General features: G+C 39.7%; 1 protein-coding gene across 4 annotated transcripts; it reads right to left on the reverse strand.

Moving 5' to 3' along the window:
* Positions 1-6072: 6072 nt before the first annotated feature.
* trps1 (trichorhinophalangeal syndrome I) lies at positions 6073-101896 on the reverse strand. Of its 4 annotated transcripts, none has more exons than XM_027175712.2 (7): positions 101584-101896; positions 96495-96807; positions 76047-76879; positions 71644-72707; positions 61562-62162; positions 15033-15155; positions 6073-9844 (listed from the first exon to the last, which is right to left on the reverse strand). In XM_027175712.2, exons 2-7 carry the CDS (start codon positions 96505-96507, stop codon positions 8792-8794), a joined length of 3687 nt encoding a protein of 1228 aa, XP_027031513.2. In that variant the 5' UTR covers positions 96508-96807; positions 101584-101896; the 3' UTR covers positions 6073-8791. The 4 variants fall into 4 exon arrangements, with proteins under 4 accessions (XP_027031513.2, XP_027031512.2, XP_027031514.2 ...); XM_027175711.2 differs by lacking the exon at positions 101584-101896 and adding an exon at positions 101266-101573; XM_027175713.2 differs by lacking the exon at positions 101584-101896 and adding an exon at positions 101266-101573 and having other exon boundaries at positions 96495-96811.
* Between the last annotated feature and the right edge of the window lie 42283 nt (positions 101897-144179).

Here is a 144179-nt window from a genome sequence, read left to right on the forward strand (position 1 = left end):
ATTGTAATAGCCGTGTTTTCTAAAGCTGTGTACATTTCTTCCCTCCTTCAATAAATAAATAAACAAACAAAAACAAATAAATAAACAAATAAATAAACAAATCCCCATTTGTTTATTTGTTTGTTTGTTTGTTTGTTTGTTTATTTATTTATTTATTTATTTATTTATTTATTTATTTATTTATTTATTTGGGGGAAAGTCATGGCCTAATGGTTAGAGAGTCTGATTCGTAATCTTAAGGTTGTGGGTTCGAGTCTCGGGCCGGCCACCACTGAGGTGCCCTTGAGCAAGGCACCGAACCCCCCAACTGCTCCCCGGGCGCCGCAGCATAAATGGCTGCCCACTGCTCCGGGTGTGTGTTCACGGTGTGTGTGTGTGTGTTCACTGCTGTGTGTGTGCACTTTGGATGGGTTAAATGCAGAGAACAATTTCCCAAAAAGCACGTGAATGTAGGTTGAGTCAATATGAAGTGATTTTAATGACACTGGACTGGAAGGTGAAAACACAAAGAGCAGTGATACAGTTTTATGCACTTTATGTATCAGGGAGCGATGCGTCTTTCCACATTGTGGTGACCAATCAGGAAACAACGGCGTGCTCAGATAATAACAGAAAAATATAACATTTCTTAGAGCGGCTATGATAAAGACCACTTTCTGAAAATGTTCATTATGTCTCATTAATTATTACAAAAGAGAGAGATAAGAATATTTTAATATGCTGACAAAAAAGTGATCAAGTAAGGACTTTAAAAGTCATTCCTGCTTATCAGTGACAAGAAGCGTGTCCTTGTCATGCTGCTAATTGACAGGTAACATGATAAAACACACAAAAATAAATATTATATAATTATATATGTAGCATTTTCTTTTTTTTTTTTTTTGAGAAACATAAATAAGCTTATTTTTATGGAAGTATTCTAAGCAGATACTTAAATAAAGAGATCATAACCAGTATTAGGAGTTCCCTCTGAGAAAGTAATTGTATATTAAAGCACAAGCCATAATTCCTCCAAGCATAAGATCTGGATATTTGATATTCACAAAGATTCCTCTGGCTTTGAAAATATTATTTATATGCAAAGCAGCACCCATATGGATGATAAATAATCAAACTGTTTTGCAACAACTCAACTAAGAACAGCAGCCAAAATCCACCTCAGCTGTGGAACCCAGGCTTTCAATGTTACTACATAGTTTTGTCCCCTGAGCACAGACTCTAGAGAGACACAACCAAAAACAATGAGATGTGTGGAAGGAGGTGAGGAACAGCCGAGGATGAAGGGGTCCTGTGGTTCTCTTAGAAAACTCTGAAATTGTAAAGAGAATATTGTTTTGATTAATTAGCTGGTTGGATAGGAAGGCAGAAGGGGAATTATGTTGTTCACTGGAGTGCTGACAGAGATGCTCATCTTGCACATTTGCAGGAACATAGCACTGATTGCATCCCGCATGATGGATCAGGTAGTTATGAAGGATAAAGCTGGAAATCTGTAAACAAATTGTTACAGCTCTTTCTGATTGGTCTCGTTTGGTAGTTAGAGGCCAGGCAAGTGTAAAAAGCATGTTTTATATTAGGCCAAATTATAATAAAAGTAATTATAATAAAAGTCCTTAGCAGGCATCAAAGCACAGGGAGTCACAGGGTGAAAGTAGAGGAACCCAAAATATGAAGCAAGAAATGCAGGCAAGGGCAAGGACTCCAAAACGGGAGTAATAGGATCTCTTAACTTTGTTCTAGTGAGAATTCCAGCAGAAAGCAGAATGCCCAGGTGCTGGTGACAAAATTCCCGAGGTCAGTGCTTTTTCATGCAGAAATTCTCCATGTCACCTGGTGGAATCTCACCCCAAACGTTGCCATTGTGAATACTTCTAAAAATCAATCTCCCATTTCTAACAATTCATATGGAACGTTTTAGCAATAAGAATGAAGTACACAATGACATCAATTTGTGTTTGTCCTAATAGATGATACGATACCTGGAATGTTGTGGAACTCTTCAGAGTAATCGTCCTCTTTGTCATTACAAAAGAGGTTCAGACTGACCAGGACACTGCTTCACAGTCGCTCACACATTGCCAAGTGCATGAATTGCTAGAGATTAAGCTGATTTGTACAAAGATTTACCATCGCCAAACAGATGGACTGTTTTAATCAAATGCTTATAAAAATGCTTTGTAAATTCATGCGTGATTTAAACCGGAATAAACAGCTTTGATCCCCTGTGAAACCCCAGTCCAAGAGGTCCTGAGAGCCTCCACAGGGAATTACTGCACAGGAATAAGCACTGTGGTGTCTTAGATGTTGTGTAGGAAAATTGGAACTTCACGAAGCAGAAATGAAATTCAATATATACTTGACCTGAAAGCACAACTCCACGCTTAGGGCCAACACAGGAGAGTTTGCTCCAGGCTCAGGAACATCAATCCTGGCTGTATAACAGCGGCACTCAGCCGTGTATGATTGCCTCTTGTCAAGCTCTAAATTACTGAGACACAATGTACAGTATAACTTCATAATGTGACTGAAACACAGCCAGGTATAAAGTGGCAAACTAATCAAGGGCTAAACAAAGAACATTGGGAAATACAACGATAGGACAAGTGAGGAGACACGTGTGCATGTACTAAATGTATTAAGGCACATTCATTAAATTCGAATCAAAACATTTAAGCAGCAACTTTTAATCTTTTTAACTCACTGTAATTGTCACGCTCAGAACTGTGCAGGCTGAGAGGGACAATCTATATTACAAATTATATATATATATATATATATATATATATATATATTAGATTAGTATTAGGCACAGTGGGTTGGTTGGCATGTTTGCCTCATTTCTCCAGGGTCGGGGTTTAACTCTGGCCTCCACCATGTGTGTGTGGAGCTTGAATGTTCTCCCCATGCCTCAGGGGTTTTCCCAGTTACTCCAGTTTCCTCTCTCAGTTCAAAGGCAAAAATTGTAGGCTGACTGGCATCTCTAAAATGTCAGTAGTCTGTGAACGTGTGTGTGTGTGTGTGTGTGTGTGTGTGTGCCCTGTGATAGACTGGCATTCTGTATAAAGTGTACTCTGTTTTTTGTCTCATGGGATAGGCTCCAGGTTCCCCATGACACATTAGGAAAAGGAGTGTAGAGAATAGTTTGACAGATGGATGTAGACCATATGCATTTCTTAAATATACTTTTATATATAGTAGTTGACGCCATATTCACAAATAATTTTACTAGTTAAAGATATACAAGATATATATTTCACTATAGGCATCGCATATACACTGTAAAGTACAAGAATACAGTCTGTGTGGTAAGGACTCCCCTGTAGCTATGTGACCACAGCAGACTTCATTTCTGTTTCCTGATGCCTGACTTGCCAAAGTATCTTATCAGTCAGTATGAGCTGTGAAGCTCTGCTGCTTTTCACTGACCAGCTCCTAGCACGAAAAAAACTCCATGAAAAACATTCAAAGACTTTCTGGAGAGAGCTCCTTGATCCCTATCGATATCTCTTCCGCTTGATGAAGTGAGGAAAGCTTATTCTTGTCCAGACTAGTAGACGGCACACTTCTCAGAGAAAGTGGAAAAAAATATAAAAGGAGGACATCCATTAAGTCCTCAAATTTTTGCCACCGGAATAACGGAGTCCTTTTAGAAAGGTTATGCAAGGTCTGGAAAGTATCCGTCTTGGATTTTATCTGAGAAGCTTTTGCAATTGAATCTATTGGTACCGAAATGTCCAATCAACACAGGGGTCAATACTTATCCCAGTCTGGCCTTTTTGCCTGTGGTCATGTGTGTTAGGGGAAACAAACTTCTCAGATAAGCTATGAAGGCAAAAGATAAAGATATGAAGGCCCTCTCTTATCATTTTGGACTTGTAGACCTTGCAGAAATATGTGTATGTGTGTGAGAGTGAGAGAGTGTGTGAGAGAGAGAGAGAGAGAGAGAGAGAGAGAGAGAGAGAGAGAGAGAGAGAGAGAGAGAGAGAGAGAGAGAGAGAGAGAGAGAGAGAGAGAGACTGTGTGTGTATGCTCAGTTTCTGAGGTTTGGCTGTTCTTTGCTGGAAGTATAATGGAAAGGACGGTGAGGCCATGTGCAAAGTTTGTTGTTCCATGGGCCATAATGGTCAAACTGTGTTTAAAGTTAAAGCAGAGTAATTGGAGGTGAGAGGGGAGGAGGGGGGTGGTGGAAAACTACAAACCTGGGGAAACTATAGTCTAATTTTATGAGAATTATTTTTTATTAAAATCTCACAAATAGGCTACAAATGTATAGGCATGGCTTGAAATATACGAAATATACTAAATATACTAAATAGTAAATATACTACTATTACTACTACAAATAATATATTGAGAAGAATTACTATGTACACTGCTTTAAAAAAAATGAAGATAAAAAATGGTGTCATACAAATCAAATCGCTAAAGATTTCATGTTTATATTTGCACTGAAATCGTATTACATATTAAATCTAATTAAAATCAATAAATCACATACAGTATTTTTGGTGTGTCTCAGCAAAACTTTCTGGAATTTATATGAATTAATTAAATATCCTCTCTTCTCAAATAATCAAAGAGACAAAGATAAATAAACAGATATCCACATATATGTAGATGGAAAGAATAAAATATGTATTATGAGTAAGATTTGTAATAAATAATTCTTGCTCCAAGCAATGCAGCATGTTAAATATGTTAATAATATCTGTGGTTGCTAAGCAACACAATGAGCTATGAGTAGGGCATTAGATGCCCAGAATAATGTGTAAAGGTTTTAATAGTTTAATAACTGGTGCAGTAATACAGAATTAGTGTGTGCATACTGTATATCTAGGATTTAACTTTGACATCAGCTCAGTCATTCAGATTACATGGTCATTCAGATTAAATGATCCGATTCATACACTGACTGTCCACTTTAATAGGAACACCCGTGCACTCATTTATATAGTTATCCTATTTATCAATCATGTGGCAGAACAACAACAATGCATTAACTCATACAGACACAGCTGGAGGACTTCAAGTAATGTTTCAGTGTCAGAGAAACTGGGATTATCACACACAGCAGTCTCTAGTACATCATGTGAGCTGAAATAATGCAGGCTGAAAGACATTGTTTATGAGAAAGTTCAGAGTAAAATGAGACAGGTTTGAGCTGACAGGAAGTCTATAGTAACTCAAACATTCTTTCCAACCGTGGTGAGCAGAAAATCATATCAGAACTCACATTAAAAACATATACATACACATAAAACCTACAGAAGAACACTTCAGGTTCCACTGCTGTCAACCCAGAACAAGAATCTATGGCTATCATGAGTACACACTCACCCAAACTGGACAGCTGAAGACTGGATAAACACCAGGTGATTTATTTCTAATCTTCAAACCATCCAGCTACTATATCCTTCCTGGACGCTTTATCCAGGACATTTTCCTCTGAACTTCTGAATGACACAGAATTTAGACTCAGATAACTTGTAATCAAAGCTAACAATAACCACCACGGTGTAAAATCAATCTGTGGCTTCTAGCAAAACATTATTCAATTAATGTACTATAATAACAAGTACTAAAGAAAAAAAGAAATATGTATGTATATACAGTAAGTATAAAATCTAGTTCATTTAGTTTGATTCCTTTACACCAGTATTTACACATCTTATAGTAATTATGCCCAATTCTCAGTCTGTAAAAGTATGTTCATGTGGATATAAAATTATATTTAAAATTAAATTGATGTCAAATACATGCAGTGTACTGAAAACTACTGAAAACACACACACATCTGCACACACACAACTGCGCGCACACACACACACACACACACACACACACACACACACACACACACACACACACGTCTGTCCAAACACAACTGCGCAGAGAATGGACCTACTGGCATGTTTAGGGGCAGTGGGAGTAAACTAGTTCTCTGAAAGAAAGCCATGTGCACACGTGTGACTCCTGGAGCTCACTGAACCTGAGGCGGCAGCACTATCTGCTGTATGAAGCAGGCATATTTGAAGTAACACAACAAGCAAAACAATGCACAATTTGCCAAAATATTTCGTTATTACTTTATTAATTATTATTATTATTATTATCATTATTATTATTATTATTATTATCAGCATCATTATTCAAGTTTAGATGTAACAGACATCTTTGCCATCTTTTTTTTGAAAACGTTTTGCATGTAAAACCTACAACACAAAAATGTTAAGGTGGCAGTTGAAGAATATCAAAATAAAGAAATTCTAAACCGTCATCTATGCACTTTAATGCAGCAAAGGTGAAAAAACAATAATGTTCTAAAAATAATAGTTAAAACATTTACATAGTCTTGCCTTCTGCCTTGACGAGGGTCAAACTGGCAATCAGGCATAAACAAATACTCCTTTGTGTTTCAATGTTGCGAAAGCCTTAAAGAAGGCTTTCAAAAAAAAAAAATAATAATAATAAAATAAAAAAAATTAAGAAAAAAAAAGTAAGAAAGAAAGAAAGAAAGAAAAAAGGCACAATCTTGTTCGCTTATTACAATGCAGTACCTCTTCATAGTAATAGCATGCTAATAAAACACATTTCTTTCTTGGCAAAAAAAAACAACAACAACAAAACACATGAATAACTGAAGTGCAAGCATTAACATAATTACAAATTGAAAGGTTTGCAGAAAACAAAGGTCTTTGTAATACCCAACTGTATAAATGCTCCAACAAAAAAGCAACACTTTATAATTATCTCCAAAAGGCTTTTGCAGTTAAGCAGCATTGTAAGGCTATACGTGAGGATCTGTGAAATGTAGAGACGTCCTCGAGACCTCCAGAGCGTCTCTCTCTCTCTCTCGTTTTCACAGCCCCATTTCATATAAATATTATCTGTGTGTAGTCAGACTTAGACCCAGCTTACTGTGTCCATGGCTGATTTAAAAAAAAAAAAAAAAACAAAGAAAAGGGGGGGGGGGGGGTGTTGAGAGAGAGACTGTGTGTAGGAGAAATGTTGAGTGAAACAAAGCACACGAAACCGTTAGCTGATGTGGACTGTGATAAGCTAGGCACAGAGTGTTAACTCAAAAACAAGTGGAAAAAGTGAAAAGCATGCGTAATTAATAACTTAAATTGTTGAGCTTAAAACATGATTGCGTTTTTGGTTCTCTGTATCATTTCCAAATGCATAATCAAACCATTTTAGGGCAACTTTGTTTTATAAGTAAGACACAGTTCTCAGTTATTTGTTCATTATGATCGAAGGAGCACTGTGGAGCTGTGAAGACAGTGTAATGCATGAAAAAGTCTCGCTTACAACAGCAGATCAAATGTTATACCTCTCTAAGAAAAGTTTCATCAGAAGGCACAAAAAACACCTGCGGTTGCTAAATATTAACATGAGATTTTCACGTCTGTTTCCTACTTTCCAAAAGAAAACTCAAAGAAACAGACTCAGATTCATGCTGGGTGAAAGACCAGAGAGAGCGTGTGGTGGTGGGTGAGGTGCTTTTCCCCCCAAAACTCTACGACACCAAAATAAGCACGTAAAGTCTTGAGTTTGATCAGCTTCCGTTGTTCAATGCCGACAGACAAATACAAGGAAATGCGAGTCCATTACAACAAGCTATTTAACTATAAAGCATAAAGAACACAAATAAAGATGGATGAACAAAGTCATAAAGGACTACGCTTGGAATGGATAGTGCCTTTGGTGGTTAAACATAAACTTTTGCTTAATGTCCACCTTTAAAAAGTTAAAATATGAAAACAAAATGGTATGGATGATCGTATCTTTCCATTTTATGTCAAAAATAATTAAAAAAAAAAACATTAGCAGGTGTTTGCTTCATTACCTTGTTTGCTACATTTGCAAATGTAAACTTTTTCAGAGCCAAGCACAAGGCCCTTATTTCAGATGCAAGTTCAATGTTGCATATCAACATATCAGGTAGAAAATACTTTATCAGGCACTGGTAATATGATTATTCATATCATCGACTTAGAAAATATACCTTTTTTTTTTTTTTTTAATTCCTTCCCAAATTTCTAGAGTGACAGGTTGCCATCTCAGCAACCGAGGCAGCAGCTAACGTGTCTCGATGGAATTATGTAACAACAGTAATCCAACACTACTTCTCGAAGGGGAAAATATACATTATGAAAAGCAACATTAAACTGTAAGATATTTAGTATAATGTTAACCAGAGACAGAAAAGGCCTAAACTAATGTGTCATCTATTTCAGCCATATACATTCCCTGAGGATGTTTGTTTCGAGGATGAATCTCCCTTATGGTGTTGCCATAGTGACAAAGAACTGGCATGTTTGCACACTGTTTGCCACGCAGAGTCCCACATCCCCGCTTTGTTCAAAACCAGGTGAGAGAACTTTCCAGTAGGCTGGGAACAGCCCTGATACAATAAACACAATTCAGTTTTGAGTACATGTACCCAGCTTACTGATCTGCTTTGTCAAATGAAAAGTCTGGGTTAAAAGAAATACAAAAAGAAAAATATCTAAATCATTTTACTTCTAAATTAAATCTACTTGTACCATTTTCCTTAAAGGCATATCTTAAAAAAAAAAAAAAAAAAAAAACAGCCAAGAGTCTGTCGCCATGAGTCTGAATAGAAATGCTGTCTATCAATGGCCCTTAAATTGGTTGCTGAAGTGCCAGGAGACATCTTGGCACATTTTGATCAAAGGACAAAAAAAATCTTACGCGTTCATGCGTACAATGTTTTTCTCCTGCTGAGTCCCTTATTAGCTTCCTTCCATAATGCTTAAACTGTGCTTCATTCATCCGTGACCTTAGCGTTTGGGTCAGGGGCAGGGCGGTGGAGCCCTCGTTGGATGTGGGTGGTGAAGTCATACTTATCAGTGCAGGCATGTAGGCAGATGCTGCACTGGAAGGGTCCGCCATCACCGTGGCAGCTCATATGCAGGGCGTACATAACTTCATCTAGAAACACAATGCCACAGTGGGCACACTTACTGCACAGCTCATCCTGGGTGCCCTGATCAATTCTTTCAGGTTTGATGGGCTGTAGGACAGCACCATCTTCCTCTTTGGCCTCAATGTCTCTGTTTGCCATTGGAGATGCCCGTTTATCCAGCGGGACCTTCTCCTTGGGCATGGTGGCACCATTGGGCAGGGAACTGGGTTTGGAATGATGCTTGATGGCCAGGTCAAGAGGGGTGTCACTATCAGGTCCAGAAGGTGGAGGTGGTGGGAAGTGAGGGGGCAGGCTGAAGTTGGGGTAAGGCACAAAGCTTTGGCATGGGTTAGGTAGGCCGAGGAAATGGCCCGGGTTTCCAGGCATGGCCATCTTGTATTTGGTCCAAAAACGAAGCCAGTCTGCCTCGTTCTGGAGCTCACTGTGGACAATTGGTAGGCTGAGGACAGGGTACTGGTACTTTTCAATGGGGCTGCCTGGAGGTGAGTAGCTTGCCTGCTTGGATGGGCGTAGGTATTTCTCTATGGGACTGCCCCTTTCAGAAGCAACCTGTGTGCCCATACCTGGCCCGTTGCCCTCTGGCCCTGTGCTGTCGCCGGGGCTCTTGTGAGCGATGCGCTTGTTTATCTCTAGCGTCTGGCTAAGCAGGAAGGCGTGGGTGGAGCGTGGGCTTGGCTGGCCCTTGCCTGACTGGCCGTGGGGCTCAGCTCCAGGCTCGTCAGACCTGCGCTCCAATGGGCTGCCGTTGAGCCGATCCTCAGTGCTGACACGCTGCTGCTTGGAGCTTGCTTGGTCTGATGCCATGCTGTCAGGGTTCAGCCGTTTCCGTGTGCGCCGACGGATGATCTGCTCGCCGTTGTTCTGCTTGATAATGTTCAGTGGCCTGGGAGTCTAAAAGATAGAGAAAGACAGAAGGGCGTATTATTGAGGATTATGAAGTAAAGATGATTGTTATTAGAAGCTTTGCAAAAAAAACAGCTTGATTTTGCAACGCTCATCATTTAAAACATATGGCTGACCTCAGTGTACAGCACTGGTGCACGAAAGGCGGAGAAAAGTCGTTGCCAAACTTGGCATCAGTACGTTTCTACTCTAGTCCCTTTTTGAATGATATTAGGCAAATGTCAAAATTAGATAGAAAATTGCCATAAAATTAAAGTCTTCCTGCCTGTTCATAATGCTGTCTTTGTTGAGCATCGTAATTTTACTTTCAGTTCTTACTGTGCTTTTACTGTGAGGATCCATTTAATCAGTGTTCTGTGCATGCTCAGACGACACGTAAGAACCCTGTGTGTAGAGCGCAGACGTCTGGCTGTAGAGTGCAGACGTCTGGTCACAGGTGTCTTCTCTACGTTGTAAATGAATTTACATCGACATGATTCATCTCTTCTAGGAGTCTGAATTGGTCACACTCCTATAATTAGCTTGGTTAGTGTAATAATTGGTCATCAACTGACTATTAATTATTTCTTTATTATTCTGTTAGCAGTTCACATGCAGCTCATATAGATGCTGATCCTTTATTATCCACGTACAAATAAACACACGCTCTGTACATCACTTACTGACGTTGGCCCATTAGAAACATATTAATGAACAGTTTCAAAAAGCATAATGGATGGGATGGCATAAAGGGGACACTGTTGCAATGAGCTAGTACGGCAGATCTACCAGTGAAAGAAAAACAACTGGATAAGCGATCATTAATCACCATGTCCACGGTGTCATAACTTGTGCTGCAACCTATTCATCTGCCCTAAAATTGCCTCATGCCGTTTGGCTCTAGCATGTAGGTAGCAAACTTCAGTCAGGTGTCACATCTCATTTCGGGTTCCACTCCGCTGCTAGACACCACTTTCCCACGTCGTCTCTTCCTCTATACAAATCCTTCACAAGCCACTGGGAGCCACATCTAATTGGGAGGGTAGAGGCAAAGGATGAAGGTGAAGCCGTTTCATTTCATTTTCCCCCTCCAGGCCAGAGAAGAGAGAATATGGCACAGGAACGCAAATAAAAGTGTTTTGATTTCTCCTCTCCAGGTTGTACTCTTGCTGTGAGGAGTGAATACTACAGGGAACATTAAAAGTAACATGGAGCTGAGCTGCCTTTATTGCACCATGGTTCATCGATATTTTCTCAGAGAATGCACAACAAGAAGAAGGATGGCATCAGGAACGATGAATGGGAGTGGGCGAGGATGATGCAAAGGGAGCGTATCCTCTCTTCCTCACTCAAACGGCAGTTTAATCAGAAACACAATTCCACTTAAAGTATTCAAACACGTCTCAATGTGTTCAATGGAGCAATAATTAGACGCATGTGATCGGAGCTGTGGTTTGGGTTTAGCAAATTGTACAGACCTGCTTAAGTTCTCTCGCTTACTTGTTACATGTGCTGGACAGCGTGAAAGTGAACATTCTCGAGCTGTATGTCTAAAGAAATGATCTTCATTCAAAGTCAGACAAGAAGAAAGAGTGCCCTCTACTGCCAGACCAGTTCTGGCCCTCGGTGCACATGTACACACACACACACACATACACCACGCACTCTCTGTGCCTCACTTCGGCTCTCACCGTCTCTCGCTCTCTGTCCCTAGCCAGACTAAATTGCATCTGGGTTTTTGGTTATTCCCATTGTAAGAATTTTCAATAACAAAATTAAAGTTTAGCTTATAGCATTATGAAAAATTCCAGCTGCAGTTTCATTAAAATGTATTGATATTGAGTGCTTCTCTCTTGCTACTCAGATAGGATCCACCACAAACCCCGACCCAGATAAAATGGTTATGAATTAAAGAATGGTTAAAAAATGGATGAATGAGTTAATGAAGGAGCACTTCTTTGTGCTCCAGTACAGTTCCATAATGCAGGAGATGAAGAACCTGAATGAATTTGAAATATTATATTTGATGAGTGACATTTTCCACTAACAAGTCCACGCCAAACTGTATATTTTAAATTTTCAGTCAAGCCAAAGTAAAAAGGTTAAAAAATTTGAAGACGATAGAAAACCATGGACAGAAGAACGTAAATTCAGCTCAGAATTGAAAAGCAATGCAAAAAGAAATCTGATTAACGGCGTGTTTGAGGACGACATGTCTAGTGTTCAGTGTTGACAGATTTCTTGTGGACTGATTGTGTATTGTCTCATATTCTCGTGACACTGCAGAAGTTAGTCGAAATCTAAGATTCTCTAACCGCTTTGTGTTTGCCTTGAGGCGATGGATGACAGCACTTAACTCTGCTGACAGAAGGTAAAACCAAGCCTCTGCAACCTTGAGCACCCTCCAAGCTCCTCTCTTCGCAGTTCTTTTCGGTTGTCCTCCTGCATGGGGTTGCTTTCTGCATTTCAGAACTTATCGTTGTTCCTCGGGCTCCTCCATGTTTAAAGCTCTCTCACAAAGCTTTCTGTGGGAAGTGTGGAGGATAAACCTGAAAGAGTATCTCTGAGGTCAAGCTTAGATTTAAATTGGCAGGAAAAAAAAGTTTTCTTCTCACCCTGCTTTCTAGCTTGCAGAAAGCACCCCCCACCCCCACCCCCCCCTTTTTTTCCAGACAGTCACAGAGTTAAGCTAGGTGAAACTCTCATGCAATAATTTGCTCGTCAGGTCTGTCCCATGTCATAAAAGTGCCATGTCATGGAGTCTTGCATGAAAAATGAAACAGAGGCTTCTCACAGCGTTTTATATTGGACGGTTACACAGGCCATACCCAGTGCACATGCTGAATCCTATTATTAGAAGATAAAATCTGAAAGACATTTATTGTAGCAATGTGTTCTGGCACAAGGACCTCCATTTAGAGCCCGTGACAGCGCGGGTTTATGAGGTGATATTATGAAATGACTTATGTAGAAAAAGAATAAAAATACTGCTAGGATCCCACAGCTGTATCAGAGGACAGGAATTTGCTGCTGTTCAGTGTTCAGCAAACAGCCACGTTGATTAATGAGACATCCAAGAACCTTGTGATCAGACATGTCAAAAAACTTCATCTTCCTGTCTGAGCTCATCTTCCTGTCTGAGCTCAAACTTGAACATGACTCTGATAACTGATAACGCTTTGTCCAGTCTGCTTATTGTACAGTGCTGTGGGATGTGTAAAAGTCTGATGGTCCAACATGTCCGAAAAGAAAAACAACTTGAGGGCTAAAAATCGACTGTTTCGATCAATTATTTACAAACAAATACAAATACAGTACGACACTGGATTACATCTAGTAGCTTAGATATCTTACGTGAATAGGTCAATATAGATAAAGGTAGCAACTGTTGATTTCTATGTGAAACCTTTGTGTCAGTTACCATACTGGAGTGGTAGAGGGGACAAATGTTTTGATTGTGAGCTGGAAACCACTGCTGAAATCTTTTCTGACAATTCCAATTTTTTTTAACATTTAACATGACAGATGATTATGTCAAATAACATGTTCCATGCAGTAATTGTGCAATAAATGATGTTCGGAAAAGCTAAACAAAGTCGTCATTACGATTCCATATTTAACCCAGACATCAAATGAACGCATCCCTTGGTCTGTTTAATCACGCTATAAAGGCCAACAGAAGCTATGGTTAGAAACAGGATTAATCCAGATTCTGCATTTTTTTTTTTTTTTACTGTTTCTGTTTGAGAGCCAGATAGCTACACTGTGAGCTCGGGGATTTGGAGGTGACAGTCGATGAAGTACTGGAGGTTTACTGCAAGAGGAGAATAAGAACTGTATCTGGGTTTTCTAAGATAAAATGTCAGTTTCTTCCATTACTTGCGTGTTATTTTCAGTGGAACTGTCATAACGGTGCTTCATGGTAATAGTATTAATGAAGCTAGATTATTTAACGGTAGATTGCCTTAAAATCCACCCAAATCCACTTGCACTTCTCAAATTCACTGTACTGATAATGCACTGATATTAAACAGCCCATTTTTATCCTCTGGAATTCAATTCCTGGTTATTCCACAGACAGATGTGCAGGTGCATATCATTACATGTGGCAAACTAAATCATTCAGCAAATTTGGTATACCATATTTCACAGATTTGGTCAAAAGTCTACCACGTAGTTGTAAGATGTGAGGCTTTATGGTTGGCTGCGAGCCGACTCCCACCACCTGGTGGCACGGCCTCTGAAAGAGCGCCTTATGGCTCGAGCATCCTCCTTGTCCTACTTGACCACAGTGATTCAGACAGCACTCTGTTGCGAGGCCTCTGCCACCCAGGCTCTTGGCCTGATAGCCTCCCATATCAAATGCCTCTCATACTAACAGGGGGGAAAATCTTTTGGCTCTGTACAGCTGCATCGGAGTTTCAGAGCTTAAATGTATAAGCAGAGTAAATTCCATTAATGCATTCTGGGCACAAGCATAACGCTTGCTCTGTTTCGCCTGTGTAATTCCTCACATGTTGACAAATTTATTTACCCGTTATGTTTATCCAGACACTGTATCAAAGTACACTTCAAGGTTCCAGGGCAGGGCTCGAGTGTGGAAAGAGATGGCCGAATGCACGTTCACGTACTGTACTGTACGTACACACTCAGATTTGTTCATTCGGATCCAAGTGAAGTCGGAGAGCAGAGCAGAGAACCGTAGGGCTGTGAACTAAATGCAATTGTAAAGTGCCTTTACGATTCAGAACAGAAATGCTGTGTTTACGACGACGAGTTTGTTCTCTCCACAAATAATCATATAACCGATGACTAAACTGAGGTAAAAACTGCTCTACAAAAAAAATATCTGTTCAATACAAAGCCAAAAGCACATTTTCTCTGTCTTACTGACTTGGCTATCATAACTGTGGCATGATAAAGAATGCCATAAATAAGTGAGTGTGGGAAACCACCAGGAAGCAGGGCTTTGGGAGACTACAGGATTACTTCCAGAGGCTATTATCTGATTGAAGAGGTGAGAAAGTTACAAGGGTGCTGACTGGTCTAGTGGAGTCTAAGAGGAATGGCTGTACTGGCACCTTTCAGTTTAGCTGAACTTTCCTTTTTTTCTGTAGTCTGTAGGTGGGCTGGTGAAATGTCCTTCCTCTCTCCCCTCCCCACCCTCTGGCTGGTTGTTTTCTTAGTTCCCCCTTACCGAGTGGAGCTTCTGATAGAGGCCACACGCGTTGCACACATAGCCCCCATTGGCATTTTTCCTCCACAGTGAGGTCTTGGTGGTCAGGCAGTTGGCACAGAAGACCCCTGATCCCCGCCGTCTCTGAAATCATAGAAGAGAGAGTGAGAGAGAGTGAGCGAGCGAGACTACAAAGAAAGACGAATAAAAGGATAAGAAGAAAAAAAGGGAAAAGAGGCTAAAGAGGGACACTGTGATGGATAATCAGAGAGAGAGAGAGAGAGAGAGAGAGAGAGAGAGAGAGAGAGAGAGAGAGAGAGAGAGAGAGAGAGAGAGAGTAATCATGCGGCTTTCAGCAGCAAAGTGTGATGGCCTGATACGAAGAGACATGCTGTCCAATCAGGGACATCAGTATATAGTGTGATGGATAAAAGTGATCCTTAATCTCAAAATGATTTCTGGACTTTTTTTTTTTTTTTTTAAATCAGTGTGTGAGTGGTGACAACACTGACTTCCCCCCAGCCACCTCCTGACACAATCAGCTTTAGACTGGTGTACATCTGAACCCAAAACACTCAGTTCATCAGTGCCAGCTCAGCTTGAAAAACCGATTCTGAATAACATTTACGATTAATAAATAACGAATAAAATTTCAAACTCTGGACCCATTTTAAAAGTAGATCTACCACCCGTGTGGACCAATCTGTTTTGGTTGAAAAGAATTTTATCATAAAAAGATTTCTTCAGCACTCATTTGATTACTCCTGTTTTTATCTATACCACACTTTCTACGTGAATCGAGTGAACGGCTTGTGAGTCAGCCAGGACATCAAGAGAGAATTATCCAGCTTATGGCCCTGTAAAACTCATTTGCTCTTATAGAATGTGGGTGATTTATTCACCTTCAGAAGGCTTGTGCAGGGATGATATTCCCTTTGCCAGAAAAATACAATGCTCCTAATTGTTCTCAAATACATTTCGAATGGAAAGCTTTCTGCAGACATAATTTTGGCACAGAGGCTGGAGAGCTTTCTTGGCAGGCAAAGGGCACTTGATTCATCGGGTGTTTCAAAATGTATCAGTAAAAAAGTTTTGGGGAGCAGCCAGTTCCCTACAGGGCAATTTTTCCATCCAGATGCAAGCGTTATCAGAGGGCCCCGCGTCAGCTAAACTAATTATGATCTTGCATTCGCTGATACCTGCTCACTCTAAGGGTTGACATCCGCCATTAATCACAGATACATGCAAAGTGAAAAGAAATGAGAGTGAATGAAGGATGGTAGCCTGTGTGGCCATAAAGCCGCCAAATGACAGCGATAATTTAATAGATTTTTTTTTTTTTGCTCGTGAGCTATCAACAAATGCAAAGCCACTGCGACAATATTGCTTTTCATCCAAGACTGGCTGTTCATGTTTCACGCCAGAGGCTATTTTAAAACCCGTATCTGGTCCATAGGGCCTTATTTCAGTAGATAAAACAAACACACGTTCTCAGGATTACCAAGTTGTCAGCAGTTTTTTTTCGAAGTCGCTACACACTTCATGCTGAATATAAAGTGCGAGAAACAAATCTAAACCTTTTTCTTGCACTTCTCATAATGTAAAAATAATTTTACTCAAAACTATTTTTACAGCAATTACTTGATTATGTATTTTTACAGCACGCACCTGCGCATGAAACGTCCACTGCATACTGTCAAATCCGCAAAAAAACCTGGCTAGCGGGTTTGTTAAAAATCAAATTACGGGTAATTTACGCCCAATCCAATGTTCTCTTGTAACCTTAAAGCGAGAACATATATATTTTCCCATCTCAGTGGGGTTTTTAGAGGGCCACATGCTAGGTCTGACAGGCGTGCCATGATTGATTGATTTATTCTTTCCTATCCTGTTCTAGCGTTACAAGCCAAACAGAGTGTCCGTCATCAGCTCAGTGGAGTTCTGTCTCTGGCCCTCTGGGTTGCTGAGCCAAATCACTCACACGTGTTGCCTCTGCCCAGTCTCTCCTCACAGTATTAGCACAGCTGCTGAGAACGTGCCTAATGTGTTCAGGCTCAGAACACCGCACCTCTCCTATTTGTCTCACTATTTTTGCTGTTCATTTGTCAAAGATCCCAAAAACAGGTAACGTTTAGCTGCTGATCAATCTGGCAAACCAAATCGAACACAAACCCACATGCCCAGCGCAAACCCATGCGCAAACCCAGACTCAGCGTTAGATGCACGTATACCGGGGCAAAAAAATGCACAACATGATTCATCGCTCGCTAGATTAAAAGTGAGGCTTGTGAAGTGCTGAAAGAATTTGGGACAAGGAACTGCAAGTTCCGTAACACAGATAATGTGTTAACTGAATATCTTCTTAAATAAAGACTCTTGTGACTGAACAAACAGTGTTGAGGGCATTAATGCAGCTAACGTGCTGTGTTTGATTATTAAGTGGTCTTAATGAAGCGATAATGATGTACAGAACATGCTGTACAAAAATAGTGTAGAATTAAATGAACAGACATGAGGGATATCTGATACATGTTTCCAGTTCTGGGGGAAAACTGTGCACCTGGCAACAATGTCTTCCCAGCTCCAATCATCAACATGCATGCTGCTAATTTACACATGGTTTTAACATTTATTTTTATTTTTTTAACATTTATTTTTATTTTTATAACATTTTTCAGATAATATTGAGCTTGGTGGGAATTATGAGAAAGAAAGAGCAAATAAAAGCAGGCACTGATATAACTCTTGCTAAATGTCAATATATAGAATTTTTTAAATGTACATTTGGCTGACAGTCAACTATCTACCCACTTTATACACTGTGTGTGTGTGTGTGTGTGTGTGTGTGTGTGTGTAAGAGAAATAAGAATTGCAAGGTATTGTATGTACACGGATCAAACCACCAATTTCAAGTCTCGCTTACAGCTGAAAAAAAAAGAAATAGCCGTCTTCTGTCAAATGACTTATAATTCCAAACTTCCAATTCAATTATCATCTAGAGTGCTCTGTCAACTGTAAAAACTAACATGTACCAGGCTTTGCAAGGTTTCAATCCCTACCCATTTGATCTCATAGAATATGACAAGTTAAAATAAAATAATAATAAAAAAAAGTAGAATCTCCTGCATGGCTGCAGCTGCTCTGAAGGCAAGGAGAAAGGAGAAAAAGTCTTGATCGTCTCGTTTTCCCCTAAGTGCCTGGCCATTTTTCTCGCCTGCCACGTCACTCGCTCTGCGGGGTAATGTATTGTCTTTTTTTATGCACAGAGAGAGTGTGGGTCTGCCAAGCTCTAAGGCCCTGTTCCCTCCCTGCTCTACTTGTGTCCAGTGCTGCATCTGCTCCTCACGTTGCTCTTGCTGGGTGGGATCCATCATGGGCTTCCCCCGGTGCCGTGCATTATCCTACACGCTACCCCCTCCTGCCGCTGCTGTGACTCCCGCCATCCATAAACACATGGCTTACTGTAACAACAAGAAACCTTGGCTTGTGCTTCACTACTCATTGTCCCTTTCATAAAGCATCCTGGTGCTGCCAAGCTTGAAAACATTCATAATGTGTTTGGGATAAATACGGGCAACATAGCAGATTTTCAGGGGTAACGTTCTTACATGCAGCGAGCAGCACTCGGATTGAGATGGTGCTCTAGAGTGGGTGATCGAGGAAGCATTAATCCAGGCAAATAGCAAAATGGCTCCCTGCGTCTGCAGTGCAGGCTGTGATGAATAGCCTTGCTGCTCATGGGTGTTTTCTGTGGGTGTAGCCCGGTGCTTTCTGTTTGGACATGATTGATTATTAATGCCTTGCTTCGAGTGCTCTGGGGAGCCAGGCTGATTTTTATCCCTCATAAAAAGGACCAGACGTAATTAGAGCCTGGACGTAATTAGATGTATTTATTTAATGAACATGTTCTCATGTTCGACTAAATTCCTCTACTGCTCCCAGGTGAAAGAGGTGGGCAGCTGCCATCAAATCAATCAAATCAATTCAACACTCAACAATTCAACAAGATTGAGTGCTATTAGAGTAGCACTGATACACACACACACACACACACACACACACACACACACACACACACACACACATATATATGTAGATATATATATATATATATATATATATATATATATATATATATATATATATATATATATATATATATATATATATATATATACACACACACATATACATACACACACACACACATATACACACACACACACTGTAGGTGTACAGTTTCTAAATTGACACTGCAGATGTGAGTGATGTATTTTTCCACAACTGATTTCATACTGACGCTGATACAGTAGGCTTTTCACATGGTCACCTGTATGATTACATGTCTGAATTCATGCCCAAGCAAAAAGCTAACAATGTGAGAGGATCCATCACTGCAAGAAAACCTCTGGGCTGATGCTAATCAAGAAAGACCAATTGAGAATCTATCGTTACAATCATTTCAACATCCAGTCGGAGGATAAAGAGCTTAAAAGGAATGTTTTCTACACAAAGCCACTGGAATTGAATGAAATTTTTAATTTTCTTAGGCAATCCACAGACCCTCTTACATTAAATAAACAATTATTTAATCAGCTACAGGGAAATTAGTCAAACCCCTACCGACAATCTCAATTTTGGGAATTCTGCATCAACAGTTTGTGGAGCGAGCAACTTCGTCTCGAGGCTGACGGCTAACATCTGGTTACAATTTTAGACATATCGAACCATCAAGTCCTGCTTCGCAAGAAGCTTATCCTCGTTTACACAAATCTGATGTCTACTGCTAAAACCGCGCTCTCGACTCTGGAGTTTAATATATTATTTTGATTTATATGGCAAAGATTTAGTGTATCTTAATACAAAAACGTGGGAAGTCACATCTCCGGGTAAAAAGCGGTGAATATATGAATTAACTTCTGACACATTTCAGGGTGTGATGAGCTCACATTATTACAAAGAACAGAAAACAGGGACAATCTTCAGGAGCTTTGTCAGAGTACTTGTATAAACACTTACAGCGGCGCACATCCTAAGGTGAACGCTGTTAATGAGCTTCACTAACCGACATGCTCAAGGGAACAAAAGTCAAGAAAAGAAACGGACAGATGTTTTACTTTGACCTTCCACAGCTGGCCTGCTCTCTCAGCCACAGTTCAATCACCTTAACTGGCAAAGCCCAGAGAAGAGAATGCTCTTTTCCAAGGCCATCCTTCACCTTTCTCACACTTTCTCCAAAGCATATCAGTGAAATCAGAGATTTAGATAAGTTTCTGTTCACTCGAGACAAAGATCCATCTGATAGCTTTGATGCTCAGGGGGCTTTATAGTACACAAACATAAAAAGGTAAAATAACCACAAAAAAAAGTAAATTTAAAAGAAAAAGATAAGAAAAGTCTTTTTTATAATAATAATAATAATAATAACAGATCGTATCAATTGTGTTAGCCGAGCCCTTTAGGAGCTGTAAAATAGTTTCTATTCCTATCTATTCCTGTTTATTAAAAAGCTAAGGTGTCTGCCAATATTACAGAAAGGCTTTGTGTATTCTGGAAAAATCCATTACAGTGCGCTGACAATGCTCCAGTCTCTCCTTATCCATCCCAAGGCATTATGACTTCTGACAGTATCAATGACTTCAGTGTCCCCTATCTAGGTGTCCTGTGATATATAGTATCATCTTACATTTAGTGGCCTCAAGGACACATCCTGTCGGGTTACACAACAACCGCTTGGCAAACGAGTGATCAGATGCCTCGCTAACCATCACTCTGGGAATGTCTGAATGTCTGTGGCAGTAGGCGACTTGAGACAATGGCTGCAGAAACTGTCTATAAAGATCAGTCCATGTGTCATACGGCACACAGTGAAGGCCTGAGATGCCCGGTGACCGAGAGCGCAACATTACACATTGATTGTGTTGATTTTCAACTCCCTCAACTTACTCCTACTATCAATCTAAATCCCTATTATAAAATTGTAATGGATTTCGAAATTGATTGACTGATATACGTAAATATTGGTCAGCATGGTTATTCAGCGGGTATATTATAGTAGCCAAAGGTTTGTGGACAACTAATTTCGTGCTTCTTTCCCAAATTGTTAGCAGAAAGATAGAAGCACACGATTATATACAATGTCTTTTAATGCTGTAGGATTACAATATCCCTACACTGGAAATAAGAAACTGAATCCTGTTCCAGCACGACAATGCCCCTGTGCTCAAAACAAGCTTCATGAAGACTCACAGCTCCCTGGTTCCTTGGTTTGATCATGAGCTTTAGTTACAGTAGGTTTCCTCCAGGGATCTCTGATTTACCTCCCAAAAAGCACTGGTGTACTGGCTAATCAAAAATGTCTATAGATGAGAAAGTGTGTGTTTATGTGTGTGTGTGTGTGTGTATGTGTGTTCATTCCCACATGAATGAATAAATGAATGAATGAATGAAATAATATGTTTGTTACGTGTATTGGTTGTGTGTTGCTTAAACACTACAGGACTGTGATATGGTTCTCAGGATGAGTGAAAATGTGCATAATGACATCCAATATTAACGCCTTTATGTTGAGATTTATGGCTTCTTAAAAAAGATATCATTTTGCTAGAAACTTCTAAATAATATATGTATCTACAGCCTGTGAACTGCCATGAGGTGAATTCTGGCCCACTTTGCTTTAATAGCCAATGTTGTAATACAGTGTGGAAAAGAGGACAATGCCCTGAAGGGAAAAACACAAAGGACACTGCACACAAATATCAATGAAACTGTGTGTGTGTGTGTGTGTGTGTGTGCGTGTGTGTGTACCAGAGTAACATTAGTGTACAGTACCCAGCATTACAGTAACATAACTGCAGATCCTACAAGCATTAACATTGTATTCAACACAAAACTTTACTATAAGCCACACAATGCTGAAGTAGGCACAGGACTCTGTGGATATCGTAACCACTGCAAATACTGTATGGGAACAAATATCTCAGCAAATAAACGATGAATAAAAACGTCTATTTTTAAAAATAACAATGATTATTCTGATTTTCACATTTACTTTATTTTATTTTGGTAAACAGTTTTAATACAAAATGGATTTAATATGGAATGACCTCAGATTAACTTCTCAGGTGGTCTTTCATGGAAAAAAGAAAGAAAAAAAAAGCCTTACAAAGAAAAACATTGTGCTCTCTGCTGTAAGCAGAAAAGGTTCAACTCTGCACGGGATATTTCAGAGTAATGACCCGAGGAACACAGCTTCCTCTTGCAGTGATGCCACAAAAGTCCACACCATGGCCTGTGAGTAGGCAACAGGCACAAAAATAATACAAACACACAACTTTTTTTTTAAGTGTAGAGATCAGAGCCCACAAGCACATGGCTAGGGAACTAAACATTGAACAATCAAACAGGTCTCAAAAGTAGAGGTGATGAAATCTACAATGCTATCGTTTACTGATGAAAACTCTTACAGTGGTGGTAAATGGTTCCGAAGTATTTCTGTTTTTACTACATAGTTATACTTTGGGCAATATATTCAGAGAAAGGTTCCCAAAAAACCCAAAATCTATTCATATATTTTCACACAAATGTTTTTATCTACAAAGTAAATGGTGATATCAAACCCATTTCTGCTCACTGAGATGCTCCAGAGAGCTTGTTCATAAACATCTCAAATCTGAAGGTATTCTGTGTAAAGTTATCCCAACAGAGCTCAAAGCTCTCTTACACTGCAAGCCAACAGGGTCACGACTCATTTTATATCAGACTTTCGGCCATAAAATAATTCTTACTGATTTATACTGATCGAAAATGTCCTATAAGTCGATTTCCGTTCTGCTAGAGGAATGGAACAGCAGTGTAAAAAGGGTTATGACAGACAACTCCCTTTAAATGCCCACACAGACACAGATTATATGCAGCTTTGTGTAACAAATAATATCATATCAGCATGTAGGTTCTACAGTTTAAATGAGCTATAAAGTAGAGTTTAGTTACTTGAGAGCACTGGAACTCTGCTGAACCATCATTGTGTGATGATGTGCTACAGGTTTTGCTCCAGTTCCCCTGCACCACAAAGTCTGACTCCACTAATGAGCTCAACAACAACTTAACAAAGAGGCAAACCTAATTAGTGAGATCAGATGTTGCGCTACAAGTGCTGGAACAAATGCATCCAAACACACTGTGCATTCTGATTGATCAAGCTGAGAAGGCACATTTGAGTTTCCTACTCACATAATACACACATAAAATGCGTACACTAACCGACCACAATATAAGGAACACCTGAATTCCTCAATCAGGGAATCATGTGGCAGCGATGCAATGCATACAATCATAAAGATACAAGTGAAGAGGTTCCGTTATGGTTCATTCACATCTTTTGGCAGGAATAAAAAAATAATCTCTGTGACTGTTACCGGTGTTACCGGTGACAGTTACTGGTATCAAATGGACTGAGTATTTGAGAAAATTTCATGATCACTTGTAATTTCTACAGCCTACCCAACAGTTCAGGCCCTGAATTTCTTTTCAGAAGGTCGGGGGTTCAAGTCCCAGAACTGCCAAGCTGCCACTGTTGGGTCCTTGTGCAATGCTGAATCATGCCTGACCCTGTGCTCTGATCCCAACCTTCTATGCTGGTATATGCAAAGAATTTCATGTGACAAAATAAAGGCTGCTGCTTCTTCTCTAGAGTTTATACAGAATCCAAAAAAAATCCAAAAAAGTTTGGTTTAAGGAACGGTTCGAGCTTATTGGAAGTCTACGATAACTCTAGTGACCACTCCTTACATCTGTGGAGAGCAGAACAGCATCAGAGTCAACATTGTGTTCCTCTCCTGTCAGCCAGGAACAGGAACCCGAGGGTACAGCGGGACCACTTTTTTATTCCCCATCCAGCTATCCAGTGGCCGTTCCAATCTCCTGATTAAACTAATTAACCATCAAAAAATCTGACTGTAGGTAATGAAATCTTATTCTTAAACAAATAAGTCCCTGTGCAATTTATCTCAATTTGTAGGACGAAATATTTATAACCCACACTTTGTTCCTCTTATATTCAGTAATTCAGTTCTTTTATTAAAATCCACTGATAATTCTACTTAAACAGAGAAAAAAAAAGAAACAAAAAAACGATAAAGTAGAAAATGTTAAAACATCGCACACTTTCCACCTATTTTTTTTAACTCTACTCTGCTTCTTTGTGGTTTGACTGTCAACAGAGAAGAAAAAAAAAAGAGACATTCTGCCTCGTCACATTCCTCTTTTTAAGCTCCAACTCCTACTGGTGATTCCAGCAGCCTAGAGAGATGGCCTCTACATGTCTAAAGAGATGACCACAATCACTTAATCCTTGTTGGTGCAAAGAAAGAGATGGAAAATGAACGGCTGCCACTAATAATGCCTCCATGGAGCTCAGAGCCCAAGGCTCAGATAACCAAGCAGCAGCGCTCAGATGCCATTAAACCTTCTGAGCAAGCGGTTCAGAAGTGTAGTGCTGGATGTGCGGATCCCTGTGCTATAAAGGTGCTGCAGGGGTTAATTTGCCCTGACAAGCCACCATCAAAATGCTCATTGTAGCCAAGCATGGACTACATGCTCGCTACATACAGCATTAAACTTTAACACCTAAAAAACTGAACAGAGCTGTTCTGTACATAATGATGCACAACTCCATGAAACACTCCACAAGTCATCATCTGTAATACTCTAATAAGTGCACATATATATATAATTTGTTTTTTGTGTCTAACGCCTTCTAGATCTGTCTATGGACTCAAAGCTGACAGAAAGAGGTTGATAATGAGCAGCCTGTAAGTTTAACTTGCAGGATGATGACAATTTACATCATGTTTTGTCTTGTTATATCATATGTTACGAAGAGGCTATTCCCTTTAATTGTGTGAGTGTGTGTGTGTATTAGACACCATCCACCCAATGCAGGTTGACAAAATGCACAGTATGAGTGATGCAACATATTAGAAACTCAGGAAATCTAAGATGTTATAATGGTCTATGCATAGCTCTACTGTATATATAACTGCCCAGCAATCAGACCCGGTGCTTACTTCCTAACTGTCCAACAACCTTGGACAAATAAACCCTCCACGTTAATGACTAAGGAAGTCAAGGGCTTGATCAACATGAGCTTTGCTTCATTCCGATAATTATGGGAGGTTTCAGCAAGAGGAGTAATGAAGGCACTTTACTGTATTAACTCCTGGCTTGAATCACTGGAATATGGAAAAGTGGAAGGTACATCTCTGTCAAAGAGGGCAAACACCTCAATCAGTCTGTAGAGTGATGAACCTAATAAGTTTTAATAAAGTGCACTGACTTCATTTAGAAGGTGAAAGTCTGAATAGTTCTGGCTTGGAAGAAGTTTGTGTCCTGGCTGCCAACTTCATTAGAGAATCTCAGCACACAGGAAAGTAAAGGCTTCATGGAAAACCATCATGTTGTAATAAAGACTGCTGGATGACGCAAAGCACATAGAAGTAAGAGGAGAATGGAGGTCCATGCCACCTTTAAACACCCACCAGTCAGCAAATATAATCCTGATGCAACACTGGACAGGTAAACACTGGACTCAACTTAGTCATCGTTTTGCCACATTCCAAATGCATCGGATGGACAAATAAAATAAAGCAGCCAATGCACTATCCGGTTCATTTAACCGCTTCGCTTTGCTTACACATCCATAAGAAACGTAGTATGTATGCTAGTTGGCAGCAGCAAACATACTGTGCATTAATGTGTCCAAACAGTGCTAAAGCTCATTGCTATTTCCATCTGAACTGCAGGTCCACCTTCTGCCCTCCAGCAAATTGAATGACTAGCCTGTTTCCAATTTTCACTAACTCCAGGTTCTAACGATTCACACATCCATTCTCCATCATGCTTAGCACAGTTTCAGTCTTGACCCCTTTAAAGGCAGAGCAACATTTTCACTGTTTTTTTTTACCTCCCATACCATTCTACCCCAAATCACTTTGTCTTTTCTGACCCCTGACACTGGCTAGCACAGGAACAGGGTGATGGTAATTACACCTATAGCCCTGTAGATATGGTAGCATAGGTCGTTTTGTTAAGCCTGCTCCTGTAAACCTCAGCTGAAGGGGCAGCTAGTAAAGAGGAAAGTGAGGTTTAAGGTACAGTCTGGTGACTTGCATTTCCCTTTCCAATAATTGGTGTTGGTGAAAAAAAATGATGGATATCGGGCCACTAAAGTAAGAAACTAGATATAAAGTGGTCCATGTTTTTTTTAACCAATTATTATACTAAATAGTAAAAGAAAGAAAGAAAAGGAAAGAAAGAAAGATATAAAAGAGGAAAGAAAGAAAGAAAGAAAGAAAGAAAGGATGAAAGAAAGAAAGAAAGAAAGAAAGAAAGAAAGAAAGAAAGAAAGAGAAATGAGGAAAGAAAGAAGAAGAAAGAAAGAAAGAAATGAGGAAAGAAAGAAAGAAAGAAAGAAAGAAAGGAGGAGGAAAGAAAAATAGGGAAAGAAGGAAAAAGAAAAAAAGAAATGAGAAAAGAAAGAAAGAAAGAAACGAGGAAAGAAAGAAAGAAAGAAAGAAAGAAAGAGAAATGAGGAAAGAAAGAAAGTAAGAAAGAAAGGAGGAAAGAAAAATAAATGAGGAAAGAAGGAAAAAGAAAGAAAGAAATGAGGAAAGAAAGAAAGAAAAGAGAAAAGAAAGAAAGAAAGAAAGAAAGAAATGAGGAAAGAAAGAAAAAAGAAAGAAAGAAACAAAAACTGAAAGAAAGGAGGAAAGAAAAATAAATGAGGAAAGAAGGAAAAAGAAAGAAAAAATGAGGAAAGAAAGAAAGAAATGAGAAAAGAAAGAAAGAAATGAGGAAAGAAAGAAAGAAAGAAAGAAAGAAAGAAAGAAAGAAAGAAAGAAAGAAAGAAAGAAAGAAAGAAAGGAGGAAATAAAAATAAATGAGAAAAGAAGGAAAAAGAAAGAAAGAAAAGAAATGAGGAAAGAAAGAAAGAAATGAAAAAAGAAAGAAAGAAAGAACAAATGCCAAACAAATGCCAAAATAACCATCTAACAATCCACATATGCTTCACTAGACAAGAGCTTAAAAGAGCCAGTGAATCTTGGATGCAGACAGAGAAGTGCTTTGGTGTGTCACCATATGTGCTGTGTGAGAAACTGTAGCCGCAGTCTGCTCACAAACCGGGAAAAAAATAATGCAAGAAGCTGCAACAAAATAGAATAAACAATTTTTTTTCTATTTTCTCTCACAGTTCAGGTCTATAGAGAGTGTGTGCTCATCACATAGAGAAGGAGAGATGGGTTTTTTGGGCCGAAGACAGAAGCATGTATGAAAGCTTCAGGTACACAGGAAGAGGAAGACACTCAATCAAAATGTGCTTAGAATTCAGGAAAAAAAAATGAGGAAAAGGTCTCTGTAGTGTTATAATTATACAAAGCCTAAAGCAGGAAAATCTGGAATTGGCATCGTGTGTTGCGGCCGAATTCACAGGTTCTGTGGTCTGTACATCAAACCTTGTGAATAGCATTGTGAATTTTCCAGCATACAGTATATAGAGATTTGAACCTAACACCTGGTTCACACTTGGCCATGAACAGAGTTTAAAGACAAAATGATGACCATCTTCCAGATCAACACAGAAGTCTCAGTCTTCAGATTCGAATCGAACAGTAGATTATATAAAGGCGCTTAAAATGGAAGAGTGGACAAAACCTGTCTACAATCTGTCTATTCATTTAACGTCATTATATTTCGCTAGTTTTCCTAAAAGTTGCCAATAGTGTAATACTTTAATAAATAAATAAATCATACAATTGGGAATAAACGCAGAAGTAAATGAAATCCACTGCATTGAGTTCAGTTCAGAAAAACTACATTGATTCATGTATGATTGTCAGGACAGCAGACACTAGATATGAAAAACAAAAAATAAAAAAAAACACCACATTCAGCTTGTAACTAATAAAAATAAATGATCATCATAAAAGTTTAAGTTCAAGATAAAGGTGAATTGCTGATGTTACCAAGTTTTAATGTTGAGGTCTTGACAAGGTGGTCTCAGTAGTGCAGAGAATAAGAGCGCCAGTGAATCTTACAACGGAGATAAATTCTGCCTCGGGCTCTTATTTCTTATTTATGCAGACAGAGTACCGCTATGGCTTGCCACGAGCCCATGTCACGAGCCCCTGTGTGCTCATATGAGCTGTGCGAGCAACTGTAACTGCAGTCTGCTCTCAGAGCTAGGAAGCAAAAAGCAGCTGCAAAAAATGACGACAAAAATGCACGGCTATTTTCCCTCATGGTCCAGGTCCATGGAGCTCGTCGCACAGAAATTGAGAAAAATTGAGAAACGGTCTTATTTAGCCCGAAGACAAAAGCAGGTTTGAATGCTCTAGGCAGACAGGAAGAAGAAAACATTGATGTGCGTTCGGCACAAGATTCGATCGAAAGACGTGAGAAGAATTCATGATGGATCAGAAAAGATTTGTTCAGTGTCCTAATTATACGAATCCTAAAGCAGGTCAAATCTGAAACTGCCACGTACTGGTTATTCAGATGGCTGTATATCTGGTCCTTACAGTTTATAGCTTTGAATCTGTACAATACTCCTTGGTCCAAAGATCCACTGACAGAAGAAAATAAGTCCAAGTTGAATTTACTTATAGGACTATTTGCTTTTGCCAAACCTAGAATTCAATAATAAATATAATAAGTGTAACGGACGACTCAGGGAGACACGGCGCGGATCCATATGCAAGAGGAAACAATGCTCGAAGCCAAAGCAGTTCAGTTTGTTAGCAGAACAACAGTAAAGTGAACAATCGAAATCCAAAACAAACACATGGGCATGATGCAAGTCATGGTTGAAAATAGCAAAGGTCAGATCAAACTAAGAGGGCAAGACGAGGTGAGGTGAGACAAAACGAGGCAAGTTCATACAAGGAAATACAGCACATATCTTACAAACTGTAAGACTTCTCACAGGGCAACATTTGGAGGGGAACGACATATGATAGATGTTAGAATAACTTGTATTAATGAGAACAATTATAATGAGTTGTGATTGCCAGTGTGTGTGTGTGTGTGTGTGTGTGTGTGTGTGTGTGTGTATCTCCTTTTAAACACTACCTTCAGAAAATACACAATTTCTGACCTTTCTTCATGTATCTTGTTGCAGTTTGAGAACTTCAAATAAAAAGAGATACTTTTCATAGCTACTTTGAGTCAAAAGCTTTTTTATTTATGTTTTTCTTTTTTCTTTGTTCCTTTCTAAAGGATACACTCCAAATTGCTTTAAACACAGAGGTCCCTGACTATAGATTGCTTCTTCTGAAAGACAGCAGAGGAATTTCAAGAAAGATGAATAAAACTCTCATCGGTTCTCTTCCCTCATCGTTTGTGAGTCCAAGGCTCTGAGCAAAAGCTCATTTGTGTGGAGGAAACCTTCTGCTGAAATGTGTGTGTGTATGTATATATATATATATATATATATATATATATATATATATATATATATATATATATATATATATAAATGGAGCAGACATTGCAAATGCACGGGAGTGCTCTCTCTGAAATCAATACACATACTACTACTAATAATATTGCTTCTTTTATCTGGCACTGCTCCAGCATCCTGTAAAGCTGTTTGTTCTGCATGCTCGGTGTAAATGATTCGATTCAGCAACCCGACGTGTGCACGGGTCTAGTACGGGTCAATTTTCGGACGTTGATGCCAACGGTGTCACTTAGGCACTCAATGACATCACAGGGCCCGAGGGGTCTGAAGCACCTTTGGCAGTGAAAGCCTGACAAAATGTCAAACAGGATCAATAAGCAGGAAAAAGGTCACTATTGCTCCTGTGAGTAAGATTCAATACTTCATTAAGAGGCCTGAGAGCAGAAGGAATCTGAATGCGTATTTAAAGTTGAAAGAGCCACAGCCGTGCTTCATCAGTAGCACTGAGATACATAAAGGCATGAAAGATCTACGAACCGATAATCTAGAACGACGAGGATCGACTGTGAACGAATCGATTTATAATGCTGAATTTCGTTACTAGAATTCATTAATCCTTACCAATATCATTACTAGATACTAGAGATATTATTTTTTGTATAATGAGTAATACTATAATATATGAATACCAAAACATTTGATGTAGAAAATATGACTTTTTAAAATTCCCAACAACTGATTAGATGGACTTATATCACTTTATATTGTACAAAAGCGGTGCATTGCCTCATTTGCTGATTATGTGGAATTTTGCATGATCACACCTTCCTAGGTGAACAGGTTGACTCTAAAATGCCACTAGGTGTGAATGTGTGTGCGCTTGTGTATGTGATGCCTAGTGATGGACTGGGGACCCATCCAGACTCTCAGATCTCTGCCAATATTCCTGAAATAGACTCCAGACCACCACAATCCTGACCATGCTAAAGAGCTTGGATGAATAAACACACAAACAAACAAACGAATGAATGAATGAACAAAAACCAAACAGTTTTAGTTCAACAGAGCTTTATGTTTTAACTCATTTAGTTACCTGTCTGAGTTTTGTAAATTGTTGTAATGTAATAAAACACTGATGTGCTTTTTGAGAACTATTCTGAACTGTCACTAATGAACTAAGTCACTGATGAGCACTGGGTTTTACGGGTCTGAACGATGTATGAAATCATTTCTCTCGGAGTTGTTAAACTGAGTTGAAGTGGTGCTAATGCAAACTTCCACTTCAGAGTGAACTGTTCTTGCGTGTAATTGCTGTGTGATACATTTGCTGGAACAGACACGGAATATGTGCACTAATACTACTAATCTGATTACCGGCCAAGTGTAAACAGCCTCGAATCGGCGAATGCCACTAATGGCATATGATTGCATCCTTTTTCGGCACTAGAAGTGTCTTGACAGGAAGGGAAGGCAGTAGATTATTATCAGAGTGATATTTCGCAATGTTTATTTAGTGGCTCAGTTTATGAATGTAAATATATAGACGCATCACAAGAAACAGCATCTCGGAAATAGCAGATATGCAAAGAGAGCTCGCACTAGAGGGACCGACTTCGCTTGAACTTACTAGCCAGATCCACCAAACCTTCCGTACTGTATTTCTCCGATGGAGGAACCCAAATAGTGTCGCACTTTTCCCTTTCCCAGGTAACTTTCCCTTTCTCCAGGATCATTTACTGTATATGACCAGCATCTCCTTGATGATGGCTAATCCATAGCTGTACACTGAAATGCTAGTTATAACACTCCTCATTAAGGTTATTACTCTGGGAGCCAAATTAAAAATGTTAAGCCGCTCTAATAGCCTCCTTTTCTCTTTACACTTTAATCAGGCAGCTGTAACCACCCACTGAGACGACGTGGAATTTGCTAATACGATGCCTGAACGTTCGTTTAAAAAAAAACGCACCTCTGAATCTATTTATGTGAAATGCTTGGCCAAACCAGGAAGCAGAAATGTGTGATTAGATGATTAAAAAATAAAAATAAAAACAACCCAACCCGAAAGCTGTGTTAGCTAAGGGCTGTTGTATTTAATCTTATTTCTGGTACACAGTCACGATGCTGCGAAGACGTTCATCATGAAAGATCTCACCACGGTCTGTTTAGTTTACTTTGTGACTGGCAAGGAGGTTATTAGCACGGAAGCGTCAATGATGCGCCTATTTTATACAGCGAAAGGAGAAAAAAAAAAGAAGCCTGTAACAGTGGCATGTTCTTCGAGAGCCAGGAGAGTAATACGCAGCACAACAAGGGACTCTAAGGCACAAAAGTAACCTGATACTTCAAATTATAGCGAGATAGAGTTAGAGGAGGCTTAAGAGAAGATCTGGGAGTGGTTTGGATGAGGAGTATTGTTGGCTAAGTGCCAATTTCATTATTTTATCCCCTGCAAATACATTCATCATGTGAGAAAGAGATCGTATATGAGGATCGAGAGACAAAAGAGGGAAAGATTAAAGTGGGAAGTTATCTAGAAGACTATTTAGAAGGTATTGCGTCACTGCCAGAAGGGAGCTTAGCATTGTCAGACACAATAAGCTCCACCGATATTAATGTTCATTTTACAAGTGTCCTGCAGTGGGGGTGGGGGATAACAAAACATTCACTCTGTCTTTCTCTCTCAGACACACACACACACACACACACACACACACACACACTCAGCGGACACAGTCTACACACCTGCCCATGTTGCACATCTCTACATGTTACTTTAGCAACAGAACACAAGAGGGAGCGTGTTAGCAAAATGTCACCGTCATCCCTTGTGTTGTCACATGACCTGGAGTTTTCTGTTACTCTTATACAACAATGAGGAAAAAAAGAAAAAGAAATTTCAAACTGCTTCAATGTTTAATATCAATTATTTATTTTACCGTAGTACTGAAGTATTTCTGCCACAAGTGACTTGCTATGCTGCAAAGTAATATTTTTAGTGGCTAATCAGGAAGCTTCATCATGCACAAGGCTAAATGTAGTTATGGTGCTTATTAAATAAACAAACAAACAAATAAATAAATTAAGCTGACAGATTATATACTGAGATCTAAACGGTGCATTGCTTTACTTACAAATTAAACAATTTATTGTCCCGACCTCTGTGGAAACAGTATTTCTTGCTAATTTACCAGCAAATGAGGTGGTTTTGCCTCCACCCAGCGGCTAGGATAACGATATGTATGAAATATTGCAGTTATATAAACAACGGTTTTATTTTTTGACTGCAAAAGAGGGTTTATTCAGCTCCGAGTTGTGGTGTGCTACATGAGCTGTGATTTAAGATTGCTTACTAACAGTTAGGGTGAAAAGTAAGTGAAAGGGTTTAAGTTACTACTGCTACATGCTAAAACCTCTTCAGCTTTCCCGATCTGGTTAGAGTCTCATCCCTTTGAATGCACTCGCTGCTGTTGAGGATGAACTCACACGAATAGCCTGGAGATACATGAGATTGCTGTGGATGACGGCACTTAAAACCATGGCTGAGATCTACAACTGCTATAAGGACTGCGATTGCCTTCGTCTCCATCCATGAAGCGGTGAGAACCTTTTTGACCAGACATTACACAATCAGCTGGTGAAAAGATTACTAAAATCACTCTTTGGTGTCACCAAGACGAGGATGGATCCCTTTTGAGTCAAACTCAAAGTTTTTATCCTCATATCGTCTCAGGGAGTTTTCCCTTGGTGTCTTCACCTCTGTCTTGCTCGTAAGGGTGTAAAGCTGCTTTGTGATAATATTGATAAAAGGGCTATACAAATACAATTGTGTTGAATCGAATTGAATAAGTTGTATGATATTTTCTATAATAAAGAAACGCTCTTGATTTTTTACATATCTTTTACATATTAAATCGAATACTGTTACGTAGCCACTTGTAGTCGGTGCAATTACACGCATTAGTGAATAAAAGTGTGTTACTATATCTGATAGAAACACAAGCGAATAGATTTGGCGTCTGAACATCTGAGCGCTTTTACTCTCCGCCTCACGCCGATTATAAGAACGCTGCTAAAATGCACCTGGTTGCTTTTTATGGCCGTTAATCACTTCTGAATATGTGTAGCACACAAACAAATCTGCTCAAAAAGTCATCTCAGCCGTCACTAAATCCCTTTTCATCACTGATTGAATCATCTCCTCGGCTGAGGCAGTTGACACACAGAGTCATGTTTTCTTCGAGTCTGGATTTTCATGGAGATTGGTTCCAGGCCATGCCCAAGCTGACATCCTCTTCCTATCTCAAAGTGTTACGAATCATATTTGCTGGCAGGAGGTTTTGACTGACAGCCTTAGAGGCAGAGCTCCACTATGCCTGTGGGAAAAAAAAAAAAATGTCTGAAATGATCAACAGTTTGAACCTGAAACGTTGGGATTACCATGCCTCATCACTCTGAGCATCTGGAACAGATGTTGAGGAATGAGGCTGATCTGGGTACCTGGAAGACTCAAGAGGAGGAGAAAAAAAAAAAAAAAAAACCTCCTGTATGTTGTCCATAAAGCTGCAGGCGGTGGTGGAGGCCGGGGATGTGTAACGAGCAGGGATTGTAGACATGCATGTTAGTGAAAGAGTATCTTTTCTTTATCAGTGGATGAAGTCCAGAAGGGAGTGAAGAGGAAGAGGGAATCTTTTTTTTTTTCTCTGCGGGAAGAGTGAAATATGCATGTAGTGTGCCTGAGTATGTGGACAAGTGTTCAACATGGCGGATGTGTATTAAAGTGAAACAGAGGGTCGGCTGTGTGTGTGTGTGTTCTGATAAAGAGAAAGTGAGAGAGAGAGAGAACGGAGACAGAGCAAAAGAGTTCAGTATGAGTCTAGAGAGAAAGAAAAGCCCTTTTCTCTTCTTGTCTGCAGACAGCATCTTGCACAGGAAATGAACAAAAGCCCTGACTGAATCAGCTGGAGATCACGCCCGCTCTCTGCTTCTCTGTTCCCACACACAGACACATATACAGCGAGAGAGAGAGAGAGAATGGTATTCCTATCTTTCTCTTCACCTGATCATTTTCTACAGACCTGTCCGTTAACTCCTCCTCCATTTCTTAACTCCCATTCTCCCTCTTTTTCTCTCTTCCTCTTTCTCTGCACCACTTCAGCACTGTTTAGCCAACAGGTTGTGTGTTATCAAAAGAAAGAAGTCTGAACACTAGCTCAGCTAAACTCAGAGAGAGAGAGAGAGAGAGAGAGAGGGGAAAAAAAAAAACAGTCTGAAACTTCACTCTCGCTCACTCCTCTCCTCTCCTGTCCTCTCAGAGCGTTCCTGAGCTGGAGGCTGTCCAGAATCAGTAATAACGTGCTAAGGAGAAGACAGGAAATACTGGAGAAGTCGAACAATGTTATGACAATACTTATAACTTTTACAGTCGGGGCCCAACTGCACATCTGCACATCATCAGACACTAGCTGGCCCAGACGAAAGGAAACCATTTTCACTCCTGACTCCAAACAGATGTTATCACTTTGCCAATAGTCCATTTTTTTTCTTGGTGTTTTTGCACCACCCCATCTCCAAAAAAAAAACCCCAAAACTGTGCAATATAAATAAACAGGAGGCAACGTGTTCATTTTTCAAGTAGTAAAAATTGGAGGTGATTTTCTCCCCGAAACGTAAGAGACTAAAGTGGGAGAAATGACACAACAATGAATAATAGTAGCCGTAATTGATTTAGCGTGAAGTAATCTGCACCAGGGTCCTGAGGGGAGGTGGACTTCCTTGCTGGAAGATGAATCTGCTGTGGGGTTGCAGCGCAACAAGCAAAGGCTATGTAGAGCACAGTGACGTGCTACCATGCCTGAGAGACACTCAACCGCCTGTGAAATTAGCAACGGGATGGATATGGAGATATGGTCTGCAGGGCAATATAGCAGCCACTGAAATAGAGCTGGAAATGAATACAGTGTAATAAAAAAAAAAAGTTTGTATGAAGCTGATTCAGTCTTGAAGTTCTGTGAAATGTAAATACTTATCGTGTGTGTAAGCTGGAAAGCTATCTTTTAACTACAGTTACATAAACACAATCAGAAAACTGCAGCCTTATCTGTGTTACTCTGTTCCGGGTTGTTTGTATCAATGACAGGAGAAAGTCGGGAGTTGGTGTGAAAACTTACCAAATTGATCTGACTGCAAAATCTAAAAGGTATCAGATGCTTCATAAAAAAAATAAAATAAAATAATAATAATAATAATAATAATAAATAAATAAATAATGAAAAAATAAATAAATAAATAAATAAATAAACAAACAAACAAACTGTGTTGAGACGATGTGCTGAACATCCCAAAGTCTTTCATTCCTTAGCAATTTTCAACTTAATTATTCAAAAAAAAAAAAATGCTAATAATAGGTTCAAATAATGATTTAATAACTTAGATAACACTTATGTAATTCATTTGTTAGAATTGTTAAATAATCAATATAACAATTAAATTTTTTATAGTAATAGATGATGTGCATTTTAAAATAGTTGCATTTATTGTTGTGGATTGTCTGCGATACAACTTATTTCCTGTTTATCACTTATTTTGTAAGCTAATAAGAAATATATATATTTAAAACAAACAAAAAACCCAGCAACTTTCCATGTTCCAGGAATACAATCTTTAAGCTTAGATCTTCTGTAGGCTTACAGAAAGCTGCATCATTTATAATTAACATTACATTTTGCTTCCATTATGCAAGTCCCTGTGAACCGTTTAGTACATTTCCACCAATCAGCTTTGTTAATCCTGTGAGAGAACTCATCTGAATCCTGTTCAAATTCCCACTAAGTCAGATCTTCAAATGGCAAATGAGTTTAGATGATTGCCAAAGTACCAAATGAGAACAAAACAGAATAAAACAACAACAAAACAATCACAGAACATCTATGCATGACTGTGTAGGATGTTGGCTAACAGATATCAATTATAAAATAAAAGGCTATAACAGCGGGTGAATATTTGAATTTACTGTCGTGGGAACTATTTGGTTGTGCAGCGCTACACACTTCCTGCTGTGCACATCTGTGCTCTTTCATTTGACCGTTTGGTTAAACTCCAAATGGATTCTGGGGTTGCAGTGATACTTCAGGCGCATTATAACCTCCTCTTTAATCCCTGCCTCACTACAATACAATAAAACACGTGTGGGATAGAAGTGAGCTTTTGCAGGTGTTACGTCCTGGCTGACAGATTATTTACATCTCATCTGAACGATGCAGCCCTCCAACTTTCTGCACCTTTTTGGAAACAGAAAGTTAATTATACTAAATGGACTGCGAGGCATGGAGGTATGTTTCCAGCTGGGATTTTTGCAGTGCGTTTCTGGACGAAAGAAAGCAAAACAAACTAAATGAAAAAAAAATAAATATATATATATATAAATAAATAAAAGGCCTCTTGCTCGTTGTAGCGCTGTGATAATGAGCTTTTATTAGCAAAGCATGTCTAATCATGGCTGACATGCTGAGGCTGTTTAAGGAACCCGTTTTCTGAAAGGCGCTATGGAGCGTCCCATGCTGCATTAGGTTTGCTTTGAGTTCCAGTCTAATCGCAACAAACTCACCCCTGCTGTTTTTCTCCTCCTCTGCTTTTATTTTTTAATCGTTAAATAAAGCCAACGCTAGCATATACTGGGGATTAGACTCAAATCTGTTTATGTAGACCTTCAGTCTAATTTCTGCTGGATTTGGAAAATGAAAGAAAGAAAAAAATAATAATAAGATTCATTAGTTTAGAAATAAATAGTGCTATAAATTCCCGGATGAGAACAAAATGAAGGAGGAAATCTAGCCATGTACAATCTCCATGCACTGGTTTCATGCTAGTGAGATATTACTGTGCTACCAGTGTAATATAGATCAGGCCTCCTCCGCTTGAAACGTCAACAAGGGTGGATTAGGCTGACAAGAGGCTAATGACAGGGGTGTGCTCACTCCTCCGTCACTAACATGTAGTTCAGTCGCTGTAGGGACGCGTTTAGGATACAAACGAGAAAGGGATCCCCGGGAAATCCGACCTCGTGCTCCCAGCCATGTGACACGAGTGAGAGTAAAGTGAGTGAGCTGACGAAGGTAACAGCTGCTCGACAGAAGCTCATCCTCTTCCACAAAAGCAAAAAGGCTTCTAGTCGTGTAGCAACAAATGTCAGTTAATAAGTTATTAAGCATAAGTCATGTTCAAAGATGGCTGCCACTGGCAACGCAACGGTTGGATGCAGTTTGTTGCACACAGAGGACAAGTGTTTTATTAAGAGACAACACAATGCAGACAGCCTTCCTGAGTTAGTGAGAGGAGACTCAGCCAAAACCTAAAGTGGGGTCAATGAAGTTCTATACAGGAGTCCAAAACAGCAGAAATGCAGAGAGAGAGAGAGAGAGAGAGAGAGAGAGAGAGAGAGAGAGAGAGAGAGAGAGAGAGTGTGTGCAGATGTGAGTGGTTCTGCCATCCACCGCTGGCTAAAACATAAATAAAATCCGCTTCAAACTGCACTCTGCTTACAGTCAGCTCCATTTTCTGTACAGCAGAAGCAGGACAAATGAAAGTGTCATTTTGATACGGACAAGAGCTGAGAGATGAGTCAGGCTGATTTGCTGTGAATTGCTGGGGAATACACTGCTGAACAGAGGCGGATCAGATCCATAAGACTCTGTAATCATCTGACGCGGCGCTGTCAATCTCATGCGTGGCTTGCTAAAATGATCTGCCATCAGAGCGAGTAACTGGGACGCTAAAGATAACTAAATATAACACCTTTCAGCAGTTCTCGAACGTTTAAAATAAGGTGTAAAAATAAAACTGTGAACTCCATATGATCAAAGCTGAGATTCATCCGATGACTCAAACTGCATCAGTGACTAATTCCTTTACTACTAAGTCATTGTAAAGTGATTGTCTTAAATAAAGGATGTTCAAATGTTGGAATATGTTTTAATAATTAAACCTTAATTGATAATGGACATTTCCTGTCCCAGAATGCCTCTGTTCATGATGCTGGCATTTCCCTTAACCCTTCAACTCCACTGAGCTGAACTCTAGTCAACTAATTCTGATGGCAACTGGTTTGAAATGTACCAGAACTAATGTAGGTGCTACACAGAAATGAGGGTGTATATTTATGCACCCCACTCTACCTTCCATTTTCAATATCATGAGCTACTCTGTGTGTGTGTGTGTGTGTGTGTGTGTGTGTGTGTGTGTGTGTGTGTGTGTGTGTGTGTGTGTGTGTGTGTGTGATTTTGCCTTTCATTAGGAAATAAACAACCTCCTAAAAGAACTTTCATGTGACTAGCATATTAGTAAAACTAACATATTTGAGGAAGTGTTATGCTGAATGACACGACGCATATTTTGGACGAGGAAAACAAACAGTATGTAAGCGCGCCGCTATCACGGTGTTTTGTACAACTTGGCAGCGAGGAGCTTGCGGAGAGCTGGCCTCGTTAGCGTCACGATGTCAGGATCAGATCAGTATCAAGTAGCAACCAACACCCAGTCCTCTGGTATCAGTATTGTATTTGAGGGGAAAAAATGGTGTGGTTTGATATCCTTAATAATAGCAAAAGGACAAAAATGTAATGATACTAGAGCAATAATTACGCCTTAAAAGCATAAATAATGCCCCCCCCCCCCCCCCCCCAAAAAAAAAAAAATCTTTGGCTGTACATCACTGACCCCTATAGGCCCCCAGGTTCGATTCTGAGAAATGATGATGAGAAAATCTATTCTAGAAAACTCGAACCATATACACGCAACACGGGAGGATATTTACCTCACACACATAGTATGTAGTAGATTTACCCCACAATATAAGCTACGGCGCTGTGTGACGTTACAGCTTTGCACAGACGAGGCATGTAATTCTACCTGGCCTTTTTTGATGGATAGACTAAAAGCAGCGAGGATTAGAGAAACAACATCTAAACCTGAATCTAAATGTTCCCGCACCCCACATAGAAAGACCCATGTGACCCTGCGAGATGTTACTCGCCAGCACAAAGCACGCTCGACACAGACTGCACCGTTATGAAAAGCAAAAACGGTCGGAAGGAATAAATTAAATGAATTTTATGTGTCCATGTGAATGGATGAAAAATCAAAAGGGCTGTGAGTCAGTGAGTTACATAAGAGTGACTGAAAAGAGTCTGCTTTCGTCCCTTCACAGAGAGAATGAGCATTGTTTTGAACGCTTCCTTGTAGCTGCTCCGCTGTGAAAAGGGATAGTGTGCCTCCCAACCTCTATTTTGACAAAGGAACAAAAGGGGGGAAAAGAGAAATAAAGAAAAAGGAGTGGACAAAAAAATAATAATGTCATGGATAAACCTATTAGTTTCCTCCCCATCTACAGACCCAGTAACCACACACAGGAGCTTAAAAGCTATGAAGGGAGGCAGAAAAAGGAGGACTGAGTGTATAGTCTTTCCATTCAGCCAGAGCTTGGTGGAGTTCGAGTCGGAGTGCGTACACACGTATCATTTCTGTGCTGATTAAAGAAGAAGGATGGGTTCACAGCGAAGAGCTTAAATGCAGCAAACCTCCAGCTGGAACGTGATAAGAAACAATAAAAAAAATTTTTTCAAAAGTCGAAGCGTGTTTTTTCCCCCTCCGTGTTTTAATCTTCTCCTTCTTGTAATGTAACACTGGTTTTTGGGGGTTTGCCTTGAAGCTTTTATTTAAAACACATGTTCACTCTCACTTAAAAAAAATGCTGCTTTATCGCTCCATCAATCTAGAGACACTAGCTGATTCATTTCCATCATGGCAGAGGCTGTGTGTGTGTGTATGTGAGACTGAGTGAGAGAGAGTGTGAGTGTGTGTGCATGTGTGTGTGTGAGAGAGTGAGAGTGAGTGTGTGTGTGCGCATGTGTGCGTGAGTGTATGTGTGTGTGTGCGTGTGTGAGAGAGAGTGAGTGTGTGTGCACAGAGTTCTTTACTGTGAGCAGATAGATAGATAGATAGATAGATAGATAGATAGATAGATAGATAGATAGATAGATAGATAGATAGATAGATAGATAGATAGAGAGTGACAGAGAGAGAGAGAGAGAGAGAATTCAGCAAGTAACTGCAGGTAAGCATAGTGAAGTAGGTTTCTGTTAAATGCCCTTATCAGCTATGTAATCAAAGGGTTTCTAAAGAACTGAAGCAGATTTTTTTCATGGACATTTTTTTCCTCCTGGAAAATGTCACCTGGTCTTTCTCCACTGTTCACCTCTCCAGACTGGTGAGCTTGTGCCCAATGTAGCCTCAGCTTTTCTTGGCTGACATGAGCAGAACCCGATACGGTCTTGTTCTGTTGCATCCCATCCACCTCATCCTTTGATGTGTTGCCCAATCTGCGATGCTTTTCTGCCCATCATGGACATAAAGAGTGATTATTTGACTGAAATATCAGCTCGAGCCAGTCTGGCAATTCTCGACCAGGATTTGCCAGCAGTAGTCAGGAACTGTCTCTGACTGGATCCTGTGAGATGCTGAAAGCAGCCGGTCTTACCCACCACAAGCAGGCCAAGGTCACTGAGATCACATCCCCCCCAGATTCTTATGTTTAATGTGAAATGTGAACTGAAGCTCGGATCCTAATCTGCATGATCTGTTTGATGAGATTGGATACTGACTGGATATTTGCATTACAGTGCAGGTGCACTGGTATTCCTAATAAATTGGTCAAATTGGTACAGTATGCACAATTCATGTATACACCAAACAGGATCGTGCGCAGCATTTAACCTTGGATTGGTGTATAACTGGGCCAGATTTCACAAACAATGTTTTATTTCAAATAAGATTTTCTTTAGTTTTTGGCAGAAAATGTTTCTGTAACTGAAAAAAAAAAGAAAGAAAAAATTAGCGGCGCAATGAAGAAAGCAATGCAATGTGACCACTAGAAATGATTCAGCTCCTTGCATTTATATGTGTACAGTGTAAGGAAACACCTGAGTAACTATAACATGCACAGATGGTAAACACATGTGCAGCTGTTGTCAGGAGCGCTTTTCATAACAATTATTTAAGTTTTATTTGATAATACCATCTGCACCGCTGTGTGATAAATGTCGCCGAGACGCTCTGTGAGTACTGAAATGCTTAGATATAACAATTATAATATACTAGCTACAAGGCAGATGATAATAAAGTTAGAAACGGCTGTACTGCTTGAAGTTATTCTGCTGTATACGTCCCCGCTTCTTACTCGTCATGGTCGATAAAGCCCTCGATAAAGATTCGGCATACTGTATGTCGCATCGTTGCGTACGGACTGCATTCTAGAGCAGCTGAGCATCTTAAAGCAAGCAGTAGAGAAAAGAGCAGTCATTTCTGCTTTCGTCGATCATTCGTCCGGTCTATCTTTAAACATGCCATACTGTAACTATGCACTTCGGCTGTGATGTGGTCTAATTAACAGAACTGATCATAATTAGTCAGCTAACCGTGACAGACACTGATACTCCAGGCCTGGTTATAATTTAAGGGAAGTTAGAAGCTAGCTCATTGTTGCTGACTGGACCAGATGGAAAATGAGCACATCACTTTGAATAGGCTGTTTGATTACCTTGGGCCTACCCATTTTTGTAAATAGGTGGGCCCTGAATGAAATTAAATCGAACTTACTAAGTTTAGCCAAGGTGACGGTCCAATGTAAACTTTGAAACATTGGAGCCTGAGACCAGAGCAGCAGTGCAGACTCATGGGTCATTTACAGTAATCATGAAGGCTGTGTGTTCCTGAAGCGCAGATCTTAAGAGTTCCACCTCATTTTAAGCATAAATACACTCAAAGCTATCAAAGGGTATAAATCAGGGGGCAGTAAGTAATATTAAGCAATGCCTTGATTCAGGAAAAATATATAATAGCTACTAGATAAGCAGAAAGTTAAAAGCCTCCATTTATTTAAATCTGTTCCTGCATGAAGCACGGTGTAATCTGTCGAGAAAAAAGTTATTGCCATAATGTCTTTTTCTGCATGCAAAGTGTGAGGAAAATAAAATATATTTTTATAATTATATATTTAGCAAATAAAATATATCTTACATCTTACTCTCTTTCTCTCTCTCTCTCTCTCTCTCTATATATATATATATATATATATATACACATACATACACACACACAGCAACACACAATCGACTGAGATCTGAGTAATAAGAAAAATAGCTCTTAGAAATCAAATACAAACTCGTATCAATTTTCTAGACTGCAGATGCCAACATCTCAAGCATCCTTGGAGCCCACCAGGCCACAGTGCTGGGAGAAATCAGCCTCTCATTTGATTTTTAGGAGAATGTAAACACTGCTTTCAACAGCAGGACTTGTCTGGTATGAATCAGCTTTAGTTTCACTACCACGGGGCGGGTTTTTTTTTTCCTGTACTGATAAAATATGGCTGCGAGTTAATGGTATGTGTGACAGTCATGGTTAGAGTTTGAAAAGAGGAAGAAAAAAAAATAAACAGAAAATATAAGAAAGAGAACCAGACAGAGAGAAAGAGAGACGACGAAATGGGGGAAAATTGGAAGGAAGGAAAAAATAGTGGATAAAAGTATAACCTAAACAAAAAGATAATTGGATGCAGGTAGTGTAGGGTATTGAGTATGCTCCATAGCACAGTATAAGAAAAGATTGAGAGAGAGAGAGAGAGAGAGAGAGAGAGAGAGAGAGAGAGAGAGAGAGAGAGAGAGAGAGAGAGAGAGAGAGAGAATTTCTGTGACCAAGATTTTCTTTTCCAAAATGCCAGCCTGGTAAGCTGCCCTGTTGCCATGGCGCTGGCCTTAAGTGTTGTGTGAAGAATTTACTTTCTAGCACACATATACATGCTTATTATAATGAGTTCAAGAGATGGAGAACAGCATGAGGAAAGTCAGTCTGTCTACAGTGACACTAGGTGACGGTTTGAGGACCTGACTGTAAATGAATTTTGTGCTACCCATAAATGTCTCTGGTCAGAGGGACGGAGAAACAGCACGAGCAGGAGCCGGAGCGAATAAGGGATGAATCCGTGTAGGAAAGTGTCAGGCTTTTTAAGAACATCTGTTAGACCAGATTAACCCGTTCACAGGTTTGGACTTGTTGTAGCTTTCAAAAGGATACACACGCACATCCACAATGTGGCGCTTGAAGACAGGGAAGAGGGCCTGACACAGACCAGGCAAGGCCTTTCCCGCAACACCAAAGGTGACTCGTCATATTCAGTCCCGGAAAACAACCATGTTGTTTGGCTTTTCAAACCTGCACCATCACAAAATGACTCAGTGGCTCTGAGATTCCTGGCAAACACCTCATTAGAAATCCAGGAGGCTTTCATCCTTTCAATTGAGCTTAATCCAGACCCCTCTTTTTCTCCACCTCCTTGCCCCTGTGCGCTCTCTCTCTCTCTCCCCTTCTGCTTGACTGAGCCTGAGTTGGCCTGGAGCTACAAACCCTGCTCAGTCTCAGCCAGACAGCTATCTCAGCACACAGCTCAGAAAAGAGGAGACCATTAGTGACTGTTGGAGAACAGGCCAAGGTGGACGAGTCTGCCATTTTTGGAAATGCGAGAAATGAGTAGCCTGCTGTCAGCTGGGAAAGGACACATGGACATCCATATTCATATAGGGCTTCAGTCACCTGAGAGAATAGACCGAGGCACTTGGATAAATTGGAGATGAGAGATTAGAATCAATCAGTGCTCCTACTAGCTGTGTAATCATGTCCTGCCAGTGCTAACAGTGGTCATTTTCACAGTCTGGGAGACTTGAATAAGACTTGAATAAGATTGTCAGGTGAGACATTCTAGTGTACCTACAGTAATGCACGTGAAAAAAATTAAAATATTACGTTTCTAAAACCGACCTGACCTCAACTGCACCAAGAGTTGATGTGACTTGAGTTCAGCTCAACAACAACAAAAGATGAGAATGAAGATGTCCCTGCACAGTAGAGTGTTTTGCCAGAATTAATTATGCTCATTTTCACAGTCATAACCAAGACACAAGCGGGACATCTGTGATGAGTTTGCCTTGAGGAGAAAATCTAAAGCAAGCCAAGTGCCTTCATCGTGTGAGCAGCTTGCTTTGAGAAAATGACTTCAAAACTGAAATGAAGACAAGTCAAGAGGATCAAATTAGTCACGTCCGATCACCTCAAAAGCTTTCGGGGGGTTTCAAAGAGCGGCAAGATCTGCTAAATACATAAGGAAAGGTCACGCTTCGCTGTACTGGTGGAGGTCTCTTTCCCCTGAAAGATTTTTGCATTGAAGTGTGACTCACAGGATGGCAGCCAGGACTCGTCCCTCTCTCCACAACAATGAGGTTAAAAATAAGAGTTACAGTTCAAGAAAGGCGTTGAACAGCTGAAGCTATTTTTTCCTGTTTGAATTTCCAGGGTTCCCATTAATACGAATTCAGAGTCCATCTCGACCTCACAACACACACAGCTGTATCTAGAATTCTTTAGCGCTACAGCAATAGACCACACCCAAACGGGACAGTCATCTGAAGACTACTGTACTACAAGGAGTCTTTCAACGGTTTCAGTTTGAACAAAGTCTCTTTCAGAATATGTATTCTTACACTCTGCGCACAAATACTAGGGAAAAAACCTGCAACGGTGATTTGTTAGACAGGCAGGAAATGATGCCTAGTGAAAATGTGGCTACAGTCTGTGGTAGTCCAAGCCCATGGGCTAAGCTTAGTTAACATAGAGGAAGCTCAACATCTGTAGCCATGAACAACCTGTTTGTAAAAACACACAAGTCCCTAATGAGGCCCCCTATAAAAGTGTAAATGAACACCATGTTTTCAGACCTTTGTTCGTTCTAAAGCGGACATGCTCGAGCAGGAAGGGATGCCAAAATGTTGTAGGCACATTTGTTCTCAAATGAATTTTACAAGTTGCTCAAAAACTTCTGTTGGACGGTCAGAAGTCTGGCTTGCTGAAAGAGTGGAGTCTGGCTCTCCAGACCTGCTAATAGAGCAGCAGAGAGAAAAAACGAAAAGCATGTGTGCTATTTCATCTCTGTTGTAACCATTTTCTAGATCTTGGTTATAATATTCTCTTTCATTTGGAAATTGAAGATTTCAACTTTCTACCCATCAGTCAGGGTTGGGGTCAGAGATCGATCAGAATAACCTACAACCCTAGGATCTCCTTTTTTGTTCAGCTCAGTGGACAAAGGTGAAAAAGAGCTAAACCTTAAATCCTGCTGAAAAGACAAACGTTTAAACCTGCTACCTTTGTGCCTGCCATAACATTCAAAAAACTGCCACTGGCCCAAAAAGCTGGTTTTCATACCAAAAATATCATTCCTGAACATCTGGAGATTTAGTTCTACATAGCTCAGTAGGAAGGTGTTTGTGTAATAAAGAAGCCAGGATATATATATATATATATATATATATATATATATATATATATATATATATATATATATATATATATATATATATAAAATCTCGAAACTAGGAAGCCAATTTCAAGACAAATCCAAAAGTTAAAGCACCAGGTTTCATGCCTTGCATTGGGAGAACTGGGCAGAGACAGGAAGTGGGGGAAGTGGTAACTCAGTGGTTAAGGTGTCAGACTACTGATCGTAAGGTCATGAGTTTGAATCCCAGGGCCAGAAAGGTCACCCTGAGCAAGGCCCTTAAACCTTAATTGCTCAGCTGTATAAAAGAGATCAATGTAAGTCGCTCTAGCTAAGGGTGTCTGCCAAATGCCCTAAATGTAAGAGACAGCACCGTGTGAAAACATGCATTGATCATGTTATGAATGCCACACACAAGTTTACTAGAAAATGCATGAGCATCTTTCTGGGATGTAATTTCATTTAAAACAGAGAGGCTGTTGTATGATTTCAGTAATCCCAAATAGACTGTCATTTACTCTTGAAATTGGCACTGCATTTCTTTTTCTGTTTACGGTTCACCTTGTGTCTCAATGAGGCTACTTACAGGGTGTGCCACAGGTGCATAAGAGTGATTTCATCTCGCTGTGTTGATTCATTCTGGCTTTTCCAGGTCCATAAAAGAAACGAAACCATTTATCCAAATGGCAGTTGAACGAGCCAAAGAGATTAGACTGCTACACCGGAAAGGCCTATGGAATGCCCCATGTAATTTATTTCAATTGATTAAAGCATAATGAACAAGAATGAAACAAAATATATAACAGCTAGAAAGAAAGAAGTAAAGTAGAGAGTGGGTGAAGATGAAAACCAACAGCCCTTTTCTTTCCTTTTGACACTGCTTTGTACGACAAAATCAGTGCTACGTCAGAATTCATGCCGGCAGCATTACTGATATCAAAGTGTCTATGGGTGCGTTGGTGAATTTTCTGAAGTTCTGCAAGAGGTCTCTACAAGTCCCTCTCTTACCCCTCTGTCACCTAAGCCAGGCCCTTTGGGAGATATGCTGCTTATAGGAAACGATCTACAGCTAATACACCCTTTCCTCAGAGTGCTCCCTGTCTTGTTTCACCTTCTCTGTCTCTCTCTCTCTCTCTCTCTCTCTCGACCAGTCTTCATGAGACTCCTTTAAACTCCTGTGCCCTTCTGTAAACAAAGCTGAGGAGAACGATAGGAGGGACTGAGAGACAATAGGGAATGGACACCATGGGACAAAACTTTGATTAAGGGCTTTTCCTGTTGTTTTGAAGAGACAAAAGAAGAAGCACATGGAAAACCAGAGAAAACAGCGTAAAGAAGCATGTATGAGCATGCTATTACCTAAATATTACTCTGATCACAAAAGCACAGTTAAAGGTGTGGCCCCAGAGACTATGCAGGATTAAATGATTAGTGAGAGAAGGCAGAGAGAAGCAGACAGACTGGTGAAGGAGGATACGGTATTGCAATGTACGTATACACACACAAACACGCACCAGGTTATGTGTTTTACACTGTGAACTCCTTGAGCATTCTTAACCTCTGCGCTTCATGAATGTCAAGATTCATCGAATACAAATTAGCATCACTGATTGAGCTCCCACATGTGCTGACATGCTGTGAGAGGTGGTAACCTGGACCTCTGCGTCGTCAGAGACTGTCTGCTGTGGGTCCATCTTGTTGTGATTACACTCGTACTCATGTCGGTAATTGCAACGGTGACTGCCTGCAAGCTGTTTACACACATGTACAATCACACACACGGACTTCCCCACTTTATCTCGGCTGAGCTCGGGCTCCATGTGGTGAGCAGAAGCGAAATGTAATCTATTCTTGCCTGTTAATTCACACCATCGCTTTTCCAAACCGAGTGCTGCAAACAATCAGATGTATTCCACTTTATCACTTCCTGAAAATTGCCTTGTTCCCATCAACCATAATCCCCACGTCTTGACTGCTTATACATCAGGGTATGCTGCCAGATAGTGAACCAGGCAAACTGCCATCATTGTCGCTTCAGATCACTACTTGGGTTCTGCTTCTTAATAGTGGGAAGGTAAAATTTTCCCCCTTCGCTAAAAGGGGCAGTTATGACACCTAATGAAGCATAGCAGCTGGCATCAGCGTTCGTTTTGATATTATGCCGCGCACACCTCAACACACAGACAGAGCTGCATATGAAAAACGACAGTGTCTAAAATAGGCTTTTCCAAAATAATTTTAATGTAAACAAAACAGAAACACACACAATGAATATCAATGAGAGCCTTGTGATCCCTCACTCACTGTTAACCATCATTCCACCGCTAAAGCTTACCGTGTTTTCCTTCACCCAAGTCTAAGTCCTTTTTTGAGTCCTTGCACTGTCTGGGAATAAATGTCTTTAGTAAATAGCTTTGAGGCCCAACAAAGAAATATTGCGTGGATCAAAGAAGTCAAGTCTTCCTGGGTAAAAAAAAAAAAAAAAAAATCTAAGCTACAAGCTTGCTTGTTTGTCTAAAACAATTAAGGCCCATCCAGAGGTAGGTGGGTGGGTTGGTAAGAGGTAGAGTTCTGACAGATAGCTACCAGCTGATAGCGCTTTAGCAAACACTGGAGGGGGTCCGTCAGTGTAAAGAAAGAGGGAGGAGCCTAAAGACGGGGCTTCATATTAATGATTGGTCAGGGTCTGAAGCCCGTCTAATCTCAGCCAATTGCTCCCTAATTATGCAAGGTGCCGCCAATTTGGGCTGTCGAACAAATCAGAGCCAGTGTGCATTTGCCTTTCTCTGGAGTCTGGTCATTATTCGAGCTGATCTCATTTTCACACATGGAACCAATATGCCAGCCAGATGTTCATTTGCAGCCGGGCACAGAGCGCAACGATTCATCTACACGCAAAGGCATTCTCATTCAATTTTGGAGACACTGTCTGACACGACAGACCTAAAAACTCTGTATGCGTGAGGAAGAAAAAGATAAGAGAGGAAGATGAAATGTCGGTGACATTTATAGACACCACTCGGTCTCTTCAAGCAAGCAAGCAAGCCAAGACTTCAATCAAAGGCACACCAAATCAAATTTGTAATTCATGTAAACTTTCCAATTACCCTTGCTTCTTAAGTAGAGTCCTCTCCCGTTTTTTAAGGTTTCCAGGACATAAATAACTCGGTTCAGGTTTTGGTTTCAGCCCTTGCTTGGATCATTAGGGCCACCTGGATGATTCCGGCAGGACCGTAGAGGTGGGACTCCATTCTGAGTGACAGACTGCATAGGCAATGGTTTTCTCATTACCCTGAGGCATGGTCTTTAATGACGTTCTGTCAGTCCAAATTTAGTCCTGACTCTCTCTATGTAATTCTAAATAAAGATTTCCTTAGATCAGTTTGACCCTAAGCTAAACAGAACCATTGTGAAGGTAATGTATGATAAAACACTCTTCAAGCTGAAGCCTTGTGTGTGCGGGAACGATACACCTATGCATAATTTCATTGGTAGACATGCATTGGGGCTGTTTTATTGTACATTTGTATTTGTATATAACACACTAAAAAGCTAACAAAAATGCCCAGGTTTTACGGTTATTATTGAGTGACGAGTAGTAACACTGTTGAATACAGTAAAGCTGGAAAAACTTCTCCGTCTTTCCTGAGCACAGAGCCTGATTATGAGAGAATGTGTGGGATGGGATCAACTGGATGCAATTATCAGAAGTAATGTGATACTGCACTTAAACTGCTAGATTACTTCACTAACATACACACACACACACACACACACACACACACACACACACACACACACACATTGTGCAACGTGATTTCTAATGCAAGCTACTTCAGACATGTTGTGTGCATTTGAATGAGCTACAGTAAGACAAGCTGAGGTTGGAGGTTAGATGTATCAGGTATACGCCAACAATTACCTACTAGGATAGATTTTACTAGGATAGGTTTCACCAGGCAAAGATTTATCAATCCAAACAAGATGATTCCAGTTGCTGGTTCCAAAGGAAATGTTTATGCATACCCTAAACTGGCGACTGGCCGTTGGGTTAAAAATTAACATGTATAACGGTAGATGGAATATGAGCCAAATCTTACAATAACAGTGAGAAGTGTCTCACTTTTGATTTTAAATCGTCTGTAAAAAAAAAAAAAAAAAATACAACATGTAAAATAAATTCCTGGCTTCATTGTCCAGCCAACAGGATCAGCGTGTTTTGATAAGAACATGCAAAGAAAGTACTATGATTCATTTATACAAATTAGTTTATAGATCAACTACTTGATTTGTTTGAATTGGTTTATTCTATACCGAGGTGTATGTAGATTTCGAACTAGAGTTCAATTGGAGTCTTATTTTCATCTCTTTGCCAAAGAAAAAAAAAAAAAAAAAAACTTACTTTAGGTACTTGATTACAAAATGCATGTTTGGTCAGATTAAAAAAAAAAAATTACATATAATTTAAAGAAGGTATGCTTCTCAACAGAACATGACTTACGATAAACTTGAAATAAAACGGACTGATTGTGAGCATTTTGTGTAGCTTTGACAAACCAGCTATGTTGTGAAATCTCATGAGGACATTGGAGCTGATGGGAAAACTAACTAACAATAACTACATAATTACATTTAGGTGACTAAAACATGTACGGTAGACTGTGACCGTCACAAAAACACCGCTTTGCTTGATATCCTTGATGCACAAAAAACAAAATATGGCAATTTTACTCAATTGAAGCATGTAATCATTTCAATGAAGTTAATTCAGCCAGCTTTTGTCAGTGCAGACAGTAATATACTGTTACCACCCTAGCATTCAGTACTTCCTGTATATCAGCCAAGCCTATTATTCAGTTACAGCTTGACACTCAAATCTGTACAAATCAGCAAGTGGGCCTTGATAGTCATGAATTATTGTTATTATTTCTGTTAATAATAATAATAATAATAATAATAATAATAATTCTTTTATTATATATTATTTATTATTATTTATATATATTATAAAATAATTATGTCTTTTTTTTTTACAATTTTTATTGTTATTCTATACTAAAGCAGTCGTGGGTGGTATACTATGAGGTAATAATGTTTGTATGCCCGCTGCACATGCCTCCTTTACAGAGTGGCATACTTAAAGAGCAATGCAAAGAAAGTTGATTTGTGAGCAGTTTACACTCATTTGCTATCAGAGCAGGAGGTTAAGTGGGGTCCTTGTCACATTTTTGGCATGCGCTTACGGTTGCATGTAAGAGTCAATAATAACCGTAGATTTAATATAAAAGAACAAACTGAACATATTGTTCCTTCCTGCCACTTGAGCTGTTCCTGATGAGAATCATAATGAGATGGAAAATGACGCAGCGCTTTATTTCACGCATTAAAATTAAGCGTGCAATTAAATAATCAACAGCTGTGAAAGTTCAAAAAGTGCAAGGAAAAGCTGCTCTGATAAACTGCTAATTCTGGGCAAACGCTGTATGGAAAGGAGTGTTAGAAGAGAGCCTATGTCAGACACACACACACACGCGCACACACACACACACACCCACACACACACGCACACACACGCCCACGCACACACAACACGCACAAACAGTCAAATTACCTCCAATTACTCTGCTTTAACTTTAAACACAGTTTGACCATTATGGCCCATGGAACAACAAACTTTGCACATGGCCTCACCGTCTTTTCCATTATACTTCCAGCAAAGAACAGCCAAACCTCAGAAACTGAACATACACACACAGTCTCTCTCTCTCTCTCTCTCACACACACACACACACACACACACACACACACACACACACCCCACTCACCCCCGCCCAAGCTGGTCTGGCCTGGCAGGCAGGCTGCACCGGGGTGTCAGTTTGTTTCTGCAGCAGTCAAATTTCCCATCATCCCATAGACAAAAATAAACAAGGGCGTCCTGGAAGGTGGTTGAAACGGCTCACTGTAATTCGCCCCCTCAGACGGTGAGGTCATCCACAGCCCTACCTCTCGGCCCACAAACTGAGGCAGGTACTCGAATCGCTCTCTTTCTTCTCTCTCCCTCACTTTTGCTCCCCTTTCTCCTTTTTTCTCTGTCTGTTAAATGTGACACTGTGTTCCAGAATTTGGCTGCAAGTGACGCTGGAAGCTTTGCCACTTCCTGAGGAGCAAACGCACTACCGAGTGAGCTTGAGTACACAAACGAACTGGGATACATGGTTGGCGGAAACGTAAACACACACAGTGCAGAAAAAAAAGGAGAGAGAGAGAGAGAGAGAGAGAGAGAGAGAGAGAGAGAGAGAGAGAGAGAGAGAGAGAGAGAGAAAGCAAACAGACACATGCGGATAAAAAAAATAATAAAGCACTGAGCATGTGTTCTAGGCCTGGGGAAAAATAAAATAATACTGCCAAAGGTTAAAGACTGTTTACACTGACAGTTAAGGGTGCTAACAAAACACAGGAGCACACACCCACAGAGAGCTAGCGTGGCATGCTGTTAGATGATGTGGCAGATTGATGTGTACAGTGCAGTACAGTGGAATATCAGTAGAATCATAAAGCTTCTGTGTTAGAAGGAGTGTATTATGGTTTCATCTGTGCGACTCAGGGCATCACACGGCACGCGTAATTGAGTTACATCAGAACGTTGACAGCAGACCGGTTGCGATTCCAACAGTCATCTAGATATAGTGCAAATGAAGGACATTTGATTGTTAGCATGGATGCTGTATGACAGAAGAACATCTGACTCATTGCAAGCTGTCAGCTCTGGTCTTATAATAAATTCACACACTAGAAGAAAATATTGTGTGTGATTTCTGGTACAGAAAATGGCAGGGCTTGTTCTACGTTGGTGGTCCACAACATTCAAACCATACTGTTGCCTGGAAATCGAGGGGAACACTGGTATATTTGTTCAGAACCGAGTACTTCTAAAAGAGTAGCGCTGCTGTCTGTCTCAACTAGTGTGTCCTGTAAACTGTTTCGATACTGTTTTGGATGAAAAGAAAAAAAAAGAAAAAGAAAAACAGCTACAGTCAGTTCCAGGATTACTCATAAAAATGTCTCATGAATGTCTTAGCTTCTAGAGAATTCCAGCCTTTACTTTATACATAGAATTACTGGCACCCCAGTATTTTTATTTTTTTTTTTATGAACAAACTATTAAAACGTTTAAAAACAATCGATTCTGTAGCAAACCTTCCTGGAAGAAGGTGCAAGTGTGGCAAGAGTTGCAGCAAATTGTATGTGCCTCCATATCTACAATTAGACGTCACTTCCGTGCCAACGATCTATTTGGAAGGTGTGCCAGAAGAAAGCCTTTACTTTCATCTAACCACAAACGTAAGCACTAAGAGTTTGCTGAACACTGCTGAAACTTTGACTGGACCAGGTTTGTTGGTCAGATGAGACAGAAATAGAGCTTTTGGCAAAAAAAAACACTTAAGGTGGGTTTGGCGTGAAAAGAAGAAAGGTTATACAGAAAAGTTTAGTTTTTCCTTTTCTTTAAATCCCATGGGAGCTTTGTTAGGACACATGGCACCAAGAACTCAAGGAAGCACCAGAAGAAAACTTGATCAGGGATGGCTCTTCCAACAGGACTATGATCCATGTATCTAAATCCACACAGAGATGCTTTAGTGACTAAAAGAATCGAACGTATAATGTGGTCATCCCTGTTCTGTGGCCTAAACATGATTGAATACCTGGGAACTGAAGAAGAACTCAAAGAGAGGGACTTGGGGCCCTGGAGGATCTGATGTTCTAGACTCAAGGTTGCTCTCAGACTTCTTGCTTTGCACTCTCCAATCTCATAAAGTCCCCGGTTAAGACCACAGAGCACATCAGCACCTAATTGCCCCCTCGCTGCTGATCCAGCTACAAATAAGTCAAAGTAATGAGTTCTATGTTAAGATAGGCAATTACTGTGTAGTCATTTATAGAAGCCCTCAATTGTTATCACCTAAAATTGTTATCCAAGTATTTTTTTTTTCTGTCAGTGTAGTACACTCAATCAAAGGCCAGCTGACCAACATACGTGCCAAGTGCAACAAAACAGTATAACCGCTGAGGCAATTCAATTCATCAAAACCTTCTATTTCATGTCTCCCTGGTCAGTAGACCACAATAAAGTGTTATAAAACACTAGTGTTACAAAACGCTGTGTGCCAAGTCAGGCCAAGAGATCCACCCTGTATCCTGTGGCTTGTGCTTTAAATGGACAGACCTTGAACAAAGCTTGCAAACATCTGCTCTGACTTCCTGCTCTGGAGTTGGTCTGTTCATGAGCCAATCAGGAAAATGTGGAAGAGAGGCAGGTAAAATGCTCTAAACTGAACAGATGGATTCGAAGTTCCGTAGTGTTTGTGAACAGAATCGGTAATTCTCGACTGAAGAAAAAAAAAACGACGACGATCAGCAAAATGCTATATTTAAACTTGGCACAAACGGCCCCTGTTTTTAATAGGGTGGAAATCCATTTGCACCAAATTCCTCCTCAGGCAAAAACAGGGGTAGTGAGAAAGAGAGGGGGGGGGGGCAGAGGTGCAGACAAGTATAGAAGACTTCTCTAAAGAGAATAACTCATTCATAGAGAAATAAAATATAGTACAGATAACTGAATACATTACAGCTACAAAAACATTCATTGTACTCTATCAAAGCAGTTGTCACAAAATATAATTTGATGCAGTGCCTGGACAAAACAACGATGGCAAAGATAATGGATTTGATTTGAGGCCAGGCTAGAGAGAATTTCCCCCCGATTACTGCTTTTTATATTCACCTTTGAGATCAGAATCTTTCTGAATGCAATGAGTCTCGCAGTTAGAGAGCTTAAATACATTAGGAGTATAATAGGTAAATATAATGCAGCTCTTTGAGGTCTGTAGAAAATTGTTCGGTTCACCCAAGCATACAGAGTTGTGATGTAAAGAAAAATAGGGAATGGAACAGAGACAGTTTGAGCAGGCCATCTACAAATTGTTATTGCTGCCTCACATAAAAACTCATTTTAAACTCTAGATACAAGATGGGAATGTACCTTGGATAGAACACCAGTTCGTATGGCACCATGACCACACAACTAGAAAAAATTTAAATGTAAGCAATCAAACTGCCGCCATGTTTTTTGAAGCCTAGGAGGAAATCGGGGAACATGGAGAAAACCCCTCCAAATACTGAGAGAACAAGCAACCCTGACTCAATATGAGCACCCTGGAGCTGTGAGTCTGCAACGTTCTCCACATTGCCGTAATGTCACCTACAGCTCTAAACTTACGTCTATAAACACAAACAACAAATTCGAACAAATATTCACTCAAATGTCACAGTTATTATTTCCATTTTTACATTTACATTTCTGCCATTTTATCAGAAACTCTTATCCAGAGTGTCTTACATTTTTATTTCAACTTATATAACTGAGCAATTGAGGTTTAAGGGCCTTGCTCAGGGGCCCAGCAGTGGAAACTTGGTGGACCTGGAATTCAAACTCACGACCTTCCCAAATTTAACAGTGTATTGTTCCTGCTAGTCATCCTTATTTCTCGCGTTTTTACTATGCCAATGCCTATGGCCCTTTTTGAAACTGCTAAAACTGCTGATTTCCTGTGCAAAAGTTTATAGTTGCTGCTCGTCTCTAGGAAGAAGCAGGTGCTGGAGTACAGACAGAGGGAGATTAATTGGTGTTGTGGGGATCAGCAGTAGAAGATGACACCAGGCAAGTTATTCCCTCTCACCTGCAGAGGAGCAGGAGCACAGGCGCTCAAGGCTGGTGTGATATGTTTTGTGCCTGAGGCCTGCAATGGGCAGAACATCCCACCTTCCTCCTGGCAGGGCATGGGAGCTGGCAGCAGCATCAAATCCTGAGTTTGCAAAATAACAGAATGAGGTGAAGGAGGTGGGAAGTGATGGGTTGCCAGGGCACAGACCCTCCAGGAAACCACCATCTGTCTACAGCAAAGCTGGAAACTCCGACCTGGGTCACTTTACACACAGAGCACTATGAAGCATCTATGTCATTCACTCAACCACCTGAGATCACCTACACACAAGTCTGGAGGTCCTTATCAGTTCTGATAGCTCAGCACACAGGCCCAGCACAACGGTAGCCAATCGGAGAGTTTGTCACCCTGTAGAATCCAAAGTCGACCGATTACCAAAGTGGGTGAGTGAGACCAGCCCTGGTGCAGCTGGAGTGTCTTGAATACCTACTGTTTACGTCCCAAGAGCTCGGTGCAGTGCTGTTTGAGCTGCAGTCCGCTAGGTAATCAAGCTTTCGCCTGCTGCTAGCAACAGCTGCTGCTGTTTTTGTGTTTGTTTAGAGGCCTCTGCCCCTCCTCTTCCTCCTCGCCGCCACCAGAGAATAAGCTTGACGCCTTACACCCTCCGCTTTCACCACTGAATCCCTGCCTCCCCAAACAGTGGCTTTCATTACAGCACTCAGAAAGCTCTTTCAGCCGGAGGAGGCACTCCGCTCTTCCCTCTCTCATGCGTTTGTTTGTGCTGTAGCACAAATCCTCAGGCCCCGCCACTTGTCACTCTCCTATTCTCTACACTAATAAGCAAGCCACTTCTTCATTAGGCTGCACGTCAGGGTTCGTCTCACTCCCACCATCCCTCCTTCTTGCTCCTCCTGTCTATCTCAGCAGCATACTAAGCATGAACTAAAACCTGGGCTAAAGTCACCTGAACAACCTCTGAAATGCAGATAGAAAAAGTAAGAGAAAGGGGGAGAAGAATTGTGGAATCCAACACTGCACAAGTGACTTATTGTATTCATCGGGATATCTGGACTACTCAGTCTCAGTTACGTGGGCAGGCCTGACCTGGGCCTACATCAGGAGGCCGAGCAGAAAAATGCAGAGCAGAAAAGCACAGTTGGAGGTCACCACACATGAAGACGAGTCATCTTAATATGAGAGCGGGGACGGACCCCAGAGTCAGCTCTCAGCCAGCTCTACACCTCATACACGTCTGCACACTCACTTTTGGTCAATATGACTCAAACAGATTGTAATCGGGCCGTGCTGAAGCCTTTAAGGCCGAAGGCCAGCTTCTGACGCCTCACTGGGGAACTCTTTCCGCCTAGGATCCAGAAAATGGAAAATTCATGCCTTTTTTTTTTTTAACTGAAAGGTCTATGAGACAGAAAATCTTTTGTCATTTGATAGTTTGATGTAAATTGTTGTTGACGGGAAATCACTTTAACTGCAGCACATGTAACCCCTGTATCTGACTGACTTACAGTAGTGTTTTTGAGGGGAAAAGGTTTTGTAATTCAAAAACTAAACTTAAGCATTTCCTCAGTACAGCACTGCCTTTAGGGCTTTTTCTTTTGCCTTTTTCACACTATTGACAGGGCAAATAAATTACTGGTTACAAGAAACTTTATTCAAACAGTTTTTGGAGGACAAATGAGGAATTTAGTTAAATAAAAGAAGGACAAATGTGAAAACTGGATGGTCATACACTGAGCCGGGGGTGTCAAATCCCCTCCAAATAAAAATAAAATCATGAAGGATCAGATCTTCTCTCTGACAGTCTACAGGTAAAGCCAAACAGTGAATATTTTAAACAGGTTGCTAAAGGCAGAAAAGCACTTTATGATTATTTACGCGAACAAGTTCAGCAATGAGCTTTTTTAATTGGTTAATTAAAGTAAACAATAGCTTTATTTACATTTACAGCATTTGGCAGAAGCCCTTATCCAGAGCGATGTACATAAGTGCTTAAATCTCTAACATTGGATACATTAATGCTGGCTTACTACTAGGTTACATACTTAAGATACCATGAGTTTAAAACATTTTTTGTTTTAAATGCAAATGATAAGGAAAGAGATTATTATCAAAGATTCTTTGGGCAGTAAATATTTGTCTTTTAGAGAACAATGAACCTGGCGACACGCAGCTATCTATCCAACTGTACGATCTGCACAAGACACAAACGAGACACTGTGCAGTGAACTAGAGTAAAACAACTGGGTTACCGAGAGCGGGCTGTGGGCATCCTGTGGAAATTGGAACTATGCTGTTTTGGTGGGTTGCTGTTGTGGAAGGAAAAAATGGGTCTATGAACATCGGGCGTTGATGCAGTATTCCATCATGTACACTACAGTTGTGGAAATGATCAACTCCGAAGTCACCAGCGGCTTAGCCTGCACAAGCAGTTAGGCAGGCTGCCACGGTTGCCATGACAACCTCCTCACTGAATCATCATTTGAAGGAAACACCTACCTAAGAATCGAAATACGTGATTGCAGTACTTTCTAGGGGAAGTTCCGATATTGCCACATGGTGATGCCCCGTAATGTGAGAAGGGTTTTCGTAACAATCTTTTGCAATATGAAAAGGCAGTGAATTAAGGAATATGAAACTTACTGGGTGTTTTGAGATGGTGTTGGAGCAACCATAAATGCTTATATATCCTATATGAAAGCAAGAGAGCTAGAGTTGAATCTTATCCATCGCTTTACATCACTTTCCGCAGAGAAATTCAGGGGAGAAAGAGAGAAGGGAGGAGTAACGACGATGTGTAATAAGGAAACAATAACTTTTTTTATCATGCAGAAACAAATGAATCGTTTGATTAGAGCCTGCATGACTACTGAGATCAAGAGCAAGAAGCTGAACAAGAAAACAGTAATGAGCACAAACACTGGCATTACAAAATATAATTAAAAGCCAACAGGCTGTTTTCTAATGAAGAGTCCTTCAGGGATGAATAAATAAATTAGTCCCTCTGTCTTGTGTTTGGTCCTCTAAACCAGAAGCTGCATGACGGTTTCGGTTAATCATTGTGCCCTAGACTGGGCTGCTATCCAGGATGAACTTGTGAGTTTGGGAGAAATTAGTTTCAAAAAGCCCATGAATAAATACAGAAAAACTGTTCAATGTGGAAACTTAAGAGCTTGAGGGTGTCTGCATGGAAAAATGAAAACGGCCCACCAAACGTCTTCACATTATCTTATTTCTGAATGACACCATTTTTTTTAATCCAAAGTTCCAGAAGTGTTTCCAAATCTTTTACAAAAAACGTCACCATTTTCCTTTGAGTGCAAACAGAGCCAAAGCTCATCATGGTATCTCTTATCTGTCTGCTCGTTTCATTTTAATCCGTTGATGACTTCGCCGCAGACATTCTCGGCTCACGCCTGTTAAGCTTCTCCGAGTTCTGGCTCCAGACCGGGTTCTTCCGGTTCTTCTGTGCTGTGCCCCTCCCTTATTAGCCTGGTTTAATAAAGTGTGATGGTGACTCACACGACAAGTCATGGTAACTTAAAAAATATTTTGATGGACCTTAAAGCTCTTCTGAGTCCCATTAAGCCCATACTGGCACCAAAAAAAGGAATTTAAAAAATGTGATTCAACGTTTCCTGAAAGCTGGAGCACAGCCTCCACCCGCGCTCAGATGCTTCATACAGTCAGCGACACGCCTCAGCTAATGACAACCACAGAAAGCACCACACCCGAGCCTTGCTCTTCCGGAACCATCTGGGCAGACATGCAGCAGTAGGGTAATTCAGAGTCACAGAATTGACTAATTGTGGTTAGTTTTTTTTGTTGTTTTCTCTTCTTTCATTTCACTGTTTAAGTGTTTACCTGTTTGTACACAGGTACAGCACAGTTTAACCACAGACAAGTCTGCAAACGGAAGTTTGCTCGAATTTTTCGCGTGCACCACCACAATGTGTGTGTACAATGATATTCACCAGAACTAACCCATGAACTGTACCACTTAATTAGGCAAGCCATTTTTATACATGATTGCAACCAGGCATTCTTAGTATCCATCTGAAGCTATTAAACGCTTACTCTCTAGAAATTATTTGTAAAGTATATTATTAAGTCACTCAAGTGATTTAGTATGTACAATGGCAAGCTATGCAGTTACAAGAGTGAGAAATTTCAGTGGGAATTAAGGGTTTAATTAAGACAATAGATACTGTATATCCTAGCTTGACATGGCCACACGTCTTTACAACATGTATAATGACACAAAAATTGTAGTTACAGGTGCAAAATCAAGAATTTTGTCTTACAAAAAAAAGAATTTTTAGCACCAGAAAAAATATTCGTATACTACTCGATTCAATTGCCTTTTAGACAGACGGTACACTAAAAAGGTTACCCAAGAAGTGCATTAAAAATTGATTGATCATCCCATTCTGCCTGGTTGCCTGCCGTTTCTCAACAAATTGCCCTTCGTTTTGAGCCAAGCCATTTTGTACAGCGTACAATGGATTCTAAAGTGGAGAAAGTGGGAAGCCATTACTAAAGGCTCGGTGTTAGAGAGTCTGACTAAAACATGGCTAAGCTCTGGAGCTGGACAGAGGAAGTGATGCAAACTCCTTGACCAAGGCAAACTGTGAGGAACATGTGGCTCATGCAATTAGTCATACACGCTGTGTGTTTTTCAGCTGAAAAGTAGACCAGGGGTCAGTTGCGTTGAAGGATTTTTGAAACTCGACTTCACTAACCATTACCTTGAAGAAGTTTGTGTCTGCCGTCACCCTCAGGGCTCATCTTCAACATCTTCTAGCACTGATACTATTTATCTAATAAACACAACGCACCAGAAGTATTTGTAAAACTAACCAAGCCCGAATTAACAAAGCTGTAACCACTATGACAGAACAATAGCATCGCCTCATTCATAAAGCCACCTAATCTTTAGTATGACTTGCGCAACCACACGTGTGAAACATGTTGGATTGAAGGATGACGAAGGCAGACGTACACATATATTACTTCACAGCTAGATCTGGTTCGATTCAGACGCACGGTAGTTCTGCTAGACTTCCAACTAACGTCATCGTGTGACCTATTTGCTAATTGGGAAGCTGAGCTTTTGCAATGTTTTGTTTTCTTTGGCAATGTGTGTTCTTTGTATCCTGTTTAATTAAGTCAGAACGTGTTCTGTTGCATGTGTGTGTACAGTCTGTCGTGTGATACCTGGAAATGAAATCCTGGTACAGCAATTTCCGTATGAGACTCGAGACGGCAACTTACAATGGAACTGTTAACTTAATAGTGAGAGTATAGAAATTCAAGAAGTACAGCTGCATACGGCTAGCTACAGGAAGCAGACGATCAAAACATGACGTGGTCCCTGTGGTTGAGACATAAACTGAGTGCATCATGTGCTATGTAGATTGCTTTTTTGTTTCTGTCACGTGTCCTTTGGTAAAGGCCAAACGAAGGAGGTATTTCATGTTAGCTTCTCCTTGTGTGTGTGTGTGTGTGTGTGTGTGTGCTGAGTCTTTATCAGCATGTTTATAGCTCTCTCAAATAGATGGACCCTATGTTAAGGCATCAGAGAGCAGTCGAGAGCCTGCACAAACAACTGACCTCACTAAAAAACAAGCAAGAACCAACATTCACATATATATGTTCACACAGTGACACACACACACACAGAGAGTAAAAAAAAGCGAGTGAAAGAGAAAAAATAAAACATCTAGGCTTGGGATAAATAAAATACCCAGCTTCAGGTGAGTGCTGGAAAGAATTAACTGATTGCTGTTGTTTTGGATTGTGTCCCTTCATTGTACCAGAACAGTCAGGCATTGTGTACACAATACCATGCACACACTGTCAGCGGGGTTAAAGCAATCAAATGTTTAGAGAAGATGGATAATCCTACAGTTATTTAGGGAAAGAATTTGGATCAAATGGAGGAGCTGGACTGATGGAGTGTTGAGGACCTTACCCGCAGGAGTGATTGTGACTCTTCCTTGGCACTCTTGCCCTCTGTCGAACTGGGGTACTGCTGCCCTGACTTCTCAGCTGCTGTGCCTGATGGCGTACCCTGCAGGTAGCCCTTGGCATCTGCACCGAGACTGAACACCAAGCCCGGCGAGTCTCTGAGTACAGCTGCACCTTTCTGTTGCTGCTCCTGTGGGACTGAGGTGGAGCTTAGCAACCCTAGTGTAACGTGAGGGAATGGTGCAGGACTTCCCCGCAGCACCTCTCCCACTCGCTCCTTGGGCACCCAGAGCATTCCCTGGATTTGCTGCTCTGTCCCTCCTCGGGTTTCAGGCCAGGACTTCTCCTTCTCCTTCTCGTCAAGAGCTTCGGTTTTGACAGCCTCGGCCGGTCTGGCCTCTGGGGGCACCAAGCTATAGAGCTTTAGGTCACTTTTACTCTCCTCTTTAATGCGGAGAGTGGAGGGGGCAGAGCAGCCATTGGCAGGGGTGGAGCCTGGCTCACCGGTGTCTTGGCAATGGACAGAGTTGAAGTGATCAAGCAAGGAGGTGGTGTCGGCCGCCGTGAAGCTGCAGTGGCGGCACCGGCAGCAGCCGTGAACCCTCCTGGACATGGAGAGAACAAAAGAGAAAAAGAGAAAGAGAAAAGTCATGAGAGACATAATAAGCAGAGGTATGTTTAACACAAAAACAGACCCTAATACAAAACACCAGAGAAAAAGAGCTTATAGTGTGCACAGTGTTCACCTAAACTGGACTGTTAATGATCTGAAAATCTCCTGGTCATTTTCCAAACTGCTAGCGCCCATTTCCAGTAAATATGTGGCTAACAAAACTGTTGACAGAGCTGCTGAAGAGCTTGGTTTTCTTCTGGTGTAGTCCAACTGTTTCAATGTCGCCTTACATTTACGGCATTTAGCAGACACCCTTATCCAGAGTGACTTACATTTCAATTTATTCAACTGAGAAATTGAGAGTTAAGGGCCTTGCTCAGGGGCCCAACAGAGGCAAGTTTGGTGGACTCGAGACCTTTCGATCAGTTGTCCAACACCTTGACCACTAGGCTACACATCCCGTCACGTGTTCCTTCGCATGTTGATGCTGTATATTTTGTGATGCTTTTCTGCTTACTACAGATGTAAAAGGTGGTTATCAATGTTTCCTTAACCCTGCTGTCCATTTGAACCACTCTCTTCTGACCTCTCTCATTAACAACCTTTTTTTTTCTCACAGAAGAGCCACCCGGTTATTGCTTTATTTGTTTGATTTTAGCAACATATTGTGCAGGCTGTTGTGAGTTAGCTATCACTCATGGGCTATTCTTGCATTATTGGCTGACTGGATAACTGCCTTGAATGTGCAGATGTCCCTAATAAACTAAATGTACACACTTGACTATTCCCCACATACTACACGCTGGGCATGTGCATAAACATCACTCATATATCTGGTGCTTTGACTCCTGCCTCTCTGCCTGAGGTCTGGATTACTTTAATGCTGTATTAGTGGTCTGCTTGCTCAGCTCTTTACACCTGCACGACGATTCATCGTTCTATTTCCCTTTTAATAAATACAAAGCAATAGGACGGTGAAAGAGTTCCAAGCTATTTGCAAACGTGTGGCAAATAAATAGGCCGGACTTTAACTAAACGAGTACGTGATATTACTCCTGGATTTCAAAACGATTTCCTTTGTGCTCGGCCGTCCAGTGTCCTGCCATCCATTACGGGTCAATGCAACCGAATTCTCGTCTAAATTCGGCAAACAAATTAAGACGAAAATCAAACCTGACTTTGAAAGCTTCTGTTTATTTTACAATCGTACATTGCTTTGGTTGGAATTTAGCCACTGATCAATATCTTGTATGATATGTTCTGAATCTAAAAGCACAGCAGAAGAGACTGGTATGATTTCTATTAAAGGTTTAAAGTAAAAAAAAAAAAAAAGAAAAAGAAAAAGAAAAAACAGCCTAAAGTGATTTTTTTTATTTGTTTGTCTGTTTTTTAAAAGATCCTTTTTTAAGACATCCTTTTTAAGTCATCCTCAATGCATTGCCTTCCATCCTGAAACAAACCTTTGAAATATTAGGTTTCCTTTCCTAATAGAGACTTGCTTAGTGGTTCCCATTAGACGTGTTCAACGTCTCTATTGATTTAAAAGGGTTACCAAAGTCCACTGGATCTTGAACGGGTTACCGAGCAATGATATATATTTGGAGTGAGATCATTTAGTCACCTTAACTATATAGAATTTGTAGATAAGCATCATGCATCATAACCCATTTCAAAATTATTATTATGGATTATTACAAATCAGGTTTGTTTGTTTTGGTTTTTTTTATTCCAGGCACTAGATCTCGGAAACTTTCCTTCAGCAAACGTGTCCCAGCTTAGTTTTGCTTAAAGTTTCCTGTTTATTAAGACGCCACATTTCAATAGCAAAGAAAATGTAGAGATTAGTATTAGCATTAAATACTGTATACACTTATTCTTGATTTCATCTGGCTAAAAGGATGCAGCACAGACAGAAACACAAAGACTCTTTGGAAAGCAGAACTGAAAACCTGTCTGCTACGAGAGAGCAAAAAAAAAAAAAAAGACAGATAAAGAGATGGTGAGTATAGCAATCCAGCTAAAAGCTCCTGGGGTAGTCAATATAGGGAGAAGCAGTCCAAGTCTAGACTTCTAGTGCTGGCATGTCAGCATCAGGCCTGAAAGATGCCTCATTCAGACATGCAGGGTGACAGAGAGAGAGAGAGAGAGAGAGAGAGAGAGAGAGAGAGAGAGAGAGAGAGAGAGAGAGAGAGAGAGAGAGAGAGAGAGAGAGAGGAAGGAGTGTTCCTTATAATGCAGACGAGTGATGTGATTGAGCTTAACTGGACAACTGATATGTTATGTTCTCTAAAGCTGCTTTGAGACATTGTCCATTGTTAAAAGCGCTATATGAATAAATTTGAATTTGAATATGTGTCACAGAGAGAGTAAGAAGGTCTGGGAGGGAAGAGAGGGAGCGGAACAGCCCCGGCACGTCATCTCAGCTCGGTACTAATTGAGGGGCCGGTAGGAAAACTGCTTTTCATCAGTGCTGCTGCCCACCCTTCCCAGCATGCACCGAGAAAATTGCTTCTGCTAAGACACTCAGTGATGGCGGCACATCAAACGCTTCAGCTCACAGCTTTCAAGGTTCAACAGCAAGGTGTACACACACACACACAGACACACACACAGGCTGTAATTCTCCAGCACACTGTTCCCAATGTAAAACAGACATCATGCACAAAACACATAACACCACGTTTACATGAAATGAAAAACAACAGACAGATGTTCACTATATGCACATGTTGTAAATCAGCACTTGCCTTTAAGTGACACCATTTAAGTAAAAGTTACTCATTGTTCATATTCATGTTTTTTTTTCTACCTAGATGCCATCAGAACAAACACTCACCCGAGGATATTTACTGCATTAAGCTTTGAATGTAGATCCTAGGACAGAGTGTGCTGCTGGTATTACATACACGCCCTTTTCATTACTCTGTAAAAATGTGTGTGTTTTTGCACAAAGCCCAGCCTGCTTCCAACATAACTCCTCACTTAACCCCAATGACAAGAAACACAAATATTTTTCCAGACCCCAAAACTCAGAATTGATCACTTACTGGGCTGAAGAGAGCGAGAGAGTGTGTGTGTGTGTGTGTGAGAGAGAGAGAGAGAGAGAGAGAGAGAGAGAGAGAGAGAGAGAGAGAAAGAGAGAGAGAGACTGTGTGTCTGTGTCTGTGCATGTGCGAGTGTGTGTATGTGTGTGTGCATGTGCGAGTGTGTGTATGTGCATGTGTGTGCATGTGTGTGTGCATGTGCGAGTGTGTGTGTGTGTGTCTGTGTGTTAGCTGACAGGACAACTAACTGCCATGGAGTCCTGTTTCAGTCCATACTGATTAAAGACATTGAAGACGCATTAGTTGGTGCAGACAAATACAGAATCTGCCTTTCTGCTCTGAAAGACCTTTTAGACATTCACTGAATTAAAGACATTCACTGAATTAAAGAAAAAAAAAAGAAGAAGAAAAGAAAGAAATGAATTCAGAACATGACTCATATTATATGTAATTAGTTTGTCTAATGTACATTTGCTGCATCTTGTTTCTTCTGTTTATTTGCACTGCTCGTTTAACAGAGTTTTTCCAGCATGAAAATTGCAATTTAGGCTACAATTTAATTAGCTCAGATGCTCGGTAATCCTCGACTCCAACTGGAGTTTATGTGCGGTGTAAGTCCTAACTTCATAAACCAGATGGGATAAAAATGACTTCACAAAACAAACGAGAGTAAAAGCATGTACGCTCCCACAGAGCAAATGTTTAGACACTTGGGACTAAAGGTACATTTAATACCTCAGGATCCGGTGAGAGCACCGAGAAGCTCTCTGTCAACTCCTTCCAGCAGGAAGACCAGTTTCACCAGTAAATAATAAAGACAGATTATATATAAAAAAAAAGAAGTAAATAAATAATAAATACAAAACAAGACATACAGAAATGTGTTGCTAATTATTCAGATTTGAAAATTTTTCTTCAATAAGCCGATGTTTTTTGATCGATTTCGATTAGAACTAATTGAATATGGCTCCAAGTTATTATTATGCACTGAAAACTCGTGTGTGTGTGTGTGTGTGTGTGTGTGTGTGTGTGTGTGTGTGTGTGTGTGTGTGTGTGTGTGTGTGTGTGTGTGTGTGTGTGTGCGCGTGTGTGTTCGTTCTCATCCATACAGTGTAACACGTGTTTTTTGGTTTCCTTGGTGTTTTTTTGTGGTAAAAGTGAAGAAAAAAAAGCAATAATTCATATAATCAGCAACAGTGGAGGTGAGACACATGCACACACACGCGCACACACACACACACACACACACACATGCATACACGAGCACATACACACGCACACACACATGCATACACACAAGCACAAACACACACATATATACACACACACACATTTGTTTTCCTATCCTTCCACTGCTACAATCCTTAATGCAGCTAATGAATGCCATGCTGTTCCTCTAACCTTTTGGCTCTTTTTTTTTTTTAATGTCAGCTATTCCTACACACTTCTTTAATGTCAGTCACACTTTCTCCTCACAGTCTGCCTGCCATCCTTCTTCATCTTGGCTCTTCAGTGTTTCCGTCAGACCTTAATGTTTCTGAGGGCACGAGCTGAGGCACAAACAGTGTGACTGCACAAACCCAGCCAAACGCTCTGCACCCTAACCGCCTGAAGCACCTGGGCAACAGCTGCAGCCAGCTGTTTCCAAACACAGTGTGGGTGGTTGTGCACTAGTTCTCAACACTATCATTTCTCGGTGCATGTGATCGAAGGCACTCCATGAACAGAGGGAAAAAAAAAAACAAGTGCTGAATCAAAACTCTGATCTAATTGGCAGGGAAAAAAACCCCAGAAAAGTCTCTAAAGCAATATCCACGCCAATACTGGTACTGAGTGGCAGTAATTAGAGCTTTTGAAAATGAAAACCCCTTTAGCTCCGCTCTAGTGCACTCATTGAATACTGGCATTTTACGGGACAGGGGTGGAGTGGGCAGTGTACAGCCCGCTGAATCACACCAGTGTGACTTGCCCTATCCACATGACATCACACAGGAAATGGAAAGTTGGGCACAGCACGAGTCGCCCTCCTGCTGGATCTCCTTAAAGGAAAGGACAGAGAGAGAACTAGAAAAGGTGACAGGTGGCTTCTTTAAAGTTGCGCCATCTTTGAGCAGCGACGACGTTTTCAATGTGTTTGGACGAGCATTAGCGGAAAAAGAAAGCTGTGGAACTGCTCGACTAGTGTCAGAATCTCAAGGTGGAAACTGAGCAAATCTGTACTCGTTGACAAAGTGCTGCGGAACAAGAGGAATAAATCATGCAGTAATTGGAAAAGAATCGGCTTTGGGGACTGAGTTCCACACAGAAATGATAGCATACGAGAAGGAGTTCATTAATACGTAGAAACTTCTGTCGGATAACAGCGGGTCCTGAGGTGCTTTATTCCTCTCACACCACCACAATTTGCCAAAGGACTTTTGCAGGATTTTACGTCCTAATAAACAAAGCCTTCATGCTATTTCACTAGTCATCTTAAGAACTTCCACAAAACAAGTCAGTTTCGGTTATCGCCCATGTCATCGCAGCTATAAACAGTTGTTCCTTCACCAACCTCAGTTTTTTTTTCCAAAGATGAGGGGGGAAAAAAAGCAACTTGTCTTGTTCATACAACCCAGAAAGCACTTCTTCTCTGTCCTGAAGACTCAGGACTCGAGACTTCTTCCATAAACAATACCCAAACATCTTAACAGCAAGTAAACAGCTTTCTTTGTTAAATAACTTCAACAATCATTAGATTATGTAAATCGTCCTTCATACGAGTCCATGTGAATGAGCTGTGATGAGATAGACACGTCGCCGACGAATTACTGTCAGAGACGGTAAATGAAGCTTCTGATTCAAGAGCTCGTGTGACACAAAGAGAAGGTCTTACAGCTCGTTATGGAAAGTAGCTCCGTCTGTAACATGTACGATAAATGATGATTCACGTGCATGCTCTAATATGTTATCGTTTCTATAGTAACAGCTCAGTCACTGGGACTCGGCTGGAAGACAGACGCATGATCTGAGATTAATAATAAATGGAATTTTTAAAAATGTGCTGCTGTTTAACAAAGTAATACGTGGTGAGGTTTAGAGAGAGAGAGAGAGAGAGAGAGAGAGAGAGAGAGAGAGAGAGAGAGAGAGAGACAGATAGACAGACAGATGGAGAAAGAGGGATGAGTAAGTAAGTTGGAGCTGGTGATGGAAGAACATTTATCATAACTACAACTATGATGAGAAGAGAAACTAACTCGTCTATCGGACATTCCTGAGCAAGAAATCTGTAAAAATGTGTGACGTATTATTGGTTAATAAATTAGTCATCGGAAACACTTGCAAATCGCCGTGGTAACACACTCCAGACCATGTGGTTACAGAAAATAATGCACTTCGGAGCGGTGAGGGTGGTCCGTCTGTGTTAATCTGTATCACACACATACACATGCATGCGTACACCCACCCACCCACACACACACACACACACACACACACACACACGCACCCCGAGTGGATTATTTTCACATCACCGCAATGTCGTGCGTTATTCATTATTTACTCAACATCTCCTGACCAACCAGAATCAAGCATTGGCCAGCCCTGTACTGTACATCATGTGCACTGAGCATTAGCATTCATCCTGGTGTTCGTCTCTCTCCTCAGTCTTGTGTGAAATACAGTATATCATGTGTGTGAGTTGACAGTGGAAGGCTATACGAGGCTGCATCACTATCGGCTCCATAGTTGCGATGGGCGGCAGACGCCTACCGGGGCGCTCGCTGTACGTGTATCTAATCCTACAGAGCACGACACTCACAGTCACAGAAAGAAGGTCTCACCCATACACTCCCAGGCTGTACAAAGACCTGTTATAAAGCACCAAGACTCATCAGCATGGGCAAAGCAACACGGAAACAGCAAGATTTCACACTAATACATAATGTGGAAGTATATATATAATGCATGTAAAAAGGAAAAAAAGAAAAGAAAACTACACTCACACGCGGTAGGGTGTGAGGTGAGGAGTTACGAATCTCCAGGGAGGCTGTGCAGGTCTCGTTTCTTCTTCCTCGCAAGAAGCTTGGAATACAAACAAGACCTTATTCAGCATGTCTCCACACACTGCCGGCAAACAGCCATTTTACTTAGCCCAGCATTACTCTGCAGCCAGCTGAAACAACCGGCCCTGGGCTACACACACCGTGGAGGGTCATACACACGCTCCGAGACGCGTGTTTGGGTCTGTGCGATTGTGTGTGTGTGTACGTGCGGATGAAGGATCGGAGGAACGGGTGAGATCCGTCACATCTGAGTCAGCAAATAACAAGTGCATCTAAAGGGTCTTTAAGGAAACCCGCTCCAAACTCCAAAGTGAATCCATCTGCTGTATATAATGGCAGAGGATTTTTCAGGCAAGTTGAAAGTAGCAGACCCTGTATTTAATTATGCACAAGAACTCGAATGTCGCTCATGGCACATAGTCCTACAGGAATTGCCTGAAAAATGAATTACAGCGATAAATCACTGTTCCGTGAGTGGTGTTTCCATGGTAGAGGCAGCAGCGCTAATTATTGTTTCATCATAAATAGGCAAATTAACATTTTATAAAACGCTATTTAAAGTGCTTTGCCAGAATGGATCTTGCATAATATAACCATGATCGCTATGACGATTTCAGCATTTAGGCCAATGAAAAAGGTGTTTCAGCAAAATCATTAAAAAAAAATACATAAATAAAAAAATAAAAAAAAATTAAAAGAAAAAAAAGAAGATTATTGTATAATTTTTTTTTTCATTTTTGCATGAGAAAGAAAAATATAGATGCAAGAATTCCTTATTAAAATATGATATAATTAAAAATAATAACAATAATATAATAATTTAAAATATAAGGTATTTAAATAGTATTATATTTGTAATATAATATTCATGAAAAAAGAAGAAGAAATTGGTTTCAGCCATTTTTGGGAAGAAGTGTTTTACAACCTTCACAGTCACACACACACAGTTTTGTCCAGTCATTTAAACATCAATGTAACATACCAGAGAACAAAAAAGAGACGTTACACCACAGTCTAGTTTGGGGAACTTTACACATTGTTGTCAAACAAAAAAAAAAACAACAAGGATGCACCTTTTTCCTAAGCAGCTGTGTGAGGATCTGAACCCATAGCCACAGCCTTCTTCCCTCATTTCCCTCTGTTTTAGCATGTGGTGGCTGAACATAAAGCAGTTCACACACCACGGCCAAAGGCTTTAAACCACTAGCGTGATTACTGCTGTAACACAACATAACCTACACCGAGGAGGAGAAAAACAGCAGCAGCCTTTAACAATCTGCTAGTCTCTAAAATGCTGCAGTTATTTAAACCGTTAAGACCGGAGCGCTCCTTTACGTCAGTGTGCTGCTAGTTGGTTAAAAAAAATACAATAAAAATGAGGTATGAAACATGGAAAAGCACATATCATTAAAAATATCTGGTAAATTTCAATATCAACATATCTGGATAGTCAGATAAGTGTTTGTGAACTGAAAAAAAAAAAAGTTTATTACAATCTCCTAAAGTTCGAATGTAAAGAAAATGTGAATGGATCATAGGGAGCTAATGTTATAACATATTGGATATAAACACAGAATGACAAACAGTGTAAGATTGGTGTTCTAATGTCAAACACGGGGATTAAGCTGCGCACACACAACGTGGATTTAACAATGTGAATTTCTGGAGTCAAACAGTTAAATATAAATTGCGGTGCGCATGAAGTCGTTTTTATCTATAAATCAAACCACGACATGCCTGTAAAGTATGGCAGAAAATACCCAAATAATTGAGATCTTATGTTGAGGTAGAGCTCTACGATGCCCGTCCTTGAGGAAAACATTCCCCATAAAGCTATTATAAGGGAAAGCATTTCTCTATAATGGCTTAAGGGATTTCATACAGAAAATTCTCCTTCTCACACACAGATATTTGGCTCAAAGGCAAGTTAAATGAAAACCAATGAAGGGAACGTTTTTAAAAGCAGATCGAATTACCTGATGTTTAACGTTGTGGATTTATTCTGCGAGCCTTGCTTTAACTTAAGGCATGGAGCGACAGTGAGGGGAAATCTGTTGCTTATTAGTAAAAAAGCAATATTGGTGCATCACAACAACAGATAGTGTAATCACATCATGCGTGATTTGATTATCTGTAATCTTAACGATGGCTTCAGCGTCCCAGCCTCTGAGTGAAAGACTGCTGGGGCCTAAAGAGAAGAAAACTGAGCCAGGAGGTGAATGTGCTCTCATTGTGGTACTGAGAGATCATTGTCTTAATTCACAGCAGCTTTCAAAATAAAAAAAAAGAAACAAAAAAATGTTAAATCTCTTAAAAGTCGACTGAATTCTGCTTATTAAGATAAAGGCAACTCCTTTTAACCTGCTGACTGTTGACAGTGTGCTATTACCTGTAGTGACGGAAAATTTCCTCCTCCACCTCGGTGTAGAAGTTGCATCTGGTGCAGGCGTACTCTCCGTGCTGACCCCGGCCTCCTCCGTCACCTGTCACCTCGTCTTCAGGCTTGGCATCCAGCAGGGAGCGGGGAGCGTGGGCGCTGTCGTAGTGCAGCAGCAGCAGGTCCACGTCAGTGGAAGAAAAGGTGCACTGATCACACAGGTGGGTGACTGTGGCCCGGGGAGGTGGTGTGGTACCGCCAATGGGTGAGAGCTGCAGAAGGAGCATGGCGCAGTGAGGGCACGAGCTCCTGCGACAAGCAAACGGGTACGAGACATCGCCCAGGTGCTTGTCGGGGCTGCAAAGGCCACGTGGGCACAGCGGGCAATGCTTGATTGCGCACTTATGGATGCTGTGCACCCTCTGGTAGTGGCGCAGCAGCGGAGCCACCACAATCACCTCAGGCCCGTGATTCATGGAGTAGCGGAAGTCACAGAACTGGCAGTTGTAGCTGGTCACCACTGTCTCTGAGTCAGCGCCTGACGCTGCCTTGCCACTCTGGTTTTCCTTCCTCTTCGCATTTAGATCTCCTTCTTTGGCTTTTCGCTCTTTCTCCCCCGGACTGCTGTCTAGCCCTGCAGCCTGGCAGTGGCGCTTGTCATAGTGTTCCAGCAGTCTTGAGGAGCTGGACGCCTCACAGCTGAAGCTGCAGTACTTGCACCAGTAATATGCCGCAGGTACATCAGTACTGGAAGGCCGGATCGGCACCGAGTACCCTGCCACCGAATCGTCCTCCGCTCGGACCGCCACCCGCTCTGCCCACGTGCCTGGCTCCTCTAATCCTGACCATGGAGTGCAGTTTCCCTTTGCCTCCATGGCCTTATCTTCAGGGCTATTGATACCCAGTGGAAGGTTCTTCATCTTGTTCGGGTGGGCAGCCAGGAAGTGCTGCTCAAGCTCCACTGATGAACTACCCATGTAGGTGAAGTTGCAGAATTTGCAGCGAAAATACTTGGTGTTACCCTGACAGTCTGGTGTCTTCCTTCCAATGCCTATGAAGGTGCCCGCTAATGTCACCTAGTAGCAGGAGAAAGAGGTGGAGAAGGAGGTGGAGAGGGAGGAGGGAGGGTGGGAGGGATGAGGGGAGAGATTAAGAGAGAATGAGACAGAGGGAAAAAAATAAATAAAATATTAGAGATCTACAGTTTGAGAATGATACTGGCACATTATGCTTCAGACAACAGATGGATAGTTTTCAGTAATGTTTCCAATCTGACAGAAGAAGCAGCAGTTTTCTCTTCGCAAATGCAAAATCATGCCGGTTTAAGGGTTTTATCACTTTTCAGTGGGTATTTGATAACCATTCAGTCTGCAAGATGGAACAATTTGAAGCTTGTGACACTTTCTTAGGCATGAAGCAACAGTGCATGAAAATGCAAAATGGTAGTGTTAAGTTTTACCTCACACCACTACTGAAATGAATAAAGAGTGGCATGAAATCACTGATGAGATGTTTTTACATGATGGAACTATTCAAAAGTGCTCATTTGGTAATTTGATAGAAAGCATAAAAAAATAGATTTTAAAACAGTACACCAGTTATTTTAAGAAACATATTAAAAACACACGCACAAACACACACACACGCATGCACGCACATGCACACGCACACACACACACACACACACGCACACACACACACACACACACACACGTCTAATGATAAAGTTTTATTATGTATTATAGGGTTTATAACAACCTTAAATCTAACCTTTGATCTAAACAAATGACAAAAAATAAAACAAATACATATCCAAAGCCCAACAAGTATGAAGTGTATATAACTCCTCCTCTTATTATTATTATTATTATTATTATTATTATTATTATTATTATTGTTGTTGTTAATACTCGTACATAATGCGATTCATCTGGACAGCCAAGAATAAATAATAAATAATATAATAATAAGAATAAGAATAATAAATAATAACTAAATAATATAACTAGAATGATATGGATGGTTGGCAAAAAAGTCAACATTAATAAAAGTTACTTTCGAATAATTAGATATTACGTTACATATATAAAAATTAAATAAACAATGAATAATGATATTAAAAATAAAAACAACAATGACAATAATAATAACAATAATAATAATGATGATAATAATAATAATGATAATAATAATAATAATAATAATAATAATAATAATAATAATAATAATAATAATAATAATAATAACAACTCTATCATGTTTGTCAGCTTTCAGAGACCTGATGAAGATGGACCTGTATCCTCACATGCCCTGTAAACACTCACCTTTAGGATGAAGACTAAATAATCCTGGCATATCGCTGTGAAGTCTTGTTCTTACTAGCAGCTGATGTTCGAGCTGGTGTTTAGGAGATGATTAAACAAATCACTGCACCTGTACTTCCCAACAGACTTGTGCTCCAAACATCCACATAAATCACAGCCGTGTGAGAGCTACAGACTCAATCTGATGCCTGGATTCAGGCCACGAGCACATCCACTGCATTATTAATGGATTCATTTTAAAGCGGGTGATGTGTGGCCCTCTATGGTGAGAAAATGAGTTTGTTCAAACGGGGGGAGGGGGGGGCAGCTCTCCTCAGGTGCGTGCAAAGGCTTTACACTGCGATTGTTTGCTTTTTGTCTTGTTCGCTCAAAGTTAGGGTGATCGCAGCAAATACCAAAAATAGAAATGGTAACAATGGAAACAATACAATACAAAGAGTGACTTGAAAGGAGGAGAAAGACAAACAGCACACTCAGCCCTGCAGGATGTTCTGTCCCTGATCGTTACTGTACCACTAGTTAACCCAGGACGTGTGTTCGCCCAATCAGAATGAAAGAGTTAGCGCTCTCCTCCAGGCATGCACCTGTTAGCAACGGCTCGCTTCAGCATGTATTAGCCTTGACTCTTGACTCTGGAAGGAAATTGCAGCACAAATCATGTTCTGAACATACATTTTTCTACTGCAAACCGGCTGAGAGAAGACAAGCAGCGGGTTTTGTGGACGAAAAGCCGCACGTGAAAAGAGATGCATTAAGAAAAGCACGATGTGTCCCAGAAGCATTCATATGTTGAGGTTTTTAATCGAACAGGTCACGACCTAATATTCCATGGAAAATTCACGCCGCTCCCAGCGGGCACATAGTCAAAAAAACCGAATATGATGCCAACAGCCATGGTAAAAGTATTAATCTATTTTAATAGATATAGAGATTTTTGAATGCTTTAATACATATTCTTTGCTAATAACTGGATTATTATTAATTTATCCTAAACACGTTAAGTAGGAAATATTTATCAGATAGTAAAAGGACTTTCTTTTGATTTGATAATGATATAAAACAGAAAATGTAGAGTTTCCTTCCAGAGAACAAAAATTCCCAGACAGCTCAAAATCTCAATTGATACGGAAAAAAAAAAAATTGAGAAGGAAATAAGCGGCTTTTATTTCCTCAAATCTATGGTAAAAAAGAAAAAAGGATGTTTAAACTTTTAGATCATTTCTGGTAATCCAAAAGAAAAGAAAGAAATGTGGGGGAAAAGTTTGGCCTGCTTCAGAAGCGGAGCTACATTAAAGTCATTACGGCCTGTCGGTCCGTAGCCGCTGCCAGACGGGGCCCGGCGTGGCGAAGCGTGGCGAAGGCCAAGCGCCATCCTTCAGCTTATTCTGTAGGAACAGTGGAGTTAAATATGCCAGTCAAACTGTAAACACGACATTGGTGAAGTGGAGAGCAAAACCGCAGTGAAAGCTGGGCAGATAAATAGCTATGACATCTGTTCATTACCCATCGTTTAAAATAAATTGACTCTCCTGTTTTTACTGGCTCGCCTCGCCCGACTTCCCTACGCTCTTTTTCCCCCCTTTTCATTGGCTAAATGAGAAATCGCAGTCGTTCATATTACAGCATGGAAAATTCCACTCGGAATGAATACTGAATAAAGATTTATTATTCCCTTTTTAAAGGTTTACACAGTATAATGACAATTTGTGAACCTGGAAGTTGAATTTAAAAAAAAAAAAAATAGAAGACAGAGGCATTTGAGGAATAAAGCAGGACTTTTCTGCTTTTTGGAAGTATTTATGAAAATGAAATTAGCTTTGACAGCTTCTGCTTGTAATTTTAACTAGCCTCGCTCAGATATGGCCATAATTACCATCCTCTCATAAAATAAATCACGCAAAAATGTTCAACAGCAGTGGACTGTTCTTGAACTGTTTATTGTTAAATGGTGGAGATTTTATTTTGCTGTTGTTGTTTTTTGATGGATTCTGCTGAAAAGGATTTTCTCAGGGTGCTGTAACATGATCAGCACGTGTGTGTGTGAGTGTGTGTGATGCTTTAAGTGAATATGGTGCGTTAAGCAGTGATTACCTGAACATCGTAGGTGCCGTTGAGGAGCGAGGCTCTGGGCGAGCCTGGGTCAGTGGTGACACCTGGGATCCTGCCGCCGTCTTTGCCGTGGCTTTGACTTTGAAACTGCGGCATGTTGTGCAAAGCTAGGATCCTGCTGTCGAGCTCGGCGTCGTGCCGTGTGCGGTTGTGCAAGCCCAGGTGGTACTTGCGGAAGTGCTTGATGAGGTCGGCCGGGTCGTTGCCGTAGTAGCCGTACCCACAAATGTTGCACTTAAAATCCTGTAGCTTGGGAGAGGACGAGGATGAGGAGGAAGAAGACGGAGGGGGAGCCCCGCTCTCGGCTCTCGGAGGGCTAGACGCCTCGTCGCTAGGCCTGTGTGGCTGAAGTGGGTGGAGGGGGAGCCGAGGGAGCTCGGATCCGTCCTCGCCCTCTATGTGAAGGCTTTCGGTACCGGGCGCCACTAGAGGACTGTGGGTAGACTCCCTTTCCTCGCCATTGCTGGCACAGGTCTGTACAATGACGCGTGCTTCTGGCCCCCTGCGCAGTGACGAATGTCTCAGAGTCTCGACTCCACCCTTAACGGCTTCACCCTCTCCGTCGGGACTTTGGCCACAGTCTGATCGTGTCGGCGAGGCATCATCGTTTTCTGTCTGCTGGTAATGAACGCCAGGAGTGTCTGGTTTCACGGAGCCTGGGGAGCCTGGCTCGGACCGCTCCTCGGGAACCGAGGCCTCGCTGCCAGCTGCCTCGCCACTCTCCGGACCCGCGGCCTCCGCTATCGTCGCCGCTTCGCCTTCGTCTTCTTCTCCACCGAAGCTTCTCAAAGGAGGATTCTTTTTCCGCACCATATCTGAAAAGCAGCGAGAGACAAGCGGCAAGTTTTAGCGACTTTTAAGGCATGACGTTACGATATACCATACACCGAATAATGTCCACTTTCACCATTCTCGATATAAAGATCACCTTTCATTGTTCTTTCATTCACCCTAAACAAAAATCTTCAAAAGAAGCGATCTTTTCACAACGAGCGTTCTAATCCGTCTTCCGTCTCAACCCATAACATAAACACCTAATATCAGACTTTAGCCAGGCTTTGTTATTGATAATATAACGCCGTCCCTGTGTGTCATACGTTTGGCACGAAGGCACACCTTTTACCCAGTGTACCAAGTCACCCAGATGAGATGTAGAAAAAACTAAGTAGAATTTATAACCTAACTTGTGAAAGGTAATTACCATCAGCGTTCACTGAGGTCATCGAGGCATGTTTGCTCGCAGAAGACCATGAAGGTTAAACTCGGAATTCTCATTAAAAAGACTTTCCTTTGACATAAACTACACTGTAACACGTTGTCAAACAGATTTACTATGGATGCAAATGAACACCATGTAGCATTTAGCTCTCGTTATATACGAGTGTTTGAGTGTGTTGCCTAGTTTCGCTCGTTCTCGTGATCGTTCTCATGATTTAACTGATTTGGGACCATGCTCATTTCTTCAGAAAACGATACAGAGCAATTTCCTTATTTAGGCAAATGGGCATTAAATGAAGCAATTTGTGTTTGCTGGAGGGACGACGCCTTAACCAGGGCTGTGTTCAGAAAAGCCTCGGGAAAATCTAATCTGAACCAACAGCTCATAAATTTCACCACACCCGCATCTATCATTCCATCGCCAATTCTTTCACAATCCATTCACATGGGATATGATAAAGTCTAAACACATACACACACACACACACACACACGGTGCTTGGACCTCTCTACACTCCAGCTTTCTGAGTTCAAAGTATTTGATATCAGTGGTGCTTTTATTAAAATTGATTTATGAGAGAAATCAGGCTGAAGTTTGAAGCTTTCTCTTCTTCTTGCTTTTTTTCCTGGAGTTACAAGATTGCATTCCTAAAGCTTCCAAACTGCACATTATTAGTGGCATGGCACAAAGCATCATATTAGAGTGTCTGCGGGGCAAGATAAACCCATATTAGTGACACGATGACTGATCTAAAGTGAGCGGCAGTGCTGAGAAGCGTCCTGTATAAACACAACCTTCGTTCCGGCTCATCCTACAAATGCATGCCTCCTCGTTTTGTTTTGTTTTGTTTTGTTTTTATATTTCAATAAACTCTTGATCAGTGTGTAACCCCATGCAAAATTTATATGCTGACTTTAATCAAATATAAGACTGAGCTCTCTTTTAAACCGTTGTTTATTACCTGAATCAAAAGTGCTTACTTTCTCATTACCTCTCTCTCTCTCTCTCTCTCTCTCTCTCTCACACACACACACACACACACACACACATACACACACAGACACACAGACACACACATTCATTTTACAAATAAATTAAAGGCAGTGCATGGGCTCACCAGAGCAGGTGATTTAGCATAATAATGTCTTCACTTGAAAATAATAATAAAAAAAAATAACGTTTTAAAAATGTAGTCATTTTTGATATGCACGAGGTAATACCATTAAAACTCCAGGGGGGGAATCTAAGACGATGCCGTTCCAATCCCCTTATTGTGCTCCTCTGTTAACTGTGACTATTACGTTTGTATGTTTTTTATTAATATGCCTAATGACAAAAGGATCAGTTAAATTTCTTTATTAAAAAAGAGGGAGTGAATCAGCAGCGAGTTTATTTAGAAGTCGGCCGATGCGGTCGGGTGATGAGTCACGACTCAATTGAAGGCCCGAGAGGCAAAAAGCAAGTGCGAGATGAAGCTCGGGCGAAGCAGAAAGGTGGAGAAGCTGAAAGAGGACATCGGCATGCTAACCGGTGTGCTGTTAGACGGCACCTCTTTACCAGCAGTGAGACCCGCCCAGTGACAGGCTTTTCATCAGAGCTATAGTGACAGGGTGAAGAGAGAGGCTCTTTCTGGATTACTTTTGCGTACAAAAGGCGTGTCCACCCATCCGAGCTCACAATGAAACGAGTCGATGCTCATACGCTGTCAAAAGCTCAGAAGTCAAGATCAACAAGCTCAGAGTTTTTCTGACTCTGGTCTATATTTTGGTGCTCGTGTCAGACAAACAAAGGACAACCAGACGTTTTTTTTCCTTTAATATCACAAAGCGTTCTCTCTCGTTCTTAGTGAAATGGCTCGGTCATTTAGAAGGAAGCTTTAAAATGATGTTAAAACCTATGTATGCTATGCTATATTTGTATAGAACTAGCTAAAACTTCCTGAGGGTTCCTGCATAACGTATAAAACAGGATGTTCCGTTGTGGGTATTTGTCCCACGCAACAATTAGCAACAATTAGTAGTAAAACACTTTGGGACTTGCTGTTCTTGAAAAATAATCACCCTGAAAGTGTCATCAATGTGACTCATTCCTTGATTATTTACCCACAATAGCAAATGCCAAGGTGTTTTATTTCCCTTATGCCACAGCAAACTGGCAAAAGTTACAATTCCTTATTTATTAAAGAACCACACATTTTTATTCGTTTAGTATTACTTTTAATGTTGTTAAATGTCCGGCGTGACAACTTCCTGTTATTATTCATGTTTTAGCAGTGAGATCCTTCACTTCCTCATGACTTCTCTCCTTAAAACTTTAAAAGCACTGACGCTGGAGTCTCCTTCTATAACTGATGTTAAATCTAGTTACAGGAAGCTTCGCTATATATCAACAAGGAGAGCTTTGTCTTTTAATTATGTACAGTATCCACTATACACATCCGTGTGTGTTACTCTACAGACGTATAGTAGACTCCGCCACGGTCCTGCTCTGTCGATTACTTTTGAATTCGGACACAAATGAACAACATATGAGAGTAAATGTACGTGTCTTAGCGACGGCTGCACAGATTCTGGACTATAACTCACATGTACATGCTCTACTCTACACTGACATCTCACAGGAGCTGACATCTTCCCCGAGTGCCACGGCCAGAATCCTGACACGCTGGCAATAAATCTTGTTAAAATCATCCAGACCCGGCTGAAATCATCTGCGTTCTTTCTGCGAGCCCGTACGTGCGAGCCTGGAGAAGCACCGCGAGACGACTCGGTTGTAAACACAAAGACGTGCATGAACGCCTGTGTACATAAACACTCGCAACGTTACGGCATTCTTCCACGATCGAGCATTTTTACTGCTCTGATGATTAAAATAACAGGGCTATAAATAGACGGCGTGTATATGTTTTAATCAGTCTCTAACGCTGGTACATTCATGATAAAACGTGTCATACGAGTGTGTAAGATCTGCAGGAGCCAGATTTCATTCTAATAACAATATCTTTATTTGTTCATTTTGTTGTCTTCGTGAATACTGAACCAATACTGACCAGGAGACATGGGAAAGCCTGCTCGACTCTCAAGCAGATTCCTTCAAAAAATATATTAGCACAAGCAGGTCCTCATAATTCATCCTGGTTACTTAAGTCTTTGAATGAACAGGAGGGACGGGACTGCAATAAAGTTCTCTTTAACAACACACACAGACACACATTCACACACAATCACGTCACTATAGTAATAATAATTATTATTATTATTATTACTAAGCTAATTAACATTAACCTCAGTGACCAAAAGCAAAAAAATTGGATTTTTATTTATTTGTTTGTTTGTTTGTTTGTTTGTTTATTTAAGAAATGTCCCCACAAGGTCAGACCTGACAGATATTTCTATCTGTGTGGGGACTGGATCGATTAAAATATAAAAACAGGCCCGTGTGTACACACACACACACACACACACACACACACACACACACTTACTTTGCTGTCATGATCAGTCAGGCAGAGAATTAAGCTCCGAGACGTGTCAGATGATGAGACTCGCTTTGTACTAAGTGCTAAAAGACAAACCCATGTTTGCCTTCTGCACCTGACTGCTTTATAAAGAAGTCTCACAGCTTACAGAAACAGCCTCGAAAGCTAAAACGCCACTAAAATCAGTTTGATTAACCATAGTCTCATATTTGAGGTCATAAAGTGCACTTTCCTCACCCTTTCAGCGCGGCCCATGCTGCAAGTATAAAACGGTCCTGAGCTCCAGTTGAGGGAAACAGATGATTTAAAACTGATGACTCAAAGACGTTAGCTCGCTGTGCTATTCAGTGAACCTGAGTGTTATGTGACCCGATATTCAAAAGTTTCGCTGTGACCTTCACAGACCTGCTTTCTCCCTTAAAACTACGGCGCTCTGCACGGCACACGTGGCCAGGGTCCCCTCGCTAGTTAGTCTAGCATACCATGTGAGTGCAGTCACGTCTAAGAGCGCGCCGTCATAAAAACCTTCCCCAAACGCTACCTTGCACCATCTCTCTTGTTATTCCACCCATCTTTCATGATGTCACTGCCACGGAGCGAGTCTGCGGTAGGACGGGACCCGAGCGCCCCCAATCTGTCTCCCTCTGGTGTTTAATCTCATTTGGAACATTAGGAATAAATCACATTAGTGTCTCGGTAGTAATGCTACGAGCATGTGTAGGGTCTATGGAAAACACATAGGCCCAATCCTAGATAAACGGGCTGCAATTCATTATCATTAAGCCAAATGTCAAGAGGACGGATCTGGCGATGACTCAGTCTCCCCCTCCCTATGCATAAAACAGGATAATCACCATGCCTTAACACTGCGTCTGTACACCGCAAGCGCTCGCTTTGTCTTCGAGCATTACAGATGATTGCTCAGTCCCGTAAGACCTTTTTCCTCTCCACTTACACACTTTATTAATCATGCTGATGAAGTGGCTAGGTTAGATTTTAAAAGCAAAACCCAACAGATCCACACAAATACGTACAGAACACCGATATGCAATTTACACATGACTTCAAACTGACATACAAACCGTGCACATAAGAAAAAAAGGCAGAGTCTCCAGGTTACACTGCAGATCTTGGCCTGGGGTAATCTAACACCTAGCCTCGCATCACACATCAGCCACCTTCAAGACTTCTTCAAGCACATTTCTTTATGATTTCCATTATTGTAACCTCCAACCATGTGGTTTATTACTTTCGATTTACGGACAGTCAAAAAAACATTTGGCTTCAGCTCATACTGTGTGTGGTGGTGTGTGTGGTGATTACATTTGTATTTGAAGATATTTATGTCTGATTGTTTGACAAAACAAGATCTTGGCGTAAAAGCTGCGACGTCACTTCCTGTCTGCTGCTCCTCCTCCTCCACAGTTCTTAGAGTGAGCGCGGGGCAGCGTGATTCCTGCCCCAGTGAACCACTAGTCGAGCTTGTTACAATTATTAACAGGCACAATAAGAGTTTGCATTGAAGTGTGCTATGCTTAGAAATCTCTGGATATATATTCAAGTGGGCTGTCCTGCATCTACACACAATCGCCAAAGCTAGCAAATCGAGTGAACGTCAGCATCGAGAAGCAGTGAATGTAAACGTGTATGAGTGAATGAGAACGTGAAAGAGGTTCGAACAAAAGCTTTTGTTACGACAGGTATTCTGCCAAGTACAACAACAATGAAAATTCAGGTAGCTTATGAAATTTAACAACAAGGCCTTATTTAACATGTGACTTTCCACATGCACATTTCATTCTCAGCAGTACCGCTCTCTCTCTCTCTCTCTCTCTCTCTCTCTCTCTCTCTCTCTCTCTCTCTCTCTCTCTCTCTCTCCAACAGCCCGTGTTTCAGCACCGTGGCAGCTTCTGCAATCTGCACTAGAGATCTGGAAATCTAATAAGCAAAGGAGAACTATGTGTATAATGTAAACAAGTGCTGAGAAGATACATTTTCACTTTACAGCCTCTTTGGAGACCTAAATAATCCCAGGACTTTTACTTGACAGGCCTGCGGGGAGACCGAGTGAAAGACAGGCAAGGATCGACGCCGAGAGCCCTGGACGTGTCGGCGAGGCTATGCAAATCCCCTCCCCATTCATGCAGAGAGCATGGAAGAATAAATCCAACCCTGCCAGTGCAACACTGAGGCCTTTGAAGGAGGCTCGGACTGCCAAAATCTGTCTCCACACAGGCGTTCTGACTCACCAATCTGCACGACACCCAATGTTCCACGCATTCAGAAATCCCTCCAAGAAGGAAAAATACACACTGACGAGGACGTCGAGAAAAGACAATGCTAAGTTTGTTGCTGAAAGTGTGCATCCAGTATAGATTGGATTAATTATCATAGAGCCACAAACCAGAAGTGAAGCTATACATGCAGAAGGGCTTGAACATATGCCATGGGGAACAAGCAAGCCAGAGGTGATGTGTACTTCACACAGTCCTGACTGAGGCGTGAAATACAAGTCTGATGGCTCGGGTCAAACTTTCAATAAAGTCTGCACGAGGCAATATCTGTTAGCTTTGACACATTGACTACCTGCCTACATGCTCCTTCCTTTCGTCTTTCTTTTTTTTCTTCCTTTTTTTTAAACCTCACACAGCCTTTGAAGTTGAGAGAGTGAAAGGCCTGCAGGGCATGATTGGGATTTCATTTCTGTTGGTTTTGTGTGTGTGTGTGTGTGTGTGTGTGTGTGTGTGTGTGTGTGTGTGTGTGTGTGTGTGTGTGTGTGTACTGGAAAGGTCCGGCATTGAATGTCTGTCTCTCTCACACATGCGCAGACACTAATGCAACGAGGTTGTGTAGAAGTGGATGATAAGCCCATGCTGTTTAAAAATCAAGTCAGTGACGTTACGAGCCCCATCGAATTCAACTGTACGCGCTGAGACGAGAGCATGCACAAGGAGGGGGAGAGAACAGGAGGGGGAGGGGGGAAGCGAGTGAGGGAGAGATTAAGAGAGTGAGAGCTTACGGATCAGCGAGGGAGGAGGGAACGGCATGTCAAAAAATAAAAGAGCTTTTCCCATAATTCTACATACCACTGTTTTTCCCTTTATCCTTGCATGAGTGTGAAAAGATGCCAGGCTCAATAAGAACAGGCTGTGACAAACTGCCTTTCTGTGTCTTTTTATGCAGCATGCCATCAAGCCCGATGCAAAAAACATCTCTCTCTCTCTCTCTCTCTCTCTCTCTCTCTCTCTCTCTCACACACACACACATCACACAAGCAAGGCAAGTCATGTTTATTCATGAGCACACATTCAGATCAAAGAGTCAATGCTAAGAACATTGCCAAAGTGGAATGAGCTCGACAAAGCTCAGTGCCCTGATAAAACATGATATTTAGTGTTTCACTTAAAGTGACACTTCACCTTGATACAAACTCGGAAAAGAAAGCAGCCAGATTCCCTCACTCCATTTTCATAAAATTGCTTTCGCCGAGCTGACACGTGCGAATTTAATCGGATAAAACCTGTCAGAAGATGCTGTGAACACGGACGTGAAAAAGCATGGGCGTGTACACAGCGGCACTCACTTTCTAACAAACTATCACTTTATTCTATAGATCTTATTGATGATCTTGTTATACAGCGAGAGAAAGAGAGAGAGAGAGAGAGAGAGAGAGAGAGAGAGAGAGAGAGAGAGAGAGAGAGAGAGAGAGAGAGAGAGAGAGAGAGAATCAATTAAAATCGATCCAATCAATGAAACGAGCAGGATTTGGTTTAGAAGGATGGTTTGGGGTGAAATATCGGTCGTTCATCTCTACAAGCACATGATCACACAGATCTTTCTCTCAGATGTGTGAGGTCTCAGGCCGCGCTGTCACGACTCGGAGCAGAAATGACAAACTTGACAAGTCTTGCATGTGAACATGATTACCACAACACTGTGCGTGTCATTAAAATAAAAAATAAAAAACAACAGCTATGTGCACAGTTTCAGCATATCAGTGTGATTTCCTTCTTTAGCTATTTGTCTGGATTCACAGGCGAGTCTAAAAAGCCTCGCAAAATCCCTGCGTCGAGATCGCTTTGCATTCAAGGGAGAAAGTTTCCTCGGCAGTTTGCACCCACCACCGACAATGCCGTCCTTTCATTTGCCACGTGACGTCAGCTGGACTAGTCACCTCGTTCTCGCTCTCCTTCACAACTACCTGCCTAATTCTCAGAGTTCAAAGCCTAGCGGTAATTAAAAACAGTTTTCTACAGGCTTCTATTCTAACCACCCCCCTGCCATGTGTCCTTCCCCCTGTCCCGCTAGCCTACTAACTGCCCTCCGGTTGGGGAACAGTGAGGTTAGTGGAGTTGGAGGAAAGGGGGGAAGGGAGGGGTTGCTTTGAGGGGCCTCGTCTCAATGACCTGGCCTCTGTGCACTCAATCAGCGCACCCTGCAACCGGAGACAACACAGAACAACTGCTTCCCTTACACTTCCTGTGATCACAGGACTGGAGCTGCCAGCCAGGGCCAGGGATCACGCGCTGCAGAGAGAGCAGCAGATAACAGACTTCCGCCAACGCCGTGGAGGGTGTAAGAAAAGGGGAGAAATAAAGTGGTAAAGAGAGAGAAAAAAGAAAAGAAAAAAAAAAGCGAGGGGGGGGGGCTCAAAGAGACACAACTTGATTACAGCTATAGCACAGATTTAATAAAACTTTATTACATAATAATAAAATGATGTACACTTAACCCAACGCTACTAGTCGCATCGCTGTCTAGAACAAGCGAGTTAATAGCAATACTTTACAGAATTTGATGTTTTCATAAACCGTGGCTTGCAATTTAAAAACACCTTCGTCTCTAGATTGTCTCCATTCCAATGAATTTCTGTGTACACGAGCTCAAGAGGAGGGAGCTAATATTAGCCTCAGTTTCTCAGTTTAAAGCACACTATCTAGTGTGTGTGTGTGTGTGTGTGTGTGTGTGTGTGTGTGTGTGTGTGTGTGTGTGTGTGTGTGTGTAAGTGAGAGAGAGAGAGAGAGTGAGAGTGAGAGAGAGAGAGGGAGAGGGAGAGAGAGAGAGAGAGAGAGAGAGAGAGAGAGAGAGAGAGAGAAACAGAGAGAAACAGAGAGAAACAGAGAGAAACAGAGAGAAACAGAGACCGTAATGACGTCAAATGTTTTGTCCAGATTCAAACACACAAACTGACACCAGGTTAAACTTCACGCATAAACCGAGTCATAAAATATCTTTTCCTTTAAAAAAAAAAAAGTAGAACCTTCAAAAGAGCTTGTGTAAGTAGAAAGATTATTTAAGGGTTTTTTTCCCCCCTCACCAATTTTTGTATAAATAAATTCCATTACTCAGGGGGTAATTCCATTACATATGTGAAACCATCTTGAAAACAGAGCTGCTCTCCCTACCTAAAAATACCAGCATTTAGCAACAGGAAAAAGCCTGATGTGAAGGCAGCTTGCTCAATATGCTGCCCTGTGCTGTTACTGTTCAAGCACTTCTGCTTGGACACTTCCATTCTCTCACTTAGCCTCTGATCCTGGCTGGAGATTCGGGGGTGAGGGCTGTGGACTGTTTTGTGAAGGATCTTTACGCACTTAAGATGACCAACAGATTTAAGTTCCACCTTTAAACAGTTACAAGGCTTTTATTTTCCTTTTCGTCACCTTTTTTTCTTTCCCATTCACGGCCAGGAAGAACCAGCCAACATGCCGGCGTGCTGAGATTTTCAGCTTTCCGAGATGACGAGGGGAAACGCGAAACATTTGAGAACTCGAATTGTGACGGTTATTAAAAACAAAAGCTCGAAATCACATTCGCTCTCCTGCCTGTAGTGCAAAGATTTTCCTACAATTCATAGCGAAGCGTTGCAGCTACAGTGTGAAACCGACAGCAAACCACAGACTCTGCTGCATTTCCCCTCTGAGTAAAAGTCACACAGTGTTGCGACACAGCTAGAGTTTCTCTGAAGGAGACACTGTCACCTCGCTCTCAGGAGTCTTCAACAAAACAAAGACAATAAGCAGACAAAAGGGCAGAAGCTGTTTACGGAAAAGGAGAGCGATCCTGACGTCTGGTGACGGGTTCCTTACTACGCTTACACAAACAAACAAACAAAAAGACACGTAATCGGTTAATCACAGTATTGAGCTCATGTCAGTAAAAGCTAGAAGACTTTTGTGATAAACTCACAGAAGGCTACACTTATCTAAATCTTGTGCTAAATATCCATGCCAGATAAAATACTATCTGCAATCCTCAGTATTCACATGCACATGTAGATAAATGAGCAGCAGTGCCGCACTGTGAGTTCGTATCAATAATACAGGAAAAACTCTCTTTCATAAACACTGATTCCTTATTCGGATTTCCGTTCCTAGTTTTCAATACGTACCGGAATCAAAGCACTGATCCTGATCTGATACAAACATCCTCTTTGTAGCCGAGCCGATTCTCTATGAGCTTCTGTTGCCAAGAAATTCACCGTGTCAGGGGCGTAATAGCGGAGTGATTTAAGACAAGTTGCATCCTGTGTTTGTGTCCGAGATCAATGTCGTGTCGTTTGAATAAAATCAAATATGCCGGCGGATCGGCTTAGAGGCAAAGCCGGGCCGATATCGGCCTCCACGCTGTGCGTTGGTGCACCTTTAATGATGACATTCACTCACTGAAATGTCTCTTTATTATGTAGCTAAACTGTAACCTGTTAATCGTGCGACATTCTCTTCTACTAGCTGCATGTTCCTGCTACAGATAGCACCACATAACGCTGTCCTTGAACAGTACTTTATTCCTTATGCGACAATGTGACACTAATCCTGCTGAAAGAGCATAAACCTAACAATCTCCATTGAAAACGAAACAATCAAACATCAGATTCTTTTCAAATGATTCTATTCTATTATAAATTATTTTTAGACATTTTTATATATACACCAATATGACACCATTTCTTCTAATTTTGTGTATACAGCCAGCTAAGCATTGCTCCAATATCATTTGTTCCTGTCATGTACTATTCAAATAGTGCAACTATTTCTAGCAGCCTCGGTGGTTTACGTACAAGAAATCTGATAGCTCGCAGTGCGGAAAAACAAAACAAACAAAAAAAAAAAAAACACGGACGCGCGAGCTTCTGAGCCGCAGCAGAAGTAGTAGTAATGTGTTTTTAAAGCTAGGTTCTTCACTGTTTATCTCCATTTAAGAGCAGCAGAATTCACAAGAGACACAGCTGAATGTGCTGCGTGTGTGTATGTGTGTGTGTGTGTGTGTGTGTGTGTGTGTGTGTGTGTGTGTGTGTGTGTGTGTGTGTGTGTGTGTGTGTGTGTGTGTGCATGTGCGTGTGTGCATGTGTGTGTGTGTGTGTGTGTGTGAGAGAGAGAGTGAGAGTGAGTGAGCAGTGATAAGGACTGGTGTCAGTGTGTACTAATTTGTTCTGTGTTCTCAAGCTTTCTCCGCTGTGATAAGATCTTAGATGTAGCGGCATGGTAGTCAGGAGAATTAGTCGACTTCCCAACCGGCACCTTAGGCAAAATATTTGCATAGTATCCTAGAGCTGGATGTTTGGATGTTACACCTGCATCTTGACATGCCTTGGAGTTTTCTTGCTGAATTTGCAAAATAAATTTACAGCTTTTTTTTATTTATTTTTTAAACGTTTCAAATTTCCGCTCAAGCCTTACTATACAGATTGATGTCAGGTTCACCTGATTCCCCCAAACAACCACCACCACCACCACCACCAATACCCCCCACCCCCAGCCCGCACAAATACACACACACACGTGTCACGTTTACTTGACTAACTTCAAACACTTTGGGTTTTAGCAAACGCTCTGCACAGATCTACTGGCAGATTTGAGACAGAGAAGTCAAGAGAAATACTCTAAAGAGAAGACACTTGCCTTGTTATCGGATATGGGGCTGATAAGCATCCAGTCCACCCGGCCACTATCTCTTCTTCTGTGTGTAAGAGCTTGCTTTTTTTCCCCCTCTGCACCTCTCCAACACCTTTACACCACATGAACACCGCTGCCCCCCAAACACGGTTTCATCAGGAGGAAAAAAAAAGAAAAGCAAATGCCAAACGCACCATTAAAGTCAAGAATTAAAGTCGAGCAATTGGAGGAAACTGTTTTGCGTTTTCGCAGCGTAAAAAGGGCTTCCCACTGGTTTTACAAGATTCCAGTATTTGCTTTGTACAAAGATTCTCCTTTCATATGCCATGTAGCCCTAGGACTGATTAGTCATCCTAGCATGTTTGATAAAGCGACCACACCCTGAGCTATACCACCTATAATAGCTGAAACAACAAAGCACGCATGAGTGTCTTGCTTATCATGGGAACGTCCTGAGTCATACGCCCATCTCGCTTAAGTTTGACGGCTCGCTCGCATGCTGTTTGTTTCTGTTTTTCAGCACATTTCTTTTTTCCATATCCTGACTTTTCTCCGTTCTTAACTGCAAAGGCGTCAGAGTGTGATGCTGAAATGTTCTACTTGCATACTGGGACAGAGAGAAATTAAACAGCTTCCTTTTAGCATTCGAATAAATAAGGAATCTTAATTATGCCTTTAGAATTTTATGGTTAATGAGGAACAGAAAACACACACTGGGTCACAGCTAACATCACCACAATATCTGTCTAGCAGATGGACACAGACATAAAGGCCTTCTTCCTGCAACAGATTTCTCATTCCCCACCCTCCAGTCACACACACATCTATAGACACACAGACACACACAGACACACACACACACACACATCTATAGACCTAAACACACACATCTATAGACACACACACACACATACATATATAGACCTAAACACACACACACACACACACACACACACACACACACACACACACACACACATCTATAGACACACACACACACACCTATAGACCTAAACATACACACATCTATAGACCTAAACACACACACACACACACACACCTATAGACCTAAACACACACATCTATAGACCTAAACATGCACACACCTATAGACCTAAACACACACACACCTATAGACCTAAACACACACACACACCTATAGACCTAAACACACACATCTATAGACCTAAACATACACACATCTATAGACCTAAACACACACACATCTATAGACCTAAACACACACACACCTATAGACCTAAACACACACATCTATAGACCTAAACATACACACATCTATAGACCTAAACACACACACATCTATAGACACGCATACATATATAGACCTAAACACACACATCTATAGACACACACACATCTATAGACCTAAACACACACATCTATAGACACGCATACATATATAGACCTAAACACACACACACACACCTATAGACCTAAACACACACATCTATAGACCTAAACATACACACACACACCTATAGACCTAAACACACACATCTATAGACCTAAACATACACACATCTATAGACCTAAATACACATACCTATAGACCTAAACACACACATCTATAGACCTAAACAAACACACATCTATAGACCTAAACACACACACACACCTATAGACCTAAACACACACACACACCTATAGACCTAAACACACACACACCTATAGACCTAAACACACACACACCTATAGACCTAAACACACACACCTATAGACCTAAACACACACACACACCTATAGACCTAAACACACACACACCTATAGACCTAAACACACACACCTCTATAGACCTAAACACACACACCTATAGACCTAAACACACACACCTTTATAGACCTAAACACACACACCTTTATAGACCTAAACACACACACCTTTATAGACCTAAACACACACACCTTTATAGACCTAAACACACACACCTATAGACCTAAAAACACACATCCATAGACCTAAACACACACACATTTATAGACCTAAACACACACACACATTTATAGACCTAAACACACACACATTTATAGACCTAAACACACACACATTTATAGACCTAACACACACACATTTATAGACCTAAACATACACACATCTATAGACCTAAACATACACACATCTATAGACCTAAACATACACACATCTATAGACCTAAACACACACACCTATAGACCTAAACACACACACCTATTAGACCTAAACACACACACCTATAGACCTAAACACACACACCTATAGACCTAAACACACACACCTATAGACCTAAACACACACACCTATAGACCTAAACACACACACATTTATAGACCTAAACACACACACACACACACAAACATCTATAAACAAACACACACATACATGTATGTACAAAACACAGACACATTCACTCAAACATGTATAGACGATCACACACAAGCACAAACACGCACAAACACACACACACACACACACACACACACACACAGATTATATATATATATATATATATATATATATATATATATATATATATATATTTATATATATATATATATATATATATATATATGCATAAACACACACACACACACACAGAGATATGCAATGTTATGTAACCAGCACATTTCGTTTTGTTTTTTTAGGGTGTTTCTTTGTTATATTTGTCTTGTATTGATGATTCATATCTCAGACACTATAATTACTGTTTACAAGTAAATACATGCCATCAACTATGCATGAGAGGAAGCCCTGGTTCAAATTAAATTATTCCGGAAGTAATGAGAAACGTGTTTGCGTATGTGTGTGTGTTTGTAAATGTGTGTGTGTGTGTGTGTGTGTGTGTGTGTGTGTGTGTATAAGAGAAATCCATTTGGGTTTGTACCATGCCTCAGTGTGAGTGGAGCTCTCCAGGCTCAGGACATGTACCGACTCATCGATCTGAGATTAATGGCAACATTATAGTGTGATCCTTCCGCCTACGTCAACACCCTGCTCTCGACAGCACTGTCTCCCACCCAGGCAATCTGCATGCTGCAGTTAGCAGGAGCGCTCCGGGTACGCGGCGCTGATTTACTGCACGGCTCAACTCTCTGAGAAATTGGTGTGGATTTGTGCTTGAGCTTGAAGTAGCATACATTTTAGCCTGATGTGACCAATATGTATAATAACTAGACTGGAATGAAAAAGGCCAGAAAATGACTTTTCTGCTTGTGTGACTCGTGCACACACACTAAGCTGCAGTTAGCATGCCTCGCAAGGTGAAATGTTGCCGATCGCTTGGCAGCTGTGACGGGGAGCTGAAAGGAATCAGTGTTGTATTGTCTATGCATTCTTTCCATCCTGGTGTCACCGGCTAGCTCCTCCATCGTCCAACTGTCCACTTAAAAACCTCCCCCGCTGGCAAAAGCTGCACCGAGGCAGCACTTAAAGTCATTTGGCTCCGATTCGGGCCGGTCCCGTCCGCCTCGAAATGTACAAGCCCTGACGTATAAATAAGAACAATATCAGATAAGTCTTGCAGGAAGCCTATAAACATTTACATTCTCTTTCAAGTGCTGTTTATGGATATTTTATCTGCTATCTGGAAGTTGAGGACACAGTGAAGAAAAGGCCGGGGACTGCGGGCGGAATCTGAGGCGAGCGGTGAATCAAAAAGGCAGCGGGACCTGACAGGCCCCTGGGCCCGTTGACCATAATAGGTGCTGATTGTGGCGAGCGCCATGGCCGGGGGACTGGCTCTGGGCTCTGCTCCGTGGCCTATAACTCTTCAGCAGGGAGAGGAGAGGAGGGAGGTCTGCCGAGCTCCTCGTTCTCTGTCTCCCCCCACCCTGACAGAGACAAAGTGCAGCCTGCAGGGTTCAGTCCAGGAGACGGGGATAGGCCGGTTTGACACTCTTCTGTTGTGTTTTACAAAGTAGAGTATCCATAACCTTCCTCTCCTCCAGGCTGATGCCTATCTGATGGCTATGAGAAGATGGAAGGAAGACCATAGTTGGCTAGCTGGAGGTCTGTGAGAGTTTAAGAAGAATAAGTCGTTTCATTTTTTTCAGAAAGGTACTTTTGTACCTTTGCACTGAAACAAACAGAAACTCATTCTGGTTGAGGTCCAATCACAGAACACTTCAAGCTGCTTGTAACCACAGTCACATTTCCAAAAGGAACAGTGGCCTGTTATGTTAGAAAGAAGGGCTCCTCTCCTGTTAAACCTTTATCTGATCCCCTTAATCAGCCGAGCAATGCGGTCTTTACAGCAAACCGCACCGTTGTCTGACACAATGCCTGTTGCCTCGTCCATGTTGTAACAACACCTACATTTGTGAATTGCCCTCCTTGTAGAAGGGAAACATCTGATAGCCTCAGGAGAAGGGGGTCGGGGATTGGAAGTCTCTGGGGATTCAGTTAAACAAATGGGGAGATCTTTAAAGGTCCTTGTTTCCGTTTGCCAAAGCCACGGCCAGGATACATGACACTCTCCTCAGTTTACTATTTAAAAAGAACGCAAGTTCACACACCAGGGCTTTCAACAACAGGTTTCTAAGCAGGGTAGAAAAGAGGGGAGGCAAATATCCCAACCAGTGACCATCCCGTGCAAGCCAGGTGATTGCTCAGTCACGACAGCGCTGAAACGGAAGCCTTTGTGACAGGCAAATCAAGCTGCATCTATTTTTTTTTTTTAAACCAGAAAGTTTACAACAAATTAACAGTTCCGCAGTGCAGTGGCACAGTGTGGGCTCATGGTTGACGCTGCACAGCCATCAGTCAAAGTGTGAAAAATGTGGTTTGGAGTAGTGTTAATATTACGTTTTGCATTAGAAAATAATATAACATAAAACCAAAAAAAGCCAGGGTGTGGAAAAAAAAAGCACATTATTCACTCTGCCAGAGCCAGTGATGAAGACGTTGATTAATGCAGCTTGGCTTTTTAAATAAACAACTCCTGAGTATGTGGTGTTCGCCATTACCCCTCCATTTAGCCAGGGTCGATTCACAGCGTTTTGTTTTTGCAGCTCTGCTGTGTCCAGCCCCCTCTTCTATAGCCCCTTTTCATGGCCCTTTTTCCACCACCATATGCTACAGGCCTCACGGAAACAATCCACTAAAAACAACAGGGCTGCAGTCAACCATTGCGACGCAATGAATTGCTCCTTTATCTCGCGTTCTATCAACGGCCCGAGATCATTTTTATTTTCTCTATCTAATTATGTTATTTGGACAGTGGGTTTGGGATTAGGGGGAGAAGGTGGCTTGCGAGGAGGGAGAACGTGGGCATAATTGGCTGGCAGATGCAGCTTTCTCCTCTTTCCTCTTCAGCAGGTTCACTCTGTTCACAATATCTACATAGCCAACCAGCCCTCACTACTGTCATAAACTTCATGTTTATTTCACTTCCTCCAGTCCCGGGTTGTTAGCAGAAGAGGTACTGTAAACTGCAGAATAGTCGCCGGCTCATTAAGCGCACTGACGAGTGACGACTCTGCGTCCTGACGGCTTAGGTGGTTAACTAAAAGCCCGGTGTTCCAACCTGAAATACGGATGAAACAGACTTTCATATCCAAACTACAATGAAGTGAAGACTTGACAGCTCACTACACTATCATATTCTGCCATTCGCCTACTACTATGGCATTGCAACACACACACACACACACACACGCTCACAAACAGAGTGTCTGGAAATCTCCCCCAAAAATAGATGAAAACCTCATCAACACACCAAACGAAGATTTGTACAGATTTGTAAATGAATTTTTCGGAAAGTAAAAGTGAATTTTACGGAACTTCGCGCTGACCCACAATGCGGTCACTTTTTACAGCCCAAGGTTACAGACAATATATCAATACTGACTCATAGAGGAGCAAAATTTGTTATAGAGAAAAGAGCAAAACACATTTTGGCCACGAAACACACAGCAAAGGATAAAGAAGGCACAAATCCAGTGCAGTCTTAAGCCTACAAAAAAATCCTCAATCAAGTATTCAAATCATGGCTAGAAATGAAAAAAATGACTCACAATCCTGACAGTGAAGCATCTCAGACCTAGAAGTGAGTCTAGACACCGACAGAAACACAGCAGGCTAAACAGCGGTCCGTTCTTTTTGCTTGGTTGCTTTATTTTTGTAAAAGTTTAAGACTTTCACATGCATGTAAGAAAACAAAGGCTTATCAAAAGTGCCTGCTCTTTTCACTTCAGTACATTCAGTACAATACTTTTTTACTTTCTACCATAAAAAAAACCCCTCTAGAATAAGTTTGTTACGTAAGCAGACATTAATTTTGACGGAGTAAAAACACTCTCACCTTCAGAAAAGTAAAACTGAATGCAACTAAGTCTCGGAGGAAAATGGAAATTTCATGCCGCCTTAAAGCTGAATTACTTCTCGCAGCTTGTGAAAGAGTGTTCGCGTCGGAACAAAAACAAGACAGTGATTGACAGGAAAAATATCAAAGATTTACCGCTTGACAATTGAAAAAAAAAGCACAATGCCATTCAACAGGAGATACCGGGGGCCTCTAAGCCTTCATCTTAGTAGTTAAAGATGTCAGGTCACCTTTGACCTTTGAGCCTTTGTGGGGCTGCGTGAGGCTGCGTGAGCGAGAGCACTGTGGAGGGTTAATCTTGATATTCCTTCTCAGTATCCCTGCACAACTCACAAGGCTTAACAAAAGCATCTGCTAAAGCCTGTTTCTCAGTCAGGACCATGAGAAGTAATTCCGAGCGTTAAAAAAAATATGTCAAAAAATTTGAACGCCGGTCTGAAGAAAAAAAAAAAAAGGGCATATGTTTAACATTAGACTAATCTGCTGAAATCGCATGGCACATGAGTGAAGCCTCTATTTCTGCAGCGTTAACAAAGTGAGGATCTGGTAATTGCAGCTCATTACGGGACGTTTAATATGCACGTCCGCACCGGAGGAAAGCAGTCGACTGTGAACTTTTTTCATATTGCTTTATTTAGAATCGGCTCCGGGTGAAAATCCGAGACTGTATAGTAGGTTTGCAGAAGCTAATATAAGATGACTGGGTTTCTACGCTGGTTGCATTTGCACAGAAACACATGCATACAAAAGCCAACAGGTTAAACTGCAAAACTTGAAATTGACCAAATGTCCAAATTCTCTGAATGACTTTTACACGTATGAAGGAAAAGGTTCGCAACAGTGCTTCAGATTTATGACATTTCATTTTAAATGAAAAATAAAAAAAAAAATTAAAAAAAAAATGGTGTGCAAGCACAACAAACTTCCAAAGAAAGAGAAAAAAAGTCAGGTGTTAAATATGCGTCACATCACCAAACCTATTGACAGCGAGACGCCAGTTCGTGTTGGGAAACAGTTCACTACACTCAGACAAACTCGGCAATCAAGATGTCATGTATATTTGTCATGCTAAATGCTCGGGTCATGTTTAAATACCATGCTATGTTTTTTCCGCTTATGGAAATAACATGTTCGCAGTTTAGACTGGAAAATCCTAAAGCTAGATAAGGTGACCTATATTATTACATCTGACTTAAAAGCAAAACATGACGGAAAGTGAAAATAATCTGTTTAGGATAAAAGGTGGTGGAGTTATAAACATGATGGCTGGATAGAAGTGAGCGTGAGAAATTTCAGCACAGCCAGGAGAGGCTCGTGTTACTCGAAGACAGTTCAGCCTGCCTTGATAATCACGTAAAGTGAAATAAAAGATTTTTTTTTGGTTGGTTGCTTGGTGGGTTGGTTCTTGCCGTAAGTCGCATGCACGCGAGAGAAAGCCAGCAGTCACTGGTCTTTTTACAGAACGATACATGCCGAGTAAAATTCCTCTAATTTCCTAGCATGTAATGATGCGTGTACATACCTCTGCTGAGCATTGGGTTAGAGCATTATCAGCACCACGTCCACAGGAGGCAGATTTCAGAGTTGGCAGAACATCCAAAGCCCTTGCCCTGCCTCTGAGATATCCCTTATTCCACGTCCATGCTGCTTTCCGATTTATTCCATTGTTTCCGTTAACGTGAGCAGAGTTGACTTCTGGCGTCCTGTCTCCACATCAGATTCTCACAAAACCCGGTGTCCTTCTCTAGTGTCCTCTTTAGAAGTTCTCACAGATGATCCTGGGTGAGAGTCTGGGGCCACATCACACTGCTATCTCTTCTCAATTACTGCAAAGCCTGACTCCAAACACACAGACACAAAACACAAATTAGATGATAAACTACATAACACACAAGCACACAAAATACACCGATTTAAGTGCACGCTTGTTGTACAATATACAATACGTGCACACATGCCTGCTCACACATACTCCTACACACACCACGGAAAGGAAATCTGTGCGGCCTACCGTAAGGATTACCATATGACGGGCAAACGGAGAACAACAACTTTGGATAATCTCAAAGAGCATCACTGTGATAAATGCAACACAGAGACCGCAATAAACATCCAGAGAGCGCAGGCGGTTGTGTATGGCGTAGTCAGGCATCCTCGCAGCAGGTTCCGTGAATGGGAGCTCTGACAGAACAGGCCCTCTGGCCGACCAAATTGGAAACAGGAAAACAAACATTCTCAAGGAAAACTCCTCCAGTCCTCCCTCCAACTCCTCCTTCGCTCCGACTCATTCTGTCCGACCTGTCTTGAACAATGTAGAAGCCTATGCTATAGCCACAACACAAGCCTCCAGACCACACAGATGGAAAAGGAACACTCGACCACAAAGGCAAGAGGAGGGGAGGGGGGGTGTAAGAGAAAGAGAGAGAAAAGGAAAACTGAAAATGTGCGGTAAGAGAACACACACCATCGCTGAGCGGAGAAGGCTAAACTGACTCATCGCTGTTCCGGAGGAGTCGAGGCCGTGCGACGCGATGGCACGGATTTTGCTACAGCGAGGTCAAACAGATAGGAGCAGGTACTTCCAGAAGTTTCCTAAAGTTTCCCAGACGCTCGGCGAGAGCGCAGTGCAGAGGCGATTAATGCGGGGCGCCTCTCAAATCGGCTCTCAAAGGAAAATGGTATTGAAAACGAGTCCATTAAAATCTACCCAACATACAGACCCATTGTACTCACAACACTGCTGCTGTCCGATTTAAGACTTTCGTCCATTAAATACATGCACAACCTTCATGCTGGGTTTTCTACAGTGCAAAATTCTGACAAAAAAATATCATCACTATATTAACTAATTTTTTTTATATTATTTGTGAGGGTCATATGTAGGGACTCTCTAGTCCTAATAACAAATACAATAAAGCTGTTGAAGGCGTTGTTTACAAGGCGAGACACTTAGCTCCCTGAAAGTAACGCCTAAACACATCTATATATTTACACAGAAATGTACACTCTAGGAGATCAAACCACTGGAGACTGAAAACGCATTAAAGACACACACACAAACGTAATGAAGCAGTGAAAATAATGCAGCACCAAGAAAAAGGACCAAATCAGCAACTTAGTGACAAAAAAAATGGAGCAAATAAATTTATTAAAAGAAGTTCAAACTGCTCTAAATCAAGCTAATAAAGCTCTAACATCAGATTCTGTATCAGAGTCACCTTCTGAATTACCTCCAGAGATGAGGATGAAGATCCTCCAAATACTGCTCTCAATGTCAGCTCAGGTGAAAAAATGAGATCTTTGGATTTAAGCCGCATTTCCCTTCAGCAAAACTCACTACACAACAAACCGTTACGGCAGAGAACGCAGGCGACGACGTGTCGCAAAAACATCAAATGCTATTAAGAAACAGAAAATCAAGATTAATAAAAAATAAAACTAGCTTAAACTATGACTCATGCTGTTAAAGAACCAAAAAGAGATGACTCAATTGTGTCATTTTTAAAAGTTTTAACCACAGAGTTCTGGTATTTCTCCGTAAACCTCAGTGTAAAATACATTTACCGAAAATCAAGTTTCCGTTACCTGCTATCTGAGTATCTTAACCACAGCACACGGAGGTTTTAAACAATCACAGAGAAAAGAAAAAAAAAGATGTGCTAAAATAGCATCAATGATTCATTCTGAAGTTACACCACTAATTTTTAGAAATAACTTATTGTACTTGTTTCTGTTTGCCGACCGCTGAGAAACAGTGCATTTAAAACCCTGAAGTATATTTACACACAATATTTAGGAAGGATTGAGAAATATATATTTATTTCCTATCAAGACCGCATTTTAATCACACAAGTTGAAATATTGGTGCTTGTTTAGTACTTTATCAACATCTGTAGTTTCTTTGTGTGTAAATCTTTTTACTTGCAGATTAAAGACACAAATACACAAACGAAAATTGTGTTAATTATTAAAGGCATAATACATAATAACCACTTACAAATCCATTCACGCAGAGACAAGAAAACACTGGATTAATGAGATTAATCTGTGTTTTCTCTATCACTGTCAAGACTAAAACTTAATAGGCCAATTGTACCTATTTCTCAAAAAAAAAAAAAAAAAGAAAAGAAAAACTTGAACGCTTCTTTCTCTTAACAGGCTTCTCATTCAGCAGCACACACACATGAATCTGCAGGGAAGAGACAAGAGTGTGAGGCTCATCTTGCTGTGATAAGAAGCCAGTCCAAAAAAGAAGTTGTGCAAACTCAAAAGCCGTGTAGAACAAATGCAAGCCCCCCCGCTGGTGCTTTCTCCAAACGCCGAGGCCCAAATTCATCTGTCAGCCGTAAAGTTCTCGCTATACAGCGCTGATCTATTGCATCCCGCCCAAAGGGCTCACAGATGCGCACCAATTTACATTTGAAATCTACCTCGGCCGTTTCAATCACTTCAAACACTTCTTATCAGACAACTCACACAAATCTTTTTCTTCTCTTCTTTCAAAAGGCAAGTCAGCACGATAAACGGATCTCAGCGCACACAGCCAATCATTAAGGACAAAATATCAACAATAGGTTATTCGAAAAGACAAACTTTAAGAAGATATATATATATATATATATATATATATATATATATATATATATATATATATATATATATATAGATATATATATTACAATAGATCTAAAAGATTATGAAAAGTAGTCTCAGGGCAATAACACTTCACCAGCTGAACTAGCAAAAAGTATAAAAGAAAAAGACTTAATGTAAGATTCACCACACACACACACACACACACACACACACACAGGTTAAGAGAAGCTGGCACAGCTGTGACTGCAGAACAATACCGATGACACAGCAGAGGATCCTCTCTGACGCTATCTGAAACTTTTGTTTACAGTTGTGAGTCTCTCTTCTCCTCTCTGAATGATGAGCGTCGTTGCTTTTCACAGGCCTTTGTCATTAAGAAACTTTCACTGACAAGAAAGCAGCCTCGCAGCAGGCCGAAGGCGCATCATTTCCAGACCGCCTCAGAGTGGCTGCTGTCTCGGCTTACAGGAAACAGCCCGAGACGTCTACTGGAAGCAGCCTGGGAATTTTGTGTCATGACAATCAGATGTGGGTTCTGATTTAAAGTAAAAAAAAAAAAAAAAGGCGTGTGATTTTTTTTTTATCTCCGTTTAAAGTAAAACACTATATTTCCCTTACACACTTTACCAATAATGACTGTGTGTATTTAAAGGCAATAAAAAAAACCCAATGAAAGACCACTTCAAGAAAAGTTACAGCAAAAGCAACAATACAAGTAACATGTGTGTAGTTACATATGTAGTTACTATAAATTAGGTGAAAATATAATAGATGTGAAAAATCCTGAAGGTGTCAACAAATGAGCTTTTGGCTCTGAAGCTCTCTCTTTAAAAAAAGAAAAACAACAAAACAACAAAAAAACACGGAGTTACTTTAGGATCAAATCCTGATGGTCCCAGTTTGTGAACAGCACAATAGTGCCCCAAAGTATAAGGGAAAGCTTTATAAAAACCCAAAATTCTGCATAAAACTCAAAACTTGTATTTACTAGTGTGACATTTGTACAGTTTAACTTTCATTTAAAAAAAAATTTAATACAAAAACATCATAGAAACTTCTAGAAACTTCTCCATCTCAAGCTGAAAGAATCCTACAACAGTGAATTACAAGAAAACTTTTGTCACTAACGGTAACCGAAAAAAACCCCAGAGAAACAGAAAAACCTCAGTAAAATAATAATAAAGTTTAAAAGTATTTAATTTAAAAGTAGTTTAGTCATAAACAAAAAAAAAAAAACAAAGCTGTCTCTTCACAGCAGGGTAAATGGTCTCGAGCCTCGAAGCTCGCGCACGTTGCCATGCCTACGCGCTTTCTTATCTTACATCAGTTACGGAAAGTTTCTCAAGTTGGGCGCTAAGCGTTAAAGAGCGTTAAACGCGTCGTTTACGCACCAAAAACATCCCCAAACCCGACTTTGCCGACTTAATAAGGATCTTACAAGTATCCTGTCCGTTTCCCTTCGACACAATAAGCAGCCCAGAGGCGTCCATGCTGCGGTGCACAAACTAGCCCATCACACTCAGGGAAATGTTCACAAATAAAGCACTAAATACTTATAACAAAGCAACGCGACACCGATTAAATATCTCGGCGTGTTGTTAACCCTCGTGTTACGTGTTAAACAAACGCCGGAAAGACGTCAAACGGACTCGTTTTAGTGCGTAAAGAAAAATAACGAGAAAAGGAGTCAAACCTACTGGAGCTCGTGCTGTTTTCGTCCTCGTGCCTGAACGTGACCCTGCTGCTGCTCGTGCTGCTGCTGCTGCCGGAGCCGCTCGTGCTGCAATATCTCACGCGTTTAGACCCGATAAAACAACAGCCCCCCAGAAAACAACCCGAATCTGCCTCTTTCCTGCGTGTCGCTGCAAAGTAACACGCCACCGAAATCCCATTAGTCCTCCTTCTGACCATTACATAACATTCGCGATGAAAAGCAGCGACTGCGAGCGCGCGTGCCGCGGCTTCGGTGCTCTGCGCGAGACGCTCATTGATTCTCTTATAAACATCATCCTTACCTGTTGATTTAAAAATGCATTTGCCTTTTCGTTTTTTGTGCTCTGAAAAGACGGTGGCCCTTTCTGGCGTAAACCGTGAACCGCCCTTTTGTGTTTGTTTGTTGATCTCGGGGAATATGTCTTTGTTTTTTTTCTGTTTGTAGGGATATAAAGATAAAGACTTGATCCTGTGCAACTGAAAATCAGTGTGAATGTGTTTATTATTAATATTATTAGTCTTTAAAACGTCTGGCTTTTAAAAAATTAACGCTCGTCTGATTGCAGTGATCTCGGTTCTTTATCAGAAACGTTATCGCATGTCAGGACCTCAGACTCCGAGCATTACGTCACTTTCAAGACACCAAACACTATTAATATCAAGAAGCAGTGGCGAAGGGAAGCGCCACCCCAGTGCGCGCGCTCTTAAAGGGCCAGACACACAGTTTCACCTCCCAGCACTGTGCAGTGCTTCATTCATCATGAGTAAAAGAAAAAAAAAATCTATACATACACACTTAAAAATCTAAATGCGTTACTTTCCTTATTTTTTTGTATGTGATTGACTCTACTTTATCTATGAATTATGAATTATTTTGATGTTTTTGATATAGCATGTGAATATGAAAGGAAGATAGCAGCTCCAGCAGAATTGCTTTGTTATTTTGTTGATCTAGTAGATGGTGGGGTCCTGTCTCTGGGTTTAAACCACAATCCACAATTATTAACACACACACACACACACACACAGCGAGAGAGAGAGAGAGAGAGAGAGAGAGAGAGAGAGAGAGAGAGAGAGAGAGAGAGAGAGAGAGAACGGTCTTCTATTGATTTATGAAATAATGCAGTGGATTACCATAACCTCATTAACCAAAGGGAATCCTTATGATTTTGTTTGTTTGTTTGTTTGTTTCAAGTTTTTACATAACTTTTTATGTTTGTTTGTTTGTTTGTTTGTTTGCTTGCTTTCTTGCTTGTTTGTTTGTTGTGGGGAAGAAAGTTTGACAACCCCATCTTTCTCTAGAGAGGGGGGGGGAATGGAGAGGGAGACAGAAAGAGAAAGAGACAGACAGACAGAAAGAGAGAGAGAAAGAGAGAGAGAAAGAGAAATAGAGAGGGAGAAAGAGAGAGAAAGAGAGAGAGTGTGTGTACATTCACAGTTTATTATTAATTACACAATTTTATGGAATATTAAATAAAAACAATTCCCTAGCCGTCCTAGGACGACATTTTAAGTTGTAAACACTCTTGCAACATGTGGTACAACTTCTCATTTGCAGAATTGCCCCAAATTTAACTCATTACATACACATCCAGCTAGAGGTAAAAATCATGCGTAAAACCCCCACTCCTCCACAATTACTCTTTATAATGTGATCTCTGCCACAGACTGCTACTAAATCATAATTATACAACAAAATTAAACCATTTAAAAAAAAAGATAGATTAAACCAATGTAATCAAAGTCCAATTATCAGTTGCAAACGTTTCCCAAATATAAAATGCTAAGTCATAAACTTTACATTAAAATTTGCTAGTTAAAAGTTCATGCGAGTCGACTATTAATACGTACTTTAAATTGATGACCAGACCCCAACATCAATCCAACTAAAATCATTCCAACTATGCACAAGAACACCTGATACAACTCATTAGCTATTTGTGGACAGACAGCAATTCATTACACAATTGGGATCAGGTGCAGCTCCTGCTGGGTTGGAGTGAAAACCCACAACCACAGATGCAGTTTTTAGACAGGACCTCAGTAATACCTACCGGACTTCGTACCATATTTTTACAGTGAACATACACACGACATATTCTGTTCTTTTATTATTACATGAAAAAGATCTTTACAGAAACAACCATTAATATAGACTGAATTAACATAAAAATATTTAAAATGTTAAAATCTATAAATTGTAAACATTAAGATGGCTAAATAGTATTTTCTACTATTTTCTAGACACAAAACTTCCCACAATGAACATGCAGAAACAAAATGATATATTGAAATTATTTATTATGGCATAAAACCTACAGTATTATCGGATTTGGGATCAGAAAAACAGTGGGTTATAATAATACATATGAAGACATAAGGCTCATTTTATATTTTCTTTGAATAAATACCCACACTGAGATGTAACACGTATGAAAATACATCTGCTTTTTCAATCTCCACAAATGACTCATTCTGTGTACTTGGGAAATTCAAAATAATTCTCTGTGATTGGAAAAAAGGTAATAAATGGTGCGTATTGAGCATGTTTTTCTTTTTCAGCTGTTCCACTGAGAATATACACTTTTTTACGGTATCCAGAAGTCTGAGACTACACTGAAAATCTGTTTTTTTAAATTTATTTATTAATTTTAGCCTAGAAATAAAAAAAGTTTTAGAAATGTGCAAATTCTTGATATTGATGTTGCACATTAAATATACAGTGTATATATATATATATATATATATATATATATATATATATATATATATATATATATATATATATATATATATCTTCCTGAATGATTTATTATTATTATTATTATTATTATTATTATTATTATTATTATTATTATTATTATTATAATTATTATTATTATTATTATTATTATTATTATTATTATTATTATTATTATTGTTGTTGTTGTTGTTGTTGTTGTTGTTTTATTTTTTAAACATTATGCTTTTCTTCCACAAATATTCAAGTATACTATGAGGCAAGTTAAAGAGAAACCTTAAGAGTGACATCAAAGCTGTTTTACCTCACTTAGAGATATAATAGGGTTTCTGTCACTGAAATATTGTTAGTTTACTAACTATTTGTATGTAATAATAACTTTCAAATTAATCTAATTTGTGATATTAATCATGTTATGTCTGTTGTACAAAAAGTCTGATTTTCTTGGAGACGGATCTAATGACACACATGTTCGGACGATACTCTGACGAATCTGATAAGACATGGAGCATCATATTTTGTATAAAACTGTGGAGTGTCTGTCAGCTCTCAAGTCATTAAAGCAAAAGAAGGAAACATACTAAGACATTCTAAACTTCATATTAATAGTTAATAGTAAAAAAAAAAGATTCTATAATTCATTCACGTTGTTTGCTGATTGTACTGTTTTTAATGAGAAAACCTGCTTAGACTTCTGGACCCTGCTCTGTGTGTGTGTGTGTGTGTGTGTGTGTGTGTGTGTGTGTGTTTTTATATATATATATATATATATATATATATATATATATATATATATATATATATATATATATATATGTACAGCATCTGGTCAGTAAAGAGAATCCATTCCCCTGTCGGCTGATTTCCTAATGAAGTTTAAGCGCACAGAATGTTTGTACAGACCCTGATATTTCACCCAGATATTTCTCCCTACTGACTGGCATTTTGAACCCCACTGAAAAACAGCACCTGTTTGAATATTTTGCAGAGAAAGTTTTCATGAATAAATTGTGAAGGAACACTGGAGATACGTGTGTATATATGCTCCTGAAGTTTTTTTTAAAGCTTCTGCTTTTTCCCCAGATAATCTCTAAGTACTATGAGGCAGGCTAGACAGAAACCCTAGGAGTGAAATCAAAGCTGTTTATCTCGCTTAGAGATATCATGCCATAGGGTGGCCGTCACTGAAATATTTTTAGTTTGGGTAGCAATACCCTGCAAGACACATAGCAAGCTGTGAGTGCTGGTTTTACCACCGGCACCTATCTGAGCTCGGTACTGTTTCAGTATTGCCTTTCGTCTATCTGTGTTAACGGCCAGACACATCATGTGGTCATATTTAGAACTCCCTCTGGGAAGGTGACTGCCCTCAATCGAGCTTTTCATTCCTTCACACTGAACACTTACTCTAATCAGACATAAAGCCATCATAGCTCATAGATCAAGTATTAATTAAACAAATTAATAAGTAATAGCATACATCTGAAATCAAACACTATCATGGTATTTTTTGTAGTACCATTCTATTTTAAACAAACTAGATAGATAGATAGATAGATAGATAGATAGATAGATAGATAGATAGATAGATAGATAGATAGATAGATAGATAGATAGATAGATAGAGAACTGGACAGATAGATAGATAGATAGATAGATAGATAGATAGATAGATAGATAGATAGATAGATAGATAGATAGATAGATAGATAGATAGATAGATAGATAGATAGATAGATAGATAGATAGATAGATAGATAGATTTTGGTTTATTTATTATTAAGTAATTTATTAATTATGACTATTATATTCTCTACAGTACAAAACACTACAGTGAAAAAAAAAGGAAAAGTGCTCCTGAAGGCTTTTACATTGAAATGCCACATATTTCCATATAAAGAACCTTTGAAGGAAGGATATAATATAATATAATATAATATAATATAATATAATATAATATAATATAATATAATATAATATAATATAATATTTACAGTATACATGCACTTGCTCTTCATATGCAATTGAAATCAAATACACTGCAGAACAGGCCAGTGGTAGTAATGAATGTGAAATCAGTCCTGTTTTTTTTTTTTTTTTTTTGTCTTTCTTTAAGATTTGGGCATCAGCCAGAACTCTAAATCTGTTACCCACCAGACCACGCACCCCATCTTTCCTGCTTGGCTGCATAATGAGTGCTGTTTTTATGGAGAAATAAAGGACTGAAGTGGTCTTTTTTTTAAAAAAAAAAAAGCTTTAGGCTAGTCATTTCAACATTGATAAAATCAGTGGAAAATAGAGTAGAGAAAAAGATGAACTGTGCAAAAAAAAAAAAAAATAAAAAATTTGATTAAAGCCCTGTACAAATTGAACTCGGGTCCGTGAAGAGTCTTCATTTGAGCTTGGAATTTAGAGAAGCTTGATAAAAGGCTCCCAGCCTGATGCTTAACCAGTGATCATAACGAGGAAATCTGGGATCTTTTATAAATTTCCTTAAGTATGTCTAAACAAAAGCAAACCTAATTCTGACAAGCAGAAACAGAGAGAAATAGCCTACAGGTAAGAGAGAGAGAGAGAGAGAGAGAGAGAGAGAGAGAGAGAGAGAGAGAGAGAGAGAGAGAGAGAGAGAGAGAGAGAGAGAGTTATGTAAAAAAAACACTTTCTCTCTTGGATTAATATATCGCCATTTTGTGAAATTGGATATTCAGAACAAATTGATTCATAAATCCATAAATGAGCAGCTTTTAATGTCTGCATCAACCATTCATCCATGTGGTTTAAATGGAATTCACAGAAAAAAAAAAGAATGGAACAACTATGAAACTCTGTGAAGCAAGGTAAGTGAATTAGTATACAAAGGCAATGTTAGTCATTTGTATATCATGTTATTCAGGTACATTTATTCTAGACAAGGTAAATTAGTTTTTAAATCGGAAAATAAACAAGTGATATTATATAAATGATTGGGCTTCACTGCGCTATGGGTCAAGTGGAAACTCGTGTTTTTTTTTTCAGGACTACACGTCAGATTTTTCCTTCTTAAACTGTGCTATAGCTAATGCTTTCGAGGGAAAAAACAGAGGAACAGAAAAAAATAGGCAACAATCAGCATGAAGTAAATGAGTAAAGGGAACGAAATGCGGAATAGAGAGATTTTTGAGACTTGTAGTTCCATTAACTTCTAATTTGTTTAAGTAAAAGATTAGGATTATTTTTTCCAATACATTTTTAGATACAGGACTGCTAGTCAAAGAACATAAGGTGTTTGTAGAAATGATCAATCTGTGTGGAATTTTAACCAACTGATTTAATGTCTTGTACGTTCAAGGACAGAAATCCAGAACATTCTAATATGATTTCAGCAGACCTACTGAAAAGGACAGAAACCTCTGGAAAAGGTCAGAAACACACTTTGAATTATTCAAATTGATCCAAGAGCAATTTACACTGTAGGGTGCTGAACATTAGGTACTGCCAGAGCTTTTGGAGCGCCACGGTCTCGTCAACACCCCAAAGTATTTATCTCCTTGTTTGAAAAAACAAACAAACAAACAAACAAAAATCCGTTAAAATAAATAATAAGAGACATCTACAAACCCATATAACTTCTGCGTGTACTTCTGTACGGTCTCTTTATTATTTTCTTAATGAGACGGTGGACCTAAATCTAAAACAGCTCTACTCACTTGATGTATTTTGTATTATTCTGCTAGTCCGCCTTCTCTAAATGTTGTCCTCATATAACACCAGGTGACTGTAACTGAGGGATGGGCACTTAAAAAGCTCTCCACAGCACTTAATCATAGCATGAAGGAACTCTTGGATGTGTTGCTCTTTCCTTCATTCTGTCTCTCTGAAATATACACAGACACCATGCAAAGGGTCAAGAAATTCCATATACATTATATCATTTAACCAGACGTCTTTGGAACAGCTCGCGAAGAGAGCCAGACAGAACCAAAGGACATCTCTTTCCATATTTGAATGATAAAGCTAGGTTTCATATCCTGAAGATGCTTTTAAAGCCAGAAGCATGAGATGGTATGACTTTAACAAGTGTCTAAATTTGGGCAAGCAACAACAAAAGTTTAGAATATCACCAGTACAAAGCATCTGCTTCGGATATTTCTGCCTGGTTACATTTAAAAAAATCAAATTCTTGTGTCTCACCATCTGCTCTTTTTTTTTGCCCATCTCTGTCTTTAAAAATTCCCCGGTCCTGCCAGAATCCTGTGGTATCACATTCCACAAAGACCTGGTCCCAATTCTGGGAGCACTCGGGTCTAGTCGCTATGTCTACTTGTGCTCTTGTGCGATGCCCATTACAGAGAATCATCTCATCTTAGCCTTTCTGATAGTTAATTTTTTTTTTTACCGGTGGTGCAATGAAAAGTTTTAAGTCAGACATTTTGTGTGAAGCAACTCTACCTTTATTTTCTTCTCTACTACTAAACACACTTGATATAGAATATGTTCCTGAAGACTTCCAAAAATATGTCAAATACATATTCAGTGCTGGTACTAAGTCGTCCTGTTTATGGGCGGAGATCGATTTGATGTAAAATATAGTACTACACAAAACACACACACAACACACACACACACACACACACACACACACACACACACACACACACACACACACACACACACACACACACACGTTTTGCAGAGTACAGTCTTGTAATAAAATATTCATATATATTTTTTACCATTCGATCGTCTTCCCCCAAGCTGATGTTAAAACCTGAAACCTTGCTATGACCATCTCTTATTGCCTACTGTGGTGAAAATTCATCTGCAAAATCAGAAATCACTGCCGACACTTGGGATGTGCACAAGTAAATATTTTAGTTATCAAAGCAGAGCTTGATTTACATACAGTATAAAGCTCCTCTAAGACGAAGGTCCATACAACATGTAGCAAATGAAAGCAAACACCTACTGCATTTTTTTCCCCATATCGATCCAATCCGAGGCTGTTATCCTCGTGTTATCATATGCGCAACTGGATTTTTGTTTCATTTACAGCCTTTAACAGACTTTTTTTTATCCTGAGCCACTTGCAGAAGTGCTTTTGCTAGTCTTGAAGGTCAGGAAATAAGAATAGCATCAATCTAAATCTTCAGAACGGTTTAATGCTGTTTTTGGAGGGGTCGGTATTGATGAAGAGCAAAGTAATAAACGTAATCAAACAACCTAGTGCTTCTGTGACTAGCAGGTGTATTTAATTATTAAAAACTGCACATATTGCAGATATTATATCTATTTATGTAGTATTTCTTCAGGTAATCCCTTGACACTGCACTGACTGCTATACAGTATATACACTATTCTTTTACCAGAAATATTCTGGATGCTCAGATAAACAGACCACAATGAATAGGAGATATAAACTGCACAATTCTACATAGTCCTGAGCTATGACATGTGATTGATGCACAACCAGTGAAGTACCATATGTATCTAAAATGTCTCATAAGAGCTGCCAGACGTGTGATTCCCACACAGATTTACATCTCCGCTTTCTGCTCTGTACTTGCTTTGAGATATCGATCAGACAGGGAATATCAGTACTGACGTTTCATCACTATGATATGCTGTATTTTTTTTCACGGACCACATTATTCACATCATCCCCAACACCCCACTCCAGATTACTCAAATTGTCGACTTATATTGTATATGTTTATTATATAAAATCCATTTATACACATTGTAGCAAATACTTCACAAGAAATTAAGGTGAAGTATATGTTTATGTGGCCAGTATGTCTTGATATTCCTCCAGTGAGAAGCTGCCATACGGTTAGGATTAGAAATATCATGCGACGTTATTTTGTGTGCCTAAAAATGAAAGCAGATCAACGAATGTTTTAGCTTTCAACATGGTAATGATGGAGGCATGCTGAGATAAAATATGGACACACACACAAACGCACATTCATGAATCTCGCACCCCACACCTATGTTTATTACGTTTATGCAAGAAGTGCACAATATATTATGAAATATTGCTATGGTGATATAATGGCAAATAGTTTAGTCAAGGGATCTGTTTGTTTCTGTTTCTTTATATAGCACTATACTGTACTTTTGAAATAAGAAAGAAAGAAAGAAAGAAAGAAAGAAAGAAAGAAAGAAAGAAAGAAAGAAAGAAAGAAAGAAAGAAAGAAAGAAAGAAAGAAAGAAAGAAAGAAAGTAAGTAAGAGCATTGATTATGGGAGCCGAGGTTCTATACAGAGTGGTTCAGTCAAGGACAGTCATGGTTGCTTAGCATTTGGCCAGTTCCCAAGTACAATAAAGCAGCACAGTTGTATTTGTTGCACTATTAAATCACTACGCTTGACTGCAGCGCTAACATATGGGGCAAAGCACCACAATAAATAGCATCCTATTAAAATTTTTGACATGTGGAATACACACATATTTCTTTCTATGCATTCATTTTCAATCACTGAGACTAAATGTTATCAGGCGTAAGCAGGCACCAAATGGTGGCGAATTGGTATCACGTCTGAATTCTGATCATAGTCATGATTGTCACATGGAAAAAACAGCCAGAATACATTATGCTATTATACGTTATTACGAAAGCAAACAACATAACAGCATCTAGCATGTTGGCTTTACAGTGCATTCTTGAATCCTGATTTTTAACAATTGACTTAAGGTCTGACTCACATACTTCAATCTATTATTCTAGACTTTTTTCCACTTGTGTTGGTGTGCCTGTGATTGATTGTGACACAAATATAAACCAGAGAATGGAAAACAGGTCAGGTGGACATACGGAGAGACAGACAGAGAAACGGAGTGTGTTCTTAAGTACCGCCACATCAGAAGAGAATTCAATGGAGAGTCTCTCGCATGCTCAAAAAAGGCCATTGCCATTAGTATCAACATCCCATGTGCGCTGAATACTTTCTGGTGTAGGTCATTATAGTGCATCAGGCGGGAGAATCTAACCGGTGGCGGAGGCACACGTTCGTGCTAATGCAGAAAATATGCTCAGAGCTGCCTGCAGCACAGCAGGGACAGGGAGAAGCTTAAGTAACTGCCAGGCCAACTCTCCAGGCCCAGCAGACAGTAACAGAATTATGGAGGGGTTCCAGGACAACTGATATGCCCCCTGATAGTTATATCCGTTATGGGCGTCTTCTCGTACTGAGTGCTCTCCATCACAGGCAGAGAGAAAGAGAAAAAGAGGAAGAGGGAGAGAGAACGTTCCCTTAGATCAAAAGGGCTATTCACCAATTTCTGTGACATCTTACAGATAAAAATGTATTAAATCAATGTTCAACATTGAATATAATAAAATACAGGCCTTTAACCATTGTGTGTTAATACATAACGATATCTCTGTTTTCAGGTTTCTTTGCTTGGCATTTTGCTCTGTGAATGAGGATTGAAATGAACAGGAGTTTATTTTGTGTACATTTATAAAATGTGCTTAGCAAGCGTTCATGCTAAATGGCATGAGGACATTAAAACAACAGGAAGTTAACATAAGTTTTAACAGGAAAATCAGATGATGTAACTTCCTGTTAAATTATGGAACCTTCCAAATGTTTCACACACGTGAAGGTTGTAGTGCACTAAATCTTTAAGTGTTAAACGGATTCACAAAAGAATGCAAAAGTACGATTATTACATAAGTAATACATAAGTATTCTAATGATTATATTTCTCGATGAAAAAAAAATCATGTATCGATTATGCATCAATGTATACAAGTATAAAATTTTAAACTAAACACATAAATGATAAAGTTTAAATATATCAGACTTAGGATTAATTGGAATTTATTGGAACATTTTGTAGCTACAAGACAGAATACAAAAACACTGACATCACAACCGCCATTAACCAGTAAAAGAAAAAATATTTGATTTAAATTTATTTAGATTTAAAAATGCAACGATGAGATTTCTTAGTAATTAGGCGGTAATTGGAATAACTAGTTAAATAACATGTTAATGACTGTTCGATTTACCCTGATAAGTACAGCTTCACCAAATCTGGATATTGCACATTGAAGGTTATTCGGGTTATGTTCTGAGATGTCTTCTTGCTCACCACAGCTGTGCAGAGTAATTGTGTGATTGCTCCCATTGACACGGTATTTCAGCCTACAGAACTGATGCTCTGCAGTGGATATGTTCTGTACAGCTGAGGTCATATGTTCACATACAGAATCTGAGCAATGAGCAATGTTAACGTTAATGATGCTTTGAGATGCTAAAAATTACAGTTTGTTTTTATTTCGCTTTGCCCTGAATAATATATTTCACATAACAGATGTATACATATAGTCCACAAGACACAATAATAACTGCATTGCCACAAATGAACTGGTTCAAAAGTTTATACAGGCATAATTCTTAATACTGAGTGTTGTTACTGAGTGTTAGATGATCAACAACTATTTTTATGTTAAGTTGTTCCTGAGACCATTGTTTGCCCTGAGCACTTAAACTGCCCACTGTTCTTTAGAAAAACCCTTTTCTAGGTCTTGCACATTCTTGCAATGCATCTTTTCACCCCGAGGCCATGTGAGGAACTAATGCACTATTACACCATTACAAAGGGTGCAAACATTAATGTATATAAACTTTTGAATGGGATGATGGTTGTAAATGTAAATCATCATATTCATATCATATCAGTCATGCACATATACTGACATCTGAATTCATAGACTATATTTATATATTTTCAATATATTGTTCAATTCTATTTTTATTGTAATCCTATTGTTCTTCTATTTCATCATATTTTTATGATATGAACAGTCAGAGAAAAAAAAAGCATTTCACTGCATGTGTGTGAGAGTAAATTAGAATTGTTTTTATTAATAATTCCTGCACTTTAGAAACACATAAAATGTGTACGAGATTCACAGAAGACAAAATATTAGTTTATCACCTGATATCAGGTATCAAGGTAAACTTAAGGCTAAATCACTCGAATGTCTTTCATTCATTTGACTGGTTCAGGTGTGTGTGTGTGTGTGTGTGTGTGTGTGTGTGTGTGTGTGTGTGTGTGTGTGTGTGTGTGTGTGTGTGTGATGAATAATATACTATATGAAGTAAAAAATCGTTCATGTATCAGTCCAGCAGAAGTTATCCGACAAACTGGAACTACATTGTGATTGGTTGTGATCATGACTAATAACACTTTAATAATGAAATCCTAGCCAAGAAAAAGTGGTTACTGTAGTCGATAATGAATAATAAATGTAACGATTTGCTTTGCCAGGCGTTTGATTTTCTGCTACCGGACCGGTACAGAGATTTAACTCAGCCTTCAGCAGTTACTCAATATTCTTTGCATGTATTTCTCTCCTTCTCTCTCCTGAATACTTACCTTTAAAGGTGTGTACTTCATTCCTATGGAAGGATACTTTATGACTTTCTTTTTATTTTGCTGTATTTCTGCATCATATCTTTGATGCTTTGTTGGCAGCCCACATTTCTGAGAAGGATCTGGGCTCTATGAGACATGGAGCGTGCACTATTTTGTGACTTGTGGGAGTGTATAATTGATGATTGCGTCTGTGAAAGACTGCATAATACCTGATTTCACACTCACCTCTCTGGAGTGTGTTACATAAGCGTATTTTTTGCTGCTTGAAGAGTCATTTTCACATCATTAGAGAATTTTAGTGTTTTGAAGTGAGCTGGCTGCAGATAACTACTGCAGAGGCACCATTGGGTCTTGAGATCTGAGGCGATGGAGTTTTTATCAGCTGATCCTGAAGTAACAGATTGATTACATTTAAATATAACAAAGTTTAAGTCAGATTCAACAACAGCAATTGCATTAAGGGTATCTACAGAATCCACATGGAAAATATTCATTCATTCATTCATTCATTCATCTTCTACCGCTTATCCGAACTACCTCGGGTCACGGGGAGCCTGTGCCCCTATCTCATTCGTCATTGGGCATAAAGGCAGGATACACCCTGGACGGAGTGCTAACCCATCGCAGGACACACACACTCTCATTCACTCACAATCACACACTACGTACAATTTTTCCAGAGATGCCAATCAACCTACCATGCATGTCTTTGGACCGGGGTAGGAAACCGGAGTACCCGGAGGAAACCCCCGAGGAACGGGGAGAACATGCAAACTCCACACACACAAGGCGGAGGCGGGAATCAAACCCCCAACCCTGGAGGTGTGAAGCAAAAGTGCTAACCACTAAGCCACCGTGCCCCCCTTTGGAAAATATTTAAGATGAGAAATCCATTTTCAAAATCTTTGTACAATAAGATAAAGGTGTTTTTTTCATGGTTGTTGACTGAAGCGCTTCAAGAGTGTTAGAGACACCAGATGGAGGGATCAGATTTTGAATGTGCTATTATCACACATAAATGGTCTGCCATTGCTGAACTGACACATAACAACCGTGAAACAGAGAGAGTGAGAGAGAGAGAGAGAGAGAGAGAGAGAGAGAGAGAGAGAGAGAGAGAGAGAGAGTAAAAAAGAGAGAGACAGAAAGAAAGAGAGAGAGAGAGAGAGAGAGAGAGAGAGAGAGAGAGAGAGAGAGAGAGAGTAAAAAAGAGAGAGAACAAAATAAAGATATATAATATAGATAAGAAATATATATATAGTAAAAGAATAGATACAAAAAAAATAAGAGAGAGATATATATAAGAGAGAGAGACCGAATAGAGAAGATATACATAGAGATATATAGATATCGAGGTTTTATGTTATAGGGAGAGAGGGAGAAAGACTCAAATAAAGCCTTTCTACAACATAAAGTTACCAAAACTAATATCAATGGCTGCTATAATCCAGTACTTAAAGGTCTTTTTAAAATATAATCAGTATGTGTAAATTTGTCACCTAATCCAACAATGTGGTTATAGTAACATACTGTATGGCCACATCTGTACATCCTGCAGCCATAACAAGCAGAACAATACTTTTCAGCATCATCAACAGCTACCATATTTTATTATCTTTAAGTGTCTTGTGTCCATTCATAAAAGCTCCACCTGTAACAAGCACCAGCTTTATTCCTCTTAAGATTTTTTGAATTCAATTAAATAACTTGATCATATGTTACTTTGACATTTCATTTGTTGGGAAACTGTTCAAATCGGCTTCTGAAGAGAAAAAGACCTTTGTGCCAATTAAAGCAGGATCCTCTCAAATAACACAAAATGTCTGAGGGGACTTAACCTTATTTATCAATACGCTGGTGTACATTGTGTAGCTGGAACAAAAATCGACTTATCTGACTTTTTCAAATAGTAAAAACAAATTCATTTATATCTTTCAGTGTGAGACGTGTGTTTTTCCCTCTGTTTTATAACCTTACACAGAATTTTAGTGGTTGAAGATAAGGCAAATTTGGCAAAATAAGGCAAAATCTTTATTAACAAGTGCTTGGGGCATCTGATGGAGCAGAAATGGCATTCAACATTTCTTTAAAATATAAACATTTGTGTGGAAGAAAAAAAATCTTCCACTTGGCTATAGGCATAAACAGAAATACTCAGAAATAGCTACAAATTCTTAAAGACTTTCATATGAGCTTCATATTAACCACCACTGTGGAACATGGACACAACAAAACAAGTGCAAATTCATTTTTTTGACCTCCGGTAAAAGAGTTAAAACAGCATGCAAATACAGAAGAAGGAGTTTTGTCTGCTCTAGAATAAAGTCCATGGTCTGTTTGAACCAATACTCTTCCACAGCCTTACTATGGTCATGTGTTTCAACTTAATGTACAGTATGACCCTGACTATGTACATGACTATGAGCTCTCTCCAATGCAACATTGACAAAAGTATGAGCCATTAAAGTGTTTAACCTCACAACTGAAAGGTGTCCAGGATTGTCAACATGCACACAGATTACATTTACCTTCAGGAACTCTATCTATTACATTTATTTCTTGTCATTATCTTTCACTGATTAAATTTCCAACCTTTTATTTCTGTCAGAATGGGCTCTAGGGGAGAAAACAGGAGAGATATTTATACCTGTGCATTCTTTTCACAGTGCATGATGCAATAGATTTTCTGCAGGTACAAAGAATGGCCAGGTAAAGAAATGCTGGTGTAGATCACAATGTGACTGGAGATGTCTGACAACAACATAATGTCCCTTACAGCTTTCTGTAATTTAAAATCAACATGATGTGATGTGATCATTTCCAGATTAGAAAGAATCATTCTCTTTGAAGTGTGAGTCATCTGCAAGAATCATTATTATATATATATATATATATATATATATATATATATATATATATATATATATATATATATATATATATATATATATATATTATTGCACTTAAACCCAGGTCTTTTTCATCCTGAAACGTTCTTCTGCTTAGGGTTAAAAGCACTTCCTCCTACTGTAGGTTGAAGAATGTTTCACACTCATAATTTAGAAGCAGGTTAGCGCTGGTTAGGTTAGCGCTGCTTTTTATCCAGGGTTATGAAGCCCTACTCTGAAGCTTTTGCTGTGTTATCCCTGTTTTACTGTGTCAAACGTGTTCAGTGTGAAATGTACACGTCGTTAGAACTTTGACACCCAATCAAAAATGGAACAGCGTTCCGTTTTCAAGGCAAAACACTGAACATCACGTAAGTGTGCACTGTAACAAGGGGAAGATATGTGACAATGAAAAACTAGTGGAAGTTGAACATCAGTGAATGGCTATCAACTACAGTACATGACTACATTAAAAGGATAAAAGAGATGAGATTAGAGAACTGTGAAATATAGCAACGTCTGCTCTAAGGACGAATGGCAGACCTGTCCCTTTTTACCCTGTGATGCAAAAGCGCAAAAAAACGCGTTATATAAAGCAGTTGTACGACATATTTATTTCAACAAGTATGCAGATAAGAACCCGGGCTTTCGGAATGTACAGAGTGAAATGTCAGATGATAAATAGCCAGGATTTATTGTTAATTATGGGTACAGTATAAACAGTGTGAAATTTTAAACAAGATAACCCAGGATTCTGTTTCCCCAGAGTTTACAATGACCCGGGGTTAATTATTTCCAGTGTGAAAAGCTCTATTGTGAGATTAGAGAATCATTAATACTATCATGAAAACACCTGAATATCAGAATCTCTTCTGAAAAACTCTGCGTTAAATACAGGGACTCCCAGATGATATGTAGATAGATACTCCCCTGATACTCCTCTAACTGTAGGGGGGAAAAAAACTATTTAAATATTATTATATCATTCAAACATCAGACAGCCTTCAAACATGAGCTTCATCGTCATCTCTTCACTCTCTGGCCTGCTGATTGATTGATTCAGTCAGCTCTGATCTCAAGGCTTTTCATTACTTCACTGAATCATTTTGAAGCTTTTTCCATTGTCATCTGTACGGAACATATAAACGCTCTTCCTTTCTGATGGTGATATAACAGCACAGGAGAACCGCAAATATTTTGACAGCTGCATCTGATTACAAACTGAATTGATTAGGGTAATGTCTGTACTTACAGCAGATATGCACAAACTCGATGATTAAATCGGGAGAACCGCGCTAAAACTACCAAGGTTTTTGACATCTTTAGGCAGACTGACTGCTTTTACTGCGTTTGATCCAAAAAAAAACCAGCAAAAAAAAACATTTGTTAAAGTGTCTCCTTACCTGATGCAATCTTTACAGGCAGACAGCAAAGGCAAGGTTGGAAAGTAGTATAAATAAAAGTTTCGTCTCCTTTTGGTTAAATATTTTTATGTTTTGTTAAAACAGAGCTGTCAAAAACAAAAGAAGAAAAAAAAAACCCAGCTAAAAACCAATTTGTCATTTTTGGCTGTTTTCTAAAATTCAACCATAGTGACTTTCAGTAGGATTTACTGGGCCACCAGACACTAACAGTGCAGCCAGACATATTTTTGGGTTAGTGAAGCTCGGATCAGAGCATTTGGATTAAAGCTGGACTTACAGGGTTCAACTGCCAAAGATTTAAGGATCAGAGAATCATCTGTGTTCATGTTTTTTTTTTTTCAAAACGATATAATATCATTCCTTCAGTCATTAGACTGGGTGCTAAGAGTCAGGATTATGTAGGATGCGTGCGCAGATTATATGGAAAAAGTGTAACTCAAACAACCGAAACGGGGAAACATGAACCATAAACGTAACCACCGACTGTAAAGCAAACCAGGCTGACTGTAAAGCAAAGCTATAGAGCACACAACGACACAGACACGACAAGGACAAAAGCTTAACGATGAAACATTCAGGAAGCATGGATTAGTGGTAACGCAGAAAAGGTGTGGATGCTCAGTGAGCCGTTTGACAAGGTAATTGTATGTCCTGGGGCTGATGGGTAATGTAGTCAAGATCTGATTGTGAGTAGAGCTGATAAATGAACCTCACATTCAAATCCAGTTTTAAATAAAAAGCACAGCAGTGTGTGTCAGTAAATGTGTTTCATTTCTTGATACGTTCTTTTCAACAATTGAAATAAATAACCCTGGGTTTTTCCTTTTAAACATCAGGTAAATATAATCCTGGGTTATCTTGTTTCACCATTCACACTGCTCATACTTTATCCGGGGTGAACAATGAATCCTTACTATTCGTAATCTGACTGTCCTACACAGTACACTTTTACTTGCACATTTGTGCCGTGCTATTCAGTTTCCGATTGGTTGTCTGTCACTTAGCGTCTAGACTAAAAGCACAGTGTGAAAAGCCCTTAAGGCAGACAGACTGAAGCTGCATAGATCTTGGCTATAAATTGTAATTGTATATGCAGTATGATAAAACATAAATACAGTATATTAAAACAAAGCACAAAGCCACAACATCCCACTGTTAAAAACTGTGGTTCACATAAAAGCAAGAAACATGTCGTTATTCTCTTCGTGTCAACTCCAATTTATCAGCACAATCACCTGAAACAAAGCAAATGAGGATTACGTTTCCTGCTTTAATGAACATCAAGTGTTTTGTATACGCATGTGCCAGAATCACAGGGACAAGTTTCATATTCATTCATCTTCCGTAGCCATTTTATTTTAATTTAGACTTTAAGGTTGCCAGTACACCTGTTGGCATGTTTTTGGGAGGTGTGAGGAAACCAGAGAACCTGAAGGAAACCCACACATATACAGTGATAACGTGAACCTCCACGGTTAGAGTAACCTGAGCTCAGGACCGAACTGACAATCCTGGAGCTGTGAGATGGCAACTCTACCCACGACAACTTTATATTTTTTTGTATTAAATTGTTTCTCTGACTGAAAGCTCCATTATTTACACACTATGTAAATAAAAGACAGGGCCTGCCTTCTCTCTGCAGACTGTGGGTGGTATCTAGAGAAATATGCCCTCAGTCACAGCAAAAACTGTTTATCAGTTATCGATGTAGGTATACATGTTGTTTTTTAAACCAACTCTCCGGTCAATCCCCAGACTTTGTCTTTTTAGTCTAAATCTGCTTCATGACTTTAATGCAGTATCGTCTGGTATATATCTCTCCCTGTCTTTCCCTCTCAACTCTTTCCTCTTCTCGTCTGCTCCACAATACAGTTCCCTAACTCGCTCCTCTTCCTACCTCATTTAAAAAAGTTTCACTGTGTTTTTCATTTATTTATTTATTTTTTGTCTGCAAACACATTTGTTCGGATGAGAAAAAGGAACTCTGTGAGATATATTCATGTTGTTCTAATCAGGATTTCAGGTCAACGTTGAGTGATCAGCGGAGGAATGTAGGCATCAAAGCTAGGAGATACAAACAGCTCAAAATGCAGCAGAGCTTATGAATGCTCAAGTCTTTTCCAATAAATGGTGTTGCAGAACTTCAATTGTGAAGGAAATTACACTCTTCTAATATGGTTTGCATTTATTTATCTTCCTATCCTGGTCAGGTCTGCAGTGGATCCTGAGCATATTGTGAGAACGATGGGCACGACGCAGGAATGAATCCTGGATGGAACACCAGTCCATCGTAGAGCACCACAAACACATTCCATCCAGGATTCATTACTCAAAACTTTACCAATTATTCAAAACTTATACCAATATCACTGAGTTTCTTACATGGAAAACACTGTGTGTGTGTGTGTGTGTGTGTGTGTGTGTGTGTGTGTGTGTGTGTGTGTGTGTGTGTGTGTGTGTGTGTGTGTGTGTGTGTGTGTAAAATATACACTAATACAATTCCTCTTAATAAACCAGTATTTATAGTGTAGAAATATTATTGTTTCTTACACACACACAACAGTGTATTAATATTTTAACAACTCACTTTTTGTCTTTAAATAGTGTGGTGGTGAGCAGTGTTGTAATGTAACGGAGTAAAAATACTTCGTTACTGTACTTAAGTAGAAATGTCACGTATCTGTACTTTACTTCGCTATTTAAATTTATGTCAACTTTCACTTTTACTCCGCTACATTTCTGCGTTACTACAAAATAAAATCAGAATAAATGTGTGTGACTGCAATAAGGGAGGTTTGGCGAATCACTGCTCCTAGATTGCATTACGCTCCACACGCTCTACGGAGAAGTACAGGTACGCGCAGCATGCACGCGCAGTCAGAGCTGGAGGCATTTATCTATAATGGCGGCAACCAAAAGCAGCCAAAAGCAGTGAAATGTCACTATCCTTATTACCAGAGTTGATAGCACAAACAAAATATTAATGCAATATGAATACTAGATAAAAATAACATTTATTGATTTGGTCTTTGTCTTGTGAATATTTGTTTATTAATGACTGCATTCATTGGACACACAGTTTGTAGAGAATGCACACATACGTGAACTGATTTGATTCAAAACTGGCATCATTACACCATGCCTAAAATGTTGGTGTCCAATTTTGCCATTAAATAATACCATAACTTTTGGCTTACTATGTAGTCATATAATATATAATATAAAACTCTTCTTGTTTTAAATTCTCACTGAGGGCTAAACCCCCTAAAGATGAAACCCTAGAACCGCCCCTGATCTTATGCCTACCGAAAATTACTGAAATTTTACTTTTTACTTTTACTTCAAATACTTAAGTACATTAAATATCAGACAATTACTTTTGATACTTAAGTACAGTAAATATCAGGTACTTTAATACTTTTACTTGAGTAATATTCCAAAAGGTGACTTTCACTTCTACCAAAGTCTTTATCTAGTACGATACTCAAGTATTGCTTTCTAGTACTTTTTACAACACTGGTGGTGTGTTATAATCATTGTCATCCGTGTTTTGATGAAGGGATGATGCACTTGAAATTTTTGTCAACAGATCTGCTAATACATTTATTTTAAAAAGTAAATGACGTATACTTTATAAAAACAACTTATACTTCAATTCAAAATGACATGAGAAATTGACTTCTATATTTTCTAATATTTGCAATCCCAGCTAACAAACCAATAAACAATTAGATGATATGCTGCTTAGCTATAGCCACCTGACATTAGACAGTTTTTTATGTATAATTCATCCACTATTTACTAAAAAGGAGACCCCAAGGCACTGCACATAAACTCTCTGCTCTCTGTTCTGAGTGTTGTCTCTGAATAAACTACGCTCACAATTAGACTTTTGCCCTGCTCTCTAATGGACTGTAAAACAATATTAAAACAAACAGAGACGATTGCTCTTAATGTTTTGTGTTTTGTTGTTAAAAATTCAATATAAAGAATCAGTTTCTTGCTTACTGATGTGGTATTTCTTTCTTCTCCGTTACCTGCTACTGAATTCTTGCTCTAATTCGCATGTAAACAAACAGTAAGTAAAAAGTATGAAGTTTTTTTTTCTGAATTAGCACAGAAAGAGTTAATTATAGAAGAAACTGCTTCACTGTAAGTTTCGTTTTATTTATTACATTAGCTAATTATAAACTTGAGCTTCGATAAAGTAAAAGTAATGAAAAGAAATGAGCACAGTAGATAAACACTGAAATTCACTGACCTTTATTTAATTGTTTATTATATTGATATTTATTTCAACATAGATTAGAAACATAAATTACAATATGTTAAAGCTTAGGAACGACATAAAAAGAACAGAATTTTGTTAAAGCTGATTAGCTAGAGAATTCACGATGGTGGTAACTTGGTATACGATGGTATCGCAAGATTGATTAGCACTCCGTAATTATATTGGAAAGATGAAATGGTGAGCTAACTTATAAAATAGTATATCTTATCTTATCTTATCAGTTAGCTCACCATTTCATCTTTCCAATATAAATTGCAATAAGATCAGCAGTCTTGCTTGACATAGCAATGACCAAACTACTATGTTTGCTAGGTTAGCTAATATGTTAAAAAAAAAGCCTAGCTACTGTAGCATTCGCTAGTTAGCTTGGTTAAACTACAGTTTAGCTTGTGTGATGGAAAAAACTTAACAGACTTATTATCACAGAAGAAAAAAAAAGCATTACCTTAAATCTTGCATCAGTGCAAAATTTTCCATTTAATTTCAAGACCAAGAAGTCATGAATTCATAGAAGTGAAGTGAAATTCATAGAGCTTAAAAAGGGGAATATCACAATTGTGCAAAGAAAGTATAACAGTTCCTGCTGTGAACAGGAGATATTTAACATGCTAAAGCTTTCCTAGTTTTATAAGATATGTTCCTCCTACCCTAACTGACACATGAAGCTTTTCAAATTCAAATTTTATCGGTCATTTACACAATAATACACAGTATGACATGTAGTGAAAAGCTTATTACGAGTGTTTGTGAAAACAAAATAATTGAGTTTCAAAATAAAAATCAAATGAAAATAGAATATAAAAGAAAAAATAATAATATAAAATTAAAATAAAATAATAAGAAATAGAACGCAATCTGATGTAGAGTAAAGCGGGTACTGTATAATAAATTGGCAAAATATCTGAAAATATGTCTGATATATTGATCTGAATAAAATGAATATGAATGTTTTCGTATTATGTTATATAGATTTTGAATACGGTAGATAAGATTTTATTTGAATTGTTGATTGCATGATATTTTCCAGTGTTAACTGAGATTTAATATTTTTCCTGATGCAGATTATACCGCTGTAAATAAACTGCATGTGAATGAATTCTGTGCAGTCTGTGTGCATCGTATTCACTTGTGAAATCATGATAACTATTCATTTCCTGACAAACTTTGAACTTAATCAGATTAACACAACAGGATTTGTCAATGTTAGTATGAAGAAGGAGCAACATGATTCATGTTTTATTTTTTCCCAATGAGTGAGTTTTTGGGAAAGAATGTACCCGTGCCCTCAGGGGCCTCTTCCTCGCTGATAGCAAACGCAGCATCTACTGCTTCCTGTCACCTGCAGGAACTTCCCATCTTTCTCTCATCCGTTCCGGTGGAAGGAAGAGATTTACCTCACCCTCAGATTTGGTCCACAGTTATTTTTATCAGGCTACCAGAAACACATTGCCAGCATTGTCTGTCTTTACCTTTAGCAGACTACAATTTATTTCCAGAATACATACTTTTTCTTTTTTTCTTTTCATTTTTATTGTCTGGCCTTGTTTAGTTTAACACATGGTGGTTACCATTAAGTTTTTATGTCACCAATTATTGGCTGAGATGCAGTGCCTGAGTGATCGATCTCTGTTATAGCTTAGCAAGTTAGTCCCATAACACCCACCTGTAAATGGCAAGAGATTTCCATAGTGGCAGTTTCTGAGCCTCCATCCAGCTAGTTAAGAAGCCCTGGTTTTAGTAAGTGAAACAGGTTGTCATGGTCTGCTTCAATTAAATCACGTCTGAGAGAACTCCTTTGTTCTTCGATCCACACAATTAGCTTCAGGACTTTACGTTCTTGTGTTGAGGAGGTGGAAAGAATGTTTTGATACCGCCTTCTTTTCTGTTTGTCTCTCTCTTCCTTTTCACGCTCTCCTTTCACGTCCTGAACCGTGTTGCTATTGGTTCAGAAAGTAATTGGAAAGAAAAGAAACATAACCTTATTATCCAGTCATGCAGACTGCAAGAAACACATGGTAAGTACCAGTGACTAAGCATGAAATTGAAGTGATCTAATATCAATCACAGGACATATCTGAAGGGAGAGAGATTGCCATAATTGATGTTATATAACCCACAGCCAGGGCTGGCCTACAAAATAATGGGCCAATTCATTTTCTGGACATGGTGTACAGCAGGACGGGGATCATGATAGCAGCATGAAGCATGTGTTATATATCTGATGGCACAGAGGAAGAAGAAGAAAGAGGGGGTGAAAAGATCTTTAAGGAAATGTCTCCTGCACAGCTGTAGCTGGCCGGCACTGGTCCAAGCAAAATATTCAGACCTGCCACAGTGAATTACGCTTACAAAGCAGAGACTTGTCTTTATCATTAGTTACTTTGTCAAGTCCTAACTGATTTAACGGAGGAGGGGAATCGTTTTTAATAAATAATTCACCAATTCCAAAATATACAAATGTATGTAGTGATACACTGATTTCTCTCATTTAGCAGAAGAGATAATGTGTACGGGTGCAAGACAAGAAGATATAAAAACCTAATTGTCTGGTTGGTCTTCTGAGCTTTGACTTGACTGCTTTCTCTAACATCTGTTCTGGTGTATGGTGCATTTTTGGTAGAGATGCCTACACACAATTTCCAGACACTGCTCTGGCAGGAAGGCCAGACTTTCGAAAGGAAACACCACGTCTGTTGAAGACAAATCCAGTCTCACTTATCTCTACTGTGGCTCTTCCCCTCCCTTCCGAACACTGGGGATGGATTTTCTGTTTTAAGAGCTGTGGTCACGGTAAGGCGATACTGCTAGGCACGCAGAGCCTAGCCACTGCTGCTGTGTCTGAGAGAACCAGTGGCCCTGCTCACCCTGCTCTGCATCTGAAGTGTGCTGCTGGAAAACTTAACAGGGCCAATTAAACAGTGAGGCGACAGAGAAACCTCAACAAATAGGGCACTTTCAGAGGCTGAATATCTGTGCAAAAATGCCTAAGAGGAGAAGGAGGCATGGATGTCCTCTCACGACAGTGACAATATTTGTTCTACCAAATGCCAGCCGTTCCTCATGTGTCTTATACGTAGCTGAGACTGGTTCCCAGCTATTGTGAGGTGTCAAGCTTACTGGCCTGTTTGAACCTGTGTTGTTAAGAGTCGGCAGGCCACAGGCTTCATGAGAAGGCAGGGAAACCCTGAGTCGACTGATGTCTCTGTGGTCAGCCTGTCTGCCCAAGAAGTCCCCTTTTTTTAGATTTAGGACAGGACTGACTTAATCTTGGCACATAGCAGGAAGCCACAACTTTCCAGCCCCAGGCGACAGAGCTGACCGCTACATCATTTGGTCAGTCGCAGCAACAAGGACAGCAGCCATTTCCTAACTGATTGGCTTTTTCAATGCACTGTCCCTGCTATAATAATTACAGTCCTACAGATCACACTTGGCAAGAAGATGATACAGTTCTAACGTTAACAGAGTTAAATCTTGTTGGTGGTGTTGTTGTTGGTGTTGTTGTTGTTGTCGCTCATTGCACTGTGGCACACAATGAACTCGGTCAACTTGTCACGCGATGAGGAGAAGCCACTTCCAGACAGATGGGACAACACAGCCAAACACTTGACCACAATACACGCCACAATACAGACACAGCAAAGAACACAGCAGAAAATAGGTTAGGTTTTGTGAGATTTGATATTATACTACTGAATAGAGTGTGAAAGATATCTTGTCAGGGTTGACCTTCTGCTCCAGCAACCAGATTTGTGTTTTATCCATAAATCCTTCCTTATTCTCATCCTTTCTCACAGTGCTTTCAGCGAGTTCAAAAGCAATATCTTACTATGCTTGAAAGCTTACAGGAATGCATAGAAAACAGTAGAATATAAATATAAAATACATGTTAAAAGCTCTGACATGTCGTGCTCGGCAACACGAAACACATTTCACGAACGTACGCATGAAGATTTCATCAATCTTCCAGAAATGTCAGTAGATTTCAGGCCTGAGCACTAGCGTATAGTAACACACAGTAGCCAGAGGATTTTTCCAGAAAATGTCAAATCCAGACAACATTATTACAGGAAAAATCTTGCAAATTCATAAACAGTTCACACACATTTCACGTGAAAAGTTTGATGCTAACGGTTAAGACTAGGAAGAACATTTTTACCTTTTCTTATTTCATTCTTTGCTTTTGTTTGTCTGAATCAATCTTATCCTCGTTTTTAATTAGACCAGAGAACACGTTTACGAAACATCTCCCTATTTGCCCCAAGCCACCAAATGTCTTATTCACAATGCTTTTCAGAGATACTTTAAGGGATATATTAATTCCCCAGCTAGGAGTAATGGGTGGGGTTGACCACATCGCTATAAATGATTGAACGAATGAATGTTGGCAGTGTATCTTGCCGTCTATGTGGTGAATTCTGGAATGGAATCACAATCCTCACTGCCATGTCAGAATAAAATAAATAAATAAAGTGAAAATGAAAGTGACACTAGTTTTTAATTAATGTAACCTAATGGTTTATCAACCTAGGTGCGCCTCAATCAGTTTCTTAGTTTGGTAGTCAGGGTACTGATCAATCAGGGAGTTTTTTTAAGGGATAATGTGTTTTTTAAGCCATTTTAAGGGACTCTCCATTGCAAAATTGCTAGGTTTTCTTCCACAATACACCACAAAAACCAGGGAGCATCAATGCTCGTTAAGTTCCCTTTATGGAAATGACGTCACCGTTTCTGAACCCTCTGAGCTCAAAAAATGTATATTACATGCGGGTAGTTATTTTTGTTGAAGTTATCTAGGTTTATTTACTTACATTCGCAATGTTTAACTTTATTTGACATTCACTGTAGTTTGTTTGTGTGTAATGAGTGTAACTTTAAGTGTTTAATGATTAAAAAAAAAAAAGCTTATGATAATAATAAAGTAATAATACATTTTATTTAAAGGCGCCTTTCTGAACACTCATGATCCTGCTTGAATTATCATTACAGAAATGCATGTGACTAAGCTAACACATTTATATGACATATAAAACTTAAATATTTGGTATATCTGGGTTTTTACAGTGACTGATGAGGAAATGAATCCATCGTCTGAAATTGAGTCATCAGATTCCCAGCGTGTAGAGAGTCCAAACAGTGGCCGAGCTCAAGTACACAATATACTGATTCATGACTTGGGGGCTAGGAAGCTGATTGAGATGCAACCAATGCTAACACATTACAACCAAAATACATAAATCCATACTGCCCAACCATACCTCATCATGGCTGTGGTATGCTTGGGAAGTAAGCTCAAACTCATAATCAACCTCATTAATGGAATTTTAATCAAACTACAACTAAACTACAACTTTTTGTTGTCATAAAATATTCAATATATATGTTACAGTAATTATTTGTGACTTGGTGTTGGTGGTATTTAAATCCTGTGTGTGTGTGTGTGTGTGTGTGTGTGTGTGTGTGTGTGTGTGTGTGTGTGTGTGTGTGTGTGTGTGAGAGAGAGAGAGAGAGAGAGAGAGAGAGAGAGAGAGAGAGAGAGAGAGAGATAGAGAGATAGAGGGGTTGTCACCAAATCCAGAGTCTCCTCTAGGAAAGGTACCGTGTACCTTGTGCCGATTTGTAGTACAAACAGAACAGAAATTGGAAGGATGGAAGTACAAGACAAGCTTATTAAGGACAAGTCATTTTCCGAAAAGATAAATAATGGCATTCTTGGGGACCTGGCAAAGCGAGCACTGAGAGGGAACACAGTTTTTTTAGGGTTACTGATTTTCTAACTCATGATGATGAATCGATCACGAGTCAAGACCCTTTTTAGTGAGTGTGTGAAACCAGCTAGTGGCTTGTCTGGAGAATAGATTGTGTTGTTATAGTGCTATACAAGTACTTTTACAAGTGCTCTCTACCTTGGGGTATCTGGCTGTTAAAAGAATTTCTGTTAATATAAAATGTGTATATATTCATCCATACACGCATTCTATTGATCATTTGTACTCAAAAACTAAGAACGTTCCTTAAAAAAAAAAAGCAGAATGAAATTCAAGGGCAATTTAGAAATAAGGTCCTATAAATAAAATGGGCAACTTGCATGTGCCATATACATACTTTTTAGATAACCAGTATATACACAAGTAACTGAGACATGTTGGGACCATTCTGATGAAAACAATTATTTACAAGTGCAGGCAATATGAGTGGGTGGTGCAGGGTGAAGATGGAGCAGAAGCTGAGGAAAGCAGAAGCCAGACAGGAGGGTTCTGTGCAACCGTGTAGAGTTACTCTCACTCTCTGTTTTACACATTAAATCCAGCTTATTCTAATTATGCATCCATCAACAGACTCAAAGCAAAAAAAATTCCTCATCACTAACTAGTGTTGAAGAGAACCTGTTGGTAGTCAGAGAACTCAAATCTAGAACCCATTTGGTTTCTTCGTTAGACCTTTGGAGGAAACCCTGTGTAGACCCATATAACGTCTCGGTATCAGAATGCGTGCGCAAAAGCTAAGAATTTAATAACCCCTAAAAATACAAATCTAAAATAGTCCCTCTGTTTGTGTCTAAAGCTTAATGCTGCAATCTGGTTTGATACAGAGAAGATGCAGTGTGAAGAATGGCTCTATTCTCCATTCATGTACACAAAGGATGAGTATTTAGAGTTGATCCCAGACTTGTGATGGACTATGCATACCAGAGAAGTAGGAGCCTCCCCCATGGCTGTTTATGTAGAGCAATACGTTGCAGAAATAGCTGATGACAGTGTTGTGCCGGAATGCATTTGTTGATTGCGGAATAATCCAGAGCAGATGAAGCGGCAATTTTAGACCTCTTGAGGATTGATGAAAAATACAACTATCTGTCCCAGGTCCCTTCTCTCTTCCAAGATAAATCCTCTTCAGTTACCTCAAGACTACACGAAACAATTACGGGTAATTGATTTCTAATTGGCAAATATCAGAACTGGTTTAAAGCATACTCTCTGTGTATACCTGACTATATAATCCATAAACAAATGAGCTTCAAATAAGGGACAGCTTGATCAATAATGCACTTCTAGTACAATTTTTACTTGAATATACAGCTCAAAAAAAATATAGTGCCAAAGGCTAAAACATGACAGATCTAATGAATACCACTCCCATCAGGCCTATATTCCTCTTTAGCAATCTGAGAACCCAGTGAACTACGCCTCTGGCTGAACACTCTGTAAAACACATCTGTAGACATGAATAAATGAATAATAAATCAGTGTCAAAGAAGGTATTGATTTACTGAAAAGAACATGACATCCAACATTGCTGAGCCAGCAAATGACAAATGAATCAACACTGGAGTCTCCTACTCAATTCTGACTAAGCACCCCGAATCGTTCTGATATATTTACTTTTGGCATCTGAAGTAGTTTTAGGAAACTCTACTATAACTGCACTGCATATCTAAAATATATAGAAATATTCAAGAAATTAATATATATATATCAAGAAAGGTTCAAGTAAATATGTGTGTTATACAGTATACAGTGTGTATTATATATGGTTTTAAACAAAGTAAATGCAGCCTCAAGATGATAATAGGTTGCTAATGTCCATGTGGGAGTTTGTTTCTGGTTTGGAAAAGAAAAAAAAAACCCTAATCTTAGCTTTCAAAGTCTGCCTGGTACATTCTAATGCCATCTATATTTTGACATGACAAATGCATTGGAATCGGCACTTCTGGCATTGTGCGCTCTTAGAAGCAGCCATACAATCTTTTCATCTTCTTCCCATTCGTCCCTTCGTGCCTGAAGATCAAAACACAACAGTTGCTTTTTCTTCTTCTGGAGCCAAAATGTTTTTCATCCATAAAACTTTCCAACCACTAACACCATGATTGGATTTTATCTGTGGGTACACTGCCTTTCTTAAGAGGCCATTCTCAGATTCTCTAAAAAAACAACATGCTATCAGAGCTCACAAAGAAATTACTGGGTGGTTCCTTCTTAAGAGAAAGAATGGCTTTGCATTTGTTGCTATTAATGCATTAGTAGGTATAATAAGTTCTTTTAGAAAATATTTGAAAGGAACTGCCTTACTAATCTTTTAGTATTGGATCATTTTTGTATTTAGGCCTAACCACATTTTACTAGCTACTGTAAATTTCAGGGAGAAAAAAAACAAAACGATGTGATCTGATACTTACTCAGACGTTCTTTCAAATCTAATGAAAGTGTTCAGAGATGATTCACATATCATACCACGCTTCCTGCAATCCATTTTAAATGGTAAATGCAGTTATGTTTATAAATAAACAGATTTTCACACTCTTGTGTAAATGACTCATCGTTTCGTATTTATGGATCTTCCAGAAAAGACATTACGGAAATGATAAAGGGATTAAGGGACCATTTGTAACTCACAGAAGCACGTGGCTTGATTCTGTACAAGTGGAACCACAACAAATGGTCAGAAACTGTAGTTATTTTCATCCATCTTTGCCCAGGCACTGTGATCTTTTTGCATCAATACAACATTTGTCAGACTGTATATTTATAATCACACCCTCCAGTGTCACCCATATGAGGATGGGTTCCCCTTTGAGTCTGGTTCCTCTCAAGGTTTCTTCCTTTACCATCTAAGGGAGTTTTTCCTCTCCACAGTCACCTGAGTCACCTCAGACTTGCTCACTGGGGATAAATACAGACACATTGTGAACTAAATCTATCTAATATTAATCTTGAATTTTGTATTCTATTAATCTTTCTATTATTCTTTATACTAACCTTTTGTTCTATGTTTATGTTCTGTAAAGCTGCTTTGAGACGATGTCAATTGTAAAAAGCTCTATACAAATAGACTTGAACTGAATTGAATTGACCCAGCATCACAGTCACAAAAACAACATGCAGTATAAAATGTACGATGAGCAAGAAATGAGGGATGAAGAGAAAAGGTGGGGGTAGGGGTGAGTGAGGGGTACGACTCAGATTACAGGTTGAGAGCAATACTGATGTTGTGCTCAGATCTGAAAAGAGCTAGGGGCCAAACTTCATCTTTAACTTATTATATATCCATGAAACAAACCACATCTCTCAAAGCCAGTTTTGTGCCTTGACATTCGCTTCTGTCTTTATTTACATTCTAGCTATGAAAAAAAAAAACTTCTTTTACAGCAAATCTTATATTCATGTACCACATTCTTCGAATTGAGATCTCTTTGTAGAGTATACACACTAATCAGCCCTCAGACCTTAATATTTCATCCGTAATTAAACAAAAAGGGCCACGTGCACATTAAGCAGGATAAAGCGAATCTATATTCTCAGCATAAATTATTTGTCCGCTATTTTTTTTAAATGCCCTTCTGATGGTAAACAGCGTAAGGAAGATATTTGATTTCAGCATTTACAAAAGCTTCATGTTCATGAAACCATTTAGTGAATAATGCTTGACTAATGTATGGCCATTTGAACAGGAGTGCAGCAGATCAGTGCATCATTATAATGACGTTGTGTGCACAGGAAACCACGCTGAGAATATAAACCCCAAGAGCCACTTGTACATTTTTCAATCACTGACATTTGGAGAGGACAAAAAAGAAATAAGCAGGACACAGTCATTTTGCAATATTTGGAAAATTCGTTTTCCGTTTGATGCAATAATAAATAATTAGGCTGGTTTAATCCTGACCTATGAAAGAAGGCTTTGTGGGATCAAGTCCACAGCTGCAGTATTATTCCTGTACATCTATTACATTCACTAATGAAGTAAAGACCGGTGATATATGGTGAAGAGATCTTAAAGTACACAGAGAAATGAGTCCTGGACGGCACTGAGAGGACGTCTATCTGTGATTATTACACTATCTCCAACTCGAAGAAGGCCTCAGCAGAATAATATTAACATTTAAAAAGTGTGAAGTCATTAGGAAAGGGAGAGTTTTCCCTGCTAATGGCAGCAGGAGAAGCAGGGAGTGGACTTAGGGCAGAGCACAGCGGTTCAGTCGCTTTCCCTCTCACGCTCCTTGTGCCAACAACAACAGCCACGCTCACCAAGACGTGACGCACCGAAAAGGGGCCCCTGTTCTTTTCCCTAACGCTCATTTGGAGCAGAGACTTGGGCCATGTCAGAATTTTTAGACTGACATTATGCAAATGGTGATGGTGAGGTCATGCCATGTCAAGAAGAACTGCCATCTCAACCACAAAATGAGCTCGTAGTATATGGTCCCCATAGCCGCTGTTTCCATAGATACGCTTGTCCACAAAACTCCGCTTTGAGTTATGACTTACATGTATTATAGAAACACAACACAATGAATGTTTGATGCCTTAGAAACCATTTTGATTGGGTCGAATATGTCTTACTGAGTCCCAGCATTGACTAATTGCACTTCATTTAGCTAAGGCAGCGATGAGTCCATGTAGATCCACAGGATAACAGTATGTTCAAGTATTTTACTTAGAACGTGTAAGTGTGTGTGAGTGTGTGGGTATGAGAGAGAGAGAGAGAGAGAGAGAGAGAGAGAGAGAGAGAGAGAGAGAGAGAGAGAGAGAGAGAGAGAAATAAGGCTGCTATGGGACCTTCCCATCTGGCTGAGTTACACAAAAACACTCCACTCTACACTCTACATTATTCATCTGGTCCATTACCATTACCACACTGTAGTGGCACAGAGTGTCACACACATCCCTCTGACTGATACATCTGGGCTATTATGCAGTAGATCATATCCGAATACATTTTGTCCGCTGTCATATTGAGTTTGTTATGCATTTTTCCCCCTTTTTCCCGTTCAAATCTTGTCAGTGATCTTAATTTAATGGTTATTTCAAATTCATTTTTTCCCTAGCAATCAGTATAGAGGGCGAAGTACCAAACGTATTCGCAGATTACATTTATAGTTATGTCAATATGATTATAAACACCAGCTGTTTAATTGTCATTGCTCAGGCTGGTACAGGCTCCAAAGTTTTCTCCGTTTCTCAGAATCAGTTCTCAGAACAACACAAAAGTATAAACACCTATATAAACTTTTCTTAGATCTGAAATCATTCCATATTCTGAGCAACTCTTTTTGCAATATCATTTTTTTCCTTCCCCCTACATTTCTGTCTGCTTCTCTGCTTCTCTGCCTCTTTCCCAGTCTGCATATAACACTGTTCTGTGAGCACACATTAAACTGTAATAGAGGCACAGTCATGCAGTATTGATGGAAGTGTGGTGTGGTCACAGGAAGAAGTGGCTGAAGCCTGCGTGCTACTCATTACTCATACAGTGGTGTTATTTCAGTGTGACGAATGTGACTGATTGCTGCTGTGGCTCACACTCTGATCTGCAGTGAGAAGGAGGTGGCAGAGAGACAGGACTTTGATGATGAGGTGACTCATACCTTCCTGCTTTTGTTGGTAATTCATGGAGTGTGTCATACAGAAAACAAGAAAACAAACAGAGATAAACTGACAGAAACAACCACCATCAGATATATCTTGCTTTGTTAGGTACTTTTTTACTTCATTGTCTCCTATTTATAGATTAGACTACATGGAAAAAATGGCTACTTTCTCCTTCAGTTCAGATTTTCTATTTCTCTCTCTCTCGCTCTCTCTCTCTCTCTCTCTCTCTCTCTCTCTCTCTCTCTCTCTCTGTGTGTGTGTGTGTGTGTGTGTGTGTGTGTGTGTGTGTGTGTGTGTGAGGCTTAAAGGCAGGTATTTGTGTTCAAATAAATAAATCAATCTCTAAGGTGTTACATGCAGGTAATCTTAGGCTTCTCAGAAATGATCTTAAGCACCTACGTAGTACAATTTTGATACCTTCCATCATAATTATTGATGTAACTTCTATCTATTATTTTCTTATTCTTTTATTTGCTGTTTTTTACGGCTTGTCCTCTTTTAATTACATGTGCTCTTAGGACAGGAAATTTGTGGGCAGGGGTCACAGTGGCTTTTCGGTTAGCACGTTTGACTCAAATCTCGAGGGTTGTGAGTTCAGCTCCTGCCTCCTCTCTGTGTGCAGAGCTTGCATGCTTTTCCTGTGCTTTGGAAGGTTCTGGGTTTCTCTGGGTACACTGTTTTTTCTCCCCCAGTCAAAGACATGTGTTGTAGGCATACAGTAATTGGCATCTCTAAATTTGTTTGTGTGTGACTGCGCACTGTGATGGGTCAGCACCTCATTCATTGTTGTCCCCGCTTTGTGCCTTTGTGTGTCCCCGCTTTGTGCTTCCCATGACCCTCTGTAGAAGAAGTGGGAGATACAATATGGATGGATAACTAAAATTGTATGTATGCCAAACCTACACCAAAGAAAAATCTTACTGAATTTAATGAATTAAACCTGCATCAGTTCCCAGTGACCTTTTCCAGATCTTGATGCACTACTGTTGCTACTATTACTATTAGAGTTTATAATTAATTTTACAAGGAAATGATATCACCACCTCATAGACTCCAGGAAATCAACCAGGGTGTAGATAGTTCTGAATGCAATTTCAATTATCCATCCAGTAACTATGCCAAACCATACTGCAGGATCTGGGAGAAATTGTGCTAGACTGCTAAGGATTGTTGCACACTGGGTTTATGTTTAATCAATGCATTTCTCTTAAGTTTCATACCAGACTGATCTTCCTTCCTCATCCTTAATATGCTATTGTTACGACTATCTAAGCACAGATATAAAATTCGCCAGTCCTATGTGGCCTTGTCATCTGGCTGTACATCTTTACTGTGAGCCACACACAGTGAATCCATTCCCCCAGTGCCCCATGTCACACAGCTCTGTGCCCCTTGGCAGCTGTGGGAATAACAGCACAGTGAAATGTCTTTAATATGGTGCCCTGTGTGAGAAAATTGCTGCTGCCTCTATATCTAGTGTCTTGTGTGAGGGCAGTAGGGTTGTTTTAAACACAAAGTCATCTACACCAGTCACGAAACTTCTCAATTGGGACAGATCTCAGTCCCACTATGACTCCAGCTTCGAACCATGACTGAAGTACCGATATCTGAGGTAGAGTTCTTTCCCATTGGATAAGTACGCTTCGTTTAGGAACACTATGAAATCCTGAGTAATCAGAATTTATATTTTACGAGATCTAAAAAAATTAAACAAGGCACTGTGCTACTGAATAGAAGTTCATTTGGTCAAATCCCAGCACCGCTAGACCACCACAGTGGTACCACTTAATCGCTCAGCTATATTCTCTCTCAATATTATAGTACAGTGTATATATATAGTGATATAAAGCCAAATTAGATAAAGGTGCATGAATTCAATATTTAACCCATATTTACTAAACACTTGATGCCCAAATCTATTTTTGTTTTTAATATAAAACACAACCTATTGTTAATTCAATGGAATGATGGTTTTACATACTGTTTCATCTTGAATCCATCCATAATGTTATTCCCATGTGTTACCATACTAACTAATATATTCAAAAAAGTAATGTCACCCTTGGTGGCATGTTAATTTGATGTGCTATTTAATTATATCTTTTAGTTATTGTCGTTGCTTCATTAACAAGTACAAAGATCCTTCAAATTAGATCTCTCTGAGACAGCTAGAGGCAGACTATCCCTTACAAGCTTGTAAGGATTAGAAAAAACTCATACTGTACTGTATGTACCAGTCAGAGAAGAGCCAAATGCTGTATGTACCAGTCACTTGTATTACAAGCACTACCGATTAAAATACAATAAAGTGACAGGTGTAATAACTGAATAGATATATTGTTAGCACAGTCCAAATTTAAGACAGTCCCCAATTTGTCTGGTTTATTAATGACAGCTCGGAGAAAAAGCAGCGGGGTTTTATTGTGTGCCTTCTTGTCTGCTTAAAGCCCCAACAGAAACCATACCACACAGTCTGTAACTGAGTAATTTAGAAACAATTAAAATAATAGATTCCAGTCTAAATTGAGTTATGATATGGAGAAAGACCATGTTCGATTTAACTTCCTGTAAATTTTATCTCTATAAATCATTTCTCTTGGTCTCCGCACCTACAACCTCCTATCACACCCCTTCTCTTCAACAACTCCTTCCCAGAGTATTAAGTAGGGGGCTTGGCTGTCAGCCCACGTTCTCAAAATTCGTCCCAAAAACCTTCTTTATATTTCCACAACCATTGACTTGAGGGTGTGGTGTGCACTCGCAGTCTTATAATAATACTATATTGCTATAGTTCTGCAGGTTATAATGTTATAACACTTTGAACATCAATGTGGACCTTTTTAACTTTCACCTTTACCCCTTTACCCTAAACTAGTTGCATGTTGAGGAGTAGAAAAACAGTATAGTCAATGTTGCTTAGATTTGGTTTAGATTTCCTTTAGCACTTACATGTTATGTGCCGATGGAGCACGGTGGCTCAGTGTCACCAATCCTGAGATTAGGTTACGCTCTGTTTGAGGGAATGTTCTCTTTGTATCTACACGTTACATGGCATCTGGGTTTTCATCTCCAGTTTCCTTCCACCTTCCACTTTCCAATTGGCAAGGCAAATTTGCCCCAAGATGAGATGAACTGGTGTCCCATCCAGACCCATCCTTCCCATGTATACCTGGTTTAGGTGCCACTGCAACTCTGACCAGGTTAAAGTGGTTACTGAAAATGAACAAATAATTACTTGTACGTTTAACAATATAATAACCATTCTTTATAATAAAAACAAACAATTCATTAGATGTCTATTTTGGCTTGAAATTCTTTTCCATTTATTTAATTGCGAATCTTAATCACAAGATTACCAGATCAAAAATTGACTGAATAGAAACCCTGCTGTTTTAGCACTTGTTAATACCTTCGATTTAGTATGTTTGTGCTAATTGTCTTGAAAGCTGATGACTACATAACTCAATAAATGTTACATTTTCTCAATTACTCTAAAAAGGCTTTATGATCTTTTCACACAGGGAAATGTAAGTCATTTAGTCATTTCAGTTAGTCACTATATTAGTAACTCATCAGCTCAAAAGCAGACATGCTGGAAAAAATGACTTCCATTTAAAAGATAGCATATATTACATTTTAGTATACGATGTCTAAAGTGAATCGGAACATTGGTTCACCTCTATCTACACACACTTACTGTACAGTGGACACTTAACAAGATGAATAAAACGTGGAAGAAAATCCCACTTTGTAAGACTTCAGCTCTCTCAATATCTATAGACTAATGGAGTCAATATTCCATTATGACAGCTAAGTGACAATTTCACATTCATCAGCCACTTATTTGAACAACACAAGGAGCCGCTAAGTTCCCTGGCTCTCGCGTACCCTCTTTGTAAGCCTCATGTCAGACAATTAAAACAAATTATGTTCATTTGATCACTTTCCTCAATCCTCTGACACAGGGAACAAAGCTCCCCTGCCCTAAATGTGTTCCATTTGCTCATCACTTAATAGCTTTCCTGCGTGCATGCTAAAAGCTTGATCTTTTGCACATAATGAGCTTCCTAACCTTTTCTCTGTTTTCTGTAGTTGAGGTCACGCTACATTAAATTAGTGCAGTTTGAGTATGATGGTGCGCTTTGCTGCTGGGAGAATGACTGCCAAAATGTTTATAGACCTGCATTTGGTATTATTTTGCACACACTGCTATAGTGTTTCTGACTGAACACAGCATTACTAGTAATCAGGCATTTTGTTTTTATCATCCAAATGTAGGAAAAAAATCTTTCCTGCTTGAAGTGCTTTGCATACATTTTTATTTTTTGCCTTTATTTGGTCTACGAATCTGTTCCCTAATTTATAATTGACTAAGATGATGTGCTTTAGAAGAAGTCTTTCAATGTAAATTCAATGCTTGGGAACTGTTTGCAATAGGACGGAGAAAACAATGTCCGGTGGAGAGTTGTCCAGTAAATCTGGTACCGCTGCACACAATGAAACACAGCCTTCATCGTCACAGATAATCACATATGAGCCATCGGACTGTAACCTCCTTCCATGAAGCGAGAGCATCTGAGATCCCTCCTGGAGCTACACATTCCCTTTCATCAAATGAAATATGAATTTGCTGAATGTCTAGGAAACAGAGCTTTGTAGGAGGGGGGTCTTTTAAAAGTTTCCTCATGCGGTTCCTTGCTTTTATTTTCCTTCTCCATCCTCCCCACTACTCTCGCTTTCTGATTGCATGTTTAACGTGCCATCCAAACCAAATCCATCGTTGAAGTGGAACAGCTTTGATCTCCTTGGACGTCTAAAATCTTCAACATATCTTGCAGACCTGAATGTGAACATGGACACTGCGGCTCAAATGGTAACACCCGCCGGCTGCTGAGATAAATTATCGAAGTTTCTCTTTCTTTTCCATCTTCCTGTGCCGGATTAGAACAAGCTCTCCGGTCCCTCAGCAAGCCACAAACCAGCTCCTGTCCAGTGAAAGGCTACAGATCCAATCAGATCCATGCAGCTGATTAATGCCTGAGTGTGGACACACAGAGCTTCTAAGCGTGGCTTTTCATTAATATTTCAACAGCAGGGATCTGTGTAGGCTCTGAGGTCAGGAGCATATTATTAATGTGCTGTATTTTTTGAAGCAGCACATAAGAAACCTTTTGAAAAATTGTTTTATATCTGAAACGATCGAGAATCTATTCATCTAGAATCGGACATCGTATATTCCTTATTAATATTTTGAATTAATGTTGTAATAAATCCTATTTAATATGATAAAAATTATATGCTAAATATACCACAAGTACATAAATACTATGTGATATACTTTATTAGAGAAAAAGCAGCAACGTCGACATAAACAAAACAAAACAAAACAAAAGGTAGCATGATTGCGTAAAGACGACAATAGCGCATAAGGCTAACTGAAAAACCAGATAAGATCACCAACATCCTGTAACTTAAGCAAAGTAGGAGTATCTTAACACCACCTATGACAAATAATAAACAGAATTACAGTCATGTCACTAGTGGAAAACCTCTAGCCTGAGATGTGTATCACACAAAGTTTCCAAGCCACTTTGTTTTGTTTGATTGGCTTTTTTTTTTTTTTAGCAATACCATTTTTAACAAATACAAAAACACATTTTTTTTTTCATTTTTAGTTCTTTCTACACCCTTTAATGCGCTATGACAAGCAGTTGTGTATAAAATGCAACCTCATTAATCCCAAAAAAAATTATTGCAAATGAAATAAGCAGTGCTTGTAGTGCTGAACTCGTCCCTAGAGTATCCTAGAATAGAGTAGCTTTTGAGCTTTTAAATAAAATCTTTCATGACTTCTCCTAAACTTCTCTGAAATATGATAATTAAAGGAAAAGACACTGGGTTTATCTGCAAAACTCTGAAAAATATTTTACTACACAAAAAAGCATCGGCTTATTTAACGAGGTGGAAAAAAATCCTTACAAATTAATCAAAATCTCAAACGAAGTTGCTATAAAAGTACAAAAAGTCTCATTATTTCTTATTTCTTAATTATTTGAACAGTAGCAAATTCATTAGGACTCATAACATTCACACAGAGGAGAATTAGCCAACTGGCTAAAAGTAATCATATCATCATTTTAGTTACTGAAAGGATTGTAATAATGAATATCCATCAGTTTTCTGAGGTAATGTTTATGACTCAGGATGCACAGGACATGCTAATCACAGGTAATGCAGCGGCGTATCAGACTCTTCATAATCCCCACGGCTCACTGTCTATTCAGATAATAATCTTTATGCACTATGTGTGAGATATCAGCACTGTGCAGTTTATAATGTTTTTGCATATGAAAGTACTTTATAAATGTCAACCAGGGAAAATTGTTTTGTTCACTGATCCCATCCTTTAATGATAAAATGTTGATAAATTTCCACAAATCAGTCAACTTGCCAAAATATTGTTTGGTCTTCAGTTCACAAAGTATCACATAACGGACGGATTGAAGGACGCATTGTGATGACTTTCCACAGCAAGTGATTAAATTAAACTCATACGCAACTGTAATCACAGGGAAAATGATGGATGACCTTGGCTAGCTTACAATAAGAATGTTTTCAGCTAGTTTCTCAAAATTATATCAGTTATTTTGCTCTCTTTTGTAATGTCATAAGGATACTCTTGCTCTGTCATCTGGGTAAAGGGAAAAATCCCTCATAGTCAACAATAACTTGGACAAATGTTTTTATACTTTGTACATTTTCGGTCTGTTTCCCATTCCACAATAGAAGTTAAAAAATAGACTGCTGGATGTGTACACGTGCTGCCTGACCATGACCTTTACATAACATCCGCCATATTCGTCTGTTTTGATGCTAAAGTTGATGTGAATAACAACAGGAAAAAAAAAGATGGATTTCCACTTACTGATAATGCTGTTATTGTATTTGTGACTCATACAATGTTTAAACGCTTGAAAAATGCATGTGCAGGCAGCAACACTCACTGACAGGATCATCTGGGAGAAATATATTAAGAAGTCTGGAAAAAAAAAAGATAGCTGCTGCCTTTCAACAACTATCTCAGAGGCATTTTTGTCATTTTCACATGATAATTATTTATGTAGGAGGTATCATATAGGTTGAGCTGTTAGCATACTTTTAACATGTTGCTACTATAAAGGCATCATGGCGTGTGTAGGAAAGTAGGAATCCTGTAAGAGCTCCTCTGAAGGATTTTTTCCTCTCAGTGGAGGAAAAATATGAAGCCAGCCATCCGGTGACAAGACATAAATCAGAGAAATGAATAACTACATATACGCGGCTCTTTAATCAAAACGGTGAAGTGAATCTGGCCCATCAGAACCCTGGAACATTTACGGACACGTAACCTCTCACCATGCCGACAGCAGCAATCCTCTTGCTTGTAATAGCATTTGGAAGAGGAGCGTTGAGAGGAGCTAAGATCCGCACAGTCGGCTGAGGAAGGTGACAGAGGACGCTATTAGGATATATAGTTATGCAGGGTCCCAAAATGCTTGAACAATTACTAAGCAATATAGATGTCAGCATTTTAATTTATGGAAAAAGTTATTCTTTTATCTCCAAATAAGCACAGATGCGGATGACTGGGTGGAACCAAAAGGTCTGATGTTGTTTATTATACAAGTTATGCGCACACGAGTGGATAGTATGGGACAGTGAATTTAGTGTGTGGTGTTTTTATGACTTTATTTCTTTTAAATGAACAATTACACACACACACACACTCACGCGCACACACACACACACACACACACACACACACACACACACACACACACACACACACACACACACGCACACGCACACACACAAATGTACTGCAGAAATCAAGATATCTTTAAATTCTTCAATGTATTTAAACAGACATGTTCATTATATACATTGTAAAGTAGACAAAGTAATTCACAGGCTCAAGGACCTCACGACCTTATGATCAGTAAGCTATCATATCCCATATATATATAGATAGATAGATAGATAGATAGATAGATAGATAGATAGATAGATAGATAGATAGATAGATAGATAGATAGATAGATAGAGAAAATATTGTTCCTAGTGGACAAATATGAGAACTGCAGCAAGCATTAATAGATGCTTCACATGCTTAGTGTTGAGAGTAATCTGAATTTTGTACATATTTGCTTTTGGTGCATTGTTTTGTTTTTAGTGTTTTAATGCATCATTGTGAATGGAAACTATAACCTGACTTAACTGTATAAAATAATCCTAAATAGCCTAAATAGAATGTTGTAGAAATTAAGTGTCATGAAAAATTCCTCTCACCACCATAAAGTGTTTCCATAAAGAAATGATGTATACAAATACATTTTATATGGGAATTAAACATCAAACCTTGGCTTTGGAGGACAAAAAGTGCTACCTTAAAGCAGCAGGGAATAAAATCTAGTCTATCAAAGAATTGTAAAAGACCAGAGCAAGAGGGTTGGATAAGGATACACACTAGGAAAAGGGTGGCTGAAAGAAACAGCTTTGCCATTTGTGATAAAATATGGGTCTATGTGTATTAAAATGTAAAGAATTCAGAAGCTGCTCCCTGAAGCTGTTACTGATTTGTAATGCATACGCAAAAGCATGATGCTAAGCAATACTTTGACTCAAAACTAAGTTACAGAATTTAAATTACGGCCATGCATCGCTCACCGTCAGATCTTTTTTTCATGGGTCGTGGTCTGCATACAATTTTAAAAAAGAAAGCCTAAAGGCATTGTGTCCCTGGGCACCAATTTTTGTGCCTGTCTAAACATAATGTGCTGGTATGATGCCAGTGTATTGCTGTTCATTTGGGAGTACACCAGTTACACCAGTTTGGTCCTGCTTGGCCTGCCAAGACTCTCCTCTTAGCACAAATGCAATGCCAAAATTGTATTTTCCTGACTTAAATTTCAGAAAACTCAATAAATATATTGGCATCACAAAGATGAAGAACTATGAGAAATATGAGAAGATTCACACACAACAACGCACAAGATGACAAGCAAATTGTATCAGCCCATGAATGAAAATGAACCATGAAAGCATTTTAATAGGTGTCATAAATAAATAAATAAATAATAAATAAATAAATAAAATGCAGATTTTTATTTACTTGCAATAGGAAACTGAGAACTGAGCCTTAACTCACAGTGTTCACGGTTTAATTGGGCAGTCAATGTTGAGTCAGCTGTTACGACACAGTTAAACTTAAAAACCTGACATGAGACACAGAGACAGTGTACAAATAGCATATTTCTTTTTATTCAGGTTCCTCATGTTGATGAGTATTGTGCCTATATAAACATACTGATCATCAGCTACGGGCTGTTGCAGTTATAACACTGTAGAAAAGAGTTTCAGACTAAAGTTTAGACCGAATAGTAAAAAGCAGCATGTGACTTTAATTAATCTCTATAGAGTTTCCACTTCACAAGTGAAAAATTTTAATATGAAGCATAAAAATGACATTTGCACATGAGGGAGCCACGCAGGAGGCATTTCTCCTAAATAAGCAAGAGTGCGTGTTGATGCTGAATGAAACGTACTAGTCATCGCATAACATTACTTACATAACAAATTAAAGCTAAAGCATTTGTATTAAGATCGCTGTTTACTTGGTGTAAGGGAAAAAATAACTATAAAAAAATTATGGAAATGTATTTAATTACAATTTTAGCCAGTCTAGTGTTTTTGAACTTTTTTTTTTTGGAAGAAAAGCTTGAAAAGAATGACGAGAGTAAGTGACAGAAAGCGATGAAAAGTCAAGATCTCATCTTTTATATCAGATCCGTAGCTGGTTGATCATTAAAATTTGATTTGACACCCTCTCATGACTAGAATCCATGAGTTCCTTATTCTTGGGGAGAAAAAAAGAATGATTGAACTGCAGTGCAATTGATTATTTTAGCCCTTTAATTGCCAAGATCATGGATGTTGAAGTCACTATATCCAGTGAGAACATTTGCCTCGCTCAAGAAGAATAAAGAAGGGAATAAGGAAAGCACAAGAAAGAGAAAGAGAAGGAGAAAACATGTTTTAGATGTTCTTTGAGGTTTCTTGGAAACGTGATAGGGCTGGCAAATATGCTCTCTGGAAGCAACCCCCCGCACCCACCCACATATACACCCCATGGATCTGGGCTGAACAAAGCGGAAGCCTCACATAGAGAAAGATGGACTATGTCTGCTGCATGTAGAGTGCTGTAACTTCTCTCCGTTTCAGCCGAGGGGGAAAGAATGGAAGTGTTTTCTTTTAGTTAATCTTGTTCTTTGAGAAGGAAGATTCCATTAAAGCTGAACACAAATCTCAGATTGACTATAATTATGATAACCCTTTTCTGTGCTGTGATTTGCCGAGTGAATCTGTTATATTGCTGAAATAGCAGCTCAAGTGCAATGTACAAGATGAAGTCAGACTGATAAGTCTAAGTCAAGTTACAAGTCCTTAACTTTTGACTTTTAATGCGTTCTTTACCAAATGAAAGGCCACAATAATCGTTTGTAGAGTAAACAGACAAAATTCTTGCCGGCTTCTTAACACCGGTGTTATTATTTTCTACACAAACTCAATAGTTCAATGGAAATACGGGTGTTTTTGAGAGACACACGGAGTAAGAAAGATAGTAAAAACTGTATCAGTTAGCGAAATGTACAAAATTACGAAACAAAATTTTGTTGCAAAAGTTGCTTCTTTTGCATCTGATGTTCTTGAACTGGAAATTCTATATGCATTTTTTTTTAAAAATACTTCGAGCCCCTTTATGTTATGTGAAATTTTAAGTG

The sequence above is a fragment of the Tachysurus fulvidraco genome, chromosome 24 (assembly GCF_022655615.1).
Source record: "Tachysurus fulvidraco isolate hzauxx_2018 chromosome 24, HZAU_PFXX_2.0, whole genome shotgun sequence".
NCBI lineage: Eukaryota > Metazoa > Chordata > Actinopteri > Siluriformes > Bagridae > Tachysurus > Tachysurus fulvidraco.

Bases quoted from the DNA above. Each gene is read 5' to 3' on its own strand.
- trps1 (XM_027175712.2), bottom strand. The intron at 72,708-76,046 runs GTAATCACTGCT...TCCTGCTACTAG, and splicing joins ACGGCACCTACGATGTTCAG to GTGACATTAGCGGGCACCTT. The intron at 62,163-71,643 runs GTAATAGCACAC...CTCCATGTCCAG, and splicing joins GAAATTTTCCGTCACTACAG to GAGGGTTCACGGCTGCTGCC.